This window comes from Amblyomma americanum, chromosome 4 (assembly GCF_052857255.1).
Source record: "Amblyomma americanum isolate KBUSLIRL-KWMA chromosome 4, ASM5285725v1, whole genome shotgun sequence".
Classification (NCBI taxonomy): Eukaryota; Metazoa; Arthropoda; class Arachnida; order Ixodida; family Ixodidae; genus Amblyomma; species Amblyomma americanum.
Genome location: NC_135500.1, coordinates 159,964,346 through 160,108,524, shown reverse-complemented (window position 1 = coordinate 160,108,524; position 144,179 = coordinate 159,964,346). Strand labels below are relative to the sequence as shown.

The following is a 144,179-nucleotide window of genomic DNA, read 5'->3' as shown; positions in this document are numbered from 1 at the left end:
CAAAAGAGAACACAATGTGTTATTGATCAGGCGTTTAAAATTTTTATCGAGCTTCTCAAAATTTTTAGTTCTCTTCGAAAGCTGAGCAGCGGCAGGAAGCGTAAGCGCGAAGCGATAATCGTCTCCTTTGAACAGCGCCCGCGGACTCGTTGGCACCGGAAACCATCTCTACGGGACCAAATAAAGGAGCCATACGAGGGAAAAAGGCAACGTTTCTTTTTGCTGTTTTTGTTACCGAGTTTCATTCGTGGTAGCGACAGAACTTTTTGTCGCTCTTTGTAAGAAACTCGGAAGTGTCTCAACACAATAAAAGCCACACGCAAAATCAATACAAACTCTCTGCAAGCTACATAGAGTAACCTACGTGAGTAATTGTGCTTATTTGCCATGCTGCGCCTCCCAAAAATCGTTTTATCTATACCAAATGGGCCGAAACATTTATTACAGCAGTCACAGTGAAGGTATGATTTGTTTTTTTTTATAGAGTTACGCTTGCCAGGGATGTTCGGGTAAAAACGGAAATCATTTCTACCTTTGCGAAGCGATATGCCTTGAAAAAGGAAGAGAAAACTCTGAAGCCTTAAGAGAAAATTTTACGGCACCCCTACTTCCGCTGAAAAATATTAAATTCAACAAAATGCGCAGCTTCGTCGTCTCGGCTAATTTTATGTTATTAAAAACCACCAAAGCAGCAACATTTTCTGAAAGGTTGTTAATCGGCTTATGTACTATTGGCGAAGTTCATGAATGGTGCGAGTCTGCCGCGAATGAGTGACGGCTTGGTTAAAGGTTAGGCTGTGGCTATAGCAGACTCACTGACACCCGAGTCAAAATCATTTAGAATTAATCTCCAAGTTGGCCGCTACCGCTCCATTCACTGGGAAGACATATTTTTCTTCGCGAAGATATCCTTCGAGGCACGCTATATCCGAATAAATAAAAATTCCTGGTACAGACGATATGTAATAAAGGTTGCTACATTTTATCCTAAGAAACTGCCACACTGTTTAGCTGAGAAGCAGAACAATGGCGTGCAGATTTCGCCACTGTTACTACGAGCACGCTATTTTCAATTTCTCCGGCTGCCACCTCTTGTGACGTGCTACAATCATCGATCTTAATTTCCTGTCTCACCTCGAGAGAGTTCCCCGAAACGAGCCGCATAATTGCTGGCCTCTGTGTAGCAGCGCGCAGCCCTCAGTCGTTACAAGCAAGATCGGTCTCACGCGACCCTGCCTGCGCTACCTATTTCACTCATACCCCTTATATAGGGCTGCACCGAAAACGCTGGTTCGCTTCTGTCGATCAACTTGTAGCTGCCCCTTCGGAGGTTGCCCGTCTGAAAGAAGGCGTGTCGTTCGCTCCGTCAGTTCGCTTGCTCTAGTGCACCGAGAAATCTGGATGTAAATATGTAAGGCACTATTATTCGACGCGGGAAAGGCGGAAGAAGAAAGTTCTGCATGGATCAGTAACAAGAATCCACTAAACACGAAGTTCGATACGACGTAGCATTCACAACCGACCTTTATGCTTAAGAGGACTTATTTGTTTTTTCTTTTTTTTCTCGTGTAAGCCTCAAATGAAATCAAAACGCAACTGCACAGTATGACCGCGGTAGTTTCCTGACGCTGGTGACTGCTTATGTGCTATTTTCACTAATGCGCGTTTTAAGGTTTCAGTTGTAGCTCAGCAGTACCAATTACACGTCACATTTAACATTTTGCCTCAGCTGTTATTACGGAGCTACATATTTTTGAGAGTGAAGCGAAAATCTAAATATTTAAAACTTCCGCAAAACTCTGCATTCAGATGAAGCCTGAATTTGTTGTGGTCGCTTGGTGAGCCATGTGTGGCGGCGGTGTGAACGAATGTGCAAGATCATCATCAATAATATTTATTCAGGACTAGTGACCAAAGATTAGTGACAACTGCGACAAAAAGCAAATACAGGGAACAAACTGAAGGGCGAAACACATGATAATGAGCAAAAATCAAAGAAACGGTTGGTGCGGCTTTTGCAGCCTCAAACTAAGGCCCAAACAATAGTGCAGCAGCCGAATATAAAAAAATAAAATTCAAAAAACTTAATGTGGCGGCATGCAGTTTACAAGGAAACAAAACAGGAGGTTTAGAAAGTGGTCTTCATGCAAGATTCAAAACCGCACGGCAGCCGATAGCCTTACAGTGGTCTGTCGGCAATTGGTCTGTCTGAGCCAATAATTTTATTGAGTCTGTCTCACCACTATTCAAAATGTAAAACACTAAATACTGGACAAGACCACATGTTGCAATACGAGGTCTTGCTTATCACGATGCGAAATCGCTGCACCCACTGCCACTATTTCGTAAAGCGTAGAATTTTTTTTTCATTTTCCATACAATTCATTTTTACAGCCCTGTTAATGAAGTACATGAAATAGCGGTCTTTTGACCGGAATCTAAGCTGAGCTGCGGAAGGAAGGTAACGCTGCTACTCAACATCGGCGTCGAGAAGAAAAGCAGTAATTCTCCGTGTCTGCAGAGATTGCGTAAGAATTACTTATAAAGTTTGGATTTATTTAACACAGAACATTGCAACCGACGAAGACGCCATATCTTCTGGACTAAGGAAACGTAATGGATAGACAGAACGAAGAAAAAGACACGGCAAAGGCGTGCCTCGAATGTAATCAGTTTAAGTGGCCAACGTGAAGGGAAAATGAGAAAAATGGGAGTTGGAACAAGCCTTATGAGCCTCTGCGCAGACGGGAGGGAATCGCGATGCCAGCAATGCCAGAGCAACTGGCCTCCTACGCCTGGACAAACTTACAGCCAGCCTCAAAGTTTCGTACAGGTTCTCTGAGGACCACCAGAACAACCCCGCGGACCGCTTCAAATGAGAAGGACGTTTCTTCCAATGGGACCTCTTCCGTCGTTGCTCGTGAGACAAGCAATTTATTTTACAGCCTTCCATTCTCGGAGGTTCTGCAAACTCGCTGAAGTTTACCCCCACAAGAACAAAAGAAAACCTCATAACGTCTAGAATATTACACAAAATACTGATGTAAGGAGCCGTAAGCCGAAGGTCATGTGACCTGTTATATCAGAAAAAAAGGAAATAGTTCACTGAAGATCCCAGTAGAAAAAAAAAGGGAAGATGCTGACAAGTCGGAATGGTGGGACACGAACGCTATCTCGATTGAGATAAGAGCTGCTAAGCAGCGCCCCTCTTCTGCATAAAGCAGGGAACGGGCGGCCGTTTGGCAGCCAACGGCCACTGCCTAGTTTAGAGCTCTACTGTCTCTCTTTATGTAGACCTTGGTTTTGCAGAGAGTACAAATTCATACCTTGCCCGATGTTTGGCGCTTGCTGTCAGGTGGAGAGCTAAAAGGACAAACTATTTGTGTGGAGCTCCTATCCGTCTAAGTTGTAAGAAACAATGCACACTTTTCGGCCTTGAAACAATGTTTCTTGAGTCTTCGTTCCCGCAGCGTCCAATTTATCTACGTTGCCATAACAAATTGTAATTCACTTAAGCATTGGCTTTGTAAGCTCGATGTCTAGAGATAAAGATTACATGCAAAATTCTGCTATTATTTCAAGTGTAACGATTTAAAGAGAAAAATTCAAACTGCCAAAATGATCTTCGAATTGCCTGAGGTAGCCACAAACTGTAAAGCATTCTCCATAATGAAATAATTCACCAGAGGCACTTAAAACTGCCTACGTGTGGGAATGCGAAAGTGTCACTGTCAGTGGGTGCATTGTTTACGCATATTGCTTGTACATGCATACAAACACATACATGCACGCGCGTTTCACACCACCCGGTGCGCTGTGCGACGAACGGTTGCATTACAGTTTTGATGCGGAGGTATGCGAAGGCATAAAATTGAAGGCGTCTATGTCATCGGTTGGAATTCCTGCCGCAAGCTTGCCTCCTACTTGACTAGCACTTGCAAGCTATGTGAAACGGAAAATATTATTAAATTATCCGGAACACTCTACTCCAAACGATTACATCACAATTTCTGTATGAACGTGACGAAAAAAGACGCCACATGGAGGTCTGCACCGCCGCGGTACCTCAATGGTTACGGCGCTCGGCTACTGATCCGGAGTACCTAGGTTCGAACCCAATCACAGCGGCAGCGTTTCGATTAAGACGAAAAGCACAGGTGCCCGTGTGCTGGGCGATGCCAGTGCACGTTAAAGATTCCCAGCTGGTCGAAATTATTCCGGAGCCCTCCACTCTAGCACCTCTTCCTTTCTTCTCTCAATCCCTCCTTTAACCCTTCCCTTACGGCGAGGCTCAGGCGTCCGCCGAGATGTAAGACAGATACTTCGTCATTTCCTTTCCCCCAAAACCAATTTTCAATTCAAATTCCCGGCTGCGGCGGTCGAATTTCGATGGAGGCGAAATTCGAGAGGCCCGTGGACTGTGTGATATCAGTGCATGTTAATGAACCACAGAAGGTTGAAATTTCCGGAGCCCTTCACTACGGCGTCCCTCATAACCTGAGTCGTTTTGGGTCGTTAAACCCCCATACACCAAACCAAACCAAACCAAACCACATGGAGGGCTACATGTAGACGAACGACATGTATAGGATTGTCTGAAGTGGTGGTGCTTGGCTTGCTCTGTGCGTTCCATGGCCGCTGGATGACGTAGCCGTATTTTCTTTCTGATATCTCGTATTTTCTGTATAATTTTCGTGTACGCACGTTCACACGTACACACATAAACACCAGCTTTTCTCGTGATGGGACTAGTAATGCTTTCGCAATAAAACCTAAAACATGTCTTTCTCAGCCAGCTTTGTCGAGGATACGAGGGCTTCATGGGTAAGAAATATCGTCGCGGGTAGAGGGCCCTCTTCCCCAAAAGTTCTTGTTGATGCGCATGCGAGGATTTTTTCTTAAATTTTTACGCGTAAAGCATTGAATAAACCAGTCGCTAGTTTGCGCTTGCCCTGTCGACTCGTCTGTGTGCCTTTTTTTGCTCAAAACATCCATCATGGTGATTGAAGATTGAGTTTTAATATCATAAGTCGCTTGCCGATTCAAGCGCCTTTCTGAAGAGCGAGAGTAAAAAGTACGCTCCGCTGTTTCGACCTTATGCGAAAGAAGCTACGCAGATAGGCCACTCATAAAGCCAGCTTTAGGCTTTCATCTAATGTGCTGAATTCTTTCACTTTTGCACCTCCCGATGTCCAGGGGGTCCCTGTTATTCGTATGCATCTGTGAATATTATCAGATTTGTCAATTTTCACTGCCGCATGAAGCGCTCCTCGTCTTTTAACTTCTTTTATTCGTCCTCTGTCTACGAGGGACGTTTTTCTACTGGAATTCATTCATCATGCTTTCTGTCTGCATTTAAACCTCACTCGTTCCTCCTATTAAGCCCAAGGCGTTCTTCTGCCAACAGGACGCACTGCATACGAGGGAACAGGAGTAGCCTCGCGTGCACGAAGACGCACATGCCGCATCTTTGCTTCTCGTACCGTGCGCTTTTATATATCGTGGCGTTTATAGTGGCACCTTCCTGAAACCATTGGCGGTTACAAAGCGAAGAGAATAAAAGAAACGGTCAGGTGAGGCATTTTCTGACTCTGACGACGAGTCAATACCTGCAGGGGGCATCGATTTAAAGAAAAAAAAACTATCAGTCTATTTCTCTGTCTCGGTCCGAAAGAACTCTTCTTGCTTCCCATAGGAGGCCAATATTGGGCAGGTTGTGAATCTTGAATTATAGGTCTGAAAGATGCGTACATGACCTACCGGCGTAATCTAGTTAGAGAATAGAGTCCTTGTTAAATCGATATTTCTAATGCAAAGGTGATGAGCGCTCCGGAAGCTAGTGAACATTTATAGAGTCCAGGAGGTGCGTAGCCGACGTGTGTATAGTGCTTTCACTAGCATTGCAACGTTCTCATCGCATTATTAACAAAGTTCTGAAAACTAACTTTGTAGACTTTTCCGTGTTTTTCTCTGATATTCTGATCGATGAAGAAGAGGAAAAATAATTAGGAATTTGCTACAAAGGGAGACTTGAGGTCTAGTGTTATAGTCTATTCTTTTTCTCTTTAGGAAACATGAATGGCTAGCTGCCTTGCCGTAGCTTACTAGGGCTTCGATTCTATTCAAAAGGCTCATCCTTGCATTACTCTGCTTCATATGTCTCCATGGCTTACGCAATGTTCGCAGACAGGGACAGAGTGAGGATTTCTTGTTTGCAATTTTCCTTTTCATCATGCAGCCACGCGCACACTCTTCCATCATCCATTACGGTTGTTTTCTTGCAACAAAGAACGGTGATTCACGCAATGATTCATTTTTCATCAGTAGGCTTTAGAAAGCGACGCAGCGTTTCTTCTTTCAGCATTCACTGAGCAAACATGTCGACAATCCCGCTTTTCACTCACGAAGGATGCCAATCTTGTCTTCTTTCTTTTCGGTACGCTCACCGGTTCAGCGTTGCAAGCTGTGGCAGACGCTCCTGGTGGGTTGTGCGAATGGAACTTCGACGCTCAATTCTTGTTTCCTACGCACCGTGTCTGGTTCTTTACAAGATTGATGCTTCTTCCAAAAATTTTGCATGAGGCGAGTCTTACCAGTAAGTCTGGAAAGTGGTAGACAAGAGTTCGCGGTTTTTTTCTCTTCATTCTTCTTTGCAACGGATGAGAGCGCGGTTTGGAAAGGGGCACCCAGCTTGCATAAAAATAGACTCCGTCCACCTTGCTGTCATCCATCTTTCTCGGTAGGATGGGAGCCACTGCCATCGAAGAAGCAAATACATGCAGATAATTGTCGTTATGTATGCCATGACCAGGTAGCGAAATGAATAGGACGAACATTTTCAAGGCTGAATAATTTTTGCTTGCATCTTTGGTATAAAAATACAAGGGCACGCATAGAGCAGACTTCAAAGGGAAGGGCTTTCAGATACTCTTGTCCAGTAGGTGGCATGTGTTTGGGAAAAAAGAAAAATTTACGTGTAAACTGATGCTGAAAAAGTGACTGAGGATGAAACGAAGAGAGGGTAAAATACTGAGAGAAAGAACCGAACTTTCGCCGAGTTGAGCAGCCGTTTAGAAAACGAAATAATAAGATAAAAAGGTCGACGTACAGGCATTGAAGGACGCTTGAATACTAAAGTGGAAGCAGTAGATTGTTTAACGAGTTGCAAAGGGTAAAAATTTGCGCTCGAGGGATTTATGGTGAAAAAGCATCAGCTTGATTATATTATTTGTGCGCTCAATAAAAGATTAAATCATGTTCGTGATAACCTCTTCGGTCAACTCTGAAACGAGGTCTAAACAGACAGTCCATCATACCTCATTAATCGAGGAGAGACCGATTTACTGTAAAGCTTGTGACCGATAATACGAGCGGAAGAAACATACAGAATGCAATGGGAGTATTTTATTAAATCCTTGGACTAACCTCTTAGAAATGGGCTCTGCTATGCTTTCAGAAGGCTTGAACAATCAACTTTTTGCATAAGAGGCACACTGAAATAATGATCAAAAAGCTGAAAATGTACGAAAAAGCAATGTAGGTCAGAGCTTTTCAGTAAAGCTTCTGTGCTTTTGACTCGCGGAAGTATTCTTTGTGTTAAAATTGTTTACTGACATACTTCACCTGCCTTTTTATATTTAATGCTTCAGGCGCCGGGAAGCTTTCAGACAGCCAGGAGTTCAATTTTTTTTCTATCTGCCAGACGACAGGTTGCTGATTGCGCTTAATGTATTAAGAGCTTTGAAATCCAGTCTCTTTATAGGAATTTCTTCATTTGAAGTCCTGAATAGAGAAAGCTCAAATAGAGTTTCATTCTCAGGGCAGTAACGTTAATGAAGAACAGTCTGGGACTCTGGTGTATTTAGTTAGAAGAATTTATTGCCATGGAAACAGGGAAAGTATCTTTTCATTAATATCGGCAAAGCAGAGGGCGCCGGAAAATGAAGACTGTTGAGAATGAAGCAGACAAGGCTGGTAGCACTATTCTTTCAAACAAATTGCGGGGAATGTTTAACATTTTCCCGTTTTGAAGCTCTGTTATTTAGCCGGAAACACAGACAAAATATTCTATCTTGGAAGTTAGATAATTTCTCAGTGTGCTGTGCGCACGACATAGTGGGCAGAACTGCAACAATTCATGTACATTGGCTGTTCTTCTGTTTTACAACATTTTCTTGAATTACTGTGGGCATCTCATGCAAAATATTGAGTGTCCGAGGTTTTTGAAAGAATTATAGTGCCTAGCTATCCGAAGTACTCTACGGCGGCGTCACCTTTTCGTTCTTGTTTGCTTGTATTGTGCGTGTTTTTAGTCGCAAGCTTAATAGTAAGGTAACCTGCCAGCGCTTAAGGCGGCGTGATAGGCAGTTTATTTAGCAAAACGCGTAATAAAGCAATGATTATAGAAACACGAGTGTAGTCGACGAAAGAAAAAATCAGACCTGATGCTTAAATTGAAGGCAAAAATAATATTGATAACCCCCTACATCAAGTAAGAAAGAAAATATGACTACCAGGGTCTTGAAACCAACGTTACGATAATATCATACTGAAAGCTTCTCTATTTACGGAGAAGCAACAGTGCAATAAATCTCTTGCTCTAATCTTAAAAGCATTCGAAACCAGTAATAAGACACTGTACGTAGACGATGTTGCAATTTATTGCTACACAAGAAATTCAGAACACGCCGTTAGGTGTAGAATCAGTATCAGCCGTCTGTTGCCGTGACATTGAGTTCGTGATTTACAAGCAGAGCTATTTTACTTTCTACTATTGCCGCGAATCTTTGCACTCTTTGTTTGTTCATTCTTCAAAGCTGCCTGCACGCCGCTGTATCGCTTTTTCTGCGGTGCAAGACGCAACTAGATTTATCTCAATTGATCGCGGCCAGGCATAGCTGATTCTACGTTGTTCCATATTGTTCTAATAACTTTTCACGCTTTATCTCGAAAGTTCGCTATCAGCTTTAAATTGAGCGCGGCCGACAGCGGCGGGCAATCTGTTCGACGATCACTGAGCACGCTTGTTTCTACGCCGCCGCCGTGTGATTCAGTGAATTGTGGGCGCAAGTGACCCCAATAAACCATTTTCTTTCAGAAGAACTTTTGTCCGTCTTCATCACTCCTTCGACTGCCGTCACCACTACGTGACAATATCGTGGCCTGCTGTGCAAAGACGAAAATCTAACCATATCGCTTAATGGAATTTATTGTTTGCTCCTCGCTATACGGTTGTCTTGTGCACTTGAGAGTTTCTTGACACCAGGTCTAAATACGAAATTTTCTAAACAAATACATAGTATTTACGGTGGATGGTTTTGTTCAATGCGCCCCTCCAATATACGTATTTCAGGTACGCGTTAGTCGAAAACCTGGCTCCGTCGAGAAAATAAAACTACTGCCCCGCATTGGGTAAACAAGTACAAAAATATCCTGCGTTTCGTGTGAAAAGCGGATGCCGACGCATTGCTGCGTTCCGCTATGCACACAGAGAGGATATTGCGATGAGTGCGGGAGCAAGGTCTGTGTTCATAAGCGTAGAGATCTAGCAAAGCTTAAGTTCGATAGTATATAACAGTGAGCTCTTGCGTGTGTCCTTGTTCGGCAAACTAAATCGTACGTGGAAACCTACAACATGCCAAATTAGTTTGCCAGCCTTGGCTTTGCCGCAGAATCGGGCAACACAATAATCCTCAAGTGTCTGCTAGCCTTGAACGAGAATATCTTCCATAGAAGTCCGCCTAGAACTCCCTTATTGATTGCAATTTCAGGTACTGAACTTCTCTTTCACCTTGACGCATTGGTAGTAAGAGTGTGTCGATAGTAACAAAGTTGATACGTTCAAGATAAAGCTACTCTTTTAAAGCGCGACTTCACAAATTTCTTCGTGGTGTGAAGCGTGTTCTAAAACGGGGAATGCATAAAACTGTAAGGAGTGGCGAAATAGCCGAGAAAACAAGAGCACCGTGTTTAGAGAGCAGTATTGAAAGCTAACTGCAGTCTGGTTGAATAAGAAAACGGTCTGATAAAAAAGCTTTTCTTCTCGGTGGGCCAGTGAAAAAAAAAACCGAAAATGAAACTTTAAAAAATTCAGCGCAAGGGAAGGTAAATGTGTCTATTGATTAGGAAGATGAAAATTCAAATTAATCTTTAACACCACTGAGCCAAAAGCAGGCGCTGTTTAGGAGGCTAAAATAACTGTGAAGTACAGCACATTCGAACTATATACACCTGTTTTTAGCTATTAAGAATACTGGCAGCAGGTCATAGGCCTCTTCATCTATGCTTTCAAGACTAAGGACGTTTATCGACACCCCCAAGATTTTGTGCCTCACTTCTCATTGTTAGTTATTTTCGCTTACCTTTACATTGCATGCTTTTCCACGTCCCCTTCAAGTCGTAATTTTAGTGCTCAAAACAACAAGGCAAAATTTTAGGCTGGTTCTGACGTAAAATGTTTCAGCATGATGCTGAGGCTGCCCTTTTGTGATCGCTGATATTTGTGTAAGCTGGCTTCTCAAATGATTTTTGCGTAACATCTTTTTGTCTCCATATTCTCCTATTTTTGCAGGACCCTTCTTGTGTCCTCTGCCGTGTGTTTTAGCAGCGTAGTGTGAATGTAAGTAGTGCAAACGCGTGCTTTTTCGCATCACGTGCTGCCTTCAGTCTGTTTTTATAAATATGGGGTAGCACTATCTAAAAATAAAAATCAAATGGAGCGACTTTGAGCAGCGTGAAATATTTATCGTCGCCAAAGAAAGGGCCATATTGTCACGAGGAGTCGTTTCTGTAATCTATGACCCACACATGGCGCCCCCGCTGAAAACTAAAAGGGCAAAAGGAAACTGAAACCGCGCGAAAAAGTAAATGCTGGTCAAGAAAGCAAAGAATTATAAGTTCCCCTCTGCCGGTCGGCTGCCCCACCTAGCCGGCAACGTTAGCGATCATTCCGCGCGCCGTGCCTTTCTTCCCGGCTCCACTTTCCTCCTCGCCCGATACGGAGAGAGCAAAGATGGAAAGGAATTCCCCTTGAGGGAAAGGAGGAAGTGGGAAGCGAGGGATGTTCGGTAAGCGTGGCCTCGCGAACTCCGGAGCGCAGACCGCTTCGCGCCGCGCCGAGGCAGGCACGTCGCCAGGCAGCGCCGGCTTTCGCGCGTCGCTTCCGCGCCCTCTGTGTCACGCGTGCCGTGCTCCGATGTGACTTGACATTGCTTTCTATTTCTGAGCTTTTATACTCCGCGGTTTCTTTCAGGCTCCGGGTCAGAACCTGCAGTGGAGAACCCCGCGCACCATCGGCAGCGTCGTTCGCTGCACCCTGAGGAGAGCTCCTTACCTCTAGACGACTTTTTGGATGGCATATGTTTTCAATGAGGCCGTTAAGATCTTTGCACACTAAGTAAATTTTCCGCGCTGCAGGCCTTTGCTGTTGTGGGCGTGTCTCAGGAAAGCTAAGTATAGTGTGCGCTACGTAGTCACTCGTTGTCGAGCATATGTACAGGAAATGCTGGTTAATGCGCGGTGGTGTATGGAGTTTGCGCTCGCTGAGAAGACTATTCCCTGAAGTGTACTAGGCTCTGGGCTATGCCAGGACCGCGTTCATAAAGCGTATGACTGGTGTCACGATGCTCTAGCTGTAGTGGCTAGTCTACATGGCTAAAGTGGGAGGCTACATAAGCTGAACTAATCGGGACGGGGTTCCTGTAAAGGGGTTTTAATATCGGACTCTCGGTCGAGTGCTTAGGTCGTTGGATATACATCCGCCGACGCTCGAGGTTGTCGCCAGTACAGCAAACTGAACAAGAAGGGCTAGGGTTGTGAGTGAGTGATGAGTCTGGCGTTGCGGAAACAGCACAGTGACTGCTCGGTCTTTATCCTGCGGAACAAGAAAATGGCAAGGCTCTTCATGCTCGCTGGTTGCCTCTGGTGGTTTCCACAATCAGGTGGGTCAGTTTTCTTCTCGTCTCTTAGAATCACGGTGGGCAAGGTTAACATGCGGCGAGTTGCCAACGCACTGTATCTACTTACGTACTTAAGTCGCTAGTTAGACTGTCTTCTTTACATTTGACGCTAAATTTGGCCCCTGCTGACACTTAGGCTAATTTCACTTTGTGGGATCCTTGACGTGCTAACGGGTTTTACAGCGCCGACATTCTTGTAGCTAAGAAAAATAATTCCTTGCTTAACTATTATCGATCTAAATTTTGGAGCTCTCAATATAAACTCTGAATGAATATTGGAAAAGGCGAACAAACATTAAAGAACCGTACACTACTTGGGCTATGCTTAAAAACCCACAAAAAGAAATTAATTTTTCATTCCATGAGCGTAACTGCTTGTAGGATTTCAGAATTTTAAAGAAATTTATATTGGCACCAAGGGAAAGATTTAAAAAGAGGAGCTCTTAAAGTGGCGACACGGACTGCCAAGTACTTATTGGGGTACATCCTCTTCGAAGCGGTCATGCTTTAGTTGGACAATACAGTGAACATCCACGCTATCTATGTATTTTGAAAAGAGAGTAATTTAAAAAAAACGCGCACTCTGTTAAGATAATGTTAACGACCTTATTAGGTAGATCGCTGACAAATGATTAGATTTGATAACTAATTTTATAAATGATAAAATGATTTGTCATTTCAAAAGCAAAGCGCAGCTTTGTTAACGCTTCTTTTAAGTGACCCGTAAAGTCTCAGAAATTCAGCGAACAACGAAACGGAAGACAAAAGCTTTAGGCCGAATATTAAACATCAAGCCTTCATCAACATATTCGGCCAATGTGTCCATCGACTTGCCAGGCTTCAGAACTTTAGCACGTGCCACAAAACAGTTATATACACGTGAGGTGGGTGTTGATACGCAAACTAGATTTCAGTTCTCGCCCCACGAAAATGATTCTAGCAAAAGCCAAACAAAGGGTAACTCAGAAAAAGAGAAAAGAATTCATGGGCTCTCTTAACTATACTGCATCTTAGTGGCGTTCGTTTTTTAAAGCGTCATTACTTAAAGCAATTTCTCATCCTCAAATTAAGTGATATATTCACACTTTGAAAGCTGTGCGCAGGGTGCGAACGCAGGGAAGGACCCGGGAAGAATGCTACTGCGCGACTAACCAAGACGTTCGCTGAGGGTGTGGTGAAGAAACACAGAATAGCCTGAAATAGGAGAAATGTACGAGACTATAAAGTTATGTTCAAGCAAACTTTTCCTGTCTGAAAGAATACTACAACTAGCCCAAAATCATGTTCCCCTCAAGTGGGCCGCTGCTTAATAGGTTCCTCCGTCTTACTGTCAAGTGGATAAGTAGGTGAATGAGTGGTTGTGTTCGTCCTGTGTCCAGTCTCTTTTTAGGCCTTTCGCGCATCCATGACTGATACAATACACAAACTAAACCGACCACATATCCTACGTATACTTCTTTAACTGTATACTTCTTCCAAGAAGAATGCAGTGCTCTGTACCTTTTCAATAATTTGTAGTTGCATTTATGCTCTTGTCTTAAAAGCCTCTGCTTACTTTTGCAACTGCTCCCCAGCGCAATAGAGTTTTTTACCGTGGCGCGTTGTGTAGAGATTTAGACAGAGAATTGAGTTCTATGAAAACTGAATGTTGATCAAACGCGAGAATGGAAGCTTAAAAACAAGCTTCAGTCAAATCTCCCAAAGTGCTTGCGTCTTTTCGAATGATATCAGTAAGGCAGAGCGCGGCAGAACACGACAGAGTGCAAAACACACTTTCCTGATTACCGCCGACTGATTTTAAATATGCAGCTGTATTACCTGCATATTTATATGGCATGAGCAGCCACGTATCTGCTTTAACTTAACTTAAGGCTGACGAAACTGTGCTGCTTTGCAAGAAGAAAAGGAAGGAAATTGCGAAATAATGCTTGGAGAACGGTAAAGCAGTCAAAGAGGAACATATTTCCGCAGGCCACTTTTTCGGCCCTGCGCAGCTAATAGGACCTAGAGTGAATGGTTAGAATTGTCATGTATTTATTACAACTATTTATTGTTATTATTATTATTTAATGCCAATATTAGGAATTTCCACCCCACGCGTTCTTAAGAGAAAATTATTTTAGCATCAGGCTACATTCACGGCAAAACATGTCGTCCTGGTGCGCGCCAGGTCTAAAGTGAAGATTATGGCTGTTCGTTCGCGGCAGTGTGGAATTGAATAATTTGAATCCGCAAGTTTTTTTTACGACTCCAATACAGCACAAATTTTTGAGAAAGTACTGTATTTGCTGCTATTGTCGTAATCTGGCGTTCTACCGTGAATAATGTCTTTATTCTATATAAGGTACCTATCTTTTTTTTGTTCTTTACCAACTCTGTTGCAGCCCTTAAGGCGCTCGCAGTCTTGTGAATAAAAAATGAAATAAAAGCTCTATTTTTGTTTTATTGATCTCTGAGATATTCCTAATTTGCAGTGAGAAAACATTTACTGAAAAATTAAGAAAAAAACCTTAAAAACCGCTAGATAAGATCGAGCAACGCCGGTACCATCAAGTGATATATTGTTCCCGAGGACGTCTGCTAGAGAAAAAAGAAAACAGTGAGGCTTTATGAGAAGCAGGAAAAGCATGAAACATTATACTAGTACAACCGTCCCAATCTTTCTGGAAAGCAACAAGAGCTACTTGTACAGCACTATGACAATGAAGAACTCTCTGTTCGGTGCGGCTTGCAATCTCATTAAAGACTTTGGTCTCATGTGCTGGGAATATTATGAAATCGCATCTCTATTCTACAGAGCCAAATTAATGGTTAAAAACTATAACACCAAAACAGACAAAAATAAAGACGAAGGCATAAAATTCGGAAGACTCATGTTGCTGGGGCGCATGGAAAGCTTGGATTTAGATATGCCTCGTTATGAAACAAAACACGTTCGGGGTCTTTGTTGGGGCACTGTTTTTGGCACAAAATTTAGTTGGAACCTGCGGAGAATCTTTTTGTGTATATTAACTTCAAGGATTAATAATATCTTAGTCTCAGAAGGACGTATCATTTTGCCCTGTGCAATGTGTCATTCTACCCCGCGGGGCGTTAGAACGTGGGACATCTGAATATCAGTGGAAGTACTGAATATCAGCTAATGTTACTCTGTTCCCCATAAGCTCACTTTATAATATTTAGTGAGTGTGATGACAGGGAGGCAGGAAGCAATTGTTGATGCTAGTGAATAATAAAAAAAGGCGACAATTTGCAAATTTGTTTCAGGTTTTGGGCTGCGATCACATTTCTTGCAGCTACACCACTTGCCTCATTCTAATAGTGCGAATGCGAAAGGCGCTCGAAAATTCGTAATAGCTCTATTCGTGGTACACACAGCTATATATTACACCGTCACAGCCTGATTTACCCTAAAACTACCATAGTAGCTACGCAAAACAGTGATCTATGAATTGTGCAATTAGCACAACGTGCTCACAACCTTTTTTTTCCTCACAACCTTGGAGGCGGAGCTGTTGGTCAACAAAGAAACCCACTTGCTTTCGTCTAAACTAATTTCATTTCAGACTAGTTCAGCTGAGTGGATGAAGAGACTGGCTGAGGAGCCATCTCTACTCTGTAGAATGGTCTAAGACCACAGTTTCGAGCTCCTCCACAACTCAGCGTCACCCTCTATTCCACTATGGGCTAATTTAACCAGTTCAAATATCTTGGCGTTGCCTTCACGAATAACCTTAGTGGCATAATCCCATCAAATATGGTGCTATAAAAAGCAGCGGAAACGTGGATATCTAAGCGCATATTAAACGACAGCACTAAGCAATGCCAGATAACAGCTCACTAAATAAATAGATCTTTTCTCAACCATGTGCTTGTTGAATGGTCAAGTAAAAGGCGTCCCCAAGTTCGAATCCATGTGAAAAAGGCAGTAAGACCAATTTGCAACATTATGACAACACGTTTTCAACATCATCTCCTACAATTGGTTTATCGCTGAAGCCATTGTCGTTGCGACACTCATGTGGACGTCTGATTATGCTGCACGAAATCGCACAGAGATTGACTACTATCAAACGCCTATCTCACTGATCACTCCAACGGCATTAGTTACCTCAACAACCCATCCACTGAACGTAGTTTCTTTGGTTCTACCCTTAGTTTGCTTATTTTTTCACACCCCGTTGAAATATTGAATACTTGGATGGTTTTCTGCGTTAAATGTCGACTAATCTATTTCAGAACGATTTGCTTAACCTAGCTACCTGATGTCGCAACCAAATGCTGTCTATCCCATCCCAGCTATGCCTCTTACAGAACATATGCCAGTACTTGTAAATACTTAAAACAAACAAAATTATGGTCTCATGGAAAGAATTGACGAATTTATCGACCTGCAACAGTATACCACTTGCGTCGTTTTGTCGCCGGAAGAATCCAGAACTATCAACGGTATTAACACAAGGACCTATTTATTGAGTGGTGGCTCAACAGATGTACCATTCAAGCACTTAACCTTTCCCTGTCGCTCAAGGAGAGCATATACTGGCGTGGAGCTTACATTCTTCCTTCTAACTGAGCAATAGACGCCGAAAGTTCTGTAAAACCGCGTCTAATCGTTGTTGAAAATACTGCGAGGGATACCGTGCTACAATCAACATATTGGTGCTGCATACACATTCAAATTATGTGTGCACAGTTCCTGGCTTTATTCAAAGCATGAAACTCTCTTATTTAGCAGGCGAAAATGTCCTTCCAATACTATCTTTTCCTTCGCACATTCCACAGAAATCTATTTTGGCCCATCGGGAATGTAATAGCTCCATATTGGGCGCCGTGGTGCTCATTTGAAAGTGTGTTCTTTCGAAGCACCACACATTTCACATGCTTATAAAACAGTATGGCCTGCCAAGCTGCTGCGGTTCCCGCAGTTTCTCTTGGCGGTACTTCCTAAAGAATGACGCCAAGAGTATGGCGCGGATTTTAGGTTTATACGAGTGCGCTCTTCTACCCAGGACGCTATCCCAAAAGGTGCTCTCGTTTGATGCTCTGGAGAGTACATCATCTCTTCGATGGCGTGCCCATCGGGGCACAGCTTTTACGGCACCCGCCACCGAAAGCGACGTAGGGCCGGTAATATTAGACCATCTTATAGCAGCACCCTATCGTTTAGACTCGAGGAGGTGGAAATGCGACGGAATTACACTGCTTTAAAGAGCATATAAATGTTCGCAGAGCTAACGGAAGGAGGCAAAGAGAGAAAACCAGGATAAAAGAAGACCTGTTTTGAAGAGAAGAAGGAAATGTTTTGTTTGAATACTTTTAGTGATTGTATCCAGAACACTTCACTACCCCCCAAAGACCTGTCCCTGCAAGCGCTGTGACAAGTGAGAGAAGAGATGCAAGAAAAGTTTTTGAATACTACAGAAAAGAAGAGAATATGATGCTACATTATCTTCCCTGTCAGTGCAAGATGATGTCGTGCGGCATCTAAACACTCTCGTGAGTGTGACCAGCACGAAGCAAAGTTTCAGGGCATAACTCGCCCCACCGAAAATTCTGCATTGAACAGGCGCCGAAGTTGCCATCTGAGAACCACCACGGAATAAGTTTAGTCCAAATACCATGGTGAGACTGGCACTGCGCACTTAGCGTCATTGGATGCCTTCGGACAAACATGTAATTTAGCGGGCCGTAATTCGTAATTTAAGTAGACGTGAAATACATCAGAAAGAAATCACGCTTTCGCGAGAAGGGACTGACTGAAAGGAACTTTTCTTCGCGTCATTTCCTTCTGTCTTTCTCTGCATAATAAACCGTGATTGCATAAGCCACACATTTTTGAAGGCAATTTAAATATTTTGATATCCCGTAGTGCCACGTCAATATGGACACCGGTTCCTGAAGAAAAGCGTCACTAACGAGAGTCTTTCGTATGAACTTATCATGAAGAAAACCAGAAATAATTATGAAAAAAAGCTTTATGATTACGAACTCCTTCTCTGGGCGGTGTCAGGCACTGAAGCGGAAATCAAGCAATCTAGGAAGCTCCAGATACCTTATTCGTGTCACCATTATCTTTCAAATCATGCGGTGCAAATTTTAGCAAGTTTGGAGTGCCTAGTGGTCCATGAGGCGCTTGATCGCGCCTCTTGCTTTAATGAAGCATCTTCTGCTGCGACTTTTTACATCCAAAGAACACTGCACTAACTCGGCTGGCAACTGCTAAATATGGTTTGAAGTGTAGCACAAGAAAGAATTTTTTAGCAGCCTTTCATGCAATACTAAATATAGTAAGGCACGTTGCTGCTCTGATCCATGAAACTGTACGCAAGGAAAAATACCTTTACTGGGTCATTCGCACTTTCGTACTGCATTTCGCTGGTGTTCTGCTATCAAAATACAAAGCAGAGTAACTCGAGATTTCGTAATCATCGTTGTCCATGGGTCGCAATTGACTCCGTTCACTTTCGCCTTGTCCATTTTCCGCACTGCGAGTTTCCATATTAACAAGGCATAAATTCGTTCAAAAAGTTCGTCCCCAGAAAAACTGCTCATAATTCGAGCCGCCCATATTAACGGGCGAGTATTAACGGGGCGCGACTGTTGTGAGAATGTAATGATCAACGTTCATTGCTACTATCTACTAACAACCAGCATGTCCTGGTGGCAATGAGTATTAATCAGTCGACTAAGAAACAAACCAAACATAGCGCAAAAAAACTATAAAAATGGGAGTTCCCACAATAATCTGCCTACATTGCCAGATACCGCTCGAGAACAGGAAGGTAAGACACCATTACCTTTTACTTCACTCCTAACTGGCGGCACACCTTTCATGGGCGAGTTTTTTCTTGATGGTCTGGGGAAATTACGTTATTTAATACAGAATACACGGTCATTAATGTTCGCAGCGAAAATATCAAATTTCTCCATCATATTTCCGGCTAAAATCCGATAGCTTCTTAAATTTTGCCAAATTAATAATTTTCTTGTAGGAAGAGACGAGGTTGCTTACCGAGATAATAAGATCAGCATTGTTTGAACAGTCATTTACTTCAAGCGTTTCAGCAGGCTTTTTTTACAGAATTCAGCCGTACAGAAGAGGAGTGGATCATGCCTTTTCCAATTTAATGGGACGGACTCATCCTCAGATGACTGCCCAGACTCTACCGTGGGCCCCCTTACTCCGCAGTACGTGACATTAGTGCGGTCAGGAGGCAAATCATCCAGGCATGGGAAGGCGGACCTGCCATTCTGTATCTCGCCTGCTCATTTTCAGTGTTCACGACAGCATAAAAAATGCTACAGAGCGCAACAACAACACACTTTAGCCACGCATTTAAAGCAAAATAATGCTTTCAGGTAGTTTCAGAACTCAGAAATTACGCGCCCTTCAGTGTTCTAGGACACGGGAAGCCTTCGCTAGTTGGTGTTTATAACAGTGGTTTACAGGATACGCAAATATATGGATGTGTAAAAGATTTTTTTTTCCAAGAAAAGGCTCAACAGTATTTTTTAAAGCTTCACTGGGATGACATAAAGTGTAGAAATGCCACTGTCGTGGAACAAATGCTTTCAACGAGGTTTCTACCAACATGTAATGGGTGGAAAGTATGCTTCCTGCTGTCCGTTAAAGAGTGCAAAAGAAAAACTTGTCTTGTAAATAATTTTGCCGCTCGAAACAGGAAAACTGCAGTTTTTTTCCTGTTTAAAAGAGATGATACGAGATGGCGAAAATATGATGCGCCGGAAAATTGCTTCCCTTGATCTTGCTACATGTAAAGGGTGGGAAACATACTTCTCACAACCTGTAAAAAAGGTAAGCTTGCTCTTTTGTATTTTTTGGGGCCGAAATGCTTGTCTAAGATAATATTACATTCTCCGCACACGGACTGTGCATTCAGCTTGCGGGCATACTTGGCGGACCGTTTAGCCTACAAAACTTCTTAATTGAAAGCCCTTCTTCCGGCAGTGCATCCTACGGCACAGCAAGGCTGGTTTTTGAGTGCCCACAGAAACGAGAGCCTTATCTGGTTGCCCTTACAATGCGGATTCTTAAAACTTTGGAAATAACACTCGAACTGCATCCAGTTAATTCTGAGATCAAACTAGCCTTGCTCGTAAACACACGACATGGTCTTCAGACATCAGCTCCGAATTCCTTTTAGTATCCCAGTGTGAGCCAAAAGCCTATGCTGCGGTACGAATCGGAAGTAGGAGAGCTGGAAGTAGAGATTTTTTTTAGTCCCGCCTAGGTCTTCAGCATTGTTGCATTCTCTGCGCTTTACGCTGGCGGCAGACTGCAGGCGAACACACCAGGCAAGTCTGGTAGACAGCCAAACAGCCAGCATACCTCTGCAAGGCTACGAAAGAGCGGCGCTGGGTGACGTACGTTTGTCTATTGCTCCCCGTTTGTTTGCTTCGTGAACATCGCTATTTGCGCACGCATGACAAGCAAACAGAGAAGTACGGGATAAAGGGGAACAATGCATTCGATTCTTCGTTTTGAACACGCGGACTCGTGCTGCACTAAACATAGGGTGTTTCGTTTTGTTTTGTATCATAATCAGTGTTGTTAAAAAGAGGGACAGAGAAGAGCCATGCTCAGAGACGGATTTGGAATGCCGTCCTGTCTCCGTCGCAACAAATTGCAAAGGGTTTCCTTGTCAATTAGTATACAAGCCTATCTGATCAAAGAAATGCGCTATTCCTATCTTGCTTTAAGTTTCTTCTTGAAGTATAGAATGCAACACATTAAGATTTTTTTTCTATCTTTTCTAGTCCTCATAAAAAATAGAATAGAACCAAGCGCTTTCCTTGCTTGTCATCGCTTTTGCACTCAATATACATCGGAGCGTTTTCTATGTTATTCCTAATTCTTCGCTGTTTCTCTTAGAGTGAGTATATCTCCTTCTACTGTTGGCGCCGCCGCGTTTGCGATAAAAGGCTTATTTCTGCCTGGTAGATGGATAGGCAGATGATTCGACGGTTATGCAGTAGGATGTTTAGCTGCAATATATAGTGTGGATGCTAACTGTTCTACAGCTGTTCACGGACATCGATTAGTAGTAGATTTAACGAATGTAAATGTAAATAAAGTTGCCTTCTTCTTAGCGCTCGAAGCAAAGCGGGCTCAAAGCTCAGTGTATGAAAAATGAAATAGCGTGCGCAAACTCACTTTCGCAGAAGGTTAAGATTGTTTTAAGACAGTTCAGTTCGACTAACAAAATACGGCGGGGGCACTGTTGTGTACATTAGACAGGTCTGGTGCGGAGAACAAAGATTTAAACATGTAAAAAGGCGAAACGTTTAGGAAAAAGAACGACCTTTCACGACAAAGTGCGTGTTGAACTTGGGCGTAGCGTACCTACGACGTAGATTCATCCAGGTCGTAGTGGTGTCTTGAGATGCACAACATATCTGATTGATACCAATACAGAATAGGAATACAGGAGTTTCCCGCAGAGTTTCATCACTTTAGTAGAGGAATAAAAAATATTGTGCGCATTTGAGACAGCGAGGCACGTAACTGAGCCTGTGGGCCGTGTAATTTACATGCGCGTGAAAGCCGCGTTCCACCTTTCGGTGGCTCGTCTCGAAAGATTTTCAGCTGTGCGCTGGGCCGTAGAAAAGGAATGCTCTCCAGTCAAGGCCGGGACTTCTTCGATTCATGCGCAACACGGGCTCCGACTCGGGGTTGTAATTCAGTTGGGATTAGCTCCTTATGCGCCTGTGTTTATTTGTATATTTCTGATAATTATACTTTATTAACAATTATATTAACAATGTTTGGTTACACCCTATGTGTGCATAGGATGAGGAAGCACAGCAGAGATAGCTGTCGTCATGGCAACTTGAGAAAGCCACCGGTTCATCACACCTGTCACCTATCACGTCGACGTCTGTTTTTGTTTCAATTCTGAACCACAAAGCAAGAGGCCAGATAAGTATTATTCAGTAATACCAACCTCGATTCTTTCTCGAAATAAATTTCTGTGTGTCTGTGTCATGTGTACACTCCTACAGCAAGCTGCCGTGAACCGTGGACAACGGTGTGTTTCTGTTAATAAGGCGCTTTCAAAAAGCTTATCTGTAAACGCTATGCGTAAAAATTTATTTGCTACGAGTACTAGTCAGTCTGCAGTGTAAATATGGCGGGGAATGTGCTTTCCATGGTGGATAAAGATGCCTGTGCGTCGATGGGTATGTCAGTTTCAGTTAAGCCTGCTTTAAGATGACAGTTTGCGAATAAGACATTTGTAATAGCATGCGAAAGAAGAAAAAAAAGGCGTATCTTTTCCTTAAAATCTCAAGAATACGCAAAGAAGGAAAAGGGATACAAGATTGAGAAAAACACCATGTGCCATTAAGCCTGAAGACGTCATCATCGTACTACAAAAAAATGTTTTCTCTTATGTGACTGATCTAGCACGAAGATTTTGCGCAAAGGTCGGCTTGGTGTCGGTGGCCGTGGAAATCAGTGTGAGAACGCGGGGCCACATAGGCAGTCAGTTTTACATTAGGAAACTCTCTCTTTGATGTGTCATGCTATCATTATTTCTTTATCCTTAATCGACAAAAATATTTGCCTGATTAGCCGAATCTGCCGGCTCTGACCACCCGGCGTAGTGGCAAGCTTTGATGCTCGACTTCGTAGAATAAGTAAAACCCATCCATCCCTCTCAGTGCTGAGAACATCTTTTAAGTAGGTATTATCCGCGCTCGTCGAAAAGCTCATCGACGCTTGGTTCGAAAATACAACGTGGAAAGGGAGAAAGTAAAGGGCAATTCATAGAGCGACTCGTGTCGGCAATTTCGTGAAGCTCTTGGGAAATGATTTGACATCTATGGCGTCGGCATGCAGCTTGCATACCAAAATTATAAAAAGAAAACAAGCGAGAAAATAGACACTGCCCGTAACGACCTCTGTGGCAGCAGAAACATCGATTTCGGCTCAGTTGTGAAACTTCGTGCACCGCTTGCCAAAGCGAACTGAAATCGCTTTCGAGACGACAATGGCCATGAAAGGAAGTAGGTGGTTATTGGCCTCGTTTCGCTCCTACAATGTCGGCGCCAAGAAGGTTCTGCTTGCGCATGAAATACCAAAAACACTTACACTTTATGTAACCGATGTCGTCAACCCCATCGCGAGAGTTGCACATGTTTTCGTAACGCTTTATGTTGAAAGTATATTTACGTTGGCCCGTCGCAGAAAATGCCGTATGTCTAGATTACGCAATAATAAACTGCCTCTTGTAGATCTGTTTCGAGCGGGATGTTGGCTCATTCAACAGTATGTAAGCGTTAGGGTTCAACGTAGACAGCGCCCTTAGTGACGGGTATTTGTTGCTGTGAAAAGTGTTCAAGATAATTTCAAACACTATAGAAAGAGAGAACAAACGCGCAGTTCAGCGAAGTTGCTGACGGATACAAATTGCCTCGGTGCTGCAAAAAGTTCTACTCCTCGCATAGAAAAAGCATGCCTGACATTTTACTTCGAAAGAAGTGACCATGCATGCTGTGCTTTGTGGTATACGTTACCATAAATCTGTTCTTTTCAGACATCTTGCAACAGTTAGTATAATTTATCAACTGGCATGTACCTTGCAAGTACGCAGTGTTAAAAACGTCGCAAATTTTTATTTCAACCCAAGTTCGTAGATGATGAGGGCTACTGACTGAGACCTGCAGAACAGCGCACTTCTGGGGTTCATAGTGTCGTTTATATGGCTGTAATTAATAAACTAAGAGTAAAAAAACCTAATGATTTGCTCACATACCTTTTGGTATAACTGCAAGTGAAAATACGAAGAGAAAAAGACAGTTTACGAAAATATTGTGCCATTCTGCACCACCAAAAATTCTAGAGAAAATAAGATATCTTTCTTACATTTCTAGTCCGCGGGAGTTGCAAATTTTAAACAATTAAAAAGTCATTTTTTGTGGTATTAGAACTGCTGCTGAAGAGATCTCTGACCATTTATTTTTTAAAATATTTTTATTTTATTATATTGATGTGTTGCCGAAAATGGCGTTTACGTTACTATTGCGTGGAAGCTCAGCCAGCCTTCCTTTATTAACTATGAGTTTGGCGCGTATTCTACGGGAGCTTTGGTTCCTCCTCACGCTACATTGATGCTATTTTCGATGCTGTGGAGACAGAGCACGTAAATCGCAGTTTGGAAGCACATCATAAAGTTATATTAGAATTTGCTTCGTAAGCAAAAAACGTGCGACAATATTGTTCTAGTCGCTAAGCATGTTTGCTGTCCTATGGATTCGTGTAGCTGAACTGAAACGCTTATACAGCTAAAATACGGCAGGATTTCGGTTTTGAAGAATAAACCCACGACTGATCGTGCTGTTGCCCACTGCTGGGATGATTGGTTTACATGAAGCTTAGAAATTTCACGTTGTCTTCAGCCGTTTGCGCCACTTTATAAGCCACGTGGCATACTTTTTGAAGACTTAGACGCACAATGTGGAAGTGTAACGATGTGATGAGACAAGTGCACAGCCATAAGGTACTGCTTCTTGTCGCTTATCTTCCTTTGCTTTCCAAGAAAAGACCTCTGGCATTTCTTGGAAAGCAAGCCTGTGCACTTGTGCTTGTATTTTTTTCTCTTTCTGTTATGCGCTTTCGCCTTTTCTGCGTTGCTAAGAGTGTGAATATCAGCGGCATTGCGAAAAACCAGGATATGATCAGTGCGGAATACATAGCGATACGCGAGTAATGCTATGCGGGTGAAGTGCTACGGTGGGTGAATAAGCGAGCTAGTTGTGCGAACGTATCTGTGTGTTCTTTGGCGCCGTAAAAAATTCTCTCCCCAAATATACCATCTGGGGCTTTTCCACGTGCACATTTATTTGTCCATTTATAATTATTTTTCGAACACATGGGCTAGCGCAATGCGGTTGGCTACTGATGAATTGAGGTCGTCGAAGGATCCCTAACCTGCAGCAGAATGTCATTACATGGTCGTTCTTGCATTAAAAATGCATCAAAAGTTGGGTGCCTACACAGGAATTGACAGTGTGAGCTTGGGATTCGCAGTGGAATGCCGGAGCAATTCAACAGTTACGGCGGAGAGACATTTGTGTGTTACACGTGAAATACGTGAACCTTGTGCAGTTCACTCCCAAAAATTTAAAAACAGCATAAGCGCCAACTTCCAACTGCAGCACCGAATGCAATCTTGCGCGTCACAACCGATGAGGATTTTGTGAGAAGCTAGTTCATTAGATTCGCACCATGAACTGTTTTCAGGAAGTGAAATAAGGACAACTGGAAGGCGATAAAAGGATTGTTTTCTATTTTGGACATGTGATGTCTGATACGATGAGTGATTTATGTGCATGCATAAATAAACAAAATAAAAGAAGCTCCAGCGGTATCATCACAGGTCGCGGATGCGATCAGCGCATGTACATATCTTTCTTTAGGCAGCGATCGATCACACTCTGTGATGGCAGATAACTTCATCATTCAGTCGAGAATTCCCTTGTTTCAAAGACAGCTTTCCGCTTTAATCAAAAGCAGCTGTATCTCCTAGGGACTTGATTATAAAGAGACTTATGCTGTCTTCAAGAACTTCTTTCGAATGACGCATCAGCGTTTTTCACGTACAAATTGTGCAAAAAGTATACAACTCTACAAAATTCCACTCAAACATCACGTATTTTAAATAAAGGCCTATTCATTTCAAAGGCTGCTTAAGTAGGAAATCAGGAGATTTATCATAGGGAATTAGTTAAAGTCAGGTGTGTGTGGGGGGGATATGTTAGTCTGTAGGTCAAGAATTGTTGAATGCACTTCTTAATGCAACATAAATTATGTAAGTGTTCCCTCCAGAGCTGGCCCTCATCAGGCATGGCAGCGCAATGTACTGGAATTTAATTATTCAAAGAGAGATAGAAGGATAGTAAAGAACAAATTTGAAATAATGTAAAGCAAATAGGAAATTTTAAAAAAGACAGGGATGTGCGGGAAGCTGCGGAAAATAGTTTAAAAGTAAAAATAAGTAAGTCATGTAAAGCGCCTACAGGCTGGTTTTCGAAAAGGATAAGATGGGCATTCACCATTGAGCGCTGCCAAGAAAGCTGAAAACGTCAAAAAATAAATAAAGTTAAAGAGGGGAAGAGAAAGACGAGAGGGTGGCAGCAAAAACGCTGATTGGCATTTCCTCAATCGACGAAACACGCTAATTGGCATTCCCTCAGAAAACGCGGTGAAGGGTGTATGAAATTCACTACGCGTGTGGAACAGATTTTTTCATTTTTCAGTATTAGCACTTTTCTTTCTCTGAAAGGTGGATTTATTTGCTCAGAACTAGGAAACTAAGGTTCGGTTCATATCCGTTGCAAGCTGTTGGAAGGACTCTTGAGGGGATGGCGCTGAGTAGCGAGTGGCGGTTAGCCTTTAGAAAAAAGTTTCGGTACTTGCATGAAATCTGAATTGCGCAAAGCCTACTGTGAGTCTCATTTAAAGCCGGCTTGCACATAAGTAAATGTAAAATTAAGGTACGTCTCGTGTGTCGCACACACTTGTGTATAAGAAGGCGCTTTGTAGTATTGCCAATTTTATGTTATCAAACCCATTACATCCTTGGCGAAGTTGTACTGGTAATCGATTCACCTGAGCAAAACAAGATTGGCGACGGCAGGTTATTGTTAGCAAAACATTAATGTGAGAAGGAGAGAAAAGAACCGACAGAAGGACAAAACGAACACTTCTTCTGCTTACTTCGCTGCCGGCCTGAATTAGCTACAAAATGTCTCCGGTGCTTGTCGTTTGATCTAAGTCTTTTTGATTAATAAATTAGCTAGCTTAATAATTATAATAATAATAATTGGTTTTGGGGGAAAGGAAATGGCGCAGTATCTGTCTCATATATCGTTGGACACCTGAACCGCGCCGTAAGGGAAGGGATAAAGGAGGGAGTGAAAGAAGAAAGGAAGAAGAGGTGCCGTCATGGAGGGCTCCGGAATAATTTCGACCACCTGGGGATCTTTAATGTGCACTGACATCGCACAGCACACGGGCGCCTTAGCGTTTTTCCTCCATACAAACGCTGCCGCCGCGGTCGGGTTCGAACCCGGGAACTCCGGATCAGTAGTCGAGCGCCCTAACCACTGAGCCACCGCGGCGGGGCATTAACTAGCTTGCGACAAATGGTTTCTTCTGCGAATGTCGAAGTCCGTGTTCCTCTTTGGAACGCTTGCCAAAATAAATTGAGTGGATAAAAACTAATCTATGATCAACATTTCACTGCTTATTCATTTAAGAATATTGATTAAAAAATTATGACGCGAAAAAACAGAAATACTGCGTAGTTCCTGCATCGACCCGAAGTGAGCAGGCACCGCTTGTTTTGATGGTTTCAGGTTGTCGCTGATATTAATAACATGATTATTGAACGCGTCGATAGGACTGGTGTAAGACAGCTAAAGAACGAAGATTTTTTCTGACCAGATGAACTTTCGAAGCTCGACCCCCTCGCCCCAGACAAAAAGAGTAAAAATAATACAATACAGTTCACCTGAAAGGTTACAAACCCTTTAGCTTCAAAATTAATGCGTTGATGTGTGCTGGAGAACAGTCTTGTCTACCAATTTAAATAAATAATTTAATTGCTAATTGGGCAGTTTCTTGCAAAGGCTTGCCGCAGACTTGTTTAGTGTTTTTATTGTTCTCAGAGCGTCCTGAACTCGAAGATTTTCATAAAACTCCTGCAGTTTCCTTCGGGCAAAAACAGGTTATTACAAGTGCACCACCATCCGGGACAAAATATTGCCGCAAAAGGAGTTGCAGTTTGAACTACTGTTTCAATTATTAATGTCGAAGCGCTTGGGAAAAAGTTTTATTCTATCAATACGCACCTCCACATATTATTGCAGATTATTAAGACTACAGGAACGCGGCACAGATCACGACATTATCAGGTACCTGTATATATTTAGAAACATCAACAGACTACAAGGAAAGGCTGACCTGCTTTAGTTCTAGGCCCCATAACTAATTCGCACCTCGGCTCTAACAAATTTTACAATGGCGGTATGACCACTGGGCTGATTAAGGTGCCGAAGCTATGGATTTCTAGACAAAGTCTGAAAGGAAATCATGTTGCTCACTGACGTTCACCGACTTCTTGCTCTCCGGAAGTTCCCCCTGGAATCTCTACAGCCAAGGGAACTTGCGCTCATTCTTTTTTTTGGAAGTCCCTGAGTACTCACCGCGCATCTAGAACTGAGACGCGGTCGTCCCCACAATAGATGCTCAAGTGCTGCCTATTCTGCCGAAATCCAGCACTAATGACATGCTTTGGCTGGAGCGGTACAGCTTCATACAGGGTGCCGAGCTACATTGATAGCCACTGTCTGGTGTTGATGCGTAATATGTTGCGCGGTATGCTTTCCATTGTTATCTCGAAGCGCTTGTGAGTCGCTGCAGCAGTGGAAGAGGAAGCAATGTGTTTACCACTCGTTCAGATCTAGTAAAGTCAATAGATGCGGTCATGAGGTACACTTAAGAAACTTCACCAGAATGCTCCTGCCATGGGCTACAACGCCAATGGGTTAATAAATAACAGGAATTCATTGATGTGCGTTGATATAGCACAGCACACGGGCACCTTTTGCCCTTCGCCTCCAAAGGCCCCCATCTGCTGCGCGATGTCAGATAAAGCAAGAAAGACAAAAGAGAGGGAATGATTGAAGCTCCCAATGGTTGAAAGCCACGTGCCTGAGCTACAGCAGCGAAGAATCGCTAGAAAATCAGTCGCACATTTCCTCCTTCGAGCGCTTTGACCAAGAACGGAAACTCCAGAGGCCCAGAGGCATAATACATATTAATGTCCGTTGCGCTGGGTGTACTTACCGTAGCTTACTCTAAGTGTTGAGCGCCGCCCTTTCCATCGCGAGATGAAATTTAGCCACGGAAATGAGATTCGCTCCACTGAGTGTTATCCTGCGCAAACATAGCTCACGGCTGTGTTGCGCAGAGCAATCTAATGGCGCTCTAAGCGAGTGATGACACGCCGCAACGTGTAACACTTTGCACCCTCTTGCAGTCCCAGAGAGAATGTGTTTGCACCGGCCGCCGCAACGAGCGCTGGTGAAAGTGTTTCGTCGCTCCTACTAAATTAGGGCTGTGCTTGTGGAGCACTCGCGCTCATCAGCCTGTTCGCTTGGGGATCATCAGCCGAAAGTCCAGAACAGAAGGAAGAACCACGAATCCCGAGAATGCTCGGTTTTCGGAGTGTATACTACGCTTTGCAGCGCGCAGGGAAACGCTAATCTAACGCTGTTGCTAGACGAACTCTTTAATAGAACGCGAGAGCATTAAATCGCTGATTTCATTTATTTTGTCCACGACAATAACTTTTCCCATGTTTACCGAGGTCCTCTGCGGGTATACGTCTGCGTTTTGGGCAGGCCTGTGCGATAAAAATTCAGCAGCAGAATTAGGGTCCCTAGTTAGTCTTAGTTATACACTTAATGTGCAAAACACGGCCAATTGTAATTAAGGCGCCATTATGGGGTATGAATAAGGAAGCTTTGAACGACTGTACTTTGAAGATGCAAAATATTATATATTGCGGTACTTCTTTGTTATGTTCGAGAAATTTGTGCAGCTTGTTTCTGCAAGCCATACGCATGGTACTCCACAAGATGCGTTGACCTTTCTGTATAAGGAATAATTTCGACCACCGAGGACCCTTTAACGTGTACGATGTCAGTGCACGTTAAAGATCCCCAGGTGGTCGAAGTTGTTGCGGAGCCTTCCACTGCAGCACTTCTTCCTTCCTTTCTTCTTTCAATTCTTCTTTTATCCCATTCTTACTTCGCGGTTCGGGTGTCCACCGAAATTTGTGAACAATTACTGCGCCATTTCCTCTCGTCAAAAACCAATTTCAATTTCTTTAAAGTAAGCTTCCAGCCGATGTAGTGCATTTGTGAGTTCCCTAATTCTGTCAGAGCCGACTAACGAAACATGACACACCAACCCACCATTGTACTACGGCTCTATATATAATTAACTTGCCCTCTACTAATGTGCCACTGTTTGAGAGTTAGAGGCGCTATATGAGCTTCAAAAGTCCTAAAGAGATTGGAGTCTCCAAGCCATGCGGGACGTGAAGGTTTCACATAAATGGCTCGCTCTTAGGTTCCTTACGATCTGCCGCGATGTTCAGTGTTGTTTATTTATTATCTAAAGTAACCATAGAACAGACACCATATAAGTATGGGGCCATTTGACGTAGCTCGCCCTAGGTATTTTAAGTAAGGCCTTTAAGAATCTGCATCAAAAATAGTTGAACGAAGCTTGGCTTCAAATGCAGTAACGGAGAAAATGCATCTGCTGCAAAGATACATGAAATGAGTTCCTTCGAAATTTTTTTCGCAACATTTCTTTCTTTGCGTTCTAGCAATACAAACGAAAACTGTCGCTGATATACGAGGTATTTTAGTTAGAACTTTCAACAATTCCCAAGAACAGTGCGTTGGAAATAGACAGAAAATATTTCATACATGCACTGTCAGCCGCATCACATCTCAGCTGTTTTTTAGCATAGTGATTAACTCCCTAACTAAGTGATATTTCCTAATTACCTTAATAAGACAGTCTAATGGTCTGTGTATACGAGTTTGTAGCCACCGACAAGACGGAGCCGTATGATCTTCTGAAACGCAGACAGTCATTCTCAAAAGCCCGGCAGTGCAAGATAACAGGGTCCTTTTTTCTGCAAAAACCGATACCGACCTAGTAAGAGGTGCAAGAATCTCAGTGCAAACGTAACGTCCGCAAGGCACTGCCTGATGCATGGCGCCACGGATTGCACTTCATGTAGCTTCTTCGCTATAAGAATAGGAATCACGTATTGGCGTTGACCAACTATTTCTTCGCAGGAAGTAATAAAGCAAAAAACAGTGCATATCATGGGAGAATAGTGCTGACAGTTTTAATCAGGAGCCGTATGCTACGTTACATGTCACTTTCGGTCCGTTCCGCTTGCAATGAATTTCCTGCGAATCTCATTCGCTCGGTTTCAACTTTTTTATGGAAAAAAAAGCACTAACTTTTTTGCTCTTCAACGTTTTAAAGAATGTTTTTTCTCCAGCTCAAAAATTGATATGGCATTTTGATTTTGACAGCTTTGAACTCACCATTGGCATTAACCACCAGACTCTGGTATAAATAGTTAGGTAAAGATGTTTAGCTTTTAAATGCATCTTTGACATGACTTATTAAGAAATACTCTATTCCACGGCTGGCAGTTTTTATCAGAAAAGTTTTTTTCGGGTTGCCTATCTTAAGAGAGAGAGAGAGAAAGACGAACCGAAAGGCAGGGAGGTTAACTAGGCGATGCCCGGTATGATACCCTACACGTGTCAAGGGAAACGGAGGGAGAGATAGAAAGAGGAGAGAGCAAAGGGAGATCACTTTTCCACATGTCCGTTGGCCATTACTTGCTGGGTACACAAGGCGCACACTGACAGATCCCAACCTTTAACTCAGTCCTGAGTCCTTTAAAAACTTGAAAAGTGCCTTCAAAGCTGTCCTCTGCGATAAAGGCTTACTCCCAGGACCCAGAAACCTATCTTAAGGAATCTTGATCTTCGCTATATCACCCAATATAGGTACCAGAGTTAGTGGCTATATTATGTAAATCACTAGTGTTCTGCCCAGGTAGACGAAGTCCTCCTGGTTTTTATTCTTGCCCTTGTTTTTGCAACGGTCAAGTTTGTGCAATTTATAGAAATCTGTTCTACTTCAGGCGTCGTAAGAACACCATAGCAAATCTGAAGATAGGAAAGAACACGTACCTGCAAGCTGAAGGCTCACCGTAGTTGCAAGGCATGCTGGCACTACGCAATTTTTATTGTTGGGCACTTTAGAGTGTACTAAAATATTACTGTCTCGAGACTTTTTCTTGATTTTGGCACCACCTTCCTTCTAAATGCGGTAGCCATTTGCTTATTCAGGTACGCAAAATGGTAGAACCTACAGTAACTCAATAAATTTGGGTGTTCGGTTGCCCAGGCGAAACTAGGCCATGGTGGCCGCGTTTGTATAGAGACGCTGTGCACAAGTCGTGTGTGCTCTGCAATGCTATGCGTGCGCTCCCAGGCGGTCCGAATAAGTATAGAGTCCTTCACTGCGGGTGCCTTCAGTCCTATTCAAGGCCACGTGAGGCTTCGGTGCAAGTTAGACATCCAGTACCGCACCATACCATACCATTTCATACGATACCATACCATACCATACCGTACCATTGTAAAACCACGCCATACCACTCTATAGCGCACCATACGATACTCCTGAGCAAGTATATTTGCCTCTGAATCCAACCGCACAACAGCAATAGTGGTGCGGCGGAAACATGCTAAAATATTCTACTGTATTCTTCTATTTCCCATTCATTTTCGGCCGCGTTTTTTGCTTACGCTAATACCTTCCAACACCAGCTTCTGACCGAACATGACTGCACGAAATGGCATGCGTGGCACAACCCAGCGGCTACCTCGACCGGTTCGGGCTTTCCATGCTCGCAGACCTGCGTTCCGTTCAGAGATGTGAAATCTCGTTTTGCCTTACTATACGGAAAATACATTAAGAGTCCGTAGGGCCTTCGGGTGTGTCTCGCGGTCTACATTTTCACGTGATCTCCAAGGCAAGAGCTCGTTCGCGGTGCTCCCATGTTTTATTTTAACGGTCGAGCAGGTACACCATGGTGGGAGCACACTTTTGAGCCTGTTTCTTACGACTGTCGTCACTGACTAATGATACGATTTGCTCGCGCCATTCATGATCAACCAGATATTTAGAAGGTTTACTGCTGGCCTTTATAACAACTCGGATCGACTGTGGTGTGTACAATAAAAAATTCGGTATTCTAAACAAAATTTTAAAAGCTGCCTTCTACTTTTTTTAGGCGGGTGTGAGGCTTGCAGCGGTCTTCCATCTTGGTAGCAATTAAAGCGAGCACACTCGCTAGCACCAAGTCACACACTGGCCCACTGGCCCAAGTCACACACTGGCCCATAGGCCCATAGGCGACACTAATATTATTCAGGTACTGATACGTCCTTCGACATGGAAGGGCTTTATTCCTTTCTTTTTTTGCAAACGATGAAATCTGCTTTACGAAGTGATTTAAAAGTTTATGGCCTGGCTCGCTGCACGAGTTTAAGACTGGGAGAGATGTCGTAAAATTTAAACGGAAAGACGTACCCGGGCATTTCGTTCGCTCGCTTACGCAATCTCTCGCCTGAAACTCAATCAATTCTGGCAAACAATTTAGCCGTCGCTTCCGAAAAGAGAAAATTAAAGCGCTGGCTTTTGTGGTTGCACGCCATAACATAAACAAGCAACACGCGCAAACCGAAGGGCCGCTTCAAGGTCTCCGAGGAATTCCTAAATGAAGCACGGAAACAACAGCGCTCGAAGCGGACGCTAAACGAGCATTCCTTTCCTGCTCCCCTCTAACCTCCCTCCCTTGCCACTGCTGTCGCTATTAGTGGAAAGGCGAAGCGCCTCCAGAGGAGATTCCGCAGTAAACTTTCATTCTGTACAGGCAGGACGACGTTTAGCTGCGTAAACAGACTAGCGACTCTGCTTGGATCGAAAGAAAGAACCCAGCACCATTACGCATGCCTGACGGAGAAATAATGTCGGCTGTGCGAGGGAGACACATCGGAATGTACCGTCCCTGCATGCTTTTCTCGTAAACAGCGACCGCTGCAGAGCGCTGCCTCTAGCGAATGCGATAAATTTGGCCGCTCCGCTCATTTCCTTGTCGTCTTGTTTTTCCGTCCCATTTCTTAACGCTGCATCCTTGAAGACTCATTACTAACGTTCAGTGCTGATATATGTCAGCGGCCTTCACGTCAGCATTCCTTAACCCGAGTAACTTCCAGTGCTGCTCTGGTGCGCGCATTTAATGAAGTCGTCAAGAAAATACCCCCGATGTGAGAATCTTACGCACGACTGAAAAAAAGAGTTCCAACGTGTTAAAACGTTGTATCGACCAAACATATATTTGTAGGCGAAGAGAGTGAAACTTCATGTTGGGGAATGGTTTTAGAAAGGCACACAAAATGGTTGAAAACACAGAATATGATTAAAAACAACGAAAAGAAACGAAAAAAATGAAGGTCTTAATTCTGCGACATAGCAATTTGTTCAGCAGAAAGTTTTTCTGTGTCAAATAACTTTCATTTCTTTCTGTTTGAGCATTCCACCAGGCTTTCAGTTGTGGCCGCTGCGAGATAGAGACGCGATACACACTATGACGAGCAAAGTTTGAACAAGGCAGTACATACGTAGAGCCTGAAACACTGCTCCAAGGCACGGAGGTAGGACTCTAATCCTGTTTCACTTTCTAACGAGTGGAGGCGGCGGATTAAAAAATCAACAGAACTAAAGAGTGTGGAGACAACCTAATTAGAATGAGATCAATAGCGATATCGCCTCTTTTCTACCTTCTCGTTTGACCCTGTCTTTTGTCGGTGCAGGATACACGCTACTGCCACACTTTGGGAACTACAGCGCTGAAGCAGCGTACTTTGCGTTCCCTCTCTTAATTTGCGTAGTGAAGAAATTCATTTCTCCTTTTACAAGTTTGAGCTCAAGGCATTGATGGCAAGCCGCTTGCTAATCGCATTGAAATTAGTCATTATGGAGATAGTGCATTTCCTGATTATATGCCTGAATGCTACGGGCTCGCAAGGAATTGATATTGAAACACCTGGTCAAGTCGGGCTCAAAATTGATCCATTCTTCTTTTTCATCTCTTTTAAGCATAACGTAGCGAGGTGCTATGAGAACTCCGCCATTATTTGGTAATTCTGAGGGACAGACAATTAGAATACTATGACGGGGTCTTAGGCTCCTCCAGAACATGGAATTACTTGTAAAAGAAACAGCACAAAGACCGACGCCAACTATTTTAGGTAGAAGTTTTAATAGGACTGTGAGCCGCCGCCACTTCTTCAGAGAATAAATTTGAAAGAAATATCTTCAAGAGTATCAGAGAAATGATCGCTACAGTATAGGCTTTCCTCAAGTGCCTGCACACGTTGCTCGGACACAAAAGAGAAAGAAATGCTAACCTCCATTGAAGAGTCGGGAAGTGTGATAGAGAGCCCACTTTTTGTATTATTATATAAGCCGTTTTTTTCTGGACGTACAACAGCCACGAGGCATTTTCATCTTTCATGCACAAATAATAACCTGAACTGGTTATTAGTGTTCTCTGGTTTTTCTATTTTATGGAAAAGCTGCATGTATACTTTGTATCATCGTAATATAATGGCGGCGCAAAGGAAAACACACCGATGCGCTCTGCCCTCTCTTGTCCCAACAAAAAGCCCTGCTCACGTTTCAATTCTACAGCGCTATGCTCTTTCTCATATCCTTTCTCTGTGCCCATTCCGTTCGTCCGCTTCCCTCCACCCCTCTCCTGGAGTGCATCGCACCTGGAAGAGTGGTTTATATGGTCTAGCAGGCGCAGGATATACTGAGCCCCCGATTTGCTCTTAATAAAATCTTTCTCTTTGCTTATTGCGGCATTGTCGTACTAGTTGCTTTGTCGTAACAAAACTCAACAACGGCGCCATTGAGAGATTGCTTCATCACCGTCTGACGAACAAGTACATACAGTTGATTGTACATCTTCTAAACAATGATAACACGTCATCTAGAGGCATACGGTTTAGGTCTGTATTGGATGGACCGGAGTATCCGCCATTTCATTCTAGCCGGTAGGGGAAGGGGGGATAATACATGTGTTCATTTCACTTCTTCACTCCAGATTTAGAATAAACTTAGTGAACAATGCTCAGCTGCGGAACGCGAGATGTACAGCGGTGTTGAAAAGGCGCCAGGAAAGATAGCTTCTCGCTGGAACTGTCTTTTAAATTTCTCATTCACTTTCCGTTGCACTCCCGACTACCTGGAAGGCTTAGATCACGCTTATCAAGAGCACCACACTGAACTTAGTAACCTGAAGAACAGGTAGACGAAAACACGCTTGAAGTGGGTGAAGGGAAAACGAAATAAAACCATGTTGACATGCCCTCACCACCTAAGACACAACGGGCTGGTACGAAGAGAAGTACACTGCATACTTCACCACGGCTGCACTTCGGGGTTGTGCACCAGGGAGGATGAAGGTCGCACACTTCTGTGTTCCACACATTCTTACTCTGAAAAGCAAAAAAAAAAAATGCGCGGCGCGAACAGTTGATTCAGTTGTACACACAGGTAGGCTTACAGCTGTCGGCTCTACTATTCTAAACACGATTTCTTTGTGCTCTTCACTTCAGAATAAAGTTGGCACAGAGTTTGCGTGAAATTACGTGAGTTAACGTGAAGTTACGTGAGTGAGTCCACCTCGCCGCAGTGCGTCATGGCAAGCGGCCCAGCTTTGGGAAGTGTTGTGTCAATCGGCGCGTGCACGAAAATCGCTTTTATTGAACAAGAATGCTTGTTTGTTATTTGTTTCGCTTGGTCTGCTGTTGGGCGCAACTGGTGACCTGAATAAAATAGCATTTTCGAGGCCTAACAAGACTGCTTGTGGGGCGAAAGCACTGGTGAAGGGGGCGCTGATGATGCGCGAATTTTGACGCGCGTGAGCGAAATACTTATTTCTTTTGGGAGTAGCCCATGGTAATAAGAAGAGAAATACTTTTCACGGGGGGGGGGGGGGGGGGGTATCATGAAAATAAAAAAAGCGAACTGAGTGCGAACCTAGATTTGAAGAAGAAAAAAAAGAGCAGCGTTTTTATTCAGGCAATGGCTGGAACGTGGGCAAAAGGAATAGTAGGAAAAACACCCTCCTCGTAGGCATATTTTCTTTCGCTGAGGCAAGCAGCGCCCGACACAAGAAAATTGGATAAAGAAAACAGAACACGAACGTTACTAACATAATGCTGTCTTCAAGAGGGGCTGTGCAAAAAAGCGTCGAAGTCATATAAACCAAGAGGCAACTCGAAAATGCGAAAAGTTCAATATAGCAAGCCATAGTGCGGTACAAATGCACTCCTGAAACCTGACCCCCTTGGGTGACCTTTATACGCAAACTCTATCGTCATTTAGAAAATCACTGTGAACGTTATGAACAATTCTAACGACTTTTGTCCCAGGTTGTGGCAAGCTTTGTGCTTAAACTCCGATGGCAATGCGCTAATTGCCAATTCTCGCAAATTGGTATCTCCGTGATATTTATTTTTTGCTCCTATGCAACCAACGGTTCGCCAGATTTGCCTGAGTAATTTACAACTTGTAACACATCATTTTTTTGTCGTCGATCGCCATCGTTGATTTCCGGGAATGAATATCCGCCGCAAATTTATTTAGGAGTACTCGGGTTCAAACCCGACCGCAGCGGCCGTGTTTCAATAGAGGCGAAACGCAAAAAGGCGCCCGTGTGCTGTGCGATGCCAATGCACGTTAAACATGTCCATGCAACATCTCCATGCAACTATTCCGGAACCCTCCACTACGGCACCTCTTGTTTCACTCCCTTCTTTATCCGTTCTTTACGGCGCGGTTCGGGTGTCTGCCGAGTTAAGCAAGACTGTTACTGCGCCATTTCCGTTCCTCAAAAACAATTTCCATTCTTCAGTTTCGAGGAGCACTCGGACAAAAATTCTGGAGCAAACTTATTGAATATTAGAAAATTGTAAGATAATGTTATGAAAATACTGAATGTAATGATTCATTTTTCTGATGTGTAGCAAGATCTTTTTTTAAAACTGTTTCTATCGGTTGCATCGAACAGTTAAGATCGGCACAGAAAACCAATAGAGCACGGTTTTGACGATAGCAAAAAACGTTAATAGAAAACAATGTGCAAGACTGCCGCCAGGTGATCTGCGGATATATTGATTGTTGCAGTACAATGTTACAGTGTACGAAAAAATTGCGTTCATAAAGGGTTTACCACTCAATGTTTCTGTCCAGAACTGTTGAGTATGCGTTGCGCTTCGGAATTTCTTTTAGACACTGCAGGAGCATAACAAAAACTTTCACGAGCAGATTAGGCTTAAAAATTGGCGCTTTCAAGATGAAATAATTACTGAAATAAAAAAGCAAAAGCATACTCGGACTGGAAGAACTTCCACATGTCTAAAGCGCGTGCTTGAAAAGTTATACAAGCTTCTATGAAAGCGTGCTTTTGACCTCTTAGCGCCTTGGGGAGACGCGAAAGAAAATGCAAAAGCCCACGCCAGTCGAAAATTAAAGTGAAAAGAATACACGCGTGGCTGGGGTCTTGAAAAGCGCAGCCGCGGCAAAGCAGAGGTGGTGCGGATTCTTCGTTCCTTGCGCCTTGAGCTCCTTCTTATTGATCGATGGCAGCACATCGTCGTCGCTTCGCTTGCGAGGTGTGCACAGCTTCGCTGGCTGCCGGTAGTAGCTGTTGCTTCTTTTTGTTTTTTTTTAGTCTTACACCGCCGCTGTTGCGAGAAGAAGAAGCTCGGTACCGGCTATTATTGGCGAAATCAATCAGAGCTGGAACGACTTCCTCCATGCGGTCGGTCCGTGTTCCCGAGAAGAACCCACCGCGGCACTATATCGGAGTGGCGGCAGAGACGTTGTTGAAGCCCGAATTAAGTCATCGCTCAACGGTCAGTTCACTGCTCTCTCGTGCTTCGCGCTGTTAGCTTTGATTTTGTGTTTCGCCTTGACTGCCTTCTCTTCTTCCGTGCCTTATACATTTGTTATTTTGTTTGCCTTTTTTTTTGCTGGTCGCGTCAGATATAGATTCTTCGACAGCAAATCAAAAAGTGCCTAAGGGAAGAGCTCTCGTTTTTCTGCATGCCCGATGCCGAGCGGGAGAGCGCGTCCGCAACCGAGGGTTACGCGCCATTTAGCGGCCTTTCTCAGTGGAGAGACTCGCGTAGGGTCCGGTGATTTATTCTGGCCGTCTCTGCTGCTGACGGCGCGGCGGCGAGTCACCGATACAAACGGAGGCATAGAGACGAAGTATACAACGCTAGACAACGATGCGCGAAGAGAAGAAACAGAAAGAAATGTAGAACTCTGTGATTGTGCCTGGAAGGATGTAGTCTCTATAGATAGACCCGAGCAATGGCGACAACGAATGACGCGAAGAGCTTCCAGTTGCCGTTCTCAACGATGCCGTCCCGCCGAACCATTAGAAAAATAAAAAAAATAACACGAAAAACTATACGAAACTGCAATTTTGTTTTGTTGCTTCCACTTTCACTAGGGGTAGTCCTGACGCTGGGTATTGAATTGAATTGACGTTGGTCTCTTTTACACGTGCAGTTGTGCGCCTTATTCTTCCCATCTTGAAGGCTCCACTTGTCGCTTCAACTTTCATAACCCACTACTGGCAGGAATACGCGTTGAAATAGTGATTTTTCCAGTTTAGTTTTGGACAGAAGATTTTACACGGCTGTGTTGGAAGCAGCAAGGTGTTGACGCTCCATACGTAGGTGACTTGTACATGAACAGCGGTAGTAGATAATTCCTCCGTTCAATAGCAGAATCAAGTTTAGCTATGGGCACTTCGGAAACTTTGAGTGGGTTATTAATTCTGCCCAGCGTAGAGCTACGAATTTAAAGAAACAAAATAAACAAGCAAGGTCTTGAACACACGGTAATACCGTATTTGAAAATGCGTATTCCTCATTTTCACATAATAGCTTCTTTTAAGCAAGTAGTTTTTTAGAATTCGTTCCTAATCAAGCAGCTTTTTTTTCTTATGGTTTTTTGCTCAAAACTGTTTCTGGCAGAATACAACAAAATCAACATGCCATATTTTTGTGGAGACCGGCGTGCAAGTAATGGACATTGTAGAAGAGTCGAAGGAGTCCAAGTAAATCTTTTGGGGAAGAGCGTCCGTGATGAACAAACGAGCGTACGGACAAAACACCTCGCACCCATAGAAAAACGCGTTACAAGACGATGATAACAGGTTCAGGCTGCTCCGCTTGCGCTGACAGGGCGGAAGAATCTTGTGACAGCGTATACAAGTGAACAGGTCCGACAAGCGCCAATCACAAAGAGTGCATAAATAAATGGGTGCTCAGAAGACGAACCGCGCCTGACTTACTGATTTATCCTTCTGGCCCTATCGCTCATGTACCTCTTCATATAGCAATGATATCTAGCATCAAAGGGGCGCTGCCATTGAGGCGGCTCAAACATTTATCTTAAGCGCCGCAAAAATCCTAACCAGATTGCTGTAGCATACTCTACCTTTGATACACTTGCAAACTGCACTCAGTAAATGCATTTTCTTTTCGCTTAAAAGTGTTTTTTTTGTTCATTTCCATTCGTTGTCTGGCATGATTTTCCTGCAGTTATTTTTGTTTGTACAATGAGGGCCTTTATGTACCAACCATTGCTTGAGAATGGAAAAAATGCTCTATGCGTAGGAAGTAGCAGGATCAGTAAAGAAAAAAGGAGAACGTAATAAAGCAATCAGCAAAATTTAAAAAGGGGTAAACCATATGCAGAGTTGCTTGTAAAATTGCAGAGTGCGTTATACCAACCGAAGCTGACAGATTTTCTTGATTTATAAAGTATTACGCTAACAATTATTATAATTTCTTTAAGCTAGCACAAATTCGTCTTGACCGCCAAATAATATGCAGGCTTACATTCACAAGCACTGGATCTGATACCATAGTGAAGACTAGATCACGTACGCATCTGTTACGATGGTTTCTTTGCCATGTCTCTTTTTCCTAAATATGAAGAATATCTGCTACGTGACTTGCATATACCACGAATAAGAACGAGAGCTTGAACATTTTTCATTCTCGCGAAAAGGCCTCGGCCAGCCTCAATATAGCGTTGACGCTCATGTGAAAACCGCTTGGGCTGCGGAGATCTGTAGAAGCGAACTGCTTATGACGGGGTACGAAAGATACTGAAAAGAAAAGCGGGAAGTGCTATTTCCAGTCGCGAATCGCTCAACTTTTAGCGGACGTTTGATTTGAGGAGGATGAATAGGGATCGATAGTCGCGAGAGCGAAAGAGGTCTCAGAATAATACAAAGAGTAAGATTTTACATTTGAGTATCTTCTTATTTTGCTTGCCACACAAAGCAAAGGCTTCCTTTTCTTATCTTGGAATGAAGAAAATAAAAACTAGCAACTGAGGAGGAGATGAAAAACATTGATCAGTCGAGACAGAAACGGTGGTTGTGAACGGTTTCGCGTTCTATTTTCTGTGATGCGCAGTTCCGAAGTTTTTGCACGTAACATTAGTATAAAGAGACTGCTAGTCAGTCAGGAACCAATGACAGGCAATGAGCGCAAATTAGAGCCACACGCTTCTACACCCTCCTTTCATCACTGATTTTAGGGTAAGGGAGCTGCTGAATTTAAACGAATCTGATTCCTCTGTGGAGTGATTTCGAACTAAAAAGTTATGTACTGCCAAAGTTGGAAATATTCGTGCCGTGGATGGTCTAGAAGCATATGCAATAGGAAGAACGAGCAGTCTTGATAAAAGAAACGCAAGCAACGTAAACAAGACCGCAAGATGAATTGTAGCACTCGCAAATGAAAGCATAAGGCAGCTGCTCAATGCACTACATCCGAAGAAGAGGTGCCCAAATCGCAATAAGGGTCTTTTGTCGCTTCACACTGAGCTGCGAAAGGCAGGCTAACCAGAAATATCCGATGCAGGACAAGTCACTGAGTTTTTTTGAAGACAAAGTTACCCGTTTTTGATTTACGGTTATTTGGTACGTTTTTATTATTGTTTGTCAACGCCATAAGCAAGTGAATGCGTTTAGGTTGTTGTACTCTACAATAAGCGACACAATTATTACACGCCCTTTCTTGTTGTGTACACTGGTGTTGCGGTGTAGTACAGGCGGCAATCACCTAACACTACAGCAGAGTACTGCCCCAATTTGCAGGCGCTGAAGAGCATAGCAATAAAATGTGTGAAAAAAAGCTAAACATTACGTGATGGCAACGATATGTCAGGAGGAATCAGGAACAAGTGTCGTCATTTTTCCCAGGCCAAAGTTTTATTCTGTTCTGGAAGTTTTCACGTAAAACATAAGAGCATAAAATATCATAAAGGTAAGACAACGAGCTGAGCATCGTACAATTAGAATTATAAAGGCCCCGGCTTTTTTAAAGCTCACTCAAACGAAAACTAAGAGCAAACTAAGGAATCCTAAAAACACATCGTGGGCTCCTTGAAAAGTAATTGTTTTTGGTGGAAAAGATAGCTGAATTAGTTACCAACCCAAGTAAAGATCCTTTTCTCGCACCGCGTACACTCGCTGATTGTTCTATCAATCTACCTTAGCCCTCCCTGGCGGTGGCGTTGTCTTTCCTTGTACTCCTCCTTCTTGTAGGCTTAGCCTGTCTCTTCATTCTAAGAAGGTACAAAGGGGTGAGGGATGCCGAAGACAAAGTGCCTGAGAATTCCTTCCAGTTCGTGTTTCTCCACCGTCGCTCCCGTTCAACTACTAGCCGCAATTTCTTTGCCACTAGGAGGGCCCGTTCTGTGTCCTCGGAAGTCTATTTTTTAAAGGCTTATGAAAGATGGCCACGCTGTTGGAGTTCTGAAAACACCTTTATCTCTGCGAGTTGAGGGAAAAGATCGCAAATACGGACTCTTTGAGCCAGTGTAAGAAATATTGTGCACTGAAAATACAATACGTTCTGAGCGGCGATGGTAATGCTTCATTATTCTGGATTATTTTATTTAGCGCATTATCTGTGACTACGTGTGTCATAAACTAAAACCGCCTTCCCCCCCCCCCCCCCCCCCCCTATATTACAGCCATTGAAGACAACCTAGGTTTTCGCGATGCAGGACTACATTCAGGACGAACTTTGTATATTCAGGAGGAAGCTGAGTCTGTGTTCCAACAACTTCAATGTTTTGTATTCATTGTTTTGTTTTTTTCTATGCAATCGACTCCCCTTTTTAGTGCGTCTGGACCTAAAGGTACAGTAAATAAATAAATCAGATTGATTTGTAAATAGGGTATTTTTGCATTCTTCAAGAAGAGCTAGGCCATATAAAAGTGATACGCGAAAAAGATATCTGCCAGTAGAAACACCAGGGAAGTAAATAACGACCAGATGGCTTATATTCGGTCCGTTCTCTTCCACACGGTTTCTGCGAAAGCTCTTAAAAGCTCAGGCCTATCTGAACAGTCGGATCTATTCGCTTACTCTCCTTGTGGGTGCGGGGACAACAATTTTCCCCACTCGTCCCGCCTCTCGGGCTTATTATAGCGTAGGATGAGCTTAAACGCCGCGTCAGATACATCCAGAGTAATGACCCTAATTAGAGAATGAGAAGCGCAGACGGAAATTCCGACGTGCTTCCAGCAGAGGGAGTGGTTCGCTAGTGCGCGCATGCATCGTAGTCGGGACAGTCGTGTAGTCGTGGAAATGCCTTCGTACACACCCCGAATGCTCCACAGGCTGGACTGAGAGAAGAGGATTAAGCGCTTTCGTAGCTGGGTCACATGACCTCTTCGGAGAGCGCGTGAAATGTCAGGATTTAAGGTAAAGTTCCGCGCCCGCTTAGCTATGAAGATGTTCGTAATATTATACGGGGCTTTACTACAAAATTGCTATATACTCATAGTTTGCGATATCAAAATCATAAACCTTACATAAAAGACGGCGCGCAGTTACGTTGTACTTGCGCGCAGGCCAGACCCGTGGTTTAAAGGGCTTCCTGTGCGAACGCGTTTGTACAAGTTTTGCTCCATTAGACATAAGCGGTGAAGCTCGCTTCACCTACCGTTCTTCACTCTGAGCGGAGCTTACGGCGAGAAAGGCGGTTATCTTTCGAAAACAGCCGGCATGTCTAGATGGCGCCACTGCCGGCGAGTTTTTTTTTCTGTCTATACGTGCGCGTGCGCGCGCTCGTGTTGTAGGTGGTTAGGTTTCTGGCTTTGGCATACGTTGAGGAACTATGCACTCGCTTACAGTTCCTAGCGCAAATTTTGCATTATGACGCGAGTGAGGGGCCCAAAGAACCGTTGTGGATTCACTGTTTATACCAGATCGCACCGGGTTTCAGAGATGGAACCAGGAATCTGGTTGCGCAGCTTGGCAGCATGTCACTCAATGAATTTACCGAACCGGCGGACTTAGTAAAATATATTCAGATTTATTCAAGAAAACAAAATTAACGAATGCCTGCACTGCCGCGGTTCTTTAAAAGCAAACGGTAAACGGTGAAGAAAAAATTGCTGATGGCCTAGCCCTGTTAGGCCAGGATATACGTAGCGTAAGCGCGGCGACATCTGGTTCGGGAGAGTTAATATATGAAAGGCGCGCATTCTCTACATGCGCGTTTATTCACGGTTAAACCTTGAGCCGTCGTGGCGGAGTGGTTGCGTTTCCACCTCAAACGCCAAAGACCCTGGTTCGGCTCCTAACTTCGACACAGGGTTCTTTTTATTCAGCGAGTGTGCGGTAGGTTGGCCACGTGGTTGGCCATCGTTGCGTATGAGTACGCATTGTTGCATATGAGTACAGTGTCGAAACTTTGTCTTCCCGCCCGTAACTTTGGCGCTATAATAATTCCCACTTCTTCTGACCACTGATAGGAATCTGCCTTTGATGCCCTCCTTTCCTTTTATTGCTGTTTCTTCTAACACCCTTAGAGTGAGTTTAATAACTAAACTATAACTGCAATACTTCTCGACTCTTAGCATGCCGCAGGCATGTTATGCTGCAGTGTTTCTATCATTCGTGAAATTCAGTTTTGCTCTACAGTGTGCAGGAATTCAGGAAGCGCTTTTGCTATGACAGGTGGTGTGGCCCCGACAGAAAACCAAGGTTTTGGTGTTTTTAAGCGATGGACTTGATCAGTACGAGCATTCAGTTCACGAAAGACAATAATTCAATATTGCTTTCTTTCTACAAATAATATTGAAAAAGAAAGCGTCCAGGGCGTGCCGAAGAAGTGGAAGGTATGTGGCTGTGGTTTTTCTGGAAATGAATCTGTTAATAGAGCATAAAAAAAAGAAAGAGGCTCTGCAAAATTTCTTAGAGGTGCAAACTGGGCAGAGGTATTAACGGCAGCTGACTACATTACAGAAACAAGTTAACCGTCAAATTAGGAAGCTTACTTGGAGTTCTAAAAAAAAAGAATTTACTCTCCACTGAAACGCGCACATATAGAAACAGTTCTATCAAGCCGTTGCTGTAGAGTGCTCGAGTCGATATGGGGTGCAAGAAAAATAACAGGAAATGCTTGTTTATAGCAACAATCTTTCGTCCACTTTGGCAAAACCAAAGGCATAACTTTTTGTAGATTCTAATTCAATCGGGTACAACTAGAAACTACGCTGTTAATGGCTAGCAGTAGCAGCTTCGTCTGCCTGTGGAATATCATTTGGAACATAAATGCGAACCGGGTTTAGAAAGTCGTCAAAATAATAAGAAGGAAAAGAGAGCCGAGTATGAAACCTTACACAGCATCTGTGGTAGGGAGTTGGAGGTCTTAAATCACTTCGCGAAATTATACAGTTCCAGATCTGTTATCGATGCAGCTTCGACGAAAGGCCTAATGTGGACCACTGATACCGAAGACTTTTAGTTATAAGAGTAATGTGGCTGAAGTTATCGAAGAAGTTGAACGATTATTGGATCTTTGATAGGTGGCTGGGTCGATCAGAAGCCTGATAATGATTAATAATCCCTACAGAAAGCATATTTTTGATTGCGTGTTTTATTTGCACTGATGCTTGTGTGGATCACGCTGTGTTGTTTTTTTTAAGAAGAGTACATAATATATAATTTCATTTATTTTTTCATGCAGTTACGGCTCCAGCTTTAAAATCAAAACAATGGCTGCGAGCTAAAACCTTAGCAAAGGTCACTGGAATATAACTGATATTTCGCCATTCTCATTCCCTACAATGGTTACGCGAGCCTTCCTCAAGGTCCGAAAGAACAATGAATCAACAAGAATGACTATTACGCCGTGTTTCTGTGACACGTTATGTCTTCTCAACTCTGACATCAGTGGTCGTTTGGGTGCATAAACCAAAACCGAAACAGTGTAAAAGAAGGAATTCAATTAGAAATTGCTAGGCGAACACAATGTTAGGATCGATTTATACTAATGTCTGACTGTTCAGTTCTAAGAAGAAACCATTTAGGAAAAATTTTTTTGTGCAGTTTTAACAGATCTACATTTTCTTAAGTATCAAGTAACTTATTTTGCGTATTCACCTGTTACTGGACAAATTTCCACACAGCAGCTGCGCCGAGTTCTATGGTTGGTACTGGTGACGGGCCCCGGCTGGTGTTGGAACCTCCCAGCGTCGTGCGTTTCTCGAGCGAGTCTGGCACCGTGATCCAGTGCTCGGCACAGGGACGGCCGACGCCAAGCATCACGTGGGTTCTCGCCGATGGAAGCCCTGCACATGCGGTGAGAACACACCTCACTGCAGCAATGGCGCCAAAATTGTCTGACATTACTACATCATCGCCTCGCATCATCGCTTTCTGCCTATATCTCCCATTCATTTTTCCTGTTTTTGAGTGTGGAGCATGTAGGAGACCTCAGATATGATTCGTCCGCTTTCTCCGCTTTCGTCGCGTTTCAAAGGTTTCTCTCAGTCTCTGTCTTCCCTTAGCCGGAAGACAAAGTAGCTTCTATTTTTAAGCACCACTTGGGCTTAAGGACGATTTTACTTACACAGCAAAAATCCTGGAGGCGACGACACATGTGCGGCAGTACTGTCTTCTTGACATATTTTGTATTAGAAGTATTGCGAGAGAAGGAATTAATCCACATAGTATCATTTGACAACTTATGATAGCGAACTGAAGTAAAGAAGCCTGCTACGTACAGGATTTTAAAGGTTTGCGATGGGCGTTGACGAAGTGCGGAGTTCGATGTCTGTGCTTTCGCACTCCGCACGAGAGAAAACAGGATCTTGGCACTAAAAAAGTAAAAAGGGATAGCGCTGTCCTCTAGTGCTTTCCGTTTACGGGGCAGCGTAATGTGCCGAATCCTTGGGGTAGATTTCCAACACCACAAATACGGAGTACACACGGCTAGCAACTGAAACAAAATTACAACTTCAGAACATGCGAAAAATTCTAGCATTTACGAAAATTATAACCCAGGTTTCAGCCTCCTCTATTTGCTAACATTAAGACCTCATGTTCCGCGTTTAAAAGCCTTCTCCCATTACTATCTGCTTGAAGTCACTGTGCTTTTCAGTGGGAATATAGCTCCGCTGCCAAGAGCAGGCATTCCGTGTATTTATTAACCGAAATCTACTCCGGAACTTGGAAAGCATACCTTGAGCCTAACGGGAGTGTGCTAGCGAACAAATTAATATCATTCGTGTGTAGAGCGAAGATGGCTTTACTTGTTATGCAGTGGATAGATGACGAGCTAAGTGGCCGATAGAATAAGTGCGTATTGAATGTGAGTAGCCTTACAGAAAGAAAGAACGATCTATAAAATTTCTTTAGCAACCATTACGAGTGACAAGCTCATAAACTAAAAATGGATGCCATAATACAGTTCCGGATTCCGATCAATTCAAAAATAGTCATGAGAATACCGATCCGGAGTAGCATAGTTTTCCCGGGCGACATGCAGCCGTCGTCAAAAGGTAATTAAATTCGACTTTGGCGAAGAAATTTAATTTGTTCCTACGGAGCAAATTTTTTCTTAGATCGAATGATGCGCTCTTTAATTCGCACACATGTGGAATTGTGCTGCGCATGCCTTTTCCCGGCAGCGTGTAAGTCATCATCATCATCAGCCTTACTACACCCACTGCAGGGCAAAGGCCTCTCCCATGTCTCTCCAATTAACCCTATCCTTTGCCAGCTGCATCCACCCTTTGCCTGCAAACTTCTTCATCTCATCCGCCCATCTAACCTTCTGCCGCCCCCTGCTACGCTTACTTTCTCTTGGAACCCGCTCCGTTACCCTTAAAGACCAGCGGTTATCTTGCCTTCGCATCACATGCCCTGCCCAAGCCCATTTCTTTCTCTTGATTTCGACTAGGATGTCATTAACCCGTGTTTGTTCCCTCACCCACTCTGCCCGCTTCCGATCTCTTAACGTTACACCTATCATTTTTCTTTCCATGGCTCGCTGCGTTGTCCTTAACTTAAGCTGAACTCTTTTCGTTAGCCTCCACGTTTCTGCCCCGTAGGTGAGTACCGGTAAGATTATGCTGTTGTACACTTTCCTCTTGAGGGAAATTGGTAAACTGCCAATCATGATCTGCGAGAATTTGCCATATGCGCTCCACCCCATTCTTATCCTTCTAGTTATCTCCCTCTCATTATCCGGATCAGCTGTCACTACCTGCCCTAAGTAGACGTATTCCGGCACAATTTCTAGGCTCTCGCTGCCAATTGTGAACTGTTGTTCTCTTGCTAGACTGTTGAACATTACCTTGGTTTTCTGCATGTTAATTTTTAGACCCATCGATCTGCTCTGCCTGTCTAACTCGTTGATCATGATTTGCAGTTCACCTCCTGAGTGACTCAGCAAGGCAATGTCATCAGCAAATCTCAGATTATTTAGGTATTCTCCATTTATTCTTATTCCCAACTGTTCCCAATTCAGGCCTCGAAATACCTCCTGCAAACATGCGGTGAACAGCATTGGCGATATCGTGTCTCCTTGCCTGACGCCCTTCCTTATTGGAATTTTATTGCTGACTTTATGGAGGACTATAGTAGCTGTGCAGTTGCTATATATATCTTCCAGTATTTTGACATAAGGCTCTTCTACCCCCTGATTACGCAATGCCTGTATGACTGCTGAGGTTTCCACTGAGTCGAATGCTTTCTCGTAATCAATGAAAGCTATATATAGAGGTTGGTTATATTCTGCGCATTTCTCTATCAGCTGATTGATAGTGTGAATATGATCTATTGTGGAATATCCTTTACGAAAGCCTGCCTGATCATTTGGTTGATTAAAGTCTAACGTTGCCCTGACTCTATTAGCGATTACCTTAGTAAATACTTTGTAGGCAACGGATAGTAAGCTGATCGGCCTGTAATTTTTCAAGTCCTTGGCGTCTCCCTTCTTATGAATTAAGATAATGTTTGCATTCTTCCAAGCTTCTGGTACAGTCGAGGTCATAAGGCATTGCGTATACAGGGTGGCTAGTTTTTCTAGCACGACGTCCCCTCCATCCTTCAACAGATCTGCTGTTACCTGATCCTCCCCAGCTGCTTTTCCCCTTTTCATTGCTTCTAAGGCTTTCTTTACTTCATCTTTCGTTACTGGCGGGATGACGCATTGCTGTGCACTGCTGTCTTTCTCATTGGCGCTCTGATTACATTGGCTACTGTACAGCTCTGTGTAGAACTCTTCGGCTACGTTAACTATCTTATCCATATTGCTAATGACATTGCCCTGCTTGTCTCTTAATGCATACATCTGGTTTTTACCTATGCCTAGTTTCCTCTTCACTGTTTTAAGGCTACCTCCGTTCTTTATAGCATGCTCGATTCTCTCCATATTAAACTTCCTTATGTCGGCTACCTTGCGCTTATTTATTAACTTTGATAGCTCCGCTAGTTCTATTCTATCGGTAGTGTTAGATGCCTTCATGTTTTGGCGCTTCTTAATCAGATCTATCGTCACCTGAGATAGCTTCCCGGTATCTTTTCGAACTGTCCTACCGCCTACTTCTACTGCGCACTCTGTAATTATTGATGTCAGGTTATCGTGCATTGAATGAACATCAAGATCATCTTCCTCAGTTAAAGCCGAGTATCTGTTTTGCAGCGCTATCCTAAACTCCTGTGCTTTCCCTCTTACGGCTAACTCGTTAATGGTCTTCTTCTTCGCTAGCTCCTTCCGTTCCCTCTTCAAGTCTAAGCTAATTCTAGACCTTACCATTCTATGGTCGCTGCAACGCACCCTTCCGAGGACGGCCACATCCTGAATGATGCCGGGTTTAGCGCATAGTATGAAGTCGATTTCATTTTTAATCTCACCATAGGGCTCTTCCAGGTCCACTTCCTGTTTTCTCGTTTGCGGAAGAAGGTATTCATGATCCGTAAATTATTTCTATCCGCGAATTCGACTAATAACTCTCCCCTGCTATTTCTAGAGCCTATCCCATAGTCACCTACCGCGTGGTCGTCAGCCTGCTTCTTGCCCACCTTCGCATTGAAGTCGCCCATCAGTACAGTGTACTGCGATTTTACTCTATTCATTGCTGATTCTACGTCCTCATAGAAGCTTTCACCGGTCTGGTCATCATGGCTGGATGTGGGTGCGTAGGCCTGCACCACTTTCAGCTTGTACCTCCTATTCAGCCTAATTACTATTGCTGCTACCCTCTCGTTAATACTGTAGAACTCCTCTACGTTGCCAGCTATATCCTTATTAATCAGGAAACCCACACCTAGTTCTCGTCTATCCTTTAGCCCGCGATAGCACAGTATGTGTCCGTCCTTTAGTACTGTATACGCCTCACCTGTCCTCCTAACTTCGCTAAGCCCTATCACATCCAATTTAATTCCCGTTAGTTCCTCGAACAGCACTACTAGGCTAGCCTCACTAGCTAAAAAAAAAGCGTGTAAGTGTGGCAGTGATATTAGTTTTTTCTGTGTTTTCTTCTGCACACTTTTGATTGCTCTTTGAACTCAGTGTATTCCATAGTCGCAACAATGTGCACCTCAAGTAGTGTACTTCATGAAAGCACTCGGAACGGCCACTCAGGTTCCTGGTCTTCGGGAGTTCCGTGCGGACGGATCGATGGTGCTGCGGCCCTTCCAGAGTTCGCAGTTCCGCGCCGAGGTGCACTTGGCTACGTACCGTTGCGTGGCTGCCAACGAACTGGGACGAGTCAAGAGCCGCTTGGTTCACGTGCGCGGTGGTGAGTGCTGAATATTCCTCCCCCAGAAGCCATGTTTAGGAAAATGTCCAAGGTATATATCCTCAAAAAAACAGATGCTGTGAAAGGTTCCCTTTTGCAGTCGCGAAAAAAGTTGAAGGTTCCCGTGATTTCAGCGGCGCATCTTTTGAGAATGCAACGCTTTTCTATGACGTGACCAGTGCTGCTAGTGTGGTTGTCAAATTTATTCCGGATCTGTCATTTAAGGTCGTTCCCTAGAGGCGGTTAAAATGGCGTCTCGGCGTATAAATAAAAACTGAAGTCACATTTTATAACGCGAGAGCATTGTAACCACCATGTTGGAAAAAAAGTGCCCACCACCCACGGTTGCGACGGAACAATGGAAGAGAAAGAAATCATTGCAACCGGAAGAACCCATAGGGTGTTTACCTTGAATATAGCAGGCCCTGACACGGGCGGAAGAAGTCGCAACCTTAGGGTGGTTGGCACGGAAACAGCCCAGTCGGTGGCTACCGTGGAAGGCGGAGAGCGAGGAGCAAAGTGATCTGAGAAGAGGATTGAAGCTAACAGACAGGTGCGCACGTGATCGGATGCCACTTTTATGTTGAAGTGGTTGTGCGCGAACCGCCTTCAGGATCCACTCTCGATGGACACTGGAGATCAGACATGGACTAGAATAACATGTGTGCAAAGCAGTCAGATGTGAAGACTTACCAAGAAAACTAAGTGTGCAATAAAGGTGGATGTAACGAAATGTCTATGATCTCTTTTGTCATGCCGTATCCGGAAATTTCGGATAAGTGGATTTTTCCACTATGTTGCCGTTTAAGAACGCGGGTTTATCTCATATCATCAGATCGCACCATAAAAATAATGTTTTCCGCTTATCCTTCGGCAGTAGGCTTATCGTTTTCTGCTATTTTGTCAAAATCGCAGCCAATTATTTTTCTACAGCAGTATTTACAACTAGATGCGTGGGCCGTACAAATTTTAACAGCAAGATATTTCTGTGCATTGCAAAAACACACAATTGAGATTAATAAGTTTATTACAATATCTTACTATAACCTACAGTTTCCACAAAATTATTGTCAGAATCACATCTGATTGCTTTTTATGACAGTAATAACTACTACGTGCGGGCGCAGGACAAATTTAAAAGCAAGATTACGCTATGCATGAGAAGGTTTCAAAAAAATTGAGTGTGTTTATAACACTTAGTCTCTTACAGCATCCCACACCTGCCTTACAATTATGAGTGATGTCCCATAAAGTTACTCATTTAAGTCAGATCGACCCACCAATCACCAGAGAATTTGTATTCCCTTGAACAAGTTCAAGTGTTCAAGTACTAGCGTTGATTAGTGTGTTCAACATCGAAATGATACTCGCTGCCTACTAATAAAGTTACCCAGGTAAAATTTTTTGAGGTACGTTTGATGTACAGAGTGATGACACAAAAAGGTTCTCAAAGAAGCACGAATTGTCTGGTTCCTCAACAATAAACGCCCCATTGCGAAGCGAACAACTGAATAAATTACGCAAATTGTGTGTGTGTGTGTGTGTGTGTGTGTGTGTGTGTGTGTGTGTGTGTGTGTGTGTGTGTGTGTGTGTGTGTGTGTGTGTGTGTGTGTGTGTGTGTGTGTGTGTGTGTGTGTGTGTGTGTGTGTGTGTGTGTGTGTGTGTGTGTGTGTGTGTGTGTGTGTGTGTGTGTGTGTGTGTGTGTGTGTGTGTGTGTGTGTGTGTGTGTGTGTGTGTGTGTGTGTGTGTGTGTGTGTGTGTGTGTGTGTGTGTGTGTGTGTGTGTGTGTGTGTGTGTGTGTGTGTGTGTGTGTGTGTGTGTGTGTGTGTGTGTGTGTGTGTGTGTGTGTGTGTGTGTGTGTGTGTGTGTGTGTGTGTGTGTGTGTGTGTGTGTGTGTGTGTGTGTGTGTGTGTGTGTGTGTGTGTGTGTGTGTGTGTGTGTGTGTGTGTGTGTGTGTGTGTGTGTGTGTGTGTGTGTGTGTGTGTGTGTGTGTGTGTGTGTGTGTGTGTGTGTGTGTGTGTGTGTGTGTGTGTGTGTGTGTGTGTGTGTGTGTGTGTGTGTGTGTGTGTGTGTGTGTGTGTGTGTGTGTGTGTGTGTGTGTGTGTGTGTGTGTGTGTGTGTGTGTGTGTGTGTGTGTGTGTGTGTGTGTGTGTGTGTGTGTGTGTGTGTGTGTGTGTGTGTGTGTGTGTGTGTGTGTGTGTGTGTGTGTGTGTGTGTGTGTGTGTGTGTGTGTGTGTGTGTGTGTGTGTGTGTGTGTGTGTGTGTGTGTGTGTGTGTGTGTGTGTGTGTGTGTGTGTGTGTGTGTGTGTGTGTGTGTGTGTGTGTGTGTGTGTGTGTGTGTGTGTGTGTGTGTGTGTGTGTGTGTGTGTGTGTGTGTGTGTGTGTGTGTGTGTGTGTGTGTGTGTGTGTGTGTGTGTGTGTGTGTGTGTGTGTGTGTGTGTGTGTGTGTGTGTGTGTGTGTGTGTGTGTGTGTGTGTGTGTGTGTGTGTGTGTGTGTGTGTGTGTGTGTGTGTGTGTGTGTGTGTGTGTGTGTGTGTGTGTGTGTGTGTGTGTGTGTGTGTGTGTGTGTGTGTGTGTGTGTGTGTGTGTGTGTGTGTGTGTGTGTGTGTGTGTGTGTGTGTGTGTGTGTGTGTGTGTGTGTGTGTGTGTGTGTGTGTGTGTGTGTGTGTGTGTGTGTGTGTGTGTGTGTGTGTGTGTGTGTGTGTGTGTGTGTGTGTGTGTGTGTGTGTGTGTGTAGTGACATAATCTTGTTAAATTTTATTTCACTTTATGGAGGAAACGTTTCATATTCTGTAAAAAATAGTTGCGTAAATGTTGCCATATATCTCTGTAGCCTCTGGCTTACTACGCAAGGAATGTACATTCGCTCGGACACTGCTACAGACAAAGCAAAGCAGTTTAACCATCTATGTCTGCCTGTTAGTAACCATGAAACATCATTGCGCTGTTAACTGAACGGACAGCTACGTGCAACTTCAGGGTGCTTGGCGCCGCAGCAGCCGCGTTTTTGCTATGGGTGTTTGTTTGCTGTACCGACGTACTCGCTAATTACAACACCGGGCCTTTGCACGATAGCAGCTGGGCTACTTGAACGCAATTTTCCTGGACAGAGCACTCGGTTAGAATTGTTCAGAGTCCAAAAGCAAAAAGAGACTGCTCGGGCGACCTAAGCCAACTAAGTATTTTCCCACGTCTGCGACTTTTCGCCATGCTTTCATCTGCATCTATTTATTTCACTCTTCCATTGTTGTTATGGCATCAGTGTTAGCTGTCCACTTGGCGGCCTGAAATATTGAAAAAACAAGCAGCATTTTTCTTCAGTGCTTTCCTTTTTTTTCATTTTGTTCGGTTCCTCTAATCAGCATACAGGGTTGTTCTCTTCAGAAGCAACACATTAAAAGCCCCTTACCGTCGCCGCCTGGTTCTAATTTACAAAATAGCATCAATTCACCATTCTGTTGTCTTCTAAGGACTGTTATTAATCTGTTTTGTGCTTGGCGAACGTGTCTCACAACGCATCTTGACATAGTTAGACAACATAATAGCGGATAGGGTTCGGGAAAACGAAAGCAAGCGTTTAAAGTTCGGCACATATGTTCCGCCATTGTTGCTCCCGCGTCGCACCTTCGGCTGGCAAATTCAATTATCCTTTGCCGACTCTCTAAAGAAACGTGAAGAAAGAGGGGCAACAAGCTAGACCAGGACGTGCTAATGACCGCAGCTGCCTAATGACGAGCGAGCAGTTCAGCACAGAGAAGTTGGGCAGCTGCCAGGCGAAATGAGACGAGATGATGCTAAGGAGACGACCCTGGTGCCTTGCACATCAAAAGCTGCAGAGTTGAGCGCTTGCTCGCCCACTGAAAGGAGAAAAGCGGCCTCGTTTGATTACCTTTTTTTTCGCCTATCTGTTCGCCTTCTTTCCGTTTGTCATTATCAGCTGCTGAGTTTACCGTCTGGATAACTTTCTTTAGGGTGGGAGTAGTCTCGTTTCTTAGTTTGCTTATGAAAGAGCTTCATTTAAGGCTTTAACGTTACTGGGTTTCTTGTTCGCTTCGATGATTAGAAAAAGTAAAGTAGAGTAATCCGGTGAGACGTTTGGACAGGAGCTCGCTTGGCCGCGCAAGTAATTAGTCGTGAAGGCTCAGGAAGTTTATGCAGATAATCAACTGCGGAAAAAATTATTAAAAGCCAGGGTACACACTTGGGTAAGAACCAAACAAAGAAAAGCAGCTGTGAAGACTGTCTTCGTTGTCACGGAATTTGCTAGTTAGTAATTGGATCTAGAGATGATGGTGCATGTTTTAGCCTGCTTTAGAAGTGCTCATGCATGACTGATGCATGCGTACAGACACCCATACACCTGTCTAGAATAGTCTGAACGACGCACTGGGGAGTACACTTGCATCATTTACAAGGGGCTTAGAGATGAACGTGAGAACCTATCGTGCATGAGCGTTCCGGTGTATCGCGTTTAACTTCTAATGTTTTGAAAAGCTGTATCCGGCCTGGCATGCAGCGTCTATTGACACAAATGCACAAAAGAGTAAAGTGTGTGGACTACCGTATGTACAAGTCTTCAGGTTTCACCAAAACTAAGTTGGACACTTCCTCAATGACAGCTCCACTCTGCGCACGTCGAGATTATTGTGACTTCACTGCAGCGGCGAAGATAACCGGCATGAAACACTGTTCTCACTACTCCCTTGGCGCTTGAAGGATTACAAAAGCGGCATGCCGCTCAACGAAGAAGTTATTACTCCTGGAAGACTAGAAGTGGCATTACTCCTTTTGTATTTCTGTGTACATATAAACTAAGCTTACATGTATTCGTGCACAGACGTGTGCTATGCATATATCTATAGATACCGGCGTGTATTCGTGCGGGTGATCACCTTTGGGCATGGGCACAGGATCGGGCACAATAATCCACATTAGTTTCTGCCGAAAGCAAAGATCATTACTTATGAATGTCTTCACGTATACAATTGAAAGAGTATGGGCTGGCCAAAATGTTTTCATGTAATAGTCTGAGGTTTGAAGGTGCACACAACAAAGGTTCCTACGTACGAGAAATTTCATACACATACAGGGAAAAGAAGTTCCTTTCAAGCGCTTCCGTGGCCATGGTAAAGGGAAAGCCTATTGAACGTGTTCTCAAGAATGGAAGTGCGGTTATATATTTGCACCCTGCCATTTCTTTCGATGCGGCAATCTCGCGTATCGATCGTTGATCGGGGAGAACTTGCAGAGTACGTCTTTCATAGCACGAAGTTTGGAACCGTGAGTGGGCTGCGACTTCTCACAGGAGTAGAACCATTGCGCGGTTCTTTCAAGCCGAAATATTTCTGTTATTTATTATCTCATTCATTTGTACATGAAGTATTTTGAATTCAACAATCTTGACGAAAAAGTGGTCTCGACGCGAATAGCAGGGAAGGGTGAATATCATTTCGGTGCAAAGCGCCGACACGAAAGATTCGCGGCAATGTAAGAAAATCATAGTAGAGTAAAACTTTCTCTAAATCAGTCTGAAAGTTTCACCGCAGCTCTTGAAGGCGCACACAGAAAAGCAACAGAGATAGAAAAAAAGGTCACATCTTTCATGTTTTCAGAAAACGTGATGGATGCCAGACAAAGGAGAGTTCCCAGGTTCTGGACTGTTTCGTCCTGAACAGCGTAAAATAACAACTTTCTTTTCTTGCTCGTCGTACGCTATCGTTTAGCAACACCCGAAAATGATTTTTCTTTTCTTCTTTAAAGGGCCATCAGCACAACCCCATCTAGTGATTGTTCGCAGTAAGAACTTCGATGGCACTTTATGGGCGCGTTAATGTTTGTCCGGTAGCTTAGGACGAATTAATGGCTGAGAAAGCACATTTCCACATTTTAACGCAACTTAAATGACACAGGTGTCCTATTTACCGACAAGGACAGATTCCCTACGTTTTGAAATGAATGCCGTTGCAGCGTGAGCTCTGGGATCCACGAAGGAAACTTGACGGCGGTGCACGAAGTGCACTTTGCAAATCGGCCGGGGTTGGCAACGCCTGTGTTTCGTTTCTCATTCTTTACTGACTGATAAAAGTTCCGTTTGCGGGGAGCTTGGTCTAGTTGTGATTGGACCGCTGTAGCCTATCGATACAGACCAACTTCAATTCGCCCGCGTTGTCCATCTAACAAATATTTATCACTTTGCGAATTCCAGTACTATAAGGTTTCCGACAGTTGCCCTTGTTTACTCGTATTGGCAAGTGAAAACAGCGAAAATGTCACCTAATTTTTTGTGCTCAGGAAAGGATGAGGGAAGCAGTGTCCGCTTTCACTTGACAGCAATTTCACTTGATAAATGTTGTAAGCGCTTATTACGCTGGACTTAAGCGTAGGAATCTTCAGAAATTATGGAAAGCAGGAGACACAATACAGTACAATAACCTAATTAAATATAAAAATCCACCCTTGCCCCGTTCATTCGTCTTTTATGCATGAAAAGCTTCGTATCTTCAATTGTTCAAAAAAAAAATCAGAATTGGGCTTTTATTCCTCTTTCTTTTCACACATCCTGAGTAGGGCAGCAGAAAAGCAGCATTCACATGACAGAACTACTTACTGTTTCCGTCATTATGATTTGCAACGCGTCCGAAGTGAACAAAGCGTGGTTTCCGATTTGTATTACTTCAATGTTCTTTCACATTGGGGAACCAACTTACGCAAACATTAAGTATACGTTGCTCTCACGTCGGCGGCTAACTGCAGAAGCGCCGCCGGGATGTCACTGGCTGCAGGACGGAGCTTCCACCTCACCTCGTTTTTTTATGCTCATATTGAGCGGGAGCATACATTACCATATTTCTTGAAAATTTCGGGCACGCTCTTACCAATTTTGACAGGCACGGAGAGCATCAGTTGGATTCAGATTTTACAAGGCGGTTTCAAAACGTCTTTCTGTGTACTTTTCGGAGGCTTAGGTGATATGTCGCGCATTGCTTCGAAGTTTTCATTGCAAGATCATATGTTTACACTGGCAACAAAGTTCATATATCAATCTATACACAAAAAACAATAATTCGGATAGTAGAATAAGCGCTCTCTTCTTTTTTTGTGTTTTATTTGCACTAGGTGAGCGCAAGTACCCACAAAGCAGCCCCTCAGTGGCCTAAGGTGGCTACAATCAGTATTTTAAGCGTAAACTAGCGATTTCCCGAAGATGGTAGTTCGAGTCCCAAGGCTAACATACTTGCCCGCTGGTAAAAGTATAACGCCAGCATTCGACGCTCATAAAGCTAGCTCTGCAGCAAAAGCAATCGCTAATGCTCTGGCTATTCTCCGTGCTCCTCCTCGCGAGCAAGGCGTTAGCGCTTCTATCTGCACAATAAGCGGGCCTTTTGTTTAGTGCGGCAGTCACTGACCGAAGACCAGAACCAAAGCAAGAAAGCGGCGGCAGCTCATAAGCCTCACCCCTGGCACGGAAAGAAGGCAGCATTTGTCACAGGTCGCTCGCCGCGCTAATATCAGTAATCAAAGCTTGCCCCAGCCTCGGTCTCGCCTGGACTACACTTTTCGGCGCAGCGAAGACTTTCTCCTTGGCTGCACACTAGCTCCGAGGGCATAACCATACGGCGACGCCACGATGGCGACGTGCATTGGGCGATGCTGGAGACGCCGAGAAGCAGCTGGCGCGCTGCGCGAAGAAGTTTTGTCACCCACTTGTTCGTCACACAAAAACAAGGCTTACGAGTTCCTTCAGCGATTCCGACGTCCAAAAGAGAAAAAAATGAAACGGTTGGCTGCAGTCGCTGTGGAGCGGGCGCAGACATCTGTGTGATGGAAAAGCGGAGGAATTCGGACATGGAAAGAAAATGCTGGAGGGCAAAGCAGACTGAGCAGGCTGTGCGCCACTGGTTCTGGCTGATAGATTAGAGACCGGCGTACCGGAAATGCTTGTTGTCTCTCTGCGGATTAATGGAGCGAAAGGGTATGATGGATGCGTGTATTGTCGTGAAAAAAGAAGATATAAGGAATAGCAATGAGGGAAGGCAGACATAGGAACGATGCCTTCTTTCATTGGCAGAGTATTAGATTTCCGCTGTTTTTAGAAGCTCTCTTTGTCCCTTACCCACGAATTAAAGAGTACAGTGCACTCGCGAACAGCACTCTGCAAATAACATTTTCTGCAAAAAAACTTTGAAGAAGAGCGATTGCTGCAACGCTGTGGTATGAGTGCGCCCCGGATATACAGCGCTCTGCTCTCTATGGCTGGATATAAGACGTGCCTGTTGGATGACATGATTGGCTGCTGGGATATTTTTGAAATGCTTGTAAAAAAAACTAAAACGTGCTGCCCTGCGAAGGTAGTCTCGAGCAGGTAAATGTGACCGTAAGTGTAGCGCCGATATTTTGGCATAATCGAAGTAGTGAGACAAAATGAATGTGGCGGCAACATTTTAGCCTTACTGAGCGGTATCAATCATGTTTCTCTCGTGGGGTCGTTTAGCCTGGCGTACTTTTTGTATGCCAGTGATTTAATGGAAATGTTGGCACTAAGCATAGGCGGCGCCTTTCTTCAGCATGCTGTCGCAGAGGAAGTCGGAGAGCTGCCTTTCAACATTGGGTCAGTACTGTTTAAAGGCACATGTCTGAGCGGATCCCTGCCATGCGCTGGAAATGATGTCATGTTGCGGAAAAGAATGTCATCTATGAACTCGTTTCATGCCGCCTCACTTTGTCCTTCGAAACCTCGCATTCGGCGGTGGCACTTACAGAGTTTTGTAGTTGCATTTCGTAATCCTGAACTTACGTCCTGTATAGCGTATCAATAAAAGTTTTTGCTGGGCTAGTTGGTGACACATTCTAGAATAGAATGTAGCGCAAAAGAGACCAGCACGGGAGGAAGACACCACAAACACAAACAAGAAGCCTTCGTGTTTTTGGTGTCTTCCTCCCGTGCTCGTCTCTGTTTCGCGGCATTTTATTCAAGGATAGCGTATCACACCCTATTTCTAGCTTTATTAAGCAAACGCGCACCTGAAGGCACCTCTTGCAATACGCAATAATGATGATTATGCGGTTACCACCGTACAGGCCGCACTACATACAACGGTGTCCGTGACTGCTCAGAGTAAGGGTAATGTGAGAAAAGCTTCTGTTCATCTTTTCCAGCGTAAAACGTACCTTTAGTGGCGCCTGAATTTCTGCCGCCAGAGTGATCGAGGATTGTTTTATACATGCGTACCATTTCTGCGAAGCTGAGGGGATTAGGGGCAGCGAAGCCAGTGGCGCCGCTTTTCAACAGCAGCTGCTGGTGTCAGCTCACCTTCAATATCGCTTCCGAAGTATCGGAACATTGGAAACATAGATCCGTCTTCTTTGTTGATTATTTCTCAGTGCCTTCGTTCGTGCACTCACCGTCTAAACGCATTTCATTCTTTTAGCATGGTCGTCAGTTATCGTTCACAAGAACGGACGGGAGCATGAGAAAAATAAGGAACAAAATACATTGCACAGAAAACTCTTCGCAGAACTCTTAAGCGATCAGACGCCGATCCTTGAAGGGAGAAACAAATTGAAGTGGATGAGTTTTCACATTGAATGATCGGAAGAAACAAAAACAATATTGCGCAAAATTTTTTAGTTGGGCATGGACGGCATCAAGATTGTTCATCTTGGCCGTTTTGATTTGAGAGCAGTGAGAAACGACTTGGTAACTTGTACAGCTAATATTAAGATTGTCTCGAGCTGGTAATGCACTCGACGTGTCGGCCGGAACCATACAGATGTACCCGCTTAAAAACGTTGAAGGATCTACATTATTAATATGGAACTAGTGATCTCTCGTTCAGTAAGGGTTACACGCCCGAGTTCGTTTCTTTTTCTGTGTAGCCTTTCTAAGACAAATCCTTCCCAAAATAATTTTGGAAGTTCTTCCCTGCGGCTAAAACTACCATATTCCGAAGCACTTTGCGGGATCTATTTCGCATTCTTTTGTCCCTATGTACGTCGAATAAGGAGCAATACTATAATTTCTACCTACTAGCGTTTTGAAAGTGCTACGCAGCCAAACGTAACTCACGCAGTGTTCTCGCAAAGACGGTATCATGAAAACGAAAATAAAAGCCAGGTCACTCCGCCAGGGTAGCAATATTAAACTCGCAGGAAAAAAAATGGTTACTCTGGACACGCTGTTGATATTGAACCAGCTGTCGCTACAGTTCTTAAGAGTCGCCGGAACACCTTTTGCAAAGGAGAAAAGGAAAGCGTTTTATTGATTCCTGACTGGCTGTCTCGAATTTTATAAAATAAGTATAAAAGCCTAGCAGCGGAAACGGAACCGGAAAAGAGCGGGAAGCGAGTGATCGACGCGAGTATTCTTCTCGACACGTGGCGGGAGAAAAATAAAATAAAAAGGGAGACCATTCAAATAACTGCGACGAATCGGATGCACGAGAGATAAGAAAGCTGCAGGAAGCAGGATGGTCGATGTTGGTGCCAAAGAGTCCCGCAGCAAAAGGAGCCTCGAAGGATGTCCCCATGCGCTCTTGAGAGTTTATTTCCCTCAGAAAAGTTTCACACTTGAAGGGACTGCTGGAGAACAGGACCGTTGGATGCGTAAAGGAGCCTCAGAGGAAGGAGAACGGGGAGGTTGGAGGGGGGGGGGGGTGCGGCGAAGTGGTAGCTTGGGAGCAGGAACGCGTGAGGTGAGGAGTTGGAAGTGTGGAGAAGCGCCGCCCGTGTGAAGAAAGTCAATTGATAGCGTCTCTTGCGTGGTACCAAAAAAGACTCAGTGCCATGCGCGTGAGCAACAAGCCCGGAAAGCTTTCGTCTGAAAAGAGAAGGAAGAGCAAAGCCTCCGGCGTGGCTTGGCTTGGCTAGTCCAGGCGCGAGTGAGAGCTCCGCAATCTTCGCATCGCCTTTCCAGCCTCCGCCCGTTCCGCCGACCGCGGAGGAAGGCGCGTCTGGGGCGAGGTTGATAAAAAAGGTCGTGATAAATGACGCCGGCTTGAGAAACGACTGTGCCATTTTGCAGGCTCTGGCTGCTGTCTATGCAAGCCGAGCGAAGAAGATAAGAGTCTTATCAAGACGGTGGGGGATATTTTATTAAGCAGAGGCGAAAATTAGCAGACTGAAACTGTATACTCTCCACCATTCAGAATGGAGTAAATCAGTGAGCCCATTATTATGGTCTCTAACATTGCGATCCTCCCGGATCTGCAAGATCATCCAGAATAGGCGGCTTCAAGTAGACTAATCATGTCTTTGCCATCAGGCATTAAAGGAAATTACGTGTTCACCGGTCAGTTAACATGCTGTCGTTGAAATCACGAAAATATGAAGAAAGAAAACATCAGCACGCTGTGCTTCCTTATGGTGTAAGTGTTAGCCAGTTCTTTTACATCAGCACAGCCGCGAATGCTACCCTGAGAGAAGGAAAAAGGACAGCACAATTTCTCGCCACATCTTTGATCCTGTGATGCGCAAGTCACTTGAGACTGTCTCTGTCTGCCACCTTGGGTGGCAAAATTATACCATTGCCCTCGGGCCTCTTCATTTATATTCAAATTAAATTAAGCCTGTTATACTTCAGTGGTGCGGGCTGGGTATTATTATTTTTCCAACTTTTTAGGTTGCCCCAACCTAATATATATATATATATATATATATATATATATATATATATATATATATATATATATATATATATATATATATATATATATATATATGGTGGTGAACACTCTCAAGGCTCGCTTACACCCAGTAAACATAAATACCCACGAGAGCAGCAGATTGGACAGCCGTCGCCGTAGCTCAGTTGGTAAGAGCACCGGACGCGATATTCGGAGGTCGTGGGTTCGGATCCCACCGGCGGCATGGTTGTTTTTTCTTCTGCTTTATAAGTAATTTTCTTTAAGCGATTTATTAATCTAAGTATTATTATCCCACTGATAAGCATAACACATTAATAAAAAAAAAAAAATTAACGTTCCCCTATGCACCTTGGTTTCGGTGAGAGTTGGCTCCCTTCATAAATTTGTCAAACGGGCCCCTCATTTCCTTTAACTTGTCTGCTAATAGCCTAACGAGGGTCTCGGTTCTGGCAGTCTTGATGCCACAGGTAGCATAAGAGGGCTCTCGCACAGTTTCCGCCCTCACCGTCAGATGACGTCCTACGTCACGCTCGCGGTGTTACAGGACGTGCTACGTCCGCCGCTACGGTCGAGGGTGGCGCTGGTGAACACTCTCAAGGCTCGCTTACACCCAGTAAACATAAATACCCACGAGAGCAGCAGATTGGACAGCCGTCGCCGTAGCTCAGTTGGTAAGAGCACCGGACGCGATATTCGGAGGTCGTGGGTTCGGATCCCACCGGCGGCATGGTTGTTTTTTCTTCTGCTTTATAAGTAATTTTCTTTAAGCGATTTATTAATCTAAGTATTATTATCCCACTGATAAGCATAACACATTAATAAAAAAAAAAAATTAACGTTCCCCTATGCACCTTGGTTTCGGTGAGAGTTGGCTCCCTTCATATATATATATATATATATATATATATATATATATATATATATATATATATATATATATATATATATATATATATATATATGTCTCTGTGGGCTGTCTTATCAGTTGAGATATTGTAAACATGACATAGGTGCCTTCCTTCTGGGTAACCTGCTAATCATCAGTTGTGCGGCTGATATCGTGGGAAAGAGGCGCTCCCACGGGCTCCACTTGGCACAGAAATTAAAGAAACGAATGACACCAATGAGCCGTGTCAGCATTGGAAGGTTCCACAGCACTGCAAAATATGCACTACACTAATTTGAAGCCAAATATTTTTTTTTGCTCTAATGCCTTACGTAGAGGGTGGGGGATATAAAAAAATCTAAGTAACTGCGACTGGCGAGTTTATTTTCACATTGAGTTTGCGCATACTGTACGGTCATTGTCACTTTCAGTTTTGAAACACTTGCTTGATGTTGAGTAAAGTGATCTTTCTCTCACAAAAATGTGATTCTGCATATTATTCACGCCCCTCCCCATCTTGCTGTTGGACCTAATTGCCATAGCGTTTAGGAGTACGTATTGCAAAAAGGCCGACGTCGTCGACATCGTCGGCGTCGTTGACCGTGAGCCGAAAAGGCCACGAAAAATTCCCAGAGAAGCATTCTCAGTGGCAGGCGGGCCACCAATGTCACGGGACCTTGTGGAGTTTGCCACCTGTCCGCCGGTTTGTGAGAAAACTGCGCACAGAGGCAGGTGACAGGTAACTTAATAATCGGTCGCGAAAGGTTGCTCGCGAAGAGCCACCTGGTTCGCACAAGCCCAACGGTTGGCAGCAGCTGCCATCGCATGGCAGTGGCGTATCTCTAAACCGCTGCACCACTGTGCCAGGAATGGTATGAGGACTACCAGGAATCTATAAATGTGATGTTAGGAATGCCCAGTCCCGTATATATGAGTCCTTGGACATAGGTCTCGACCCTATTCTAGTGCTTAAAGCCGCCGCGGTGGCTCAGTGCTTATGGTACTCGTCTGCTGACCCGAAGAGCGCGGGTTCCATTCAGGCTGTGGCAGACACAATTCAATGGAAGCGAAATGGTTGAGGCCCGTGTAATGTGGGATGCCAATGCGCTTAGAAGAACCCCAGGTGGTCGATATATTTTGCGGAGTCTTCCACTACAGCGTTCCTCATCAACTGAGTCCCTTTGGCCCTTTAAACCCCGTAAAACTTATTCTAATGTTTAACGCCTTAAGGCTATTCCTTGCTCCCGTGGTTTCTTTTGAGTTTACTTTTGCGACAATTCGCAAGAGACACGGATGAAGGCAGTTGCATATCCAAACCCTCTATTGGTGCCGGAGGTTGAAGAGCTGTGTAAGTATTTCGTTAACCGCAAATCGCAAAATCTAAAGAAACTGATATGATATCTATTGTTCTGGCCTATCGCATGCTCTCTCGCACATGCTAAAAATACCGGCAGAAAGGCGTAAACTACCAGTCGTATTTTAAGCGCCAACAAACTTCGACCCTTCGGCGCGAAAGGGAATGTCAAAAAGAAGAAACTTGAACATTGAATAGCCTAGCGGTGTTAAGCACCAAGAAAAGTTCTCAGCATTTGTCAGAGAGGTTGTTTATAGAATCCCACTCTCATGCGGCGCAGCCTACGTGTACCAGGCAGGATGGAACTTGAATGAAAGGTAGCTAGATCGCAACTACAACAAATCTCTACTGAACGCACTTGGCAAAGTCACCTTTTGTTGCTCCAGAATGAGTGTAAGCCTTCGCTGGATCGCTCGTCTGTCCTACTCCGGTCTAATTGCACAATAGCAAGTGTGCTGCGGGAGGCATTTATTAAAGTTTAATGCACAAATGGCGGGAGGTGCGTAAGCAACCTGTCTATGGCTTCGACTACAAGGAAAAGAATGTTATTAGCTCCCCAGAGAAAAAAAGAAAAAAATGGCTTCAGCGCATAGGTCTCAATGAGTTACGTCTGGTTTCTGCTTGGTTTTATTTTCTTCTTTTCCTTCTCATTTTTCTTTGTTGCCTTCCTTTTCGTCATTTTTACTCGTCTACAGCATCGCATAATAATAGTTGAAAGTCTGCGCTAGTAGTCTCGAGGCATTTCTGTTCTTTTCATGGTGGCTAGTCTTCTCCGGAAGTTAACGCACTGACATGGTGACCGATGAATGGCTGCTTTCCATCAACCCTCACGCCACAGGTGGCATCTACAGATCATATAGGGCCAAAGGAATTGCGAGAAATATAATCTACAAAAAAAATACGGCCCCAGAACGCTGATGCTGCGATGTCAACACGTCCCCGATTTAACTTGTAAACATCATCGGTGGTGCTATTAGAAACTTAAGTCACGCCCTGTGTAATTATGACTAGAGAACTTTAAAAAGACGATGTCCCTGCTTAGATAGGCAAAGTTTCGTGCCCGCAGAGGTGCGGCAGATGGCCTGCGAATCATCTTGTGTCCTTTTTCTTTCCTTGCTGCTTTCGTTCCTCTTACTCCTGTCCTCCCTAAATAGTACGAACGTTAAACGTCAGAACTGGTTAACTGCAAGAACAGAAATCATGGTTTTCTTATAACACGTCGCGCCAAAAGATGCCCTAAGTCGTTGCTTGCGAAGCCTATAAACTGTAATCACGAACGAACAACGAGCCCTAAAGTCTTTTGGAACGTTTGTGTGCCTAGTGAAACCCGCGTTCTCTACTAAATTGTCAGGTTGTGGTGACGGCCGACAGTCCCTTAAGAAGTCTAGTAGACGGGTGTGAAACCCAAAAACTGTTTATTTGGCGATCCTGTGCCCGCAGACAGAGACTGGGCTCGAAAGTTGATGAAGATCAGAATTTTCATGGTTCTCGACCGGTCTGAATATATATGTTATGACGGGTCATTTCGAGATAAGACGCCTATAAGAGAACAGTCTCGAACATCGTACAAAGATTGTCGCGCATCTTCAATAATTAGAGAGAACTCTGGTCTCCTCTCACTTTACTATCAAAATAAAAAGGCCGCGAGCTAGTGACGTTTACCGAGGAACATATAGAGAAAAAGATAACAATGCTGTGCGGCAATAATCATCAGTGCTGGCTGCGAAACACTACGCTTACACAACTCCGCTAAAGAAGATTTCAAGATCTCGAAAGTGATAAAAATGATCACAATACCTCGGATTTTAATCTGTGTATTCCAAGTTATAGCTGGTTACGTTTAGAGGGCAATTTGTGACATTACGACTTAAATAAAATCTCGTGGACTTACACCTTAGGCTCCATATTAACCGACCGCATAAACTGAAATTGCCTGGAATATGGTATGCGGTATAAAACTAGAAAAGCGAAAACTACCGTAGGCGCTAAAACATTGCTATTGAGTTCTGAAACATTCGCTTCTCAATATATTGCTTAACTTATTTACTTCCGTTGCTACATTGTTGTCGGCTATCCAACATAATGAAGTGAATGGCTAAGAGTAGTTTCTTGTCGTGGTCCAGGTTCTTTCAGACGACTAGACCTCAGGCAAGTGAAAGTTCACTGTAAAAAAAGCTCCTAACTCCAGTAGTGCGTCAGTATAGTTTGGTTATCGTAGACAGAACTGCATAGACAGGTTGAAGTAAGTTGCTTTAACAATTCTGAGCAGCCCGTATGGCCACGCATTGCTTATTGTTTCAAGCAGACTGTATTTTGCTCGTGTGAAAGGCAAGACTGGATAATATTCATGTACGGTTACCGTCAGCAATTCGTACGAGTTTTGCGAAGCATCATTTCCCATTGTGTGACATTTATTCTTCATGAAATCAACTCTTCTTCCTGCAGCCATTGGAGTAGTCAGTCCGTTTAGACGAATAAACCAGTCCTTTGTTGCCGCTTCGTGTTCGGCAGTCTGAAAATAATTGCTGCTTTTTATGCCGATACGTTGCATAGCGCCTTCAATCCCCATCGCTTAACAATGTTTGCATTTCTTCGCACCCTGAAATTATTATGTCGAAATGCGAGTTCCACATATGGAGGGTACGTGAAACACGAAACTTCTCAGTGATTTCACTGCTTTAACAATACAGTCCTTACTCGTGAATAGCGCTTCGATCTGTGTGTTTGATGCAGCCACTCATCGCCCACCTCCACGCACCAGAATTCTCCGCCGAAAAAAAGCCTACGCAGCAGAGGAACGAAAAAGCTACAGCGGAATTAAATTCAAACCCTCAATAGGAAAAGGATCTTTGTCAAGGTGAAACGAAAAAGCGAACACTGCTAAAGCAGATTTCCCGCTTATCGCGTGACATCACATGATAGCCCTAGCCCATCTTTTTTTTTCTGTTTATCAATGAAGATATGTTTAGGGTGCATAATTCAGCAGATAGTAGCAAGAACGATCTGATGTTATAGTTCTGTGGACAAAAAAACGACACGCCCAGAATACGTATTTTAATCACTCTTAATGATGGCGCAATGGCAGGCGCTCAACTTGCTATGGGAACAACTCAGCCCGCATCCAAAGGCAAAATTGAAGCTTTTGAGGACGTACGGTATGATTGTTTGTTTTTGTTTTGTTTATTGAGGTAATACATACATACATACATACATACATACATACATACATACATACATACATACATACATACATACATACATACATACATACATACATACATACATACATACATACATACATACATACATACATACATACATACATACATACATACATACATACATACATACATACATACATACATACATACATACATACATACATACATACATACATACATACATACATACATACATACACACACACACACACGCACGCACGCACGCACGCACGCACGCACGCACGCACGCACACACACACACACACACACACACACACACACACACACACACACACACACACACACATACATACATACATACATACATACATACATACATACATACATACATACATACATACATACATACATACATACATACATACATACATACATACATACATACATACATACATACATACATACATACATACATACATACATACATACATACATACATACATACATACATACATACATACATACATACATACATACATACATACATACATACATACATACATACATACATACATACATACATACATACATACATGTGACTGGCTGAAGCCCTCATGCCGTTTCTATTTACGCGTTGGAAGATATCGCTCACCCAATGATAAGCGTTTTTTAATTTTTGAAGATAAAAATCAAAAGCTGCGAAGAGACGCCCAAAACGATGCGTGAGTTATCATATTTGTTTCGTCCTTAAAGGTTTTATAAACGAAAAGACTATTTTGTTAATGAATCAAGGCATTCCATGACCTATAAATGTCCAATTAGAGTATTTACCTATTATGAGCACAATTTGTACTATTTCACGGCACTACCACACTCGTTAGACATTCGCATAGGACCAGATACAACCTTGTATTGTTGCTCGCGGCAGCACCTGATAATTTATTACCATTTGCAGCCACCGTAATCTGCATGCCCATCTTGAATTTATTGGTCGCTTATACACACCTAACAGGCACCAATAGCACAAAATATGAATTTATAAGCTACCAACAGCTGTGCGACATGCTTACAACAGTATTTGAGTAGTTTAAGTGCGCGTGATAGAAAGCCGCAGTTTTGTGAATGGAGTTATTAAACGGCAAGCATATCTTTATGGCCTTGAATTAACATAATAAATGGTGAGCATATCTTTATTGCTTTGAATCGATTTCTTATGGTCTTGTAGAAATCGTGATTTTTTTTGTGTGATCATGAGAACATATGATGCCTTTTAAAATACTAAATTTATTAAGCGGCGTCTATTTTACGAGCTTCGGCATCAGAAACCATGTACCATCCTTGTGCGCCCGCGTAAAACACCTTGAACCCTTTTTGGCGCCGCAGGGTCAATGAGTGCAATTATTCTTTTTCGTTATTTTTTTTCGCGTACCATGCCTCTGCTTTTAAAAGCCTCCGTTTTTTATGACTTCAAAACATAAAAGGAGGCTTCAGTGCAACCGGCCAGGGAAAGAAAGAAATGTACCGTTAAGAGGATAGACACGGTGTCCTTGGTTGCACAAGAACCTTGTAAGAGAACAAGAAAGAACAGTCGTTTTGCTTTTTCCATGATTACTTTTACATCGAACTCCTGGAAAACTTTTGTACTTTTTGAGAGTTGAGCGGTGGGAAGAATAAACGTGCAGCGATAATCGGCTTCTTTCAACACTGCTCGGGCTGCCTCGGTGCCGGAACTTTATCGACGGCAGCTGGTGAAGAAGCCAAGCGAAGAAAGACGACGTATGCTTTTACGCACTCAATTTTTCAACTTTCAACGGGACAAGAGCTTTCATTTTCGGCTTTTTAAAAGAACTGCTACTCGATGCTATAGAAATTTGTTTTATACTTAGGTGCTCAAAGCGGCGCTTTCGGTTCAGGTCTTTTGTATGGATGTGAAACTTACCTTTTTTTGTCGCGCTCATTATATTCTAAAATATATAATAATGCAGTTCTCTCACTGAAGGGTTGTGGTAAAACTGCGAACAATGTTTGCCTATAAAAAAAATTAGAAGCGTTTTCAAAAGGTCAGTGTGTCACCCACGCTATAGAAAGAATATAAAACGGGTAAAATGCTCGTTTTGTATGCAGGGCTGATATTATCATAAGAAATGCCGTAGCTCTTCTTTGCTTCCAACATAATAAAAGAAAACAAGCATTTACAGCCTATTTTGTCTTCGAGACTTGGTGCAAGGTGAAATACACTTAACGGCTGGCGTCGGACAATCAAGAATGGCTCATAGATAGTGCTAGGCGTACTTTTCGAATGAGTCTCGTCCAGAGGGCTCAGGCCCTTGGCTGGTTGAAGTGCTGTGAAGTTTAGAGGTAAAATCAAACCCCTGCTTCTCTCTCACTCTCTCTCTCTCTATTATTCTTGAATTTTCAGTTGTGCCGCAAAGCTTCGCAGCAACCGTGCAGGACGTCTACGCCGTTCGAGGCAACGCAGCTGTCCTGAGGTGCAACCTGCCGGCCGCAGTCAAGGACTACGTCACGGTGACGGCATGGTTACGCACTGATGGACTTTCTGTGGCCACAGCAGGAAATATCGGGCAGCGCGGTGAGTACGCGCTTCTGATGTAAAAATAGTGCCGCGCTAATGGTACCTTTAATCAAGTACCCGCTTGGAGGTAAGGAAGACCTCCGCCCTTTTGGCTCAGTGCATTTCTTTCGAAGCCGCCCAATATCAAAGATATCATTCATTTTTTTTCTTTATTGCCTGGCTTTGGCCCATAATATTTACACAAAAAAACACTCAACAAAAAACACATAAAACGCTATGTACATACGACACTGTCGTGGTCAGGCAGCATGAGTCTGGCTTCGTCATACTAAAATTCACGAAGCATACAGAGCGGCCCCAGCTTCGAGAATCCCATTCCATCATTTGTTTTTCAATTGTTGCGATACAGAAGAAAGTACTTTTTAATTGTTGTCACGGCAGAGTACTAAATAAAAGATTATGTTCTACTTTTTGAACCTACCTTCCCTAAATCCGCACCCCTATTTATCCTCTAACAGATCAAGCACATGGCGCAAAACGATCGCACTGACGCAAGCAAAACCCAGATCATGCTGTTTTCGATTTTGCTGGCTGCCACCTTTTGCGACGCGCTACAATCATCGATCTTCTTACGCTGCCTCACGTGGAAGGCCTCTGGAAACGAGTGGCGTAATTAGGGGCTTCGCTGCAGCGCGGAACGCTCAGTCGTTACAAGCGAGACCCGTTCTCGCGCATCGCCCCTGGTTCTATTTCGCTCACCTCGCGGCCCCATCAATATACTCCAACGGAAGAGGCCGGCTCGTTTCTGCCGCTCAACTTGGTGGGCCTGCGCTCCGGGCCGTCGCGTCGCTCGCTCCGTCAGTTCGCTTGTAGCGGTGCACTAGGCCATGTGGCTGCGAAAATGTGAGGCACTATTATGCCCCCGCGGGAAAGGCTAGGTGTAAGAAGGAAGTGCTGCGGGATCAATAAGGAGAATCGATCGAACGGAGAGAGTTCTGTACAGCGTTGCTTTCGCGAATGACGCTTGGTCTGAAAACGCAACTGATGCTTTTTCGATTACGATTATTGCTGCTTTTGGAGCTCTGTTTCTGCCCGTGAAGCTTCGCTTTTCGACAAGCCGAGTCAGCTACAAGCTATGATCAGAGGAGATATGGGATGCGACTAGCAATACACTTTCGATTTGAAGGTGTAGTATGAAACCGTTCTTTAATACTTTCAACTTGCTTTGCCCGGTGGGTCAGCATATGGCATCAAGGGTCCGGTGCTCAACGTCTTAGTGGAAGTGGATGCAATGAGGTGAGACACACTCGCAACATCCCCAATAACAGTGTCTTAAATGTGCGTCATAATTGTGACGCCTAGTGAGTGCGTCCACCTACCCGGCCGGTGTACTTAAAATCTGACTTCCAAAGGCGGCTCGCAACGCTCCAGCAGATCACCTTGTACAGGTACTTTTGGCATCAGCGTTGTTAAGAAAGCCTTGAAGGCATACGTACACTCCCAGTTGACGGGGTCTCATCACGCTAGAACATTTAGTGAAAAAAACAAACAAACCTGCAGACCTCTGGCCTACAGCGCTACGGTAATGAGGCTCAACTTGACCCCACGTATAATTAGGTTCAAGCTAACCAACGAGCAGTCACAATTATTTTGTTCACAATAAAAAAAAACCCTGCCAGTCTCTTTCCTGTCCTCCATTGAAGTTTTAAGCACATTAAGTCGTCTTTGTTGACTGTTTCCTTCTCGAAGCGAGAAACGGCTTCAGTGGCAACGACAAGGCGATACAGAGGTATTAACTTCCACCATTGGTACTCTCATTATTACCGCGTTTACTAGCGTATAAGTTTACTTGTTTGACACGAATTATGAGACGTGTCGACCAATATGAAAATAAACACAGTATGTACGACGGATGAGCTACCGGCTCTGCGAATGCTACACAGGGGCCGCGAATGAACCATAGTAGCGTGCTTGCGCGCACTTTAGGCGCTTATTTTTTGTTCCAGCAACAGACGTTATTAAAGAGGATAGAGGTGGTTCGGGCGTGTATTCGCGTGTGTGACATTCAGGACTTGAGACGGCTACAAGACAGCAAAGGCGCCGGAATTTTGACGACAGCGAGAAGGTGGGGAGTATGTGCGGCATGGAAAGCGGAAGATAAACAACTAGATGCTGCTCCCGAAATGGCGAGCAAGCGAGAAGAAAAATAGTTTTTTGGCTGTCTAGGAAGGAAAGGAGGAAAGTATCCAGCAAGCAAACTGCGAGAAGGATGCCCACGACATGCTTGAGCATCGGCGTTGCGTTTAACGTAGAAAAACCGTGTGCGTGCGGTCGGGAGACATAGACGGTAGCCACTGTCGTGCATAAACCGGCATGTAAACGAGTGTTGAAAGCCGACAAAGAACTTGCTCGCAAACCCAAACGAGCATAAGCTAACCGCCCGCGGCTGGCGAGGCAAGCCGACAAGCACCATGCGGCCAAGTAATGCACGCGGCAAACTGATGAGCGCAGTGCGACGGCTGTCGGCAGGAGATTCAACAGCAAGAGGGCAAGCATTATGTTCTATAGTACTAGCTAGGAAACAACCACAGACAATCGCGCAGTACTGAACTTCGGGTCTGAAAAACACCCTTACAATGTTCATTGTGTAATCTATAGCCTGCAGTGCAGTGCAAAGTTGATGTGTAATCGTAATGGAATTTTTTCAAACACATTTTTTATTGAAAATTATGTGCGGTGATAATTATCTTTGAATTTCAAACATCATTATTGATGTAAACTTTGCACTAAGAAATATGATTGCGGCCGTCCATATGCTCCAGGTATTGACGTTGGGTCTTCAGCAGTTAATAACAGAGTAAAAAAACACAAAATATGGCCATTATTACTATTATAGTATTATTAGTAAATATGTGGAATAGAAACGAAAGTGCGCAGATGCGCACTGTGGCATACATTTTAGGAATAGCAAGGGTGAGCAATTAGCAGGGTTCAGGGAAAGAAATTGTTTAACGATAATGAAGAGCTTCTTCACCAAAGCGGAGAACTGCAAGTTTTCTTGGAATAGCCGGGATGAAGAGGCTAAAACGAAAGAAATTTCCTAATAATGCGATCACATTTAGCTTAGGTTCTCAAACAATTTCTGGCTCCTCTGTCAAAGAATTCCATCATCCTACGATAGAGGTCCCATGACCTTTTGACATCATCACAATTCCTGCCCGCCGGATTGTGAGCAAACTGCTCAACGTGGCAGGTGGCAGTTTAATTAATGATGGCAGTTTAATTAATGATAGGTGTAGAGGGGTCACGTGACTTTGCGACATCATCACAAGCTTAGACAAGTGGTTTACCACTCTGTAAACGCAATCACTCGCGGCCTCGACAGTGCCGGAATATTGGAAGACCGCAAAGATGATCTTAATTCAAAAGAAACGGGGCACAAAGGACTTCCAGAGTAGTCCGATATGCCGATTGTTCGTTGCCAACAGGGATTTACTGAGGTAATGAAAAATAAATTTCGAGAAACATTATACTCCATGAGCAAATATCCCCGGCTGGCTTTCGTTACGGCTACTCGAGAATAGACCATTATAGCACGACCAAGTGATACTGAAGTGCGCAGAATACAACCACACTCTGTATAGCCCCATGATTACGAATACGAAAAAGCGTAACACTCAGTTAAGACCTCCGCAGGCATTCAGGCATTTCGGAGACGGGGGAGGGGGCGGGGGGGGGGGGGGAGAAAAGGCATATGTGTTTGGATAGGAAATTATCTGTAGCGGCTGTACATTCCCAATAGTCTTGCGTAGGGAAAGTGACTAAAACCCAAACAGCAAGTATGCCGGACAGTGAGACACGATATCGCCATTACTATCGACCATGTTTCCACATAATGTAGTCAGAGAGACGGACAGAGATAATTTAACGGATTACGGAGAGGCACTTTTCTTGCCCCGGACGTAGTTAGACTGATGCCGATGATGATGAATAATCCTTCGCAGCCACCAAACCTTAACATTTCAGAAAAGTGACGAATCTCTCATGCGGATTTTGATTTACCCGAAACTTCTTGTAGGCGAATAGCCAAACGAAATTTCAAAGACCGCTATTTTGTCGCGAATTCTTCCCGCTCATCTTATCGTTAGTTCAGTGACTGCATTTCAGCTCCAATAGACTAAAATTCACTGAAAAGCTTTTGCTTCCTCAAAGCCAGAAAAAAGTATGCAGATATAGCTGGTGACCAGCAAAACAGTTCAAAATTTCGGCGATCTTTTTGCTTACAGGAACTCCCAGTCGTTACATGATGCTGCCTACCGGTGAACTTATATTGCGCGAAGTGACAGCGTCGGAGGCCTTCCACAGCTACCGCTGTCAAGTACACGACTCCCTCACTGGTCAGAGCCAGATCAGCGGGAACGCAGGGAAGGTAGTCGTGACAGGTAAGTTCAAATTCCTGACCAATTCAGTGCATATGAAGGCTGCATAACTTCTTCATGTTTCAAAAAAAAGCGCAAACAGCTGACAGGCAAACACAGGACGAAACGACAACACAGGTGGTGATACCTTATTGCTGTACGCGATGTTAGCGTGTGTATGGCAGTACGCATTATTAAAAGCTGAGTCGGTCACGTTTTCGGAACTGAGTTTTTCTTTAGCGCAAATATATTCACCGGTTTGCATCACGCAGCACAGTTCCGCGGTTACAAGAACGCTTTTTTCGTTCTTTCCTCTTGGTTTTCTCAAGTAATCCACACAATTTCCCGCCGCTTCCTTCCCAAATTTCGTTTCCTTTGCAAGACATCTTCAGGCTGCTCTGTTACAGTTCTGACTTCCCTGATTTCCGCTCCGAAGTCTCGCGTGGTCAACATAAGCCATTTCGCTGGCCCCTCTGTCCACTTTTCTGTTGACTTCATGCCCATTCTTTCCTGGCAGCTATATTCCGGTGCCATTCGACTACGCACCGAGCGCTTTGTCTGCAGGAAAGGAGATATAGGTTCCCGCAAGAAGACGCACCTGGCTCCGCTGCGCTTCTTCAAACGCATATAGCTCTGTTATCCGCAGCTTCTACAGCTGGCCCCTCCGGAAACGAGTAGCTTTCGCTAGCCAAAGCGAATAAAAAGTGATGCTGCGGGGCCCTGATTCAGAAGGCTGCGATGACGTGTCAGAGAAGACTAGATGGCGCGAGGAAAGGAAGGTATCATAGCACGTGTCTGTCCGCTTCACACTGACTCAAAGCTTGGGCGTATTTGTGTTGATAATATGCCTACAGGGCAGTCGACGCCTGTGTGTAGTGCGAGGCTTGCTGTATCTGTAAGAAATCATGTGGACGTCAGCCTCCTACACAATAGGGTCAAAGTCGTTCTAAATTTCTTATACAGTTGTTTACTATATCAACACTAATGTCTAGGCTTAAGGAGAGGTGCGTTCGACTTTTTCGAAAGTAAATTTTGTGAACGTATGCGAGACGGCAATGCGGAAATTCAAATAAATCTTTTGTTCAAGTCTTCAGTGGTACGCTAATTTTTGCTTTTCGGAATTGATAACACAAATGGGAGCTCTTCACAGTAATCAAAAGATGGACCAAGAACGACAACGAAAAAAAGCGCAACACTAAAGTTGGAAGGAGCAGAAAAAAAAGTAAGACACCTTGAGAGCTTGGTCGACGCGCGAAATTTGTAGCAATGATTCCCCGGTGTCCTTTCAGAATACAAACTCTAAATGATTGCTTCGAATTTGAATATTAACGGATCAATGCATTTTCGTCTCATCTCCTTCTGGCTCTTTATGCAACGAAGCAACAGAACATAAATGTTTCGATCACAAAAATAACTACAGCCGTATAGGTATAGCTTAGTATGAGCAGTTGAGGGAAAGGCTGCCGCGCATGGCAGTTTCAGCTGCTATTTCGCTTCGCAAGCACAGTGTTCATCATTTAGCGCACGTTAAAAGAGAGGTTGATCCGCTGATGGTCGGGACAAGTACATATGGGTAGCTTGGCCAGATGCTTCCTTCTTACGTTTGCGATACACATGCTGCCTTCATTCGGGAACGGTGTTCAGCTTGAACGCGAAGCCTAGTGGTCTCGCGTGCCGTCACGCGTACCGCTGTATTCTGCCATCGCCGATGGTTTTTCTCACGACTACGAGCACACCTAATCACTCGCATACTGTAGGTGGCATTTGCCTCACCTGCTGTAGAACTTACAAACGAAAAACGGCGCCTGTACAAGCGATTTGTATGCTAATAGTACTGTTTAAAAAATTAGAAAATATACATATTAACGTTCTTAGACAACTTTTTTTCTAAAAACTAAGGAAACATTTAGCTGAAGAAGTACTGTCTTCTACCATTCACCGGTTTTAAGTGGCCAAGGGGGGAAAAGCTAAAAAGAGAAGAAAAAATAACATTATTCTTATGTGGTGCTTCTGCTTTGCATTGCAGAAATTTGATATTAGCAGTAAGCAGCCAACATAGATACAAAAATACAGGCAGACTCCTGATGGGGTGCATCCATCTTTGTCGAAAGCTGAAATGCTATTGCACTTAATAAGCAACCACACGTATTTTTTACTACTTTTTCCTGCTGCTGCTACGCACCCAAGAATGAAAGCTGTTGTTCCTTTACAAAAGTGGCATAAAACAAAAAGGTTCTCCGTATATTGGTAGAAAAATAACAGTTTTTCTTCGTCAAGATATGCGGGATGCTCAGGAGACGGCGAAAATTTTGTCGAAAAGAGGAAATTACTTCCCGTGTAAAATGAAACGTATGTAACAAGAAATGAATAAAATAAATGCCTAGGAAGTTTTATTGTTGCAAAGGAAAGGCTTCTCTGGGCTCACAAAAGGCCCAGGGATTTCTCAAGAAAGACTCAACGTTGATGAAATGATACACATCAGAAAATGACTAAATAGGCAACAATAAAAGATCAATTTTTTTAGTTCTCTGAACTGAGACAAAAAAACCAGATTATTCATTACAAGCGCGATCTCGACGTTATTAAATTGCCATGGCTCCGCGTGATGGATTATGCCTTTTTTCCTGCTCATCTATTAGTGCGGCTTGAGTGAAGTGCACTGTTTGTCGTCACTCTTTAATCAGTGCTTGGTTAAGTGACACGAATTTTTTCACGAATCCTGGCAGTAACATTAGTATAGACACAAATGCCTCAATATTATTCGGATGTTTTCAACTCCATTAACTTCCGCTGAACACGTTTCCCTGCGTAATAATGACATCTAAAAAGGTACGGTTGTTGGCGTATTGTACTACGTACGCGCATCGACCAAGGCCGCGGCTTACTATATAGATCCGCAGAGCGAATAAAAAGAAAAAAGAAAGCTGTTAAGCTATTCTGCACAAAACTGACAATTCTTCGAGAGGCTTCTCATTTTCAGTTTCTTTTCTTTTTGGTGGCGCATAACTTTCGGATTTCCTTAACGAACGCTTCTTGCACCAAAGTCCCGAACGAGTTTCACGTAGAGAGAGCCATTTTATCGAGATTACTGCGGAGCGAAGCTACAGCACTATCTGTACAGCGAGTACGGAAAAGTACACTGTGTGACCGCTTCAAATGGATTCTCGGAGGGGAAGTATACTCCGGAGAAAGGGCCCAGATGGACCATTTAGATCTCAAGGCGGGACTATCAATGAAGCGCCGTCTGGGATTTTGGTGTCATTAGGCGAAAGGAAATGGGCGCCTGGGAAAACAAAGGAAAGAACATTTTATTCAAAGCAGCTAAGCCAAATACACCAAGAAAAAACAATATAAGCAAATAACGTTAGAAAGCCTTTGCGCAGGATCCAAGCGACTATTTAAAAATAACTTGAAGGGAAGACGGGAACCGTGCATTTTTGTGCAGGTTATTTTTTCGCCTGAGGGAAACTAGAGAGAGCCAAGCCTGATTTTCTGCTAATGACATTAGTGCACATTGCAGCACCAGAGATAAAGAAGAAAACGAAGTTTACAATGAAAAGTGAAGACAGATTGCAGTGCTCAATAAACATGATTACTGGTAGGACTCTATATGTTATTTTTTCTTATGTCCTCCCATAAGATTTTAATGACTGAGATAACGGACTCTAATAATGCACTTTATACGTTATTTGAATCTGCGAGTCGCTCTTGAAGTGTCTTCAAATTATCGTTGAAGAGTTTCAAAAAGTAACGCAAGCGTTTAAATAACTGATGCCGCTGCCACGCTGCCCCGCCGCCTATTGATGGACAAGCGTGCGAGCTAGCGCTGACCACGCCAAACTATATGCTCTTCGCCAGGTGGCAACTTCCATAAGAGCAGCAACTTATTTACTACTTGTGATCACCATTGATGAAAGTTTATTACTACACGTTAGTGACGTTGTTTGCTGCGTTGGCCTTATTCTTCTGGGCACACTAGGTTCTATTAGGGTAACTTCTACATGTTCTATATTGCTGCTCAGTCAGTCGCATACGTCCAGTAACCTGGACTAGTTAATTCACGCTGTCAGATACCTGTTCTTTAAGCACATAGCTTTGGACAAGTGGGAAATTGTTTCAAGAGACGTTTCCTTTTGTCAGTGTGACGTGAACGACTCGATTTATTTGAATGATTCGTTGCCAGTGGCACACTACGGACGCTGTAGTGCATTCTACACATTTTTCGTCGATGAGGACATGCCAATTTTTTTTTCCCAGTGCTTTTGCTGATCTGCTTGAAGCTCCCATTTACTTGCACATTGGTTATTTATTTCTTGTCCTTGGCGATTTGCACTGCTACTTAAACTTCAATAAGCGTTGAGCAATTCCGATGCTGTCGACGTACAATATAGTCACGCATTTAGAATGTAATTTTTACGGAAGTATTTTACTTGTGCAACTTGAACTTGAAGGAAAATGTAATTTAGCAGGAGCTATTCAAGCAACAGCGTTCTTAATAATACCACTTGTCTGGATATTTTTGCTAACGCAGCGTACATCGGTAGGTTAAGTTAAAAATACTAATTCGATTCTATCACTAGAGAATTCGTGTTAAAAATGGTTGCATGCGACAGCAGTCGTATTTGGTACCATTCCCCAACAGCTCTACTTTCAAAGGCCTCAAACAGTGGGCACTAAAGATTTCGGAATCCCTCTAGGGAAAAAAAAGCGGTAGTGTTGTCTTACTGAACACTGTGATCATAAAAACGAAGTGATCAAAACAACATAAATCTCAAGAATGACGCAGAGTTTCTCCATGCGTTTATGAAGTTGTCTTGTTTTGAAGGACGTAAAATACGTCAGCATTTTTATTTTGAATCAGGCACACTTTCTTTAGTGCCTCTTGCCCGGAGCGTACCAAACCGTTCAAGCTAGGGTACTGCCAAATGAGACTTCGAGACTATCAAGGTACGCTAGATTTCTTTTTCAATTACATTCAATTCTTCAGGCCCTGCTAGGCTGCATTTTCACAATGTTCAAATGCAGTGTTGCTCTCCTGGTTTACCACTAATCGGCTGGCTTCTGATGGTTCCTCATGACCGAGTAATTAGCGCGTGGAGTTGTGGAGCATGGTATTACGCCTCTGGTCAGTTATTTTGCACCTTGCTGCGGGCTATGACCGCGCGGACATTTTAAGATATTTGTTCGCAGAACCACTGGGCACGCTGGCACCACGGATGATCGAGTCCCTGCGGTCGGTACAAGTGGAGCTAGGCGAGCAGGCAGTGCTGCCCTGCATTGCACAGGGCCACCCGTCGCCCCGGTACATGTGGCTTCGAGCTGCGGGAAGCGCGCTTACTGCTTCCACCGACGCTCGTGAAGGGGAAATACTCGGGGTAGTGAAACCCTCTGAGAGGGTGTCTCTGCTTTCGGGCGGCATAGTGCTATTGTTCCACGTGGCCCGAGCCGAGGACGCAGGCAGATACCTCTGCGTGGCCAACAACTCGGCCGGCCAGGACAAGGCGTACACAGACCTTGTTATTAATGGTAAGCAGAAGAATGTCTGACTATCAGGAACGTTCGAAGCTTCTGAGGGCCTCATTAGGCAGAGAGTCCCCGCTCGTCGCTATGACACGGTGGCAAGCAGACATTGAAGGGGCACCTCATATGAGTTTTAAGCATGCACACATAATCAAACTTAATCTCGGAGGGTAAAGAACCCTCTTGGCTTCTAAAGGGAACAGATGTCTTGCTGCAGACATCAACTTCATTACCTCATTTCAAATCTATAGGCAGTGCATACGACGAACACATGCCCATGTTGAAAGGTCATATATTCAAATCGGAGTTTATTGTTCATTTGTTATTTATTTACAGTATACTGAATACACTAAAAATGATCACAGCAGATGCGTTATTCAGCCAATTTAAAAAAAACATGTATAGTGCATAGATCGAATTCGCACTCAAGCTCTATCTTCATTTTCATCTAACTGCTGCTAAACTTAAGAAGCACTCTTAGCTGAGATGTGCAAAGAAAGTAACATTGACTGTTAATTGCCGCGCTGTCAGTGTGTTTAGCGCAGTGACATGGACTCGTTTTCCAAACTATTGGAGTGCGACTCTTCGGGTTCTTTCGGATTAAGGAGTGGGATTTGTTTTTCTAAGGGCGGCACAAAATTGCCAGAAAAGTAGTAATCAGTAGCTTCTATAAAAAGGAATCACTCCAGTAGCTTCTCAACAAGCGCCTGACTTGACTGTTCAATTAATGTTCACTTAATGCAAAATTGCGTACGCAGTACAAATACAATATGCTGTTATTCTACGAGGGTGAGCCAAATGAAAGTGAGTCAGTGCGGATATATGACAAAGGGGGTATTTTATTTAAAAGAAGTCTCCATGGATATTTATCAATTTTTCCCACTTACTAAGCAGTCGCGTCATTGCCGTCTCACAAATTTTCTTGGGTTGCTGCTTCAGACAGTCAGTAACCGATCCTTTCCTGTAATCGTCCGAAACGAATCTCTTTCCCTTGAGCTGTTTTTTGAAATGCCTGAAAATTCCAAAGTCTAGGGGCGACAAGTCTGGGCTATATGGCAGATGTTTCGGTATTTCCCACTTCAGCTTTGCCAGTTTTGTGTTAAAGGGGCCCCGAAACACATTTTCAGTGCATTGTTTTGACTGTTAGTTGCATAGAATGAGTTACGCTGATGCTATTAGCATCGGTCGTAGCGCGTATGCTGCGGTTTCAATATTTTAATTAGCTCGCAAAAACAAATTCGTGGCGCTGACGGTGTCACCATACAGTGGCGGTTTTTAGCAGCGGATATGACATCGCTTAGTGGGAGCTTGATGATTGGACAAAGAATAAATATACTGCAAATTGTGTAATAACTAGAGATACGTTTTGTCAAGTTTTTGCGTTTTATAATAGATTAACAAAACTAACTTTTTGCCAGAGATAAAAGCACTGTAAAGCAAGCAAAAAAAAAACACCACCAGAGGCTCTGGCTACTTTTTGCACCGAAGGACTTTGCGCCTCTCTGTAAACATCCTACGACCTAGCACTCAACACTTATGTCTACTCTCTATGCATATGAGAGCGGCTTTGCGGAATCGATCCGATCGAGCCATTGCACTCTATAAGCATTCGTTTCGGTCCCAAGGAAGGATGCGTTCGTTTCACATTTAGCAGGCAATGCGCATCGTCAGCTTGTGGGAATTACCGGGCGGCGGCGCCAGATGACGCCACGTTTCCGTCAACAGCGCGCGCTCCTTGCTCGCCGTGACCAACCAGCGCGCTAGGATCGACGGGCGATGGTTGGCCGTAAGCAGTAGCGGTACGCGCTATGCTAAATGTGTCAGTTATCTTGCGCAGGCTGTCACACCGTCGAAGTATATCACGCTCGAGTTCGGATCCATAAGTAAGGGAACGTCACTGATCAGTGTTCCCTTCTGCTGCGCCGTCGCCGTGACGATGAGGCATCGCTGAGACAGCTTAGCGTTCACGTGGTTGTTGTTACCATGCTAAACGGCGCTACCAGCCCTGGCATGAACAAGTTACAGAGAACAGGCAACCATGGTGTGAAAACTTCCGCCACGTGCTCAGATAGGCTCTTTTGATTGGTCGCATTAAGCGTAGTCATTGGGAGAGTGAAATGGGAATGGGAAGCTGCGCGAAATCGAGTTTAGGGCACCATTTTGTTTGCTTGTATTTTGAAATTTCTTCATTGAATAACTCCCGTTCCTATGCATCGATTCTCGTAATTCTTTTTGAGTCAGCATCCGTGTTACATAAAGAAGCCATTTGAAGTGTAACCGGCATCCGTTCAAGCGGTGTTTCGCAGCCCCTTTAATATCATCAGTGGCATGTGGACGGGCATTGTCGTGGAGCAAGAAGATCCCATTCGACAATTTTCGACATCGTTTGCTTTTGATTCTGATGCGCACCGATTCATCGTTTCACAACATCGGAAACGATAGATAGTCTCACCAAGTTTTGCAAATTCGAGTAGTGATGGCCAATCACTATAAAAAGAAATGCCAACAGCACATTCCTGGGGAAACGACGGCTGATCAGCTTATCAACCTTTATATTTGTGTTGAGGGTGATTGCACAGTGGCTTTGGCCTGGTCTTAGATCGTCTTTGCAACTTTCACGTCCTGCTTTGAACCCTTTTCTCCAACGCTTCACTCTGGCCAATGGAATGCGAAGTTCACTGTACACGGTAGTCATACGGCGACTATTTTTTTGTTGGGAAACATCTTCAGCTATCAAATATCTCACGACAGCGTGCTGTTCAACGTTTTGGGCGTTCATTATGTCACGCAATCGTTAAAAAATATTAAAAGCATTTACCCTTGCACTTGCGTGTCCCTTTCGTAAATGAGAGATGCCTGTGTGCTACGCGCATGCCTAGCAGATAATGGACAGAGCCATTATTGCGCGGGGTTAGTTTGCTCACTTTCTTCTGGATCGCCCTCATAGAAGACGCGGCAACCTTTAAAGTGGAAGGGCTTTCAGAACTGCTTGCCTATCGACCTACGCCAAGACAAACGCACTGCTCGTAGCAGCTTCAACTTCTGTGCAGTTATGGCACTCTTTCGAAGGACATGTCGACCTCACAGTCGCGCCCTTGAACCCACTTCTAGAATGACACCAGTACTGTATGAAGTAACTTAGACGCTGTTTATGCTCTGAGTTCATCCAATAAATTGTTGAAGTTTGGAAAGCTTTTGATTTCGAATTCCTTTCATATTCTGTTCCTCTCCGCCACCGTTCACTTTTTCTCCGTCCCCGCCAACCAGGCAATTTATATTTCGCGTTGCATTTTGCTTTGCAGAGCCTCTCTCCGCAAGCGTCGAGCCTACCTCGCAGTTGGTGGACGCGGGCAGAAGCGCCAACCTGACCTGCCGGGTAGCTGGTCGGCCGGTGGAAGGCGTCCTGTGGACGCATGACGGCGTGGTCCTCTTTCCTTCCGGTCCTACCTCTTCTTCAGGTCCTTCCAGTGGCGAAACTGGAAGCGGCGACACGCCCACCGCCAGTGGCTCTTCAAGGGTGACGCTCCTCTCTCGTGACGTACTGCGCATCGCACCTCTGGAGCGGCGTGACAGCGGCATGTACCAGTGCATCGCCTTCAACCGGCAAGACTCGGCCCAGGGCACCGCGGAGTTGGTTGTAAGAGGTGCGAATTGATTTTACTTTGCAACGGAACGCTTGGAGAGCACTTTCTTTAAGGTGACTTTGATCATCGTTTTGTTCTTCGCTTTGTGTCACCACCTAAACCTCACTTCAAAATTTCTCTTGAGGCCGAGCGTTACGGGACATAAGCACATAGGAGTTAGCATTTGTCAGAAGGTGCCATCTGGGGTAATGTGGTGCACTGTCGGGTAGTGTTTTGGGTTATGGGTGGGTCTGGAATTAATAGGAGCTCCTGGGGAAGTTTCCGCGATCGATGTTGAACAATACAAGAACCGATGATAGCGGCATGCTCGCCAGTTCTATGAAGTTTACACAACACAAAGGACAAAGGAGCAAAATTGTGTGCGGCTTTTGCTCGCAGCGGCGTGAACTAGTGTTTGGGCCATTCCTCCCTTTGCGCGAAAAGAGCATGATTGCTTCGTGCGGCGAACGTCGCATTCACGACTGCTAACAGCTATTGCTAAATCTAGCATTACACGTGTACTAACCGGCGCCAGCTTTCTTTTTTTAATTCGGAACCTTCAGGGAAAGTCGAAAAGTGGGACAGTTTATGCTACCTGTTTCGTAATGCCGCGGTTTTGTCGGACTGCTGTAATGTAGCAGTTTTTTCTATACGAAAGCGCTTTTCTGGAAAGATGGGCCAAAAGAATGTTATATACTAAAACAGCACTTTCCCGATTTCTTTTTTACTTTTTTCTCATCTGGCAATTGCTGGTTTATTTGCTATTATGTTTCCCGCTTAGCAGACGAGATTACGTCAAACACTCAACTGCAACAGAAGTTTATATACAGCCTCCACGAGAGCGAAAACAAACACAAACACAATCAGAAGACGTGAACAAATCTGGCAACAAAAATCTCGCAGAAACGAAAAATTCCTCTGGCACATTGTTGCCCTTCTGTCACTGTTCAAAAACATATCTTAAGCGTCCTATAAGCCGTAATGACCACAAAAAGTAATTGAGCAACCATAACAGCTGAAAACTACGATCAAATTTTATAAACTACAAGCTTTGTTGGTCTAATCCTTGCTACTAGACCTGGAAGAGCCTTTTTCACGAGCAACCGACTGTGGCCCACAAAAACGACAAAAATGTTGGAAATCTTGCGCGTCTTAATTATAGCCCACAAGAAATGTGTCTGAGGCTTAAGAGTGAGTAGTACTTAATTTCTTCCGCGTAGATTCTCCTATGCGCTTCACTGAGGACTCAGCTACGCAGCTCCTCACAGCGGCTTAGAAAGGGAGAACTTGGCGTTGCGGCGAGACCTCGTGGAGCGCAGGCGCTAATGTGTTCAGAGAGCGGACTTCCGGATGGCGTGCGCGAAGTTCTTTTCTGTTTTGCCGCTAGAAAAGACAACGCGTAGGGTGGTGCTTAGGTAATTGAATTTTGAGTTTGCGAGACAAAGCCGACGGTGTCTCCGGCTATGTGTTTCGTCTTGCAGTTTTGTGTCTTGCTTCGCGTTAACCTCCTGTAAGGAGAGCGAGCTACAAAACAGGATTAGCCTAGCGGGTGAAGAACTCTTTGGTTAAACGTCTTTGTTTTTTTCAACGCTGATATTTTGCTCCCGAGCAAGAGGCGCATTTAGCAGACGCGTACTTCGGTACGAGTTTCAAGACGGAAAAGGGATAGCTCGCGCCGCAACAAGCGAGTCCTTCTTAATTTTGTTTTTCATGTGCGTTTTGATAATGATGTCAGAAGCAGCGGCTATCAAAATGTAGTGCCCAGAGAGATGTACTAAACCAAACGTATAACATTTCAAAAGGGATGCATGTTTTCGCCCAAAAGTCATCTGGATACGCACTTTCTTGCTAACTGCACGTTGTGCCAGTTTGACTGGAAAAGGGGTTTGGAACTGGTGTCTTGTCTTTAACGTCCGTAGTTAAAGACTCTGGATGATTTTGCTCCACCAGGGTTTCTTTCATGTGCGTTGACATCGCAAAGCACATCGGCGCTTTTGTGTTTTGCCTCCATAGAAAAGCAGCCGCCGCTGCTCGGAACCTCAGCACCTTGGCATCAGCAGCTGAGAGCCAAAGCTACTGAGACAGAAAGTCGCGTGACTGCAAAAAGTTTTTCATGAGATCAACTAGATGACGACTGCAAACAAGGAGATAAGGGTATGCTTTTCTCACTGCGTAGGGAGGTACAGACTGGACGTAATACAAAGAAAAAAAAGCCCTAAAGTTTTTTTCCTTAGAAGGAAGTGATCCTTCCTAGACTTGTCTGGTTTACCTTGTGGGCAGCATTAAGGGGACATTGAGGAGAGATAAAACTTAGTCTGTATCAGTGAGGTACGCTACTGTTCTGTGATGCGATACGCCATAGCTCTGCGATGGTAGGTGCTGCCACCGCTGGGGTTTGTGAGACCCAGGTTGTTCTTCCCGCGCAACACTTGGTTATTATTGTTTTGATGGCGAGACCATGGTTCACGCAAGCAAACATATAACGACTAGATGCGGACGCAGTTTTCTTTTCATTGCAACAACCCGCGCTACTGCGAGATGCCAGACGCCTTTTCATGCATAACGTTATGCATTATGCACGCGTTGTATTCCCTACGTCACAACCAAAGCGTGATTCAGTGGAAGCCTAGAGCACAAAAGTCGAAACATCGTAGCACCCCTTGTACATAGGGCATCACTCCAGTGAAATGCCATCATTTGCAGTTCCCAACACGCTCACGAACGTGGTATCAGAAGAAGGGAAACATGGATATATACCGGATTTATGTGGGACTGCTTAAATTTATAGAGAAGCTCAACACGCGCAGCACCTGGGTCAAACTGCACGAGCTTTGTCGTGTAAACGTGCTGCCGCTTTCTCTTCTGCCTTACGCGACTAAAATTGTGTCTCGAATTCATGGCACTCAAATGAAATTCGCAGCGTTTAGCAAGATTTCAAAAGACGAAAGTTCAAATTATTCTAAATGAGCGACCGATCTTCTCGCGAAAGTGGCTTCGAAAATCCCAATAGCCCAGTGTGCGACTGGCATTGCCCCGATCAATCGCTTGTTTCCCTGCCGTGCGGATAGTTCTGACCACTCGGCACGTCGTTTGTCAGTACGATTAGCTGCTGCCATCTGCCTGGCACCGAAATGTCTGAACGGGTGCAAGTACTGCTTTTCAAGCCACTAGAATTTACGACATAGTACGGAATGCCCCCGAATCGAGGAGGCGCAACTTCGAAGAAAATGTTCGTATGTAGCGGTCTTTATATTGTACGCGAGAACTCAAACCATCTGCCAATGCTCTCTCTGAATATTATAAGGGAGTCAAAATTAACCAAGAAATTGAACAAAAATGTATGATATCGCAGTAAATTGCAAAGAAAGGGAAAGTTATCGTCAGGCTGAAAAGGAAAAAACATCTGAGTTCTATCAGTCCGGCGCAGAAGTGGACATGTCTTAAAATATGAAATCTTATATGCACATTTTTTAGTTTATTCATTTAAGCATACTGTAAGCCTAGTTAGGCTCTTACAGGAGTGGGCAAAATAACGGGACAATTATACAAACAATAGCATATCCAGTATAACATACCGAGATACAAAACATGCGCCTGCAGTAGAAAAGACCACAGCAAGTAGGCTGAGACTATCAACGGTCAAAGGACATGCGCATTGCTATACACGTTCATTTTGATGCATTTAAAACACTGGAAAGGAGAACGACGGAAACACGAAGCGATACAATCAGGACAACACGATGCTCTTTTGCTCTTTTTATTGTAAATTCTGTTTTTCAAAAAACGACTCTACGTTTTTCAAAAAGATATCAAGAGAGACGTCGTCCATGAATTCGTGAGGCAGATTATTCCATACATAATTCCTTCGTTCAAACTGCAGAATATTTGAAAATGCAATAGCTCCAGATGCGCAGCCTTTATTTGGTGTAGGAGAGCAATTTGTATTTAAATGCACTAGTACAGGAGCTCCTGGAGGATTTCCTGAAAGTGCTAAAAAGACATAAGTGCTAACTGAGGCTTGAACGTTCGCATTCTTTTAGCAAAAGCGGCAGGAAATAGCACAATCCTTAAAACGACCTTTTCTTATTTAGCGCGACATCAGCCACAAAGAAGTCTCGCTGCACCTTCAAGCTGAAAACACGATAAACGCATTGGGATCAAAACGGAGGGAAACACCTGAAAATAATCTTTTCCAGCAGTTTCTTGAGTAAAGTCGGCTTGCATCATGTCTGCGGCATGATCCTATTGATCTTTTTTCTGCATAGCCTTCTGGTTAAAGGGGTATTTCGTGGTTAACTAATAAGCCTAACCCTCTTCCTCTCGCATAATTCCTTTTTGTCGGGTAATCGAGAAATCGGTGCAGATATTGCAGATGCTTGTACTAGACGTTGTGACAAGAAATACGTACGGAAGACAAAATACAAAAGACAACAACAGTGGATAGGTGGCGTGAGAAACAGCTATAGCACTGGTGCATTCATTGAAACAAGGTATAACATGGTGTATTACACGGTGTATATAATGTGTTCTCTGCGAGTCTTCCACTACATTACGTTTGCACCTTTTATTCGGTTTCACGTATGTTTTGCAAACACAAGTCGCACATAGGCCGGCTTCAAAATTATAACACAAGCTTCAAGAGAATGGTTCTCATCAGAGGCTCGTGCTGAAAGTAACTTGCACGCAAGTCGTTCGGAAGGTTCGGTCGCTCAGGCCCACTAGCCAAACTCGATGGGAATAACACTTGATAGGACCCTTGGAGTACGGCGTTGGGCAGCGCTGAGATGATCATGATGTCGTTACGGTTATAAGTGCCACGATTCTATATTCCTGTCACTTAACCTGACGTCATCTTTTGAATGACATCTCAGAGTAATTTGGGCAATCCCAAAAGTGATATTCAATCGAACGAAAGAGAATTTTCATCACGGTAGTTTAGCACGGCGTAAATTATCGCTCGCTCAATATGCGCTCTCCCTTGTTGTGCTCTTTCCAGAAGATGCTCCCGTATTGGAACACACCTTCGCCGAGCTCGACGTATTGCCGGGCAGCAGCGTGTCACTGAAGTGCTCTGCCTCCGGCAACCCTCTTCCGCAAGTCACGTGGACTTTGGACGGAGATATTGTCCCCGAGCATTACCACGTGCGAATAGGCGACTACGTCAGTAGCGAACGGTGAGGCGTCTGAGCATAGTTGCAAATGGAGTGTAGTTCTCTCTGAGCACCCGTTCACATTTTTCTCTTAGCAACAGGTGCTCCACCGTCGAGCTTTAGCGCCGGCTGCGAGAAGCCGCTATGAAAAGCCATACGGTAATTTTATAGCAATACATCGCTCCCTTCGAGCTTAATTTTAAGTAGTGAAAAAAGAAATAACAGATGCGCGTGCATTAGTGTCTTTGGCGCTTTGCTTTCCAACTGCTGCTGAGGTAGTCGCAGGGGATATATGGTTCCCGCGCTCTACAGGAGTCGGCCGCAAACGCGTGAAAAAAATTAAGCGTCAAAGTCTATGGTCTTAATTTTTACACGAGTACACCACTATGAGAGAATCGCATGTGCTGAAATAAATAAATCGAAAATTTTTAATGTTTTAACTCAAGTATTCCTCCTCGCTGGAAAAAATGACAGAAAAAATTTCACTTATCAACTACTCGAATAAACATCCTGTTCGAATAAAAGCTTTTCTGTGCCGGGTTAAGTATTAATTTTATTGCTTACCTTACTCAGTTGATACTGCTATTGAGGTCTACGTGTTGTGTCGATTATAATCAAGTAAATCGTTGTGCTAAGCCTCGCGACGCACCAACGTAGTTGTTGCAGTATTTCTGATTTGTTATGGTTTCTTGGCAACCTTTGTACTATGTTACAAAAAATAATTTACGTTACTATTATACCTCAGTGTTGTTTTTCATGACTAATATTTTGAGAGAACAATTTTATTCTTGCGGTGCGTCTTTCCAAATAAAGCCCCTCTTCTCTGGTTTACTACACTACACCAAGCGAGCTCCTGCATTCAGTTATGCGTATATCCCGGTCAATCCATAGGATTGAAAAAAAAGAAGCTTTGGTTCAGTCTATAACTAGCGCTAGAACCACTGAAACCTGTAATGTGTTATAAAAGGACAACCTTAAATGCATTTGATTCAGAGTACTGGCAAAACGCAAGGAAAAAGTAATGGCCCGCCTAAAGTCATTAGTTGGAAGCCTTCTGTTGTGGTGTCGATTTTCTATTTTCTTTCTATGCCAGTAACTTTTGCCATCACCACAGCATTAGCAGAGCAGCTGGCCTCCTTTTGTGCGATCCCTGATTACCCACAGCCACACATCGTTCTGATGCATGTAGTTACGAAAACCCTTCGGAAGGAAGAGTGGCTATCTCCCATTCCACGTACCACTGAGTGATGTTCAGGAAGAGCAAAATGTTTTTTGCCCCTCTCAATAAGTGACACTTTATTGGCACCGGAAGGGAAATTACCACACTTACTCAGTGGTTCCAGTTTGCGAAAGGTAAAGATATATAGAGCCGTTGAAGAACTTTCTTGCGCTCGACTATGGCAGTCATTCGCCGTTTAAGCACTCATGGTATATTACTGAAGCTTATTCGTTATCAAGTCAGAACATAATATGCCGTGGAGCGCTAGCACTCGCATGTAGGGAGTCCATGGGCGTGACCGACCTCTTAGTTGGCTGTGCTGTAGATGGTGCGTGAGTTTGAGTGCAACGAGACGCGAGACATGGTTATAGTGCGCCGATTGTTCTTGACCGTTCGCATTTCTTTTCAGTCTGGTGCACACCTACGTGAACCTGACGGGAGTGCGCGTGGAGGACGGCGGCCTGTACGCCTGCGTTGCCCGCAACAGCGCGGGACAGGCTTCGCACTCAGCGCGCCTGGTGGTGCCAGGAAAGCCCGTGGCGCGCAGGCCGTCTGCTAACGTAACGGCGCTGGCGGGCCACACGATGCTTCTGCAGTGCCCCGTGGCGGGACACCCGATCCACAGCATTGCCTGGCAGAAAGGTGCGGCCGCGACGGAGAGGAAACAGGCTAAAGGCGGGTTCACACTGGTGGCGGAGGTCACGCGACAGGTTTAAATTGATTTGTTACGCTCCCTCCTTGCTTTCGTAGTGCTTCGAAAACCGTAACTAATTGCCCGAAATCGGTCGCGCGACGTTTGCGACTCGCCAGTGTGAATCCGCAACAACAGTGATAGCAAGGCTAATGTTTGAGCTCAGCAGTACGTAGAAGCATCCACTCAGTGCTGTGTTTCTCTTTCCCTGAGTGCAACTGGTGCGCCTTGTGGTCCCTTGTTTCTTAATTTTTTTTAATGTCTAAAAATTATTGAGAGTTTCTACTATCAATTAACGAAGTAATCAGAGTCGTTCTATAAATCGAAACAAATTTTCGGACAAGGCAGCAACGCACGGAAAGAAATCGGCAATATATTTGACGAGGAGCAGTGGTACTCATCGTTGTATGGAAGGTGGCGATTAATAACCAATCTTTCTCATATGTCTGAAACGAACTAGTAAATAGTGTTCATTGAAGTGTAAAAGATAAAAATATGGTTCAGATAACCGTTATTCTCTCTTCTACTATAACTCTCCGCAGAAAACAAAGGACTAGTCGTGCTTTGTACTATGGACTGCACTGCGTATGGCTTGGTAACGGGCCGCATAACCCAAAGGAAACAGCGCATTTGTTTTGTTTCTCTTTCGAAGCACCCCTGATGAAGTTGTTGCGTTTCCTTGAAAGTGTTACATTCTCCAGCCATGCCAACAAAACATAGCGGACGCCTGGTCATGCACACCATCATAATTTATTTTGAGTTTCCATTGTCGCGTTCACACTTCAGCCAAGTTCAGCAAAAGCAAGTGTTGGCACTCTGCGAGAATATGACGCTGGCAGGTCTTTAGCTCTCTGTCGTGCACATTACCGTCGCCTCATGTCTCCGAGCACGCAACTGAAATTTCTCATGTTGCTATTTTCTTTTCTGCGCTTTTTTTTTTATCAAGCCAGCGTCGTAATATTTGTCCAGCGCCTTAGGACTCTAACGTATACATCTGTTTTTAGGCAATCCGCTTCTTAGTTTTTTTTAATGAGACGCGAAAATGTTTTTGAGTCAAAAGTTTAGTCTTACACGTGCCCAACTCGGCTCTGTCTACTGTCTTGAAAACAGGCCCCCGTTTCTGACGCTGCCCTATTCAGCTTTAAATACTCTTCTCGACAGCCTTCTATATAGCAATGAAGATAGTTCTTTATATTTTAACGAGGTATTATTGTGTGATTACTGGTACTAATTATTCCAAAAGACGGAATAAACAATGAAACGCAAAGAGGTGAGTACGCTTGTCAAGACCGTAGAAAGGTGCGCTTCGTGGAATATAAATGGAATATGCTTGAGCCTGCGCGCTTTGTATGTTCGTCCGGCTTCGCCCGTCTGCGAGTATTAACTGCGCAACGATATATCTGCTTTGAAATTTCTCTTCCTTGCCTTGACTGAGCACCACTGATGCGGCTAAGGCAATGGTGATTAGCACTGTACTTGCATAAGTATGAGGCGCAAAATGCAGTTGCTAAAATTTTTTTCCACTAGTTGCATTTTAGGCGAAAATAGGAGCCAAGGAAAGAAAAATAACGCGATAACCGCAAGGATAGTGTAGTAAGATAGCTCCGCCAATCCCTAGAGTGCTGCGACCACGTCAAGTCACAAGCTCTCGATCTTTTCTACAGTCAAGCAAATGTAAACAAAAGGACAAAACACGGCTGCTGTCTCGGTAATTCTGTTTCTTAACCATTAGGGTAATGTCCACATAAAGCGAAATAAACCTTACATAAACAATCCTAATCTACTATACTAAATACGAACGAGGTACTGTCTTCAAAGCTGATACGCCGTGGCAAGAACAGCATTTCACTCTTTTACGAGGGTCCACGCAGATCAGCGCACGGTGTCTTCGGTAACATATGAAATTAAAACATAAAACACCTAGACAAACCTCCCGGTCTTCTGTCTTCGGCTCATCTACACTCGGTGTGCGCCCTGGATTTCCGTGGACAGACGGGCGCTGGCTACCACAGAACCACCGACAGCGAAGCTTCCCCAACGGCACCCTGGTGGTGACCCAGGTGCAGCGCAGCCAGGACAGCGGCTGGTACGAATGCACGGCCCGCGACCCTCAGGGGAACTCCGCGAGAGGACAGCTGGCTGTACGCGTCATGAGTGAGTGTCACCACCCTCTCTCTGGCGGGAGGCTGTCGTTCTTGTTTGTCTTTCAGCGTCTCAAGTATGCTTCGATGTTTTGCTAAGATGTGCTTTTTATATCTCCTAGAGACTTTTTAAGCCCTTCGCACGTGAAGAGTCTCTGTGAGGTGCACCGGGATCACAAAATGTAGAGCGGGCAGGAAATGACGCAAGTGGGGTCATGACAAGACGCACAAAAGGAAGTGCGAACGGAAAATAATGAGGCACGGGAAACATATAGACGTGCGCTGTTCTTTAGTAATGCTTTCTTATAAGGTTGCTACTGAAACAAGACGCATGTTTCTATGTAGAAAAAAATATGATTAATAAACTGAGCAGACTCCAGACTGTCACTTGGCTACGAGCAAAACTTAAGAACACCCTTTAAATTTTAGCAGCACCACAGCGTGGTCGCGAAGACATTTTTTTTTCGTTTTACTCTGATATCATATGTAGTCATACGTTTGCCTCCTGCCTTTTCTTAGCATTTCAGTAAGAATAAGCAATAGAGAGCTAATGCTTACTTACATGGACCTGTCGGTGGACCGGGAGATCATTCAAAGCTCTCAATAAAACCATCTGCTACTCATAGCTCACGTAGGTTGTGTAGCAGAGGGAATCATATCATGTATCTGTTGTTGGCTATGCTTTATTCATAAATAAAAAAAATTCAAATATATATTTCCACCCATGCTTGGACCCATTTCTTGGCAAATTAGAGTCGTGGCGAATAGTTAAGATACCATGAATATCTGAAATGCAGAGACCTTTAACAGTTCAAAGAAACTCACTTGAAACGCGTCATCTGTGCTCTAGATTTAAAATCGAGAAAAACAACTTCTTTCAGTGGAAGAATTACAATTCTTCTTTTCAAAAAATAAGCAAACTCTGAGTCAATGACACAAAAAATGTTTTAATTTCACTAATTTGCACGTCAAATTCTAAACACGCACTAAGAAAGATGATGCAAAAGTTTCAAGCAAATGCTTGTCATTACAACCCCCTCCATGTCCATACCATTATCTGCGCAATAGCTTAAAGAGCCTCGATTCCGACAATCTTGATCGCATAGGTAGCATAAGAGGGTTCTCGCACAGCTGCAGCCTGAAACGCACAACATGTTCGCTTTCTGTTTGCAAGAAACCCATCTACCTGCCCTCCCTCTGCCTAAAGAGAGGGACCATATTTACGAGCCACGACCTGCGACGTCGGGCATTAAGGCAAAGTTCGCTGCATCTGTCTGAAAGCTTTCGTGTTCCCTAGGCTTTGAAGCCAGATGTATGAACACCATAAACGCCGCCACACGAATGGACAGCGTCGCGGAGCTGAGCGTGCAGGCCATTCGTGACAGCATGATGTGCCGCATCGGAGAGAGATATATGCTTTTCAAACTGTCGCAGTGGAAAATTTCTCTTTCTTAATTCGATTTGTCTTGCAAAAATTGATGTGCACTATTTGATTCGTCCAGCGAATCTAATAAAATGGTATTGAATTCACTATTACAAATTTTGTAATATTCCCACACCCTTACTAATGGTGCTTAGAAATTGCGTACTGTGGTCAAACAGAAGTTAGGGCGCCCATTATTCATGTGACGTTGTCTACCATTTAAAAGATGACTCAAGTAAAGCTCTACAAGGATTATGCCTGGATATACAAGGCCTGACACTATAATTACAAGTGAAGGTAGGTGGAACCAATGGACGCAAGTAGCCAAACTCTAAAGAAAACAACATTGGAAGAAGGCAAAAAGCCACACTGTTCCGAAGACGAATGGACAGCAGCGAACGTTGCAGAGAGCGTTCGAAGATTTGGCAGATGCCAGAACCTATCAATGCTTCGTGAGCAAACTGTCGAAATTCCTCAAGGAAATCCCCGCTTCGAAGCTGCTGTCGAAATACTTGCACACAGAAATCCGTAACGGTCTGCGTGAGCCTCTCTGTCATTTTAAAGCATCAGTAAGCTTCCTGAACCCTTCAGCGGTCGGAATGCACAAGGGATTTCTTCTCGTCTGGCTCAGGGATACCGATGTCACGCTGCATTTCCGCATGACGTTGTAACGCAGCACGTAGTAGCGTGGGCCAGCTGCCTCGAGCTCCTGAGTCCCATTTTTCAAAACGTCCTCGTGCTTTGTATTTTTTGTACTTAACGCGTTTGAAAGCTTTGCTACCTTAACTTTCAACGTCCAGGAATCCTCTTAGAAAAAGTAGAATGAAGTATGCATATATTTCGCCCCAAAGCATCGCCAGGCAGAGCTGTTGTCCTGAATTGTAAGTGGCCAGCTATAAACAGGATTTTCCGCGCTAGATGCTAAAGGAGGCTATAACAACTTCCTGACATTGACGCCACGTGAGCCAAATAAACCGTGTGACTAGCTTTTATTTTTTCGCGACGCTGTTCTGTAGCTTCGTGGCCTAGATTAGCAAAAAAACGGGAGTGCTGGACGTTGTCATACGCATGACGGATTCGCGTTGCTAAAGCTGCAGATAGTCGCTTTTCTCGAGCGAAGCCTTTCATCAAGAATAAAGCAACTGCTTCTGGTCGTTCGCAACCGCCAGAGCGGAAGCAGTAAAACAACGAGGTCAATATTAAAGAAGGCCGCAGTATATAACGAGACTCCGTTAAAGCTTTGATTTCGGGTTGGGTAGTGTTTGCGCAAGGCGCTTTTGCTCATGGCGGGCAGAAAGCTCCTCCCAACGCATAGTTGCTGCTCCGAAGAATTTCTTGCATCAGAAACTGAATTATAGAGAAGAACATGATTGAACTTTCGGGCAAAGCTTGCTCTCCATCAAAGTAATTTGCTGGGAGGCGTACGAGCGTCTTAACAGCGTCTTCGTGCCTGAAGAAATAAGAGAGCTATATGATCTCGCAAGAGGAGCGCATAAACGCACCGCCGTACTTCCTCCAAGACTCACTGCCTTCGTAAATATCCCGGTACTGCTGTATAAATAATGTATTCGTTCAACGAAATTCCCGGAAAACGTGGGGCCTGGACTCGCCGCAAAGCAGCAGGCTATGAAATATCTTCAAATTAATTTTGCACGACAGTGCTTTCAGTGCTTGCACTGCCTGCTTTGGAGACGTCAGCGGTCGTAATTTATTGCGCCTGTATTACAATGGTAGGAAGAACGTTTTGTCACTCATTTTATTGAATGTTAAGGCTCTTGAAGTTTCAATATTGCAATACCTAAAGCCGCCATTAAAAAACCATTGGTTCTTCATTGGCAGCTTTAGTTCTTGCTGCATTGAAGAATGAAGGGGTCAGGTAAAGGTCACGGAGAAAACGTTGTATATATAGTGTTTATTGTAATATATGAGAAGTTTCGCGTCTTTATTAAATGCTACATTAAAGCGCGAATGATCTCACAACATGAAAATTGCAGTTATGCTTATATTTTGGTTCACTGGAAAGGCATTGTCGAAATAGATATAATGCTTGTAATATAATAAGAGAAGCAGTGGCGTATACGGCTGTGGAAACAGAGGAAAAATTTGAGTGGCATCTGCATTACGTGTCCGTATATCTAGCTCCAAATACAGAGAAATCTATAGCATCAGTATTTTTATAGCTCCGCTGTAAGAGTAGTTATTCTTTATTTTATTCCTTACAGATTATCCAGCACAAAATATATCCGTGTTGTATTAAATATATTAATTGCATATATTTTGGTGTTATTGCATGGCAACGAATTTCAGTGTTATTTTACTCTGTCTTCAATAAAATTCCGCGAAACATTTTCAATATTTTTGTATCAACTGGCACAAAAAAATAAAACATTGGTTTTACCCACTAAGACGAAATTCTTATTACGCAGAATAATTCCTTAGACTCCCTGTCACGAAATAACAACAAAGTTCGGCTATCACAGAGGTAAAGCAGTGCAAGTAAGAGGTTAGTGGGTTTATTGAAAATGGATTCTTTGTTTTTTTCGTTGTCAGATATCAGAATGTGATGAAAAATTTATACGCTAAAGTTAAAGAGGTATTACATGGCACTTGCAGCCCAAATTTATGCTGAATTGCGGAAAAGAGCTTGTCAAAACATTAAACTGAGCAGTTTACTCGTCTGTGTTAAGTGAGCATAAATGGGGTTTGAAAAAATGATCTCCTCCGCTAGCTTTGAAAAAGAAATAGTGCCAGCAGGAGGCTCACTAAAGAAGTCTGGGTAACTACAGCAGAACAGAGAAGATGTCAATGCTACTGCAACAGTATGCCGAGAAATCAGAGCGAATCGTGAGGGTTCCCTTTAGGAACGACGTCGGAGGTGCACAAGCGAGTCATTATTATCATCAACCTAACTACGCCCACTCGCAAGACAAAGGTGTCAGCTGCATCCTTCCATTTAATGCCGTGAGCTGCCTTCGGCAACCAGCTTATCCCAGAAAACTTCTTAAGCTCAGTCCCACCTGACTCCCTGACGCCCCCTGCTAGGTTAAACATCTCTTGGAATGCGCTGCGCTACTCAGGCCCAAAATGTTTGGTTGTTTGCTTTCTACTTTGTAGTCGTGTGTAAGGCATTAGCATACATGAATAACCACGTAATATTTGCATACAATGGCTAAATAATTTATAGTCGAATTTGTTTTCTCGACTGCTTTAGTGCAGGTTTGAACAGCTAACCGATTGTTTTGACGTCAAATATCAATATAAGTCACATCAGGATGAAAAACTGGTATAATCTCTGCGTGGTCATGTTGGTCAACTACAACGCTAAAGGTACCCTGCCCAAGATTCAGGATCACGAGTGAAGAAGGAGCTATTACATTACTGACTTTTTCATTCCTCAAGTGAACTATATTGTCCTTTGGCGTCACAGCCACAACTCAGCTTTTGAAACTGAAACCGGAGTAGATGAGCGAACAAATATAATTGTCGACTTTTTGGCTGACATAGGCGAAACCATCGTAGTGATCCTTGTATTTTAATGTCTTATTTATCTTTAAAAATGAGAAAATATGCAACCGGTATTTGCTATCTATACCCTTAAGAGACCATCCGTTATCAAGGCGTCGAAGTTACATGCGCTACCCATTTCTTCGTCTTGATTTCGACTACGATGCCTATAAGTTACGCTTGTTCCCTGATCCATTCAGCTCTTTTCTTATGTTTTAACGTTTAAGTTATAATTCTACTCTCATTACCTCACTGCGTGGTCATTAGTTTAAGTTCCACCCTTTTTCCTAGCCTCCATGCATCTCCCTCATACTTAAGTACCGGCAAGATAAATCTGTATAAGTTGTTTCCCCTTGAGGGATATTGACAAACAGCTGTTCATTACCTGAGAATGCCTGCAAAATGTGTTCCATTACATTTCTGTTGTCCAAGTTATGTCGCTCTCTTTGTACGGATCTACGGCTTCTACCTGCACCAAGTAGATGTATACCGTTACCATTTCCAATGCTTCGCTGCCTGTCAACTCTTTTTCTTCTCCGAGACTCTTGCACATTACTTTAGTTTTCTTTATATCATTTTTCAAAACCACCGTTTTTCTCCGCTTGTATAAGCGAGTAACGGACTAATGTTACAGCACTAGGATCAATGCATGATGAGTGCGAAATTAATTAGTTGATTAATAAATGTAGGAGCAGCGTAAGGCTTTCAATGCATCAAACAATCCTGTCAGCGTTGAGTAGGTGAAGGTCAGAAAAGCTCTCATTCGTTGGGAAGCTTGGCAACTGGCTCGTCAGAAGTTAAATAGCGATGAGGTATTCCCGCTATTGTATTAGCGGCCGCAGATGGTTAAAAAAGTGCTGAGTTTCACGTAGTTCAAATGAGTAGACGTGCGAAGGCATGTTTTTAGCCCGGTTGGCTCATGGTTTTTCATTGCTTTGTCGTCGCACGTCTGGTGACGGCGTTAATGCGTAAGCATTACTTGCCTATAAATGGCATGTATAGAAAGTGTCCGCACTGTCTGTCTCAAAGCAACTCGGGTAAGTTCGGAGAAGAGCCGCACAAGCTCCATCAAATCGGAGGAAGCTCGGGTAAGCTCGTGCAGCAACTCGTGTAAGTTCGGAGGGGCGCAGTGCAAGGGTAGGAAGCTCGGGTAAGCTCGGATCAGTGCCGCGCCAGCCGCGCAAGAATTTGCTCAGGAAGACCATTGACATGGGTCGCACAATCCCTACGGGTGGCTCTGACCGGAACAGCCACCTGTCACTAGAATGACGCATTGTATAACCGGTGCGCCACTCCGCTGGTAGTGGTATGAGGACTCGCCGCCACCTATGAGTGTTAAATAGACAATGACCAATTCTTAATATACGGAGCACCAATGGTGTGCGGTTTGGTAGCCACTGGGAACAAAGTTAGATAAACACACGGAATTCAACACACATATTCAACCACAAACGCACCATCAGAAACAGCAGTAGTGCACAATGCTTTCGCATTCATAGCACGTAAGGAGACTGAAGTGCCTACGGCAGCTTTTTTACATTCAGGTTAAGCTCTGATCGAGGTTACCCTGATCTGATCTGTTCGCACCGCAGATGGAAGTTGATGACGATGTGAAATGCACAGCGCGAGAGAGTGCGGCAGTTTAACACGAGACACGGTCGGATACGGCGATATCATAGGGCTGTCATGCAGTGCCAGTGAAGCGGATCTGTTCGCGCTGCCGCGGAAATATTTATTTATATTCATTTTAATTCTACATAGCCCAAACTCACACTAAAAGTCAAGCTTCACACAAACTAGGTGAGCCGGTTGGACCTCATAAAGTAGTGCTTTCGTATTAAAACATACCTATTGCTCTGGTGTCTTTAGACGCATGCTAAGCCGTGGCAAGGTTCACTGACCCACAAGACTATTATCGCGACCAGCATCAAGCATAGGAAGCCAAGAAGGCTCTTTGTTGTTGTTTACATTAGCATACAAGGCGCTGGTGTTAACCACCAGCGCGTGTAGGGAACGTTTTTTTAATGAAATTAGCAGCGCGTGTAGCAAACGTTTTTTTTTATGTAATTAGTGCATGCAGTTTACGCACCAACATCATGCTTATGGTTGATACATGGCATTTTCAGATTACACACGTGTCTTATATATCTTATCTTATAACTTATAGGTTTCCGAGCCCTTTTTTTTTGCGGTGTTTGAGCAATATTGAATGAAGGTCACGATACAACCTTATTTCTTGATATTACTGTCATAAATTGTCTGAATAAATTCTCGCAATCTACGGTCGCAAAAAACAGCCATGAGCTGTGTAAATTTCACCACTGGGAAAGTAGCTATCGGTATGTATGCAAATACCAAGCGCCAGCGTTAGTTTTAAGGCCCTGCTAATTTTGGGAAAGTGTGTGCACCGGATCAGGCAAATGCAGTTAGCTCAGAGGGAAGTGATAAAGACAAAGAGAATCAGTGGAGGTCACAACAGTAAATACCTTTTCCTACTGTAACGAATAATCTTACCATACTAGGCTAGACCTTTGGTCACGGATAGTCATGGATATAATTCGTTGTCGCCTCTGTTTTTTGAGTTCGCTACAGTAAAACCACGGGAGCACATGGTTACCCCGGTTGTATTTATTAACAAAGTGCACACGGACTGGAATGCATTTAAGCGGCATATAGAAATGGCTGACTGGTGGTTATAACAGTAATGCGGCACTGGTCACTGCGTCTAATGGAACCAAAAAATGCTTAAAGTCAAGTTGGATGGGATATAGCGAAGTATTTAACAGCTCGTACATTCACGCAGCACCCCCCGTCGTGAGCCCGTTCAACTTCCCGGACGACTTGACGGAGGGCAAGCGGGCCGGTGCAGCGTGCATTGTGTCAGACGGGGATCCGCCCATCTCCATTGGCTGGCTCAAGGATGGACGCCCGCTGGACGAGAGGACGCTGGGCGCGACGGTGGCACGCACCAACGACTACACCTCGTTCCTGTCCATCGCCGCCGTTCGACAGCTGCTGCACCGAGGCCTTTACACGTGCATCGCCAGAAACCCTGCCGCCTCGGCTAACTACACTGCGCCTATGCTAGTGCGCGGTGAGCTTCGTTCACTTGGTCAAAGCCAGATGTTAACGAGTTGTGTATATTTTCAAATGGTGTACTCTGGATAGATCGAGCCAATGCACCGTTCAGTTACCCCGCTTGTATGCGCTCTGCAGCAAAGCAGACTGGAGTGTATTAATTCTTACTTACACAGCCCAGCGGACACAATCATACGTTTCTGCGTTCGCCGCGCGAAATTTCTCTCTTTTTCATTCGGACATGTTAAATGCGGGCGAATCACCATGGTAGACGTAGACGAATGGAAGCGACCAAAGTGCCACCTTCGTAACAAGTTCCTCTTTTTTGTGATGAATGCTTAAAGTGAGCATGCCGAGCTACAGCCAATACAAAGCTCGCAAAATGTCCACAGAGAGGTTGAAGGAAGGGAGAGAGGCGAAGGGGAATGAAATGTTGATTTATCCACAAGCTTGACTTGTAACTGAATCTGAAAATGACAAAAGCTTAACTGGAGTACAAGTAAAACATGCATATAATCAGGCGGGTTGAGCAGTCCTTCGGCAACTGGCAAAGCTCCCGTATAGCATCAATGGCTTTGAAAATATTTCGCACGTCGTTAAATGCGCGTACTAGAGGTACGGAAATCATTATCTCTTCTACATCCCTAGAAATAGGTCCTTTGAAAAAAGTGCTGAGCAGGCATTACTACCACGATTTGGACGCGCGCAGATATATGAATTGTTTTGTTGTTGAAGAAGGAGAACTAGCTAAAGGAACTGCTAAGGTTGCTGAGCACTAAACTCCTCACAGTGGCGCTTGCAACGCATTTCCTGTTGTTGCAGCAGTATAGTTCTTCCGTACGTAAACGTACGTAAAAGTTCTTCCGTACGTGTTTACGTTGACAGCTGAACTTGCACTAACCCAAGACTTCTTCTGAAAAGGTTAAATAATGTGTCGCGGAAGGTACGGGTCCCTCTACTGCTTCGCACTGACCAGATAATACTTCCATCCAGGCTATCATACACGCACACATAACCGTCCGCCAGCAGTAGATGGACTACTGGCAGGCTATTCCTTGAGGCATAAAGCTAATGGAATGATGCTACAGTTCTTAAATTAATTATTCCGGAGGATTGGTAATAGAGCATAGCTTGGGTGTGCGCTGAGAAGTATACCCTCAACATGGGATTCGCATTTATGTCTATTTTGCTGCTTAAGCTGTCTTAATCTTTTCTTTGCACCAGTGTGGCTACTTACAAATATTATTCTCATCCAATAGATATGTTACGTGGTTATTCTTACTTACTTTGAAGCCCTTTCTTGCCTTCACCTTCTCCCTTGTCGAGGCAGTGGGCCCTCGGTGGCGCCACGAACCAGAAGACAAGGAGGCTGTGCTGGGGCGTTCCATCATGTTCGACTGTCAAGCGCATGGTTTTCCAGCTCCTGTTGTCCGGTGGAAGAAAGAGCGCCGTAAGTACACTAATGACATGTAAAGAAAATTGACAAAATGTAGATTACTGAGTTTCCGACCGCAGTTTTGCATCCTGAGGAAAGGTTTGAGAGAAAGAAGCTCTTCTTATCAGTCGACATTTCTTGGCCCTTCAGTATGTAACAGTATCATTCACTTTTAAACAATTCATTTTATTGAAAAGATGCAACAGCCAAGAGATTACGGTGCTGCGTTGCTACTGGAACCTGCAGAGCAAATAAAAGCGTAAGATCAATGCGCAGCGATATGGGGGACTTACAGTGGTGTCCGTGAGTAAATGCCGTTCGTGAGTAATCGCTGCCTTTCAAGATTTCAAGATGAAGTACGTAATTTTTGCCCTTGCTTTGCCCTAATAGATGGTCAGCATGAACGGGCTGCAGCTGACACTGGCCTATTACGTAGTACATAATTTTCTGAAAAGATCCCCTGTAGCAGACGCTCCATGTACACTTGAAGACTAGAATCGTTTCAGTGCGGGGCATAAACAAATGTCTAACTGTAGAGGATCAGTGCTTATAAATCTTACCTTTCCGGATTATCATTTCACTTTCGCGTGCATGTCAATGGCTGCACGGGCCGATAAAATTTACCCTCCAAAAAAAAAGGAGAACTTTATTCATATTTTGAATAGCTTGAATCACAACATAAACCAAGGAAGAAGGGAACGGTCGCTGCAAAAATGTCGGACTAATGATGCTAGACTGATGCAACTGGAGTATGCAGCTTGAATTTATTGGAGAAAAACAGGCAGAACAAAGGCATAGGAAGGGACAAAATGAATCGTTATACTAAGGTCTACCACAAAATTTTATTTAAGAGCAAATCTATATGAAAAACAACACAATATTTTTCCAATAATAAAGGGTCTTGCAATTCCTCCACAGTCAGGCACACGAAAAAGACATGCGTGGTAGTTCTTGGCCAGCTGGCACAACAAGCTTTTCAACATTTTATTTCATGCACTCGTACGGGGCTACAGTCTCAGAAGACGGCGTTCGACAGTTCACGACTATCACCAGCAGTTCTCGCTTACGGGTGCTGGAGAACGGTTCGCTCGTCATCAACGAAGTCGACCTCTCAGACGCCGGTCGCTACCTGTGCCAGACGCAGAACGGGGTCGGATCCGGCATCTCTACCGTCGTCAAACTCGGCGTGCATGGTGAGTGTCAGAAAAAGTACGGAAGATGTAGCAACTTTTCAATGTATTCAGCCACGTTGGTATGCCAGCGTTCGGTGAATGTTTGATCAAAACTTATGAGCGTCCACATACCAGCAAGATCTAGCAGCAAATTCAAAGATATGCAAAAACAAAACAAAAATCGGTAAACACACTTAAGACTCCTTACCTGTGAGAATGCGAAAGCTTTACTGTTCTTGTATGAACTGACGCCCACTCAAGCACAAACACTAGCGTAACGCATCACCCGGAGCGCTACACAACGAACGTTTATGTGCACAGCGAGCTGTTAAGGCCCGTTATCTGGAAGTGGCAGGTGCGGTAACTGACTCACTTCTTTCGCGAGGGGAGCAAGAAAGATGTGAGTCAAAGGAGAAAGAGAGAGAGATGTAATGCCGTGGATGACTCGGGAATAATATCGATCACCTGGGTATATTTAACTTTAATTGACATCGCACAGTCCACGGGCCTATGTTGCGTTTAGCCTCCATCTAAACGGGGCCGCCGCGGTCGGGTTGAACAATGAAATGAAATTGGTTTTTAAGGAAAGCAAATGGCCCAGTAACTGTCTCACAGGTCAATGCAGCCAGTCATGCCAGGCCACCTGTCGCAGCTGGACACACAGCCTTTCAAGCGCACGCCTGCTATCTCTCCACGCTCGTCACCCCCCGGAATCCTCTCTGCTGAGTTGCCCTTTTTCTTTTCAGTTTTTCAGGTCAACGAGTTATCAACTTTAGCAGCCATCATGCCTGGACAAGCTTTACCATCCCCATCCTAACGCTATTCCTGCATCAACCCCCCCCCCCCCCCCCCCCTCACCAAGCCTCCTCCTCGGAGGGATGACCATATCTTAACTCCGCGAATGATAAACGCTTTGTCCAGACAAACACAAATCCTCTCGTGAAAACGTTGGCAAGCACCCTAAGGTTTTCCCTCTCTTGCTGACTTTCTGATTATCAAGAAACACCTGACAAACCTTTCTCTACCATGTTTCACATCTCGGTGGACATCTCAATAGCGCCTTAGGGAAAGGGTAAAGAGTGTGAAGAGTGTGGGAAGGCATACATTTCAATGTGCAGATGTCCTCGCTTCGAATCCTTGTAGCAAGCTAGCCTCAACTTGATTAGCAGATGCAAGCTATAGGCAAGTATAAATCGTATGACACAATCCGGAACGTTGTACGATGGTTGCGTCACAATGTTGTTACCAATGTTGCCGGGAAAACTGACGCCACATTGAGGCTGGTCAGTGGCGAGTATATATCGACGAACGACAAGTACAGCATCCTCTGAAGTAGAGGTGCTCGGCTTGTTACGTACGTCGTACGGCCGCTTGGTGACGGCACCCTATTTTTTCTTGCAATCGTTGGGATATTCTGTACCATCTGAGAGTACATGCACACACTAACACATAGCCCAAGAAATCTGATTACTGCTGGATTTTAATTAGTGGTTCAGAATCGTCCACATTAGAACAAGGACGCCTGTCCTCGTCGTAGTTGGTGCTATGTCACATGCTGCTCAGCAGGCTGCGTTGACAGGCAAATTGGTTCATATCAAGTACAAGATGATAGATTACTTAGGATCGAGTTTTAACTCATGCTTATTTAGGGAATAAATTATTATACATATTTCACAATAACCCGAACTGGAGAGTCTCTAAAAACATATCAAAAGGAATCACGCCACCTTGGCATAGACGGAACGCACATGACAGTTTTGATGTCTGATTCACTTGTCACTGAGACAATCTGTTGCTTTGTTCCTGAAAAAAATACATATCGAAGTTTTTCGTACCTTTTAGTTGGTACATCTGCGCCGAATCTCAGATTCTTTTGGCAAAGGCTGGCATTTGTTTGCAAACAAGCTCGTTACACGTGAAATTGCTCCTAGTATCGAATTAACTTTTCAAGCATACCAATGCAAACATTGATACAACGGCCTTTGGCCTTTGCAGACTTCGCCTCATGTGAGAAGGAGCCGAATATAAAACTACCACTTGTCAATCCACATAGGGGTTCTTGGGTACTACGCCGGAACGGTGCAGCACTTCGATGGTATCCCTTGCAACGCGTGCACATAAGGGACCCATTTATGTTGAAGGGCTCGCCTTCCAGGGAACGGGGTCCGCGAGCCGGGGTCTCGCCTGACGAGTGACACGCCCACAGTCAGTAAAGAAACACCAGTTTATTCCGGAGCAAAACAATGCTTAAGAAGGGGCACATCAATGAACAACGAAGCCAAGCATTTGCTACATCTCGGGACAGCGCAAGGCTACGGCTACAAGAAAACAGGCGCTACACCCGAGCGCGGCAAAACAAAAATACACAGTCGAAAAGGTAGTTAAAAGGAACTACACAGAAAATACAGTAAGACGCGGGCAGGACCAGGCGGCAGGCATGAGGGCTTGAAACGCTACATGAAACCTGGCTGCTCGCGTAGCAGCCACTCACACCAAAGAGCTATTCTATCCTTGCAGACGCCGCTTCCATCTGCTCTCTTCATCCCGGTGCGTTGCTACAGCGCCGTCCGTTTATGTACTACATCCTGCTCGCTCGTTCTGACTGCCGAATTTTTCCTTGACCACGCTCTGGCAACGCTCCCGCAGAATCCCACCCCGCGCGCCGCTTCGCTGGCCTTATGAAGGATTCCGCAGCGATCGCCACATCTGGCGAGAAAGCGTTCGGTCATGCGCAGTTGCGCGTCCTGCGCGCGCACCTAGATGACTGGAAGAGGGCGCGCGGATTTTAAATGCCTAAAAGAGTGTGCGTAGGACCCTGCATTCTTCACGCATGTTTTTTTCGTGTTTCTTGTCGGGTAAAGAGAGTAACTAAAATATTCTGCCCACATGCGATTCAAGTAGCTTCGATTTGCAGATTTCAAGGCCGGTACTTTTCCTGATGTGGCCGCGCTGGCACTTGCCGACGCTGGGAAATAAATTAAAGTAATCATTAAAAAAACCTGGAATAGTTAAGAAAACTGGCACACTACTACTGCAAAGCCTATGCAGGGCAAATAGGCCCCTGTGTCAATTTTTGCACTTGTGAAAATGAGAGCTCTGTTCAATGGCACGAGCAATGGTACATGGGCGCAATGCTTTGCCCACAAATGCGAGCCTCTGCTAAAAAAAAGTAAGATTCTGCGCAGGTGCAACGAAGCCACTCGATATTCTGGAAGGGTATTCCATCAGGAAGAAAGCAACAGATTGTTTCTTTCGATTGTTTCTTTCCATTTATCGCAATGTCTTTTTCTACTCGAAACAAGTACTTTCTACACTTATTTTTTTTTCCCCTGCGAGAACTGTCGGTACAAAACAATTATTTACAGTTGAAAAATCACCATATGTCAATGAACGCTCTCACTATGACCCATCTTTTATTCCGGTGAGGCACCTGATAATTTCTGAGCCCTATCTGCCCGTAAGGTGCGTTTTACGTTTTCTGTCAGTCTTCGTCATGAGTGACAGCCACCTTGTGGCACTGGCGCAGTGGCGGCCCACTTCGAGCGCAAGTTCCGGGCAGTGACAGTGCGGCGTGGAGAACCGACGCGCCTGGAGTGCAGGGCCCAGGGTGAGCCACCCATCAGGCTCAGCTGGTCACGGGACGGCCGGGACTTCAGTCCGTCGATGGACCCTAGGCGAGTGCTGACAACAATATTTAGATATCTATGAGTAGAGGCTTGTTTGAAATAAAAAGTCGCATGTTCTACAGCCGTCGCATTGATTTCTTCTGTAAGAAATCCTTAAGAGAAAGCAAAGTTTTATGTACTTGTAACAGAACACACAGGGCGTTTTTTTCACTGTAATATTCATTCGTTTCACTCCTTTATATTCAGTGGCTATGTTCATATTTTCCGTAATAGAATCATGCCCTCCACAGGTTTAAAGCTTTTGCCTGATTGTTTAGGGGAGTAGGCTTGAAGCGCGTCATATAATTTCAGCGGCGGTGCCTACTACATGTATTCCTTGGTAGGTTAGGTCGTCGTTTGACGGTGAGAGATTTATTGTTTATAGCTTTGAGCTTAATAAAAATATAACTACATACTTAAGGATGCCGTTTACTTGCAACGAAACGAATTACTAAGGATTCAGGAAATCTCTGCTTTGAGCGGCTAAAAACCCATTTGCTTTCTGCCGTATGTTAAGCTGGATGACCAAGTTCCTAATAAGTCTTTACCACACAAACGTGTCTGCGGTAAGCCCCGGTAAAGAAAACATTAGCAGGAGCTTGCCTGACACCATTGGCGAGGGAACAAGTTGTCACGCATTCAGATTATTAAAACAATCAACGTGACGGCACACTTTTGCTGCAGTTATTTAGGCAATCTTACTCACTCTCGTAGCTTGCGTTCGGTTTGAAGTGCTATTTTTTTTACAAATCAAAATAACCACTAGAACGTGCATTGCAAAACCTTCAAGTAAGGAGCAAAATATACTGACACAAAGCCTTGAAGAATACAGCATATACACGGTGCTTATTAGTCCACCAACGTATCAGGCCTCCAAGATTAGAGCGCCGCTTCCTCAAGTGCCTTGAAATAACGGTGACGGCTATCGGTATCTTAAGCCGAAAAGGTACCTCTACGCGCACTAGTTCTTTCCTTCAGATAAGAACGTTGCTACCAGCCCTTCGTATGTCGTTCTACATTCCTGCGGTGTCTACTCGCTTATCGCAGGTACGTTGTCGAAGAAAGTTCTGGCGAAGGATGGTCGCAATCCGTGCTGCGAATCTCCAACACGGAGCGACTGGATTCCACCGCACTTGACTGCCATGCGGAGAACACCTTCGGAAGCGACGACGCGATCTTCCAGCTCATTGTTCAGGGTGAGCTGCTACAAAGGTGGATGGCTTGGCACGCCATGTGGAATATAAACTCTTTGAACAGTTGTTTGTTAGCTTTATGTGTTGTGCATTATGAAAGACGTACAACAAATATGAGGTGATGCACACCTGCTTTTAAATAGTTTTGTTACTTCCTTCAAAAACATAACTGAGGGAAGAAAAACAGTTTTTGGATGTACAGCCGGCAGGAAAAGTTTACGTCACGCTCCTGTACGAAAAAATTTTTGCTCCGGCAAAGTCAGGCAAACCGATCGCTTGAAATGTCTAGAATTCTCAGGGAAAATGCATGATTTATTCGCTGGCATCAATAACAGGCGGCTGACTTGCGAGGCAGCGCAACAGCATATTTGTTGATTAGCACAATACTGCTGCAAATTTGGGCCAAAGGCTGCGCATAAAGGAATCAGGGTATCAACACTAAGTAGCCTTATTTTTCATTAGCACACTAATGCCGCAAATTTGTGCTAAAGGCTGTGCATTAAAGAATCAGGGTATTAACACTAAGTCGCCTTATTTTAAGTTGATATCAGCACTGAAGAAGTTACTTAATTGACGCAGGCCTGGGCGTGTCCAACATTTTGTGACTGCGAGCCCTCGCCGTGCTATTCGTGTCAACTGTGGTAGCCACCTGGCCCCAAAAGCGATGACACGGTTAAGAAAAAGTTACTTTCCAAGTCACTCCCGCCATACTACCACTGAATATGTTTGCTGGACAACGTATTTTTGGTCGAAAGAAAAGTCAGGATAAACTCAAGTATGATTTACACATTCTATGGACCGTTGAATAGCGCCCTTCTGAAGTCACTGCACGAAAAACCGAGCGAAAAGAGATGTCGAGATGGAGGCGGAAGAAAAGAGAATAAAAAGCGTGTTCCAATTCATTTCACTATTAACAGCAAGACATGGATCCAGTCAGATTATCACGAATTACAGATTGAATGTTTATTTACTCATTTGGCCAGCTTTGTGGAATACCAGTTGTGGTTTCATTTCTTCTCTCTTTCTATTCAATATAAAGGTTCTAAAGTGCGCAAGCTACTTGGAAAATGTTTTTTGTTTTCAAAAATTGCATAAAGAAAACTTCGTTGAGCAGCCCTTACATGATTTCTGCATTGACAGCGGCATCATTCGGCCTTCACTCAATTAGGCAATGCGCCCTACTGAAGCCAATAATTCCACATGCGTGCAAGATAGAAAAACCACGCTTGAGCGAGCGCTCGTTTCGACACGAAGCGAACCTACCGTAAGTGGCACTGTGCGGCGTTGAGGTTCACGCCTCATTTGTATTTACACCTTTTTTGTGCTCGGAATAGAGCTCTTCCTCCTTTCCCATGATTATTCTTTCCAATAAGCATGCGAGCCTAATTCCGCCGTGCTACATCAAGGCGATGTCTAAACATGCACCCTGCGTTTTTTGTACTTTTGGACTCTTTTATTGCAGCGCCTTTCTGTAACAAAAGAAACAGAAATTTTTATTTGTCGACAGAGCCTCCTGGGAAGCCTCAGGGATTGGAAGTGACGCAGACCACGAGCCGCACCGTGGCGATTGCTTGGTTGGCACCCTATTCAGGAAACAGCCCCGTGATCAAATACCTGCTCGAACACAAGACTCCGAGTGGTAAGCCTTTGCTTCAAAGAGGGCTGCATAAGGAATTTACTTCCTTCTTGCAGCCGAAGATTTAATTCTGCGTCATGTAAGCATGATTAAAAGGTCGAGTGACACAGCCTCCGAAGTTCAATCAGCAAAAAATAATTGCAAGTAAAAGGCGCAAGACTTAGCCCCTCTATGAAGACTGCGCAGTATGCAAGAAAAAACCACGCTTAAAGAAGAGATCGATGAAATATTTTTTTTTTCATTATATTTCCAAGACTACATACTTAAACACTCGATCATCTAATAAATGTCGTCACAATCATGGCCACTATACTGGACCAATCTTTGCTCGCACTAATGTCTATAAGTACTCATTTTTTTCGCAATAACGATCACAGACTGGAACTCACTTCCGCATGATTCTCCTCTGTTTGCCCCCAATTAGTGATTTGAAGCGTTAGTTCTAGTTTTCAATGATGTTTCATGTTGTTGACGTTGCATATTATTTCCTTTCTTCTATGGCGTCTTTGTGCGTGACTGCTTATGATTTGGCTATGTATATGCATACGTTGCGCTTTTTGTTGTATCTGCCTCTCCTGCATGGATCATGATTGGTCAGATGTATTTAATAAATAAAATATATAAGTATCATCCGTAACCATCACTTACTCTATTTATTTCATGAATAGCGCGAACCTTTCAGAAAAAGTCTTTAATTAGGAGTAGGTGTTACATCAGAGCAACTAGATGTAACAAATGAACGAAGTTTAGAAAGAAATAAAATAGAATACAAAGAGGAAGTTTGACGCCATAAAAGAAACAGCATGCCTCGGCGAGGCTAATTATTGCTCTATTCACTGCCTCTGAGGAAAAACAGAGTACTATAATACTCACACAGAGGAAGGCCCTGTACATGAATGATTCGCGCAATGAACGTGACGAGTGAAACGTTTTGTGGGGCTTGTTTGTGGTTCATTCTCTTGGGTAAAATTAGCGCAACATAATAAAGTTCACAAGTAGAAAAACACGGTGAGACAGGGCGCGTTGTCGTGTCTTTGTGACTTGTGAACGACTTAGTATTGCACTAAATTTTACCTAAGAGATTAAAAATGAATAACAATGTAATTTATGATTAACTTGAGACAACTAGCCATTTAGTAGTACGCGCCGCACCAAGAGATACACAATAAACGCAGACATCATTAATGAGACACAATTATCTTTTAGCGTTTCACAGAAATCGACAGCGTGCTCGGCTGCATTCGAGTCTTTATATGTGTGGCTACACGCGGGACATGCGACCGGCTCTAAAAAAAGAGGTGGCTTAAGCACAGAGTACAGATCGCAGCTACGGTAGACTCCACTATTGCGACCACGTTTAGTCACTTGTGCTGACAATGCGGCCAACGTGGCGGCAGTGGCGGCGTCGTGTAGCGTAGACGAAGGGCCCAGCGATTTTTTTTGTTGAACGTGCTTGAGCCGCCTCTTCCTCGGCACGGGACCGGCACTGGTCGAGCGGGTCTCTACGTTTCTTTAGGTGCCGATGCATTCAGCTGTTTCTGGTTTATGAGGGTTTAATGTCCCAAGGCGACTCACACTACGAAGGACACCGTATTGAAGGGCTCCGGAAATTTCTAGCACCTGGAGTTCTTTAACGTGCATTGACATCGCAAAGTACACGGGCCACTTGAATTTCATCTCCATCGAAATTTGTTTGCCACAGCCGGATCGAACCTGCGTCTTTCGGGTCATCATCCGAGCTCCAACTTCTATGTTTCGTACTACGCAGCACGTTCATACTTTTGCGCAGCATTCATAAAGGTCTTCTCGCCGTTTTCCGCGTAGAAACGATAGCTCTCTCATCAGCGCCGCCCGCCGTGATGGCTGTCATATTTAGCGCTCTCAGGTAATGGACCGGAGGACGAGGGACCATTTCTGCACATCTGAGTCAGCCCATCAACGTGTGCTGATGCATTAGCCTACAAATGCACTATCCTCGACAATTACGAAAGGTTAAGCTAGACCTCATCTACCTCCCTGCGCACCACCCTTACCTCTTCGCATCTGAGTCACACATCTACTGTAAAATTCAAAGGAGCACCCTATACTCGTCTCTGCTATGTTCCGCCTCTGTTCAGACCCCTCGTGCCCCAACTGCGCATCCTTTTACGTTAATTTGGAACACTGTCTCTTCACCTGCACCATCGCTGCTCAATCGCCTTTTTCTTCAACTCCATCTATGCTCTTCGCGTTGGTCCCACGGAACGATCAGCCGGCGCTAATGCGACAAGCCCCAGACTTGCTTAGCGTAGTAATCCGTAGGAAATTAAAAACATTCATCTGTATCTCTCTGCGATGATTCGAGGGAGCCGGAATGTGTAAAGAACATGTGATGGTCGAAATTTCTTGAAATGCTTGTTGTGCTGCTGGAGCCGTATTTTATATGCTGTCCATTTTTAAATTGCTATTTCGCATCTGCTTGGTCCTCTGTCATTGGTTACTCAGATTTAGCCGCAGCTTTCAAGCGTCTATTGAAAGCAACCAGGCCATCGGTGGTTGAAGACCAGGACCACTAGCTGGCGTTGCCCGTGATATGCAGCCTCTGATAAGGTGCATCGCAGCGCTCTCCCTACACCAGGTGACCGGAGATGACCGCTGGCTACCATTGGCTTTGATATGCAGCTAACGATGAGGTCCTGTCTCCTTCCACCTAACGGCCTAGTCGCTTTCCACGAACACCTGAAAGCCGTGGGTATATCTGAGTGGCCAGGGACAAAGAACCAGATGGATGCGAATTGGCCATTTTGAAATGTACGTATAGAATTTGGCCCCAGGAGTGCATATTTAAGCAATCAAAAAAAGCCACGCAGTCAAATCCTAGTAATCATGAAAACACGTTTTGTTTCCTTCGTGCACAGAGACATTTTATCCTCTTCTTCAAGTTGGTGGAAGCCACTCAGCCATCAGATGAGAAGCCATCAGAAGGCGTTCCATCGAAAGATTTCTGACAGGCCTTAACTTGGAACAGAGGACAGCTAAAACACAATAAAAGAGGCAGTGAAAGACAGCCAACAGTCTAAATTCCGCTTTCTTGAGACAAGGTATCTTGACTGAAAAAATTAAGTAGTTTTTTACTCCTTTACACACCTTTCCTAATGCTGAACATTATCCAAATAATGATATCGCAAAGCCGGAACTAACAAAAATAATTTATTACCTAGCCAACTATATATAAATTCCTTTCTTTGCTTCCTAATCACATTCCTGAATTAAGCGCAATAGATTTATTTATGATCGAGACCTTTTCATGCTTATCTAGGAAAGCGAAGCAGAAAAGAGACTCATTGAAAGTAATCATAATCTGAGGGTGTCAATTGAAACAGAATACGTAACTGGATTTTTAAATCCTATTTCTTGAACCTATTTTCATGGTTCGTGTTTTGCGTTCCAGGTTCGTGGGAGTACGACACCCACGCGTCGTCAGAGGACTCGTCGAGGTTGTCGTACCTGGTGACAGGTTTGCGGCCTGCCACCAGGTACGAGTTCCGAATCCGCGCGGGAAACGCCCTTGGACTGAGCGACCACAGTGATTCACTGATAGTCACCACAGACCAAGAAGGTACCAGTGAGACCCTGAATATTCCTAATTCAATCTATTACGACTGCGTGTAACTACCTCAAGATCAGAGTATTATCGCGATAATCGAAATAACATAGCGACCACCACCTTCAATTTAAAACGTCAATGCAATGTTAGCATGATATTCGTCATGAAGCCTTTCAGACCAAAGCTTATGTCATGACAAACACACATGTTTGAAGGAACGGTCCAAGTAGAATACGATTTCTAGTAGAAAATAATTATTTTATTGAGGAGATAACGTACTGAATTTGGCGTTAGGCTAGATTAGAAGAAAAATGTTGTGCTAAAAGTCAAATTTCCGGTCCCATCCACTCCTACAACTCCTCGCCCACATTTCACGGACGAGAGCGATCGTGCTTCCGTCTTCTGTTTATATGAGAAGCTAGAGATAGCCGTTTCGCAGAAGGCATGAAACGTGTGTTAAGCAAAACAAAATGCTTATTTTCTTCACACCTAGCTCCCAGTGGCACTCCTCAGGACATCAAAGTGACTCCAACAGGCTCTCGAAGTCTGCACGTCACGTGGAAAGTGAGTATTCCAAAGTACACCCTGATACATGAAAAACGTTTCCTAATGAGGTTCCAGATTTAACAATGTTAGGAAGGTACCGCAATCAGTACGGCATTATAGGACACGCGTGCGAACGACACAAGCAACACATGGAGGTAGATATCCCCGATTGTGTGCTTTTATGTGGCGAAAAACTAAAAAGAAGAGAGCTCAGGAACAATGGGCTCCAATTTATTTCCACGTCACTTGTGGATTTCAAGCTGGCGGAAATATATTTGCTGTTGTATCTTTTACACCGCTATTTTTTGTCAAGAAGCTTTAAAGTGAAACAATTCTTCGGGGTCTTAATGACTGGCAGTTTCAGGCGTATACTGACGCTCAAGATCAGGAAACGAACCTAAAGAGGGGTTTTATCTAATTTTACCAAACCACTGAAAGCTGTTTTAGTCAGTCTGATCTTTCAAATTGTGAGAAGAAAGCAGTGGCAAACCACAAAGCTTTCATATTGTTCTGGCATCGCTCTGCGAACGTGAAGACCATCAAATAAATATTTGTGCCACCAAGACAGGAAATAATAGAGTGCTGCGTGAAATATAAGCATTACATGACCGATAAAGCTCAAGGAATAATGACTGGCTACATTGCTGGCAGCCTATTTCCGGTTTATATGCTGGCCGCTTATATCGGTAGTTAATTCAAGCAAGCTGTACAACATAAAGTACTGCTACAGTGTATTATTAACTTTTTTATTTTGAGTTTATTTTATGCTGGCCAGTAAACTAAGTAATAACAATCGGGTTATGCATACACAAGGAGCTGCCAGGATCCGTGACTGCAAAGCAAACCGGAAAAATATTTCTTCAGATTATTCTATACTCTCATATCAGAGGAATATGTGCCATTTCGTTGAAACAAACTGTCATGCCTTCAACTCTTTGTGCTTCTGTTCTGCTTCAAAAGTAAAGTTTCACTTTTTAATGTTAATGTTTTATTCCACTATTGACAAATATTTTTGCTTCAGTAGCCTTCCCTGCTCTTGTTTTACGCTATTTCAAACTATAATCATTCAGCTTCATATTACATTAATACTGCGCCTGAAGACAGGGTAAAAGCGCACAGTGTTTAACATGACCGCATGAATGCCTCTCTGACTGTTTTTGGTTCGACACCCTGTTTGGTTACCGTGTAAGCATTGCTGTTTCTTACTGCTGCATCATATATTTCCTCCTACAATCCAAAACTTTCACCACAGTCGTCGCCAGCCCCTTGCTCTAGAAGGGCTTTCAGGCTCCTTCTTGCACTCACGCCTCTGCGCAAGCAAATTATGCACCGGAACACGGAACACTGGGTGCGTCGGGGCCGCGCGGAGGAAGTGGTACTCAATCTGCTGCGCTTCCCGCGCCTCGAGACTGATATGAAAGCGTAGTTTTCTTCCCACTTTGAACGGGTTCCTTTTGGATGAGCATATTTCTGAGCTTTCATGAAGACAGCCATGGTCACGAAGCCTTCGTAAGATCATACGGGACACATGAAGATTAAAGAGGGCGCTTTAAAGATTGTGTTATCTGTAGTTATAATGAGGGCTAGACGGCGAAGGTGAGCACTTAGCGAGGACAATGGTGCAGCACAGCTAAGGTCTCACTTCACCATGAAGATTTAATGGGGGAGGGGGGGAGGGGGTATAGTAGTGATGAACAGCTCTCTTAAAGATACCCAGTGTCAGATTTCATTGTTATCAGTATGTACGATTCGCATCTATCACTTCTCCGCACGTATGATTAACATCTTTGCAATGCAGCAGAGTTCAACCAGAGTTAAGTGCGCTACGTGGGCTTCATAGTTGGACGAGATGTATGAAATAATTCGACAGTTCAAAACTGTCCCAAACATTTCTGAAGAAGCGTGGTAAGAGCATCAGTCTGCTGCTCTTTATTGAACTTGTCGGTCCTATACCATCCCCATCCTTCACTATGCCCCTGGTTTTTCTTTCTCCACACGATCGTAAATATGCCCGATCTTGACCGGGGCTTTCATCAATTAGATAGCTGAATGCGTCAACATCCGCCGCGGCCCCAAAGCGGCGTCGGTTGCTCCGGGAACTTTCTTTGCGAGACACATCCCTTCGCGCCGTACAAACGAGCTGTCAAAGCACTCCCGCTTTCCACGCGTGTCGTTATCGCGTCTCACCGACGCCGTTAGCCGGATCGAGTTCCGCGGCCCCCAGCCATGGCTTCTTGCTGAAGCGTGCAACTTCGAATGAACCATGCGACGTGGAGGGCGCCGGCGGCTGGCGTCTCCATTGACGAGGTTCCTGTCCGCATGCTCCAAGTCCGTTTGTATATTGTGCACACGGAGCCCTGTGCTAAAGGATGCCTCACCTCAGATTTCCGCTACAGGCGGCCTGTCCACGTGGTCTTTCTTCAAGAGGTAAGTCAGGGTGCGAACGTTTTAACGTTTGAAGTTGCTCTGATTGATCAGCGATAAGTTCCGCCGTCAACAACGTTAAATCCGCCTCGTGCGGTAGAAGCCCATTTGTGGCCTTTTTTTTTTACTTCTCAAGGTGGGGTCAAAGACCCATCTTCCAAGCATTTCACCCTTAATAAGCCGAGCACCAGACCAGGGGAAAGCTTGTACCCATTGTTTCACCGGTGGGTAACCGGCGGCACTGGGGATCGAGCCCCGCACCTCCCGCATGCGAGGCGGATGCTCAACCACTCGGCCACCGCTGCGGTGCAAGCACTACGGTGCTTGCCTTGAGCGGCATTATTGTGGGGCAGTACGTCAAACAATCAGTAATCTGCAATATAATAATATCAAATGCAATCATTCGCGTCACTACAAACTGTAATTAAACATTTCTGTTCGTTTCGTTTTTCGGGTACAGACATATAGAGCGAGCAATATTGTACTATTATTAAGTTTTAACTAGGTATAATGAGATGATAGCGCACAGTAGTGACTAGTGTAAACACAATCTCAAGTGATTAGGCAATACGGAGAACTGAGCAATTTGCTTCATATTCATGCCGGCCATATTAGCACAAAAGAGTCGACAGGAAACATCCGGACGGGACTGGCGCTGCGGATGTTGTGAATATTGCATCCAAGTGGCGCTAATGGCGTCTTTTTCTTTTTTGTTCTCTTCCCGCTTTTGAGGTGTCTGGTCCAGAATTGAGTGCTTATTCTCGCAGCAGGGTGCTTCAGATTTGCGACATGCAGTAAGCAACATTCGTTTATTCTTCCGCTGTCAGATATGATCTTAATGCAGATGGAAATAGGAGCAAGAGGCGGAAGAAACAATAGCACCAAAATTATCGAATTCACCAATCAGTCGTTAAGGTCCCGCATTCCGTAGTAATAACAACTGACAGCCAATACAATATTTGAAATTTCGTCCACTATTCCACTCATTTCTTCCACCCTTCATCAGCCACTTCGGTGGCTGGAGCGCCGGGACGACTTCGCCCTTCGCCCGCGGTCTAGAAATCTTAATTTTCAAGATGTTGCTTAGAAGAAATCAGTTCTGCACATAACTCACGTGGCGTAGGAAAGGAGAATAAAAGCATGTGGGAACGTAGTTCAGAGCAATATACAAAAAGATCTTGTACAGCTACATGGCATCAACATGGGCACCGTGATCTTATGCAAGGTGTGAAATTGCTACAATATTACACAGTGTTAAATGTTTTCGCATTTTATCATACATATTCATTATAGAAACACTGATTTTGAGATCGGTCAGTTCCTTTGAAATAGTATGTTCGAAGCGAGTCTTTGTATTTGTTGCTCAGTTAGAATGATCTATCACGCCAATTTTCTTAATGAGCAGCATGTGTTATCGTTCCAGTCAGGGGAGCCGTTTTGATTACGGTTGCTTCAGCCTTCATTCTTCTCGTACTGCGAAGCCATCACAGGCTGAGGACGGCGCCAGATGTGGCTAGACACGAAGACCTTCAAGTCAACGTCCACGCCATCCGAAGTCACAGCGGGAGACGGGGAATCACCGCTGTCCCACAAAAGGTGGTGGAAGAACAACGGCTAGCAACGGCACCTTCCGAAGTCCGAAAGAAAGCGGCCTGGCTCGAGGCGCTAGGAGCAGACAAACGCTTCATTATTAACACGGTTCAGTGCAGGATCCCGAACTTGGACCCTTTAGACCCGTCAATCGCTCCATTCGTTAAGAAGGCTGAAGTAGTGGACTGCTCAAAGGACTTCCCAAATCTTACATTCACCAAGGTACGTGCACCACAGCACCTCTCGAGACGCTTATTTAAGAAAAGCCACTCTCAAGCAAGTCTGAAGTGTTACAGAATATGTGACCCACTACAACCTTATACATTTTTGCGATGGATCATGACTCTGGTGCAAAGCGTTCTAGTATTAATGTATTTTTATATCATAATATCTCGGCCGAGAATTAAAAACTATTGAACACTTATATTTTCTTTCCTTTTTGTTTCCTCTACGTGAGACGTGTCGTGTCAGCAATAGCTTTCAAGGGGCTTGAAAGTTTTGCTAAGTTGCTCATACAGTGGATTTATTTTTTCGTTTATCTAGAACATTTTTATACTGGCCCCAATGTGCGAAGTGTCTGTCAGCACCGTTGTCGCTCTAGCCATAAGGAAAGTGCTCTATAACCAATATATACAACAGTACACATTGTGGAAGCATCCAGCTGCGTAAGACCGGAATCCTTAATGGCAATGTTTTATTTTCTAGGATACCAGGTTGCATATCAATATGCCCATTCTGCCGCATCTACTTCAGCATTCCCGTGCGGAACAATTTCATTGCTGCTTTCGCCCGTTCTTCAGAAATGTCAAGCCTCAAAGCGATGACGATAACGTGTAAGCAGTCGTGTGACCTCCTAACCTAACCTAATTAAGGAAAAGAGAGAAAGAGGAAGGCACGGAGACGACAAAAAAAAGTGTTCCGACTGGATACCTAACTATGGAAGTGCACGTGTGTTATCTTGTTGTGCACACTATAAAACAATTTTTTTTTCGCATGAAACGTTGTGTTGAGCCTTGACAAGAAATGTACCCAAAGTCTTGTTGCAATTTATGTTTACTATAAATTACTTTTGTTACTGAAACTTTGAAAGCCAGATAAAATCAAATCTTTGCTTAAAGCAGTCAATTATATGGTGCACGGAAGGAAAGGAAATAAAAAGATACATACTCTTGACAGAGGGGGCGGGGGGAGTTTTGTTGTTAAGCGACCAAGGTCAGTACAAGGTTACGGCTGAGGTATAATCATTTAAGTATTAAGAAGAAATTAAGATTTTCTAGCAGTAGCCTAATCGTGTTGCATTCTCTTTGGCCACTCTAGATTCCAAATGGAGTGCATTCCTTTTCAAGACGGCATGGAAGTACCGCACGAGTTCGTGAAAGTCGAATGCTACAACGGGGACGTTCTGTTCTATGCCAACTACCACGCTTTCATTCACCCCAAGAAGTCGTATCAGCGGCGATTCAAGGAATATTTTAAACCGGAGCATCGGGGATACCAGTACAGCGTCCTCATAGTCGGAGTCGATAGTGTCTCCCGCTTGAACGCGCACCGCCAGTTCCCGGAGACGGTTCGCTTCTTGAAGGAACGGATGGGTGCCGTTGAAATGTACGGGTACACTAAGGTGGGCGATAATACCTTCCCAAACCTTGTACCTCTTCTAACTGGCCTCACCGAAAGGGAGCTGGCTTTCGGAGTCTGGACCGAGAGCGACTACCTTGACAGCCTTCCAATGCTGTGGAAGGCCTTCGCGGCTAACGGCTGGAGCACGCTATACGCGGAAGACAATCCAGAGCTCTCCACGTTCAACTACTTCAAGCAAGGCTTTCTCCGCCAGCCCACCGATTATTACTTCAGGCCGTTTCTGAGCATTTACGAGCGGGAGGCTGGCCATCGAAAGCCACTCAACTGCCATCAGTGCGTCGGTGCCCAATCTGAAACGGAAGTCGTGCTCCAGTGGCTTCGTTCTTACAAGGAGTTAATGTTGAAGTGGCCCTCGTTCGCGTTCGTCTGGCTTAACAGTGCCACCCACGATGACTTCAACGGAGGATATCAAGTGGACCACATCCACAGGTTTGGCGAGCTTTTTGCAAGTTCTGCTGTAGTTAACTGATTGTAGGTATGGTAACTATACTAGTTAAGTCACGCAATAACCGGCTTTCCACAAATCTCACTACCACAATAGAGAGCACTCGTTGGAGACGTTATAATTAAGGAAAGCCCTCCTAACAAGGCGAAAGCTGTAGTCAGTGGGGCAACGGAAGAAATACGGAGGGAATGCAATAAAGCAAAACTTAGAAAGCAGTCTTAGAGGGGCTCCGTCCTGTGAATTTCGTGTCATTCGTGTTTTTCATGCTGTCTCTTTAGCAGGCGCGCACTTAAATAGATCAGATAACGAAAATAACAGGGCTGCTGAGAATAACAGTTTGCGCTAGTGAGAGCTGAAAGTTTGACTAGTCACCTAGAACCAAACAACTTGCAGACGTTAGAATATTGTAGAAATGAAGGTCGAAGTATGAAATCTAAGACCAGCGGCTGCTCCGAGCGTTTTTATTGTTTTATAATATGCCGTGTAGCAGAGAAATAGGGACCAAGTCGTGGAAGCATAGCGCAAATAATGTCACTTACCTGCATTAAATCTGCACTTTCATATTCTCAAACTTCGCACTCATATACTCATATACTCAAATTGTGAAGAGTGTAAATTTGAAGTAATTTCGTGAGGTAGACATTTTTGTCGGCATGATTAAATATTTACGCTCACCTACGACGAATATTAGTCCGCATGGACGCAGCCCCGTCCACGAAAGCGAGGTTCTATGATTTTACAGCATCTGCTTGACAGCTTGCATTTGAACGAGCAACAGCTATCTCTCTGAGCTCACTTTGTGTTCGTTTTACCCAATCCAGGTCATTTTTCGAGGCTCTCCACGCTGGGGCTTATCTACAGAACACAGTTGTGATTTTCATGAGCGATCACGGACATCGATGGAGTCCAGTAAGAGAAACCCACTCCGGAATGTTTGAAGACAGGTTACCAGCTCTCTTCATCTCCTTCCCTCCTACCTTTCGGCGACATCATCCGGACATTATGAGGACCATTCATATCAACGCTAGGCGCCTCACAACGCCGTTCGACCTGCACACAACGTTGGCAAGTTTGGTGAACTTCGACGGTAAGCCGAGACCGTTGGACTTGGACGACTATCCGGAACACCTCCACGGAGCCGTACTGGACCGAGCCATTAACCTCTTCAGGGAAGTGCCACAGAACAGGACATGCGAAGAGGCATTCATCGACGAGCAGTGGTGCGCCTGTCGGGAGAGCGCCGCCGAGGATCCCGGCAGTGAAGCAGTCGCCCGGGTTGCTTCGTTTTTAGTCGCTAGCATCAACGGAATCATTGCACCGTATAAAAGTTTGTGCGCCGTGCTCAAGGTCAGCGCGGTTAAAAGCGCGCGTGTGTTCTTGAGACACGCGAATGCGTCTTCACTCGACTACCTTCTTCACCTAGAGACGTCTCCTGGTGGGGCTTTGTTCGAAACCACAGTACGAACTTACAATGACGGAAGGCCTTCGGAATTACTGGGCGACGTCTCCAGACTGAACTTGTATAAGGGCCAGGCAGACTGCGTCCAAAGTGCAAGCATCAAAAAGTTTTGTTTCTGCACTTCACGCGGCAATGAACCGCCGTAAACCGGCAATCTTAATGTGAAAGCAAGGAATTGCTGATCAGCCGATACTCTCGTGACAAGCGCAGCTGGTATATGGAATTCCTGTCAATGGTTGATTAACGGCATCGCCTACACCCCTTGGCGCGAGACTTTCTGCGGCGTAAACGACATTGTAACCTATAATTTACGACCGAGAAACGCGAGCAATACATTGTACAGACAGGAGAGCATTTCAAACGCCGGACTTGTTCGTTACGTATTGTTATTCCTCCCACAAAAATGCGTGTTGCGTGCCTTCCTGTGTTAAAATATGTTCTGTATAGAAGCAAAGTATAGAAATAAAAAAAGCTCTTATTGGTGCTAAATTGACACAATTAGCCCAAAGAGCGTGGTTCTTCATTACAAAATCTCTGAAGAGTAGTAACAGCAAAAAATTAATCACTGCTCAAAGGCTTCAGCAAAATGCACTCATTAAAACAGCTTCGTCACAGTGCCTTTCATCGCCAAATGAGCAGTTACAACTATGCTGAATTTAATTTGCAGGATCAGTGGTTTTCAGAAAAGCAACGCGTAAGGAATGTTCATCGTAAGTATACTGGCCTCCTTAAGCTCAAAACATGGTATCAAATGGCCATGTGATTTGAGGCAGTACTGCTGATGTAACTCTTGGGTGGACATCGGGCAATGCCAGGATCAAACGCCACTTATTTGTGCACTTCAGGTAGTGGTTTTCTTTCCGTGCTATAATTTACCAAGTTCAAAAAGGCTTGCACACTTCCTGCTTTTCACGAGGTGATAAGTTTAGAACGATGTATGTAAGGAAAATAAAAAAAAACGTTTATATTTTTACAGTAATTGCCGGCGGTTTCTCTCTAAATTTTAATCTTAAACCACCTGTCAAAAGTCATGTCGTCAATAAGGAAAAAAAATAGACCTCTTAAAACATGCATGCTGTAGAGTTAGGTGGCTTTTTTGCTTTTCATGTGTCATTAAAGGGGAAATAGGCTCTAAAATAGCTTTTACTGATCATACGGGGCTGACGGAAAAATATATGAATATACACCACTATATCTTTGGTGTGGCCAACTGCGTTTTGCTTTTAATATTTCTTGATTAAAAGAAAGCCCTGATGTGTTTTCTTTCATTATTAACCATTTTCTGCCTTTGTTTTGTCTAATATTTGAGGCTTGTACTGTATTTTTATTGAGTTAGCATTAGAACCCCCATGTCCCTCCGTTCCTCTGGAGCCTCGGTTGGCAGGTGCCAAAGTGGAGATACAAAATCTCCCTCCCCACTTTCATGGGAGAGGGAGAGGGAGGAAAGATGAAGAGAGGTTGAGAAGGAACGAGTGGCGGATGACAAAGAGGAGAGAGCAATACCCTCTCCCCTTTGAAGGCAGTAGAGGGAAAGAGAAAGAGGAGATGGCAAAGAAAGAAAGGCTTAGAGGTGATAGGTGGCCGGGTGGGGGAGCGTGTAAGTGGAGTACGGAGTGTCACGCTGTAATTGAGACGCACTGGATCACACCAGCTGCTAGCGCGCTCTGAAGCCGTCAGCGGGAGCAGCTGCTCCGACAGGAGGGAAGACGAATGCTAGCGCGTACTCTGTCACATCAATAGCATCGCTTGTCAGTAATTTTTTTCTGCACTCCCACCCATCAAGAATTCCTTCCACTGATTGTAGTATTAGTGAATAATGAAATCCCGGTATTGCAGTATTAATTAATTTTTTTCTGCATTATGTGTGTCACCGTGCAAATGTTGGCTAAAATTCAGTTGTGCGAGTGAGCAAATAAATTCACAGCAACACGTAGAAGAGAATGAAAGTGAACAACGCTGTTCCCGAAATGTCCTATTTAATGCAGCCTTAGAGTTGAAATCCCTAAGGCTGCGTGATCAGCGACAACAACAACTGCGTTGCCTATGTTGAAAATCCTGCCCAGCAGAGTGAGAGACTCGTGGGCTTGACCGGTGGCGATGGCACGACAGCGCACCGCTAGAAATGTCAAACCATTCAACAGCGATCGTCACCATGGCGCAGCGCCAGTGTAGTTGCTTGAGGCCGCAGTTTTTTCTGGGTCAAGCCGTTGGTGTTGCAGTTCTTTATTATCGGCCATGCATTCTTTAATTGTTCTGTTTTTTTCGCAAAAAATTAACTCTTTCACGCATACTTTACGGCTTTTACTACACATAGTGCTACTGCAAAGAACAAAATCTCGAAAAACACACGGACAATTTATTGTGTCATGAGTTGGCAATGCGACTGCACTGGATACTGTAGATGTGTTTGCCAGAAGTCAGAGGTAGTGCTTATGAGGATTCACGATGCTCTTTCCGGACACAACCTGTCTCCTGCCACGGCTGTCAGACGGAGGCTCTAGAGAAGAACCTGGTTTGGGGACGTGGCTGCCGTTCTGGTGACGTCACTAGCCTCCAGCCAAGCTAGCATTCGCCGCCGCTTCTCCCCTATCGTGGGATGAGGAGGATGTACGGGGAAAGGGGGCGAGGGGTGAAGAGAGCGGTTGGTATGTGTCAGGTGTGGCAGATGGCAAATGTGACGGTGACGGTCGCGTGTTTTTCTCCCTACGCGACTCCTAGGCTAGCGAAAAAATGTACGCCTGGATGTTGTACTGGCTAGGACTTCTGAAACATCAAACCGTGTTAATCTTTGGAATCACGTGTCGTGAGCAAGCACAAAGGGCACGCAGAACCCCCGAAGTGCTTCAACGAGATAGAGGACAGTAGGAATCATTATTCACGAAACCGCAAGGAGATAAAAATTGATATATGTTTTAAACATTTGTCGACAAAATATCGGCTCCCGTAAAGCTGCGCAGTGGATTCGAAAGTGTGCTACCAAATGTAGATAGGTGGTGGCTGGCTGGTGCTCCAGTTATTCAGCTTTTGGCGCTCACGGCACATTCATGCCAGCGCAGTAGAGCTTGGTTTTTACTTCGTGTTCTGACTATATCCGAAATTATGAATGAAAACAATCTTTTTTTTCTTAGTGCCTTGTGCGTCGTTCATTTTCCGCCGCGTATATCACGTGCTATTAAGAAGTAATAAAAACACGTATCAAAAGGTGTCGGCAATATAATCGGGATTTCCGCATCTGTCAGACAAAGATTACTAAAATAGGAAACTATACACCCTCATTCCAGGGGCCTCAAGGGCTCGCATTATATGCGTAAATTGGCTGATTCAGTGTAAACGCCTGAGATAATTTTCTGGCGATTACAGACTAGAAATGTAAAGAAGTGTTCTCAGCGTCAGATAATGAAAAAGCAAAACAGTATACTAATTCACCTTCTCTCCACCCGACGCCTACCGCAGCTCCCGCCATCGCACAAAATCCCAATAATTTGGGCACTAAAAACCATAGTTAAGTGAAGATTTTAGATATGCCTGGGTAACTCAGCAGCGACTAAGCAGGACCCTAACGAATAAGAACTCTGCTGCAGTTAAAAATTCCCATGAGTACTGAAACACATGAAGTGTTTCTCAAGACATATACGTATTTTGCTTTAGTGGAACTTCTCAATGCACAGCAGCACATTACGAAACAAAAGGTGACAACACTCTGTGAAACCAGAAATAAAGAACACTGCATTTCCGCTGAAACAAAGCCCACAAAAAGGCGCCACTACGTTGGTAACGTGCCAGACGGTGAGTCTCAGGAAGGCACTGCAAAAGCAGGGAACTGCTCAGCTGGAGAGTTCTGCAGCATAGACTGCATTCGACTGTGGGCCCACATACCTATATCTATTGAGTGCATGTTTTACAAAGCTCTCCTACAGCAGTTTGCTATTAATGGGAACATTCTTCCAAGCCGCCATGGTGGCTTTGTGGTCATGGCACTCGGCTGCTGACTCGAAAGACGTGGGATCGAACTCGGCCACGGCAGTACCATGTCCCATGCGATGTCAGTGTTTTGGGTTTGGGACGTTAAACCCTCTAAACTAAACCTCTTCGTTTACCCGATGGAGCTTTAGTGGGCGCGAAATAGGCGCCGACACCTCCCTATTAGCCTATCAGCTGGAATGAGGCGCTGTAAACGGGACGCTGCTGAGGAATCTTTTGCGAGTAGGTAATAAAAACATGGTGCTGAGGTGGCTATCGCCTTCGAGAGTTACAATGAGTTTCAAGCAGATCATTATTTATATCCTTCCTTAGAGCCGTGCTTTATCGCTACTTCTCAAACCACGCTATAGTAGCCTCCTATCTTCTATCCGGTATACTGGAGATGGGTCGGCAAGGGACATCGGCAGGTTGTATCTGATGTATCACCGCAACCCGCATCAGAACTACGAGTGTTCTCTTTTGGAATCTTTCTCCTCTTCTCCACACACCTTGCTTGCTAACTCTAGTGTTAGGGGCCACTTTGACCCTAGTCGGCTGGGCTGTGGTCGTTACTTTCATTTTCCGGCTTGTATTTACTACAACGATAATATTTGCGGTGTAGCGTAGACGTAAGAGGATTTCCTTGAACCAACATTCTGGGCAACTTTAGCAGGGAAACGAATGGAGTCAGACGATGTGCAAAAGCACGGTGCTCTTACCAACTTAACTGCAATTCATTATCAACTCAGCCGCCGCCGGAGGAACAGACACACGGTTCTGTGCAAGGATACTACGTGGGCTACCGCATTCGTGGAAGCGGGCAGCCCTACTCGTACAAGACATTGCAAAGCGGCCCATCTCAGCTGGAGTGTCACCTCCGGGAACTGCGTGTTCGCACCCGGTACGGCGTCGTCGTGCAAGCGTTCAACGCCAAAGGCGCCGGACCTGCCTCGGAGGAAGTCGCCGCCCAGACGCTGGACTTTGGTAAGTCCCACCCTGCATTGAATTTAGTTATTTACTTTATTTCATGCATATAACCATGCGATAAAGCTAAAAAAATGTTCCAGATTATCTCATGGCAATATACTTGCGGCAGCAGTATTGATTAGATTTTGCCCCGATTATTCTAGGCCCGTATACAGTAAACAATTCTGTTGCTGATCCTTTCTATTATGCCCTGTCCTGTTGTATAAAAAACGATGTCAGCCCTATGTTGAATCCCTTTGGCGAGCTGCACGTTGAATGCACTCGTAGATCCCCCTGGTGCTCCACGGCTGAAGCTGGTTTCGTCCACATCGTCCTCAATTCACCTGAGCTGGGATGCCGCTAAAGACCAGCCTATGGACGGTAAGATGTTTGGTCTATTGATGAGGCTAAAGTAAATAATGTGACAAAGCAAATGAAGTCTGAACTTTCTATGCTTACTGAGGTAAAACGTGAACCTACAGTTTTCATGACTGGCGCACAACTTACTCGGCTATATCCCTACCGCCGCAACGCTCGCTCATAGACATATTTATGCTAACGGCGCGTTAGAACTCTTAGGCTCCTATAGCTTTAGTAAAGCGTGGAACACGATCAAAAATCGTATGCCGTAATTTTTAGTATACAGTCAGCGCGCTATGTATGTTTAAAAGTCGACATTTCGCGCTTTGCGAACTGCACAACATTCTTTTCAATGTCGCCTGTTATAACACGAAATTCTGAAACCGATTGTCTCCCTAAGCTTTAAGAACCCTGCGCTGTGCTTCTGTGTCATCGCGTTCCTCCCTGGTTGCAGGGCTGAGTATTGGCACCAGCTGCTGTCTCCATTTTAAGAAAATGAACCAAAGCAGAAGTGTGGAAGTAAATGAAGCAGTCCTGGAACGCTATTCCTTGTCACGTGCTCGTCAATGGCTTCGCGAAAGCCGGCTTGCGACGTCGTGCACGATCAAGAGGGACACAATGAAACTACCAAACCAATAGCGAATGTTTCTCAACGCAGTAAGGGCAGACAATTTTTGTTTCTGAGAGCCCGAATTTCATTATACAGAGAGTGCACGTGCCTCTTTTTGCGTGGATTGCACACCTCGCTCGTGCGAAATATGCACCGGTTGCGGACCACCTCGTGAAAAAGTTTTTTTTTTTCAGCGTGAACTTATGTCTCTATACTGGAAATTATGGGCATTTTGGCGAGAAAAAAATGACAATAGTTTGGCTTGGTTTTATTAGGGTATTACGTAAAGACGAGATCCTATTTTGGGAAAACGACCAGGGAGCGATGGTAACAATGAACAATGACACCTCAGTACATTCCTTGCCTAAGGCCAAATTTACCTTTGATCTGTGCGTAGCTCTAAGTATGGGGATTAAATGCCCTGCATATGGTTTCATTATCCTCTGGATCACCTCTTCCTTCATAGTGCGAACCATTTCGCATTTCTCTTGCACTCGATAGTTTCATCTGAGCATATAGTTCTCCGGTTGTTATGTTGTAGCGCCGCCTCCAGGAGAACTTGGAGATTGGGTAAGCACATTTCTGTATGAATAAGAAAGGCACATTAAGGCCTCATTAGATGGGTGACGTCGGGCTTAATTTTGCCGCCAATAAATATTTTATGGTGCATATCACTTGTATTTGGCTGTTGAGAGTCAATGACTTTGTTAGGTCGCATCACCAAGCCCTTGATACTCGAACTAGATATAGAACTGTACTAGGCTAGCAACCGGAAGTTTTATACCTTGGTAAACTTCCTCTGTCGGAGTTGTGAATGATGTCAACCACGGAACTCGTTTCTCACTCCAATCTGGAATTGAAGCTTGTTGGGAAAACTGGTTTGTACTGAATAAACAGAGCGAACCGTGATGACAGAAGTGAACACAGCAACACGAACGCTAACTTCCAACTTACAACTTACAAGCACGATTGATGTACACACATGAAATGGCAACGAAAAAAAAGAAAAGAACACATAATGACTGAAACGCTATGATAACTCTCACTCAGTGTTCAAAGCCAGCGATGTAAAATCGTGCATGCTCTTTTCGATTGCGCGAGCGTCGCTACGCGAACACACCTGCTCCCTGGACATTCAGTCTTAGCCGCTTCGCTGATTTCCGTAACAGTATCATCTTTATGACGGGCGATAACTTCACTGCGTTTAAATGCAAGCAGCAATGCTAAGACACAGTCCTTCCACTGGACTGAGTCTCGCATTGACGGAAATGCAAGCCGAGGTGACCCTTATTGCCCTAATTAACATTACTGACCTGCTCCTTCGTTCTCGCTTTTAAACATCTGCTTGCCTACCCGATATATTCGTTACTTCGTGACAACGGTACGCGATGAACGCTAATTTCACCACAAGGGTCAATTTACTTCATGTGGCCTCTGTAGACGACGTGTTTCCTAGAAGACCTCACGTCTCCTAAGTATTAGAATACCATCTTCACTGCCGTTAGTTTTTCATCAACCTAATTAATCGCGTTTGATCTGTGCCCGTTCAATCGGTGCCGCTGTCAGGAAGCCTTTTTTTAGGGCCGCATGTCGAGAACTACAGCTGTACCATTTATGTACACCGTCTCATTTCTGTCGTATTGATCTTTCAAGCTCCACAATCGGGTGAGCTGTCATATCAACGAAGCAGACATCTGCTGCACTCTAAGGACGGGTTTCTTTCACTGCTTGTTAGGCTGCCTCCTGTTCTACAAAGCCGAACCAGGGCCAGAAACCCGAACACCTGCTCCACGGGGAACGGCTTCCGACTGGTCCTCCGTGCAGGCAGAACCCGACAAGAGGACGCATGCGTTTCGCGGCCTGGGCTGCGGTCGCACTTACGCCTTTTACGTGGTAGCCTTCAATGCAGCCGGTCGGGGACCACGAAGCAATGTCGTGCTGGCCAAGACCGACGGCTCAGGTCAGTGCACGCCACCACCTGACACTAGTGCTCAGGGAAATTGGGTTAAACCAGACACCAGTGGGACGCTCAGAAGGCATCATCATCATCACCAAGGATACAACGTCCACCGCAGAAAAAAAAGCATCTCCCATCGACATTCAATCAACCCTGCCCTGTGCCATCTGCAGCGTCCACATCTCATGTGCTTATAGGCAGAAGTGACCGCTGCCCTCTTTCAGTGTAGGCGACAGGGATTGCGTTTTTGTTACTAAAAGACAGATGTATTGTGGAAATGAAGCCAGTTAAAAATTGAACTCAAGAAGAGAGTATTAAATTAAAAATTACATGCCTACCTCACTCATCGTGTCGATTTTGCTCTTCAATCAAGATCATATAAGGCATGTACCGGAGACCTTCCCAGCATGTATTTATATACTTTTTGAAACTGTTGCAGCCCAGCTTTTTGAACATAACGGTCACATTTTAAACGATAAGGTAAATTTCCTCTGGACCAGGGCACCTTCATTATACCAAAATCAAAAGGAGAAAAAAGATTTTATGATTAGGTATCTACCCTATATCTTGTTATCACGGCGAAATATGAAACTTGGTTCCTTTGCTCTTTTATAAAGAAACCACATGAAAGCCTTGTTTATTTTATGAATAGTAGCCTCATTTACTCGATGCAGCTTGAGGAGCAGTGTAGGAACAGAAAAATTGTCTGCCGCAAATTATAACGCTTTCCAAAGGTGCATTACAAAAAAAAATTGCAATTTTTGTACTACGGCAACATTTGTGGTGCTATTTTCCCTCGCGAAGTCATCAGAATTGTGTCTAGAGATGAGTACAAGCTACTACTAGGCGATATCGCTAGCAGAAATAAGTTGTGGCCTCTGCCCACCTCACTTCCAAAGGTTTAAAGGAGCCTTACATTCTCCTATTTGTTTTATAAGGCTCTTAAGTTAATTTTTAAGGATAATAACTTCCTTTCGCGGGATAAACTTCTCTATCTGGCATTTCGCTCCAAAAGTTCCGTAACAGCGAAAGATAATTTTACGTTGGAAGGGTTACAGAAATAACATAACTTGTTTTCTCTTGTAGCCGTAACTGAAGTTGTAACTGTATCCGAGTACCGCATTCATTTCGTCGCCGAAAATGTATCTTGACCATTAAATTCAGCTCGCCCATTGGCTTGAATGAATATACGAGGTACGGCAGCTACATTTTGAACATGGGTGCCTTGCGCAGTTCCCGTGGCTCCTGCCGTGGGGGACTTTATTGCCGCCAACGTGAGCTGGGCTACGTTCAGACTGAGTGCGTGGCGGAGTGGCGGCTGTCCGATCACATTTTTCACCGTGCTCTACAAGCGGCAATCGTCGCCTGGTGACTGGAAGCCGGCAGCAACCAACCTAGACGCTGAGCATGCGTTGTCTCTCCAGCAGCAGCTCACTATTGATGACCTCGAGCCGGGCACCTGGTACCAGCTGTTGGTCACCGCCCAAAATGAGGCCGGCACCACAGAAGCAGAATACGTATTCGCAACGCTAACTCCACAGGGAGGTGAGGACGTTCTCTCTTGCTCAAAACATACCATGTGAGTTTGCCAATGTTCAGTTTTGACCTCTTTTAACTTACTATTTAAAGAGGCAGTGTACGAGCATAATATTGACATATTCTTGTAGCTCTTTCCTCGCGATGAAAATAGCGATGCTCGAACTCGTGATAAACCATCGCGACTTTTTGTTTTCCGGATTTTCCAATGGAACTAGCCATACCGGTGGCTCAGTGGTTATGGCGCACGGCTGCTGAACCGAAAGACGCGGTTTTGATTATGGCCGCGGCAGTCGCATTTCGATGCAGTCGAAATTCTAGAGGCCCGTGTACTGTGCGGTGTCAGTGCATGTTAAAGATCTCAAGGTGGTCTAAATTTCCGGAGCTTTTCACTACGGCGTCCCTCGTAGCCTGAGTCGCTTTGGGACGTTAAACCCCCAAAACCAAACCAGAAATAGACGTACTACTCTTTTGAACAGAATTGAACGCAATATATAGCTTTTTGCTGTAAGGGCCTTCCGACCCCTTAAATGTTTTCTTTGAAATTAGACACCTTCTGCTACCAGGTTTGACACTGTTTTCTCAATATCTCCTAAAATATTTTGAAAAGGCAGCCAGGTTGGCAATTTCATCGCCATCTGAAGCGCTGATACCTGCATAAAACACTTTTCAGCATCCGTATATATTAGTAACGTTATTTAATGGAACGTATTTTAAAGCCATATTGGTGCTCTCCAGTATCGTTTTAATATTGTCAATGCATCTCGCTTAATCCCACTCTTATTACTGCCACTTCCCTTCACCTGGAATGTGCGGCAGTTGTTGTGCCCATAATGTCAGAGTTTGCAGAAGCTACATAGTTCTGGAAAGCACCGTTTCTATATCTAATAAAATGCATTTTAAACTCTTCTGCCGTGTTTCATTGCGCTACACTTCGGTATTTTTCTCTTTGAACTAGGAGCTTTGATTACCGAAAAAAAAAAGATTCAAAAAGCAGTAGGACCTCTCTTTCAACCGTAAGGATGCCACAAATTTTTAGGCTCGTCATAAATAATGAATAGCATATGCGCAGAAGTGGTCAAAAGTTATTCGGCCATATGATCTGCTCTTAAGCCCGCTAGTAGCGCATTTAGGACATTCAAGAATCTCAAACTTTGTGGAAGATATTTTTGGAGTGAAGAACTAGTCTCATTCTCAAACCTGGTGGTCTTACTAGTTTGATAGGCGCCGTAAGTGGACGAATATACCGCTCGAAAGCAGATCCAGCCGCCTGGGGACATTTCATGAAGCCTGCAGTGTAGCGCGAAGACGGGTTCTGGCTTACTGCGTGTGAGTGTTGATAAGCTGTTGGTTATCGTAACGAATATATGGAACTGGTCAACTGATTAAATTGCTGCATTTTTCTTACAGGCACAGTGCCTCCGCCGCATTGGACGCAAGTGATCGAATCCCAACGCCGCCGAATTCATGTCATCGTTCCCGTTGTGTGCGCCGTGGTGGTCACCCTGCTAGTCACCGTTGTCGTAGGCTGCACCGTCTCGCGTAGACGACTCGCTGCCCTTCGGAGGCGCCGCCTGCGTAAGCACAGCTGCTTCGTTTGCCGTTTTTTTTTAAAGCTCAGGTATTTTAGTCCAAAATATGTTATTATTTACTTATGAGTACATAACGCCTATGAATCCAGACAAGACAACGATAAACAATGATTGTGTTGGACCTACATATGAAATGTCGGTAAATTAAACGCAGTAACGCATAAAAAAGGAAAAGAAAAAGATCCCAATCTGCATTAGTTCATTGTATAGCGTGCAGTGGCCTCTGCGGCAGCTAGCGGAAGTCATAACTGAGAAAAGTTTACTAATCCGCTTGGAAATTAACAACTATGTTAATTCCAGACGAGACGGGCGCTTCAACTGCGCGATTTGTTGACCCCACCGGCTTCGTCATATGTTCTCAATCAGGAGAGCGAAATACAAAGTTCACACATGGCAGAATTCTACCGCCCACCGTGGTTGCTTTGGGGACAATCAGGTGCTTTTTTTTCAGTTTAACTAAGCATAACAGCCTGTTGACTTTCATTACAGATATGGCTGTTAGGAGGCCCTGATTATTTTTTCGTGTGTGTTTTGGCAACAGCACGCTTTTCGTCATTCTATGCTTTTCTCAGTGTGGCACCCAGGAAACGCGGATGAAGCATCCAGCATGGCCACCAAGTCCCTGGACACCGTGCCTATGAGTGTGTGGAAGAAAGCCGGATTTCAGCAGCCATCTACAGTGCCCCGGACAGAGAAACTTTACTGGCCGTCACCTTTTCGCTCCCGAGTGCCGTCCTGTCACGTGTCGGCGAGTGGCGACGGTGCGCGCAGCAATACATGGGCGTCGGCACGTAGCCTCGCCACCATTCACGAAGACTGCAAAATGGAACCAGATGAATTAGCTGTACAGAAGCAAGAGCATACGTACGCCTTGCCTTTCGCGCCAAGCAACACAGTGCTAAAGGTGAGGCGGCATTGATTTGCTTATATATCATTTGACACGTTTCACATCAGAAAGGTGTTTAATGGTCGTGTGCACCGAACGTAGCTGAAGTAATGTTTTGCTCCTCGTCGAGCTAGAATTCCACTTCTAATATCATGTCCGCCCTGTATGTTTTCCTGCATAATTACTGTTTGCTAGACATACCTGATATAGCTTGCCCAGAGTAATATTCCGAAAGAATCTACTGCGTATATGGTTAAACTTGCATTTTGTGCTCCTCTGTGATTGGGTTCTTTGGTGCCTATAGACTATCTCCATTTCTGTGTAACAAAATGCAATCTATTCTTTTGCAGCAAGACTCACTTGTGTACTAGTGCTAACTGTCGCGAACGCATAATATCCAGGCGATGGATTCGTGACACAGTGGGGACGTGAAATGATCACAACAGCAGAGAGGCTCTGTGGTAATAGAATTTTTTCCTGGAAAAAGAAAAGTGGGCTTTCCATCCCGAAGATAAGATAACAAGCCGTTTTAGCGATTGCTAGAGCACCGGTGCTCGGCAGCGGTTCCATGATATGCGCAATATTTGCAACGCTTCCACAAATGTTAATACACTGAGAAAAAAAAAACTGAGCACCCGTGGCTAATAATGTAGAGTGAACTCCAGAGGTTATTAATGCTTTTACACTTGTTTCATAACGTGTGATTTGGCCACAGCATTGTCTTTTTTAAATCCCTTTATGACACAGTTCATTGTTAAATAGAGTTTACGCGCCGCAGTGCTTGTTCTGTATCGTTCATGTGTAAATAAAGTGTTGCGGCTTTTCAACAAAACTATAATATAACAGCAGTGAGAACTTTTGACAGCGACGAGCGAGATGTTTTATGGGTTGAACAGAATAACCAGACACTGAGCAGAAAGAAAGCAAGAAATTGGCTAAAACCTAATTCAGGTCTGTGCAGATAATTTCTGTTTTCTTTAAGGCTATCTATCTCTTATGCTCAATTTTCTTGACTCTCAGCAATAACAAGTGGTTTCTGTTCCGACCTTTAGAGTCGTAAACAAGGCTTCAAATATCAACTTTTTGTGAATTGTGGGTAATTACTTGTGTGCAACTGTGTGCAATTACTTTAGCAAGCCACTCAAGCCGAGTAATATTTTGATTTTGAATTCAGTTCAGACAATGGTACAAGCTCAAACACGAGGCTGATTCGTGGTGATTCAGAGCATTTTATTAAACATTCGGCGCTCGTTCTCGCGTCAAAGAGGCTAGGATCTGTATCAACCTGGCGTAATGAGGTGTCTTCGCACCTGTATTAGAGCTGCATTCGTTTTGGAATTACAATTTTGTATTATAAAAATATTGTGGCATGCTCGTTTTTGCTGTTGTTTTTCTTGCAGTTGGAGGAGCGTGACGATCTTCTTGCTTCTGCCGAACGATTGGCAGCATCTGTGTCATCGAGAAAAGGCGAGTAAATTTTTGTTATGAATAGATATACAAGGCATGAGCTGAAGTATTGACTGTTTTTATATTAGAATCAGCACCCTCGCAAAATAAGCATGGACTTTGTCTCGCACCAAAACCTACAAAAATAAAAATAATCTGTAAATTTAAAGACTTTGAGAAGTTTATTATGCCTATTAGCTTAAGTTAAGCCTATTAGTAACATACGCAGGTATGCCATACTATAATGTATTCTGAAATAGAATAGCAAAAAAATATCACCCAGCAGAACGGCATGCTGAAGTGGGGGTGTGTTGACAGAGGTAATGCATGCGTAGCAGATACTTTTGTAAGAAAAACCAAACAAAGCAAAATTTTGGATGAAATATTTTATTGCACGGTTAACTGCAAAGGCCCCATTTTAGCTTTAAGGCCGTTCAAATCACCAGAATGTGATAGTACTTAAAATGTTCATCATGCAATGACAGCTAAGCCAAATAAAAAATGGGGTTTGAGCAAAGTTGGGCATTAAATTAGGGAATGCGCAGAGCGTGCATTCATGTTTGGCGACAATTCATGTAGAAAAGCATGCCTGTGATTTGATAATTTATGGCGCAATTTTTATTTTATAGGATTCACTTCAGTGGTTTGTACCGATGAGTCACTCGCCATGGTCAACGTTGAGGCCGAAAGGCACAACGAAGCAGAGAACAGATAGCGTCGCCCTTTCCGGCCGGTGTGAGTGAAGCCGTTTTCGCTAAGTGCGTGGATTAAATTTAATTCGTATAACCTCTTTCTCTTTTTAGGCTAGCATGCACTCTCGGAGCCATAATTTGGGGCTGCCTAATAAACACCACAATTACCGGCTTGCACTACACCTCATGTTGTGATGGCTATGCCGGCAGTGCCATGATGAAGATATGCCTGGGACGCAAGCAAATGTTCAGATGGGCACGCGGAGGCTACCAGATCTGGTAAGGATCCTTTTCCGGATATTCTGGGAAATTTAAAAACTGCAAACGTGGTTTTGAAGTATAGGTGCACACTGTGACACTCATTTCTTGTATGCGCGCTAGGGAATATGACACTCAAATTGTGCAGGCTCAGATGACTTAGTTAGGATATGTTCTCCCTTGCAGCAGCATGCAAAATGCCAAACTAAGATGAAGAGTGAAACATGTCAAGGCTGTCCTTAACGCCTAGTTTTATAACAAGCTGTCTCTGTCGACAAAAAGCGCCTTATTACGTCCTTGGCATCATGCTTTCGAGAAATAAAAATTAGAGAATAAAGAACAAAAAAGTGAAAGAACGTATTATATGCATCGTAATGCATGTGCTTCACTAAAGACATTTCGTCCTCTAGAGATAACCTAATCAAATGTTTCATACCTAAACGTAACTTATAAGAATGTGAACTGAAAGAAAACAGCCAGGGCATTACTAATAGCCTAGAACAAAAATCATGGAAGCTCGGGGAAGTGGCATGCAAGTTAAAGCCTTGTGCTGAGGGTGTCGCAAGTGGAGCGCATGCTTCTGATCGTAGCTTTATAGAGGGGATATTCTTGGTTGTAAGAGGGTCATTGCAGGCCAAAGGAACTTTTGTGTTCACAACAATTTGCCCAGTACTTTTTAGAAGGGTTCGTAAGTGTCCGAGATTTTCAAATAACCCACAGAATACATGATTCACAAGCGTGGTGTCGTTTTAAACCAGGTTAGATTAACTAGAACCGGCAAGCTGGCCTCAAGAATTTTTCGTTTTTTCTGTATTCCTTCTCGGATGTATTTAAACGAAGACCAATAAAAATAGTGCGAGGGGTAACCGCATACTGCAGTTATTAGTGCCATTAACGATATCCTAGCATTGTTACAGATTAGTTGCGAACGGGATGTTTCCTTAGATAAAAGTCTTTTGGTCTATAAGAAAGGTATAACTTCTCGCATGTAACACTAGTACTGCGCGTCCAATGAAGCTGAAGCAGATCGCAATGGACGCTACGAGACTCACTCACATTGCATAGTGACAACCGTCGCCTTGAGGTTATGGAAATATTCTATTTATGCATTCTACCACGCCACTGCACTCTGGCCGTTGCTTTCACCTGATTGAAAATACGGGCACATCGCTGCTCACTTTACAGGTGCCTCGTACTGCTGTACAATAGAAGCCATCAACGCTTTGCCATAGTATACATGGCAATATTTAAAGCGGCAATGGTTACTACAGTTATACACGCACTATCGAAAAGTTTTGGAGATATTTGCTTCTAAAAGCAGGCAAATGCTCTTTATGGGCAATCACAATTTAGACTCGCACAAAATTTATTTTAAAAATCAATGACATGCGTATTATTCAGCTTCAACATTGACTACGGGCTCAGTTTCTGTTGCTAATTTCTTTTTGCTTACAACTGCTTCCTTCCCCACTGCAGGTGCGTTCACTTCAACGGCTAGTTTTTTTCTGACTGAATCATTGGCCAGAAGATCAATACTTCTCAAGATCATGAAGCTTGCTTCGCTCACTGGAAAGCCTACGTCGCCCTGGAGACAACTGTACTAAAACACAAATGGACAGGACATTAGACAGCGGCCAATTTCTTATGAACTGGTTATCTCGTCGCATAGTGCACAAAACGCCTTGAGGTGCTAGCCCGTCAGCTCCGAACATGTGTTAACGCCCGCCGTGAATCAGTCTATATGAAACACATGAAAAAAAAACTATAAAAATTGACTAGCCAACCAGCCCCGCCGTGGTGGCTCAGTGGTTAGGGCGCTCGACTACTGATCCGGAGTTCCCGGGTTCGAACCCGACCGCAGCGGCTGCGTTTTTATGCAGGAAAAATGCTAAGGCGCCCGTGTCCTGTGCGATGTCAGTGCACGTTAAAGATCCCCAGGTGGTCGAAATTATTCCGGAGCCCTCCACTACGGCACCTATTCTTCCTTTCTTCTTTCACTCCCTCCTTTATCCCTTCCCTTACGGCGCGGTTCAGGTGTCCAAAGATATATGAGACAGACACTGCGCCATTTCCTTTCCTTAAAAAAACCAATTATCATCATTAGCCAACCAGTGCCTTAAAACGAGCTGCCCTGTAACGAAAGGGCACTTGTTTAAAACGTGAACTGCTTTTTTTCACAATAAGAAAAATAAACGTTGGTGCAATAAAAGGTCTCATATTTTTGTGTTGTATTTCATCAACGCAACTTAGTGATGACAGGTGGCGACCACTTGATGCTGCAGAGAAAATTGTGCTTGCATCGACTTCTTGACTTTACTGGTGATACGGCCATGATGGAATCATCTAAAGGTCATAGAGCCCATCGAACGTAGGACGACGCCTTGCACAAGAACCAGTTATGGGCTTATGGCTCCTGTGTGCCGCATAGACCGTAGAATAGCAGGCACACTATTGGACCTGCCACCTCAACTTCTGCGTCGGTTTCAGCAGCTATTGTGGTTTTCACCGGGCAGCTAGCGAGATTCATAGCAGCAAATAATCAAAATACGCCGAACTTTAGCCCATAACGTATGCAACTTTTCCTCGCATCCCACAGCCACCCACCAATAAAAGTTCAACCGAAGCCCGCCGCGACTGGCCGCATATATCACTAGATAAATAGCTTTTCCTCGAAATGACCCTTTTCATAAATCAATGACAGAAAAGCAGTTTTTTTACCTAACGCCTCTTTGATTCTATCAAGATCGCATTTGTATACAGTAGACCAGCGTGTGAATTGATGTGTACAGCTGGAAGGCCGTTTGAAGAAACTAACTTAACCTTAAAACAATAATTGACTTCCATGTGCACACTTGGCGCCTCACCATAGTGAATTGTCGCTATTGTAGCTGCTTTTAGTTGTCCAAAGCGGATAAAAAGGCGTTTTTCCTATTACGCTTCGGCCTTCCTTGAAGTATCGCATCTCCGCTCCTATCGCCGGAATTGACCCGTCGACACGGCGAATGACCAAGGAAAAGAATCGCTTCTATTGAAGCAGGCTCAATTGTCCTCACAACAGCCACAGTCCTGCAAAAGGCGAGAGGAAAGATTTCTGTCACACCATGTAAAATTGTAGCCACTTGAAAGAGTGGTGGCCTTGGCAGATGGCGGTGCTTGCAAAAACGTACATTGCGAAACACAAAATTTATCGAAAAAGTGCAGATTGGCCGACAAGATTGAACTGCTGTAGCTTGTTACGATGCGCTAAGGGAAGAATGGTTAAATGAGGAAAAAAAGCTCGTAACCGGAGACGAAGAGTAAAGCTCTCTGCTGCTTCAGATACCATAAACACCGTGAGAAACACCGCAATGTCAGGTTATCTTAAACTGACGTGGCGGTGTTTGCAGAGGTTAAGCGTCCCATTCAAGTCGCATTAAATGTTCCCCATTCGGTTGCGAATACTAAGGATTTTGATTTATGTGGTTTGCCCGAATATTATCTATGTAATTTGTTTGACCCCAACAACTGCGAATGGGAATGTTCCCAACTGCATACGGCAGTCTCGTCAAGCTGCTTGCCCTGGTCAGTCTTGAAGAACAACTACACATTTCATTGCGCGGACTCAGATCTCTTAGCTGACTCTAAATCTGCATGTCAAGCCATACAGGCTTCTTCTGGTATCTCAAGCAGCACGGAGCTTTACTCTTCGTCTGTGGTTACGAGCTTATACTGACTTGACAGCAGAAACACAAAAAATGAAGGATGTCCCTAAGTGGACGTACAGGACGCTAACGAAAAACAAGACGACCGAAATACGTCGTAAAGGTGAGCCGACACCGCGAATTGTGGTTGACATAACTCCAGGAATGTGCTTCTCTTGTACGGACGCGTCGGTCATAGACAAGGGCGGAAGAACGTCTAGATCTAGTCCGACCCGCACCGTGTTCTTTGCACGTCGGTAATATATGTCTGTGACCACCCGGACCCTTTTGCGATGGAGCTCTTCGCTATCCGTGATGCTATGGAGGATAAAAATAACTTGGTGCCCATAAAAGAACCCCATATTTACATAGACTCTAAGGAGTTATTAGGTAACTCAAAATAGTTTCAAAGGCACTAAGCATAACTGAAGAGATATATTGTCAAAAAGACTAACGGAATGCATCCAGGAATATTGTACACAAGAAAATGGATAGAACGTTCACATGAGGAAAGCAGGCGCTCTACACACCAAGACAACCTCGAATGCCTCCTCAACAAGCCTCCCTTTTGGCATCTGCTCCGCTCTTTTCATCTTAACGTCCTGTTAAGAAGAAATTCCCAGGTGCACTTAACCCTCCACCCGAGTTTAACGAGATTTGAGGAAGTGTCTCTCAGCAGGATTAGGGCTGGGCGGCCCTTACCCCGTCGGTGACATGCCGATGGGGCTCTCAAGCAGAAATAGTCCCTAGCTGATGTCCAAACGTTAATGTCCGACAAATGTTAATGTCCGACAATATCAAACAAACCGGCGGAAGCACCTGCCTCCAGTTTATTTTGGCCGGCGGTTTGCTTCTTGTTAAGGTAGCGAGAAAGGCTTTGACAAGACACCATTTTTGACGCGGAGAAAATAAGCGTAGGGGGTCCTGAATATGGGCCGAGATTCACTGAAGACCTGAGTTTTATCCGAGCATACAGGCGAACCACTTTTATGTGTTATACTTAGAGCATTAGGTTCTATTTGCTGGCTGAAGGTTAGCTCCCTTTTAGGTGCCAGCGTAACCTGACCAATAGCATAAGTACAGGGGCTACACAATGTATTAAAGTTTCGTACTAAAAAAGGATAAAAATGTTTGAAGGGCCCTTAAGGGTAGTTTATCAGAGCCTTAGTGACGTTTTGAGTTCAGTCGCAGTGTTACTTTTCTCGTACACGAACCGTTGTATTGCGGCGCGCAAGCTTTTTATTGCACAACCTGAGCGATGTTTTGCAACCGAGAACCATACATGACGGAAATCAAAAATAAGTTGACAGCACCAGCACTTTATTTAAAACCAATATCATAGCGCTTCAGCATTTGAGAAAACAAAATTATTGTGCACTGACGCCTACAGTGTTTAAGGCGTTTCTTATCAACCAGGTTTGTCAAACGTTCACTGGCCACATGGTACTTTGTTGTGTGGCACTTGCCCCAACCCGAAGTCCGAAATCTCGTTGTTGTATTTCACTCATGTAGGTTCGGTTACACTACACATAAATACCACGAAAGCAGGAAAGTAGAGAGACGTCGCTGTAGCTTAGTCGGTAGAGCAGCGGACGCAAAAGTCAGAGGTCGTGCGTTCGGATCCCATCGGTGACGTCTTTTTCTCTTTCTTCCGCTTTCAGATCCATTATATTTAAAATTATTTACCCAATTATCCTCCCATTCATGAACGCGTAAAGTATTGAAAAAACAATCCTCTATGCTCCTTGGTCTCGGTGACTGTTGACTTCCATCATATTTGTCATAACAAGGCCCTTTTTTTCCCTTCACTCGTATGCTAAATAGCTTAACGAAGGCCTCGATTCTGGCCGCCTTGATGCCATAGGTAGCATAAGAGGGTTCTCGCACAGCTTCCGCCCTCATCGGTCGATCACGCTGCTACGTGGCACTCGCGGTAATACAAGGCGTTTACTACGCCCGCCGATGAGGACGATGGTGGCGCTGGCGAACTCTCTGAAGGTTCAGTTACGCTACAAATAAATACCCCCGAAAGCAGAAGATTGAACAGCAGTTGCCGTACCTCAGTTGGCCGAGCATTTGACGCTAAATTCGGAGAGGCGTGGGATTGGATTACACGGACGGCTTGCGGCTGTTTTATTCCTCTTCTTTCTAAACTACTATATTTAAAAATAATTGCCGGATTATTTTTAGTCTCGGTGACTGTTCGCTTCCTTCCCGATTACCTTTGTACCTTTGCATTCACCACTACTGTGCAGGCGTAGACCTTGTAACTTGAAGACTTTTCACTAACCAAGTAGATTTCGACAACAAGGACATGATATCAAGTGATTAATTAGCCCTACCCACGCCCTCAACAGTCCATGGCCTAGCCGCGCAGCCTACAATTAGGCATCAGCGGGCTGTATCGCTATAGTGAAACATGCCAAGCACTCTCGGATCTCACTTTTCCCAGATTTGTTCTTCCTTGTTTTCCATTCCATGTGTTTGCAACTTATTCCGGACAGCAACGCTGCTTGCAGAGGGTTAATTTACTAATTGGTGATACCAATTGCGCCTAAATGGGCATTCTTTTCGGGAAGCTTAATTATGTGGACAGAAGGTAACACAAAGTATTCACTAAGACATAACGACGATTAAAAAAATGCAGTATTGGGAATATACTAATCGCCTATATGAATGAAATTCAGCAGCAAGCTTTGAGACCATAAACACCTTTAAAAGCTTTCAAATGTGAAGCAGAAAAAGAAAGCGCTATGTCTTCCGGCCTTTCACATAACAGTGCCATGTTTTTCTCTAGCATTGCTAGTATAAAAATGGAGTAGCAAACGTGCATTTTACGGGGCTAAGAAATAGCTGGCTGCACGGCCATTCAGCGCAAAATGAAGGTTGGACTGACCCTCTGCGGCACGACATGGTAATGGAAAGAACTCTTGCATCCAAAAAAAAAACTGTCGCAAAATGTGCAACTCGCGGCGGCAAAGAGAATTTACACCTTTGAAAGAGAATATAACTTCTGAGCGCCCTGGTCATAAGAACGTTACTGATAAATTCTTTCTGGTCGAAGTTACATTATTTAGGAAGATATTTGCTGCCGGATAGTATATCCAATATTTCAGCTGCGGAATAACATTTGGGCACCAAGTTGCTTAACAATAATGGCCACTGCAATGGAAAACTCATTACAAATTCATTTTATGTCTCGAGCAATTTGAACATCGCGCTCTTGCAGTGAGCGATGCCTATTGATTTGCGTCACTCAATTTGAGTGACTTGCCATGTGACTTTTCCTGCCCCGCCCGCATAACGGTGGTCAACTCTACTCGATGCAAGTGTCGTCACTCCCTGCGCCAGCTGAGGCGTGGAAGTCGTGGCACAGAACGTCACGTGGCCCGCACTCCATGAAGTGACGCGACTTGATAGACATCGCTGAGCGCTCCACGTACGCATGTTATTTTCGAATAACGTGAGAAATAACGAAAATTTGCTGTGCCGCAGCGCCTTTTATAATCACGATTTCTAAATTGTAAAAACTGGAACGGCTATGGCCAATGGCCACCTACAATGCTCTAATTGCAACCAGTCACCTAACTCAAACAGTTAAAAATAATTTTAGGAATTAGTCAACCAGCTTACTAGTTACACGAGTCACTGGATTTCAGGTGTCCACAAACAATTATAGTACTGCTATCGCGAAAGCCATCTATTTACCTGAAAAATTCTATGTTTGAGAACTCCTTTGAGCCTTTCCGGAAACACGTTCTATGCGGCCGCTGTCGCGGAGCGCGCGCTTTTTCGCTGCAGTGAAAGGCGCTGAACTACAGGATACGACTGCTCAAAGTGGCGATCACGATCGAGAGTGGAAAGGGTGAGCCTGCGAGAACCCAGAGTTCCGTGTGCCGAGACGACAAGGGAACGGGGGCACTGCACACATTTGCCCGGCTCCAAGCAGACCTCTAAGTAAGCGATTGCTAGCGGGGCTCCTCGGTAACCGTGTCGACTCAAACGTGGAGCAGCAGCGCTGCGAGCCAGAGACAGTGAGTAAACTTTAATGAGCGGAAACGAAAGCCAAGGCGGAGGAAGGCGCATAGCGATTGTTCCATGTCTGGGGCAGCGGAAGTTATACGAGAAGGCAAAGCGAATTGATTAGCACTACACGCATAAAAAATGACAACCATTGGGCTTGCTTTGCCTCGCGTACTTCACGCGTAGTTCAAACGTTGTCAATTTTCTCTCCTCGAGAACGCCTAAGTAGCTGTAATGTG

The 144,179-nt window shown here is 44.3% G+C and overlaps 2 protein-coding genes across 2 annotated transcripts; both read left to right on the top strand.

Moving 5' to 3' along the window:
* Window positions 1-46,204: 46,204 nt before the first annotated feature.
* Window positions 46,205-138,031, top strand: LOC144128601 (cell adhesion molecule Dscam1-like). The gene is made up of 27 exons (XM_077662132.1): window positions 46,205-46,371; window positions 50,662-50,818; window positions 70,302-70,472; window positions 74,702-74,857; window positions 80,024-80,359; window positions 83,656-83,997; window positions 88,973-89,150; window positions 90,755-90,987; window positions 93,029-93,190; window positions 100,908-101,198; window positions 102,513-102,632; window positions 103,631-103,810; window positions 107,316-107,463; window positions 108,502-108,650; window positions 110,155-110,286; window positions 113,714-113,881; window positions 114,363-114,433; window positions 126,684-126,918; window positions 127,189-127,281; window positions 129,606-129,830; window positions 131,061-131,372; window positions 132,774-132,941; window positions 133,528-133,859; window positions 135,242-135,308; window positions 135,917-136,022; window positions 136,091-136,258; window positions 137,714-138,031. The coding sequence occupies exons 1-25, from the start codon at window positions 46,216-46,218 to the stop codon at window positions 136,000-136,002; spliced, it is 4,668 nt and encodes a 1,555-aa protein (XP_077518258.1). The 5' UTR covers window positions 46,205-46,215; the 3' UTR covers window positions 136,003-136,022; window positions 136,091-136,258; window positions 137,714-138,031.
* Window positions 116,642-122,270, top strand: LOC144128602 (uncharacterized). The gene is made up of 5 exons (XM_077662133.1): window positions 116,642-116,842; window positions 118,263-118,651; window positions 119,135-119,262; window positions 119,747-120,499; window positions 121,337-122,270. Exons 1-5 carry the CDS (start codon window positions 116,785-116,787, stop codon window positions 122,118-122,120), a joined length of 2,112 nt encoding a protein of 703 aa, XP_077518259.1. The 5' UTR covers window positions 116,642-116,784; the 3' UTR covers window positions 122,121-122,270.
* Window positions 138,032-144,179: the final 6,148 nt, after the last annotated feature.

Bases quoted from the DNA above. Each gene is read 5' to 3' on its own strand.
- LOC144128601 (XM_077662132.1), top strand. From the start codon at position 46,216: ATGGTTGGTACTGGTGACGGGCCCCGGCTGGTGTTGGAACCTCCCAGC. The intron at 74,858-80,023 runs GTAAGTTCAAAT...ATTTGTTCGCAG, and splicing joins AGGGAAGGTAGTCGTGACAG to AACCACTGGGCACGCTGGCA. The intron at 129,831-131,060 runs GTCAGTGCACGC...TGCCTTGCGCAG, and splicing joins GGCCAAGACCGACGGCTCAG to TTCCCGTGGCTCCTGCCGTG.
- LOC144128602 (XM_077662133.1), top strand. From the start codon at position 116,785: ATGCCTCACCTCAGATTTCCGCTACAGGCGGCCTGTCCACGTGGTCTT. The intron at 118,652-119,134 runs GTACGTGCACCA...TTTATTTTCTAG, and splicing joins CAAATCTTACATTCACCAAG to GATACCAGGTTGCATATCAA. The intron at 119,263-119,746 runs GTAAGCAGTCGT...TGGCCACTCTAG, and splicing joins CAAAGCGATGACGATAACGT to ATTCCAAATGGAGTGCATTC.